The sequence below is a fragment of the Triplophysa rosa genome, linkage group LG4 (assembly GCF_024868665.1).
Source record: "Triplophysa rosa linkage group LG4, Trosa_1v2, whole genome shotgun sequence".
NCBI lineage: Eukaryota > Metazoa > Chordata > Actinopteri > Cypriniformes > Nemacheilidae > Triplophysa > Triplophysa rosa.
Genome location: NC_079893.1, coordinates 24,117,354 through 24,236,544, shown reverse-complemented (window position 1 = coordinate 24,236,544; position 119,191 = coordinate 24,117,354). Strand labels below are relative to the sequence as shown.

The 119,191-nt window shown below is 37.3% G+C and overlaps 12 protein-coding genes and 1 long non-coding RNA gene across 19 annotated transcripts; 2 read left to right on the top strand and 11 right to left on the bottom strand.

Annotated features, from left to right (window-relative positions):
- Positions 1–9,095: 9,095 nt before the first annotated feature.
- Positions 9,096–13,542, bottom strand: cnga1a (cyclic nucleotide gated channel subunit alpha 1a). The gene is made up of 7 exons (XM_057331130.1): positions 13,367–13,542; positions 13,064–13,228; positions 12,528–12,581; positions 12,282–12,434; positions 11,503–11,607; positions 10,851–10,957; positions 9,096–10,739 (listed from the first exon to the last, which is right to left on the bottom strand). The coding sequence occupies exons 2-7, from the start codon at positions 13,213–13,215 to the stop codon at positions 9,229–9,231; spliced, it is 2,082 nt and encodes a 693-aa protein (XP_057187113.1). The 5' UTR covers positions 13,216–13,228; positions 13,367–13,542; the 3' UTR covers positions 9,096–9,228.
- An 838-nt stretch (positions 13,543–14,380) lies between these two features.
- On the bottom strand, positions 14,381–17,876 carry enam (enamelin). Its single transcript, XM_057331145.1, has 8 exons — positions 17,841–17,876; positions 17,468–17,530; positions 17,348–17,371; positions 17,179–17,256; positions 17,073–17,087; positions 16,947–16,979; positions 16,133–16,189; positions 14,381–14,907 (listed from the first exon to the last, which is right to left on the bottom strand). The coding sequence occupies exons 2-8, from the start codon at positions 17,528–17,530 to the stop codon at positions 14,524–14,526; spliced, it is 654 nt and encodes a 217-aa protein (XP_057187128.1). The 5' UTR covers positions 17,841–17,876; the 3' UTR covers positions 14,381–14,523.
- Positions 17,877–29,262: 11,386 nt separating this feature from the next.
- Positions 29,263–30,413, bottom strand: si:dkey-22i16.7 (keratinocyte proline-rich protein). Its single transcript, XM_057331147.1, has 4 exons — positions 30,273–30,413; positions 29,792–29,865; positions 29,646–29,690; positions 29,263–29,527 (listed from the first exon to the last, which is right to left on the bottom strand). The coding sequence occupies exons 2-4, from the start codon at positions 29,855–29,857 to the stop codon at positions 29,321–29,323; spliced, it is 318 nt and encodes a 105-aa protein (XP_057187130.1). The 5' UTR covers positions 29,858–29,865; positions 30,273–30,413; the 3' UTR covers positions 29,263–29,320.
- Positions 30,414–39,213: 8,800 nt separating this feature from the next.
- Positions 39,214–41,699, bottom strand: odam (odontogenic, ameloblast associated). Its single transcript, XM_057331771.1, has 8 exons — positions 41,637–41,699; positions 41,507–41,551; positions 41,369–41,431; positions 40,975–41,172; positions 40,760–40,885; positions 39,565–39,645; positions 39,361–39,400; positions 39,214–39,258 (listed from the first exon to the last, which is right to left on the bottom strand). The coding sequence occupies exons 1-7, from the start codon at positions 41,694–41,696 to the stop codon at positions 39,389–39,391; spliced, it is 585 nt and encodes a 194-aa protein (XP_057187754.1). The 5' UTR covers positions 41,697–41,699; the 3' UTR covers positions 39,214–39,258; positions 39,361–39,388.
- A 2,767-nt stretch (positions 41,700–44,466) lies between these two features.
- scpp9 (secretory calcium-binding phosphoprotein 9) lies at positions 44,467–45,751 on the bottom strand. Its single transcript, XM_057331770.1, has 7 exons — positions 45,734–45,751; positions 45,418–45,555; positions 45,225–45,344; positions 45,069–45,134; positions 44,931–44,990; positions 44,763–44,813; positions 44,467–44,686 (listed from the first exon to the last, which is right to left on the bottom strand). Exons 1-7 carry the CDS (start codon positions 45,749–45,751, stop codon positions 44,639–44,641), a joined length of 501 nt encoding a protein of 166 aa, XP_057187753.1. The 3' UTR covers positions 44,467–44,638.
- Positions 45,752–45,931: 180 nt separating this feature from the next.
- si:dkey-22i16.9 (uncharacterized) lies at positions 45,932–50,630 on the bottom strand. Of its 2 annotated transcripts, none has more exons than XM_057331140.1 (6): positions 50,485–50,630; positions 49,748–50,234; positions 49,255–49,554; positions 48,798–49,115; positions 48,427–48,708; positions 45,932–48,315 (listed from the first exon to the last, which is right to left on the bottom strand). In XM_057331140.1, the coding sequence occupies exons 2-6, from the start codon at positions 49,803–49,805 to the stop codon at positions 47,984–47,986; spliced, it is 1,290 nt and encodes a 429-aa protein (XP_057187123.1). In that variant the 5' UTR covers positions 49,806–50,234; positions 50,485–50,630; the 3' UTR covers positions 45,932–47,983. The 2 variants fall into 2 exon arrangements, with proteins under 2 accessions (XP_057187123.1, XP_057187122.1); XM_057331139.1 differs by having other exon boundaries at positions 49,748–49,825; positions 50,164–50,621.
- A 2,026-nt stretch (positions 50,631–52,656) lies between these two features.
- Positions 52,657–57,248, bottom strand: zgc:66472 (uncharacterized protein LOC327494 homolog). 2 transcript variants are annotated; one of them, XM_057331131.1, is made up of 7 exons: positions 57,140–57,248; positions 55,947–56,317; positions 55,549–55,651; positions 54,167–55,228; positions 54,010–54,077; positions 53,836–53,879; positions 52,657–53,411 (listed from the first exon to the last, which is right to left on the bottom strand). In XM_057331131.1, the coding sequence occupies exons 2-7, from the start codon at positions 56,256–56,258 to the stop codon at positions 53,348–53,350; spliced, it is 1,653 nt and encodes a 550-aa protein (XP_057187114.1). In that variant the 5' UTR covers positions 56,259–56,317; positions 57,140–57,248; the 3' UTR covers positions 52,657–53,347. The 2 variants fall into 2 exon arrangements, with proteins under 2 accessions (XP_057187114.1, XP_057187116.1); XM_057331133.1 differs by having other exon boundaries at positions 55,947–56,274; positions 57,140–57,217.
- Positions 57,249–57,479: 231 nt separating this feature from the next.
- si:ch73-109d9.1 (neurotrophin receptor-interacting factor homolog) lies at positions 57,480–64,186 on the bottom strand. Of its 3 annotated transcripts, XM_057331136.1 has the most exons (7): positions 64,043–64,186; positions 63,080–63,393; positions 62,222–62,754; positions 58,974–59,048; positions 58,791–58,880; positions 58,562–58,666; positions 57,480–57,905 (listed from the first exon to the last, which is right to left on the bottom strand). In XM_057331136.1, the coding sequence occupies exons 2-7, from the start codon at positions 63,369–63,371 to the stop codon at positions 57,825–57,827; spliced, it is 1,176 nt and encodes a 391-aa protein (XP_057187119.1). In that variant the 5' UTR covers positions 63,372–63,393; positions 64,043–64,186; the 3' UTR covers positions 57,480–57,824. The 3 variants fall into 3 exon arrangements, with proteins under 3 accessions (XP_057187119.1, XP_057187120.1, XP_057187118.1); XM_057331137.1 differs by lacking the exons at positions 57,480–57,905; positions 58,562–58,666; positions 58,791–58,880; positions 58,974–59,048 and adding an exon at positions 59,087–61,982; XM_057331135.1 differs by lacking the exons at positions 57,480–57,905; positions 58,562–58,666; positions 58,791–58,880; positions 58,974–59,048 and having other exon boundaries at positions 59,087–62,754.
- LOC130552688 (uncharacterized) lies at positions 63,308–81,193 on the top strand. 2 transcript variants are annotated; one of them, XR_008962774.1, is made up of 5 exons: positions 63,308–63,418; positions 77,206–77,246; positions 79,396–79,433; positions 80,768–80,857; positions 81,083–81,193. It is a non-coding gene; the product is annotated as an uncharacterized LOC130552688 (long non-coding RNA). The 2 variants fall into 2 exon arrangements; XR_008962775.1 differs by lacking the exons at positions 77,206–77,246; positions 79,396–79,433 and having other exon boundaries at positions 63,322–63,418.
- si:ch73-109d9.3 (zinc finger protein 174) lies at positions 64,789–68,673 on the bottom strand. Its single transcript, XM_057331148.1, is given in 3 exon segments — positions 64,789–67,529; positions 67,673–67,800; positions 67,943–68,673. Coding segments are annotated over 3 exon segments (1,533 nt in total). The 5' UTR covers positions 68,226–68,673; the 3' UTR covers positions 64,789–66,407.
- si:ch73-109d9.2 (uncharacterized protein LOC565042 homolog) lies at positions 69,037–81,317 on the bottom strand. The gene is made up of 4 exons (XM_057331134.1): positions 81,047–81,317; positions 80,714–80,841; positions 77,468–77,576; positions 69,037–71,438 (listed from the first exon to the last, which is right to left on the bottom strand). Exons 1-4 carry the CDS (start codon positions 81,315–81,317, stop codon positions 70,366–70,368), a joined length of 1,581 nt encoding a protein of 526 aa, XP_057187117.1. The 3' UTR covers positions 69,037–70,365.
- A 1,080-nt stretch (positions 81,318–82,397) lies between these two features.
- LOC130552673 (pogo transposable element with ZNF domain) lies at positions 82,398–87,988 on the top strand. Of its 2 annotated transcripts, none has more exons than XM_057331128.1 (4): positions 82,398–82,674; positions 83,160–83,308; positions 83,800–83,911; positions 84,053–87,988. In XM_057331128.1, the coding sequence occupies exons 1-4, from the start codon at positions 82,398–82,400 to the stop codon at positions 86,101–86,103; spliced, it is 2,589 nt and encodes an 862-aa protein (XP_057187111.1). In that variant the 3' UTR covers positions 86,104–87,988. The 2 variants fall into 2 exon arrangements, with proteins under 2 accessions (XP_057187111.1, XP_057187112.1); XM_057331129.1 differs by having other exon boundaries at positions 83,800–83,930; positions 84,053–84,164.
- A 745-nt stretch (positions 87,989–88,733) lies between these two features.
- vwa11 (von Willebrand factor A domain containing 11) lies at positions 88,734–104,122 on the bottom strand. The gene is made up of 18 exons (XM_057331127.1): positions 103,843–104,122; positions 103,608–103,727; positions 98,917–99,105; positions 97,830–98,108; positions 97,639–97,732; positions 94,294–94,422; positions 93,889–94,075; positions 93,403–93,572; positions 92,784–92,896; positions 92,450–92,566; positions 92,143–92,322; positions 91,635–91,767; positions 91,365–91,514; positions 91,139–91,231; positions 90,788–91,053; positions 90,545–90,678; positions 90,102–90,261; positions 88,734–90,022 (listed from the first exon to the last, which is right to left on the bottom strand). The coding sequence occupies exons 3-18, from the start codon at positions 99,103–99,105 to the stop codon at positions 89,627–89,629; spliced, it is 2,790 nt and encodes a 929-aa protein (XP_057187110.1). The 5' UTR covers positions 103,608–103,727; positions 103,843–104,122; the 3' UTR covers positions 88,734–89,626.
- Positions 104,123–119,191: the final 15,069 nt, after the last annotated feature.

The following is a 119,191-nucleotide window of genomic DNA, read 5'->3' as shown; positions in this document are numbered from 1 at the left end:
TATGGAGCGATTTTAGTCTCATTAATTATTCACGCGTAAAACAAGATACACACATGAGTAAACAGTTTCACATGAATAAAACCTAATTTACGTGCACAAAGTATAAATATACATTTACAAAAAGCAATTCACGTGCGTAAATCAAAACGCGGAGAGCACAGGACTCAAGGAGAACTACGCTGCGTCCCAAATCGCATACTCAATGAGTAGGTACTCATTTTCAGTAGGTACGTACTCAACAGGGGGAAAATGGGTACGTACTGTTTTCCGTGAATGGGTGTAGTATGTATGCGATCAGCCGTTGTCCGCCATATTGATGATCTTCTCCTTTTTAATGGCGGGAGCAAATTACGTTTGTGGTGCTTATTCGCCACCTACTGTACTGGAGTGTATACACGTGCCAGAGATTAACCATGCGACGTAATAACAAGCGCAACAATTAAAGTTATGAGAGACAGGTGCATTAACGCTACAATTTACATTCCATGACTTTTCCCAACATTTGCAACATGTTTGTAATGCCTTCACAAAGGAGACGTCGGGCAGCTGCTCGACGATCTCGCTTAGGAGAGCACTGCTGATTTTATTGTCAAGGAATATAAGTATTATTGCTTATAAATTAAGTGTACCCTAGAAATGCATCGCTAGCCCACACCTATACTTGTGCACAATATTATTGATAAGTGCTGACCAATACTTATATTTTTTTTCCTGAAAATGATGTATTGTATTAAAATAGGCTACTAAATGTAATTGTATTGCCATATTCCATCTATGCATACAGACTACAAAAGTGTGAATGCATATGTTTTCAGTGAAAGAATGACATAATGCATGAAGTAATGTAATATGTTTTATTTACAGGAAACTATAGAATAAACATGAATAAAAAATATGTAAATTTGATGTAAGAAAATAAATGCATTTAATAATTATTAATACATATACAAGTAAACATCACATAAATCAAAGCTTTATTTCAATTTATTGTTGTGACAAATGATCCTGTATCTACAGGCATTGAATTCCACATCCTACTGCCATCTCGCAGCTGATCGCGTCGCCACCTTCGTGATTGTTAACGAGTGTGCTCATCTGTCCCTGTAACAGTCAAACAAGATTCAAGTGACCGCTGTGATTTGTGCTCAATACTGCATTTAAATGTGGAGGTAGTTGCACATGTGTTAACTCGCTGTTTATTCTACTGAAATTTTCCTGAATTCATCATCAGTACTAATGGGCTAATAAAATATATACATTATGTTTAGTTACATTACTTCCATGTATCTATGCAAGCAGTGAACAATGCTTTGTACCACGTTAACAGACGTAAGCTACTGTCGTGATTCTGCCTCATCTTGTCATGTCTTTCTTGATCTTGTGGCAGAATCTCACGGCAGGATCCCTTGTTATGTGTGGAGAGAGTCATTTTGATCTTGTCGGCCTTTGATACTCTCTCCGGTCCTTGTCTGTGTTCCCGCCCTTTTGTATCTCTCGTTACTGGTTGTTTATTAGTTCATGCCCCACACCTGTTCCCCTTTGATTTGCCCCTTTATTTAATGCCCCTGTGTTCTCTGTGTCGGTTCATTGTGCTGTGTCGTGTTGCTTGGGGTGAGTTCATGGCTTGTCAGTGTAGTGTAGTGTAGTGTAGTGTAGTGTAGTGTAGTTATATGGTAAGCATAGACTGGCCTATGGGGTTGTCACGTGACAAAAGAATGAACGACTCGGACCCGTGGACTCGGTAGGTGAACTAATCATTTATGTTTTCTGTAAATGCAGCATATATGGGCAAAATAAGTCTCTAGAGTTGAGCTATAATCCTTTTTGTTTCTTGTACAGATTTCAGAGCATATGACTGTCAGGTAAGAATTAAATAACTGTTTCTCATAACTTGTCCCTAACTACAATATAAGTTATTTCTTATTATACATCTGATCAAAACTAGCATAAATAAACGTTATGGGGTAATTTGGCTATTAACATGCAACATTAATTTAACTCTGCTCAGATGAACGAAATGACTCGAAAAAAGATTCGTTCGTTTTGCTGAACGAGATTCAAACATCCGAATCGCAAAAATGACTCGAACTTCCCATCACTACGTGGGAGGGGTTGCGCTGCCAGGAGAGTCTCTAAAAATATACACACACATCCAAGGCGATTCACACGTGAGTGACGATTTGCACATTCACGTAACGCGATAAACGTGTACATTTTAAACTTTCGAAATATTTGTGCACAGTCGTATGTTTGCGAAACGTACTTTATGAGAAAATAGTTTTGTTTTACGCACATGAATTGCTTTTTGTAAATGTATATTTATACTTTGTTCAGGTAAATTAGGTTTTATTCATGTGAAACTGTTTACGCATGTGTGTATCTTGTTTTACACGTGAATAATTAATGAGACTAAAATCGCTTCATATTAAAGTAGCGCGAGAGCGTTTCGAGAACAGCCGGCTTCCTCAGCCGGTGTTCACCGGTGCAGCATCTCAGGAGCGGCTGCACCAGGCTGTGATGACGACATAGCTTTTCATGATTGGCTAGACAACGATCACGTGCGTTTCGTGTTTATTATAACACCCTCAGTTCAATTAATACTTATTAATGCATGTTTTTAAAACAGCTAAAACTCTGTTCGTACAAATATAATAAACATGTTATTTTGTGTTGTTTAATAAAATAAAACTGAAATGAATACAGACTCCGTTGGTAATTTAATAATATATTCTTATGTTTAACATGATTTTTAGGCACACAGTGTTAAGCAGCACATAACATTTGCAATATGAAGAGTTTATGGTTGCTACTTTTTAATTTAAACGTTTGTTTATTGGACAAATCCAGTATTCTAATCCACTTCAATCGCACTTTGAAAAGGAAACACGGTGCGAACGTCACTACGGCAAGCAGCAGGTGTCCGACTTGACTGCTTCTTTTTTAACTCCTCCCTCTACTGCAAGCGACTAATCTCGCCGATCGGTCTGCGCAGCGCCGCATGAGCTCGAACACAATCAATTCTCTTTCCGGCTCTGATTGCATTGGTAAAGCGTACAGGGCTGTCACGTGATGAACGAATGACTCAAACCCGAAGACTCGGTAGTTGAACTAATCAATTCTCTTCCCGGCTCTGACTGCATTGGTTTAGCTTACGAAGCTGTCACGTCGTAAACGAAATAGTCAAACCCGAGGACTTACCAGATAAGAGGTGTGGTGAGCTATAGACTAAAGACCCAGGTAAACAATGAATTAATCTTTTCTGTTTCTTACAGCATTATAGTTTTGTATTGTTTTAATGTGATCAACGTTTGCATAAGTAGTAGATGTGTTAGGAAAGTAACATGTAACATTTTAATTATATTTTGCTAAAATGAACGATATGACTCGAAAAAAGATTCGTTCATTTTGCTGAACGAGACTCAAAGGTCCGAGACAGTAAAATGATCCGAACTTCCCATCACTAGTTGGCAGAACACTCTAGGCTTGTTCGACTTGATGCGGCGCCGCAAGATCCGACAGGCGAATGACATGAAAGTACCGCGAGAGCGATTCGAAAGCAAATTTTTTATCGTTTTTCGAATCGCTCTCGCAGTACTTTCATGTCATCCTCCTGTCGGATCTTGCGGCGCCGCATCAAGTCGAACAAGCCTTCTCTCTTTCAATGGCTCTGGGCCGCTCTATTGAAGAAAGTCCCGCCTTCCAGTAAATAGAGCCAATCACCAATCATTAAAGCCTTACAATTATCTGAGGTGGAGCTCTACACTGAGTTTCATAAGGCGCTTGCTAACACACAAGTGGCCTTGAGGAAATTTGTTTTTAGCGCGATTTGAGCTTAAAAAACAAACGATATAGTACAGTTGATGTCAGGTTTAATTGTTGGTTGAAAATATGTTGTTTAATTGAGATTTTAGTCTTTCATTCTTGCCTGACTGAAATAGCTGCCCGGAGGCATTGCAAACTTGGCCGCCGATTGCCACAACTTCTCTAAAGCCGAGCTGACACTACGGGACTGTGAGACAACTTGAATTGCTACGGCGCTTACACTACACAACAAAGTTCCTTCTCATCTGTCTTCGTCTTGTCATAGCTGCGCGCATACTACACAACACACCGCTGATGAGGTGCACACACCACAAAACATTCGGTGAAGAGGCGGTCCCAACCATCAGCGAAAATACGTTTCATTTCATCTTCCTTCCTCTGTTTATATCATCTGCACTGTGATTGGCTGGATTAGTTCCACGTGGTCGTTCAATCGCGCACACAACGATAATATCAAACAGTTTTGAAAATATCATAGCGTCTGTGATAGCTCGAGACAGGTCCAGATCACGTTGCACACCTGCTTATACTTAACGAGCTTCGGCGACCGAAACGAGCACCGATTTGGTCGCGATCTGAAGGTTTTGTCGCAGACCTTGGAAATCTATCCGTGACAGCAAAATCCAGCCAAAAGTTACGTAGTGTGAGCAGGGCCGGACTTACCATTAGGCAAAGGTAGGCAATCGCCTGGGGCCCCGAGCTACCAGGGGCCCCCAAAAGGAAGGGGTGGACTTAACCAATAAGCCATGTCAGCAGCCACGTAGAGCCCCAAGTAATCATCAAAATAGTCGGGATATCCCTGTTAACGTTTTACGTTATTACATCTGTACGAAGGCACTCCCCCCATTATAGATTAAAGTGGACCATTCCATTAGCACCGTATATGCGCGAGACGAGTTCGACACGACCAACTAGAGAAAGTTAACGCAGCGGCGGAATTAGTAGAACTGCCCACAGCGAGAGTATCATTGTGTGGTACATTAGCTGCAAAACGAAGTAAAAGTCGCAGGGAAATTAAACAACAAAGAACGCAGCTACACCAGCGGAGAGGAAAAAAGACGATTTACAAAAGATTGTTGCCAAAGTCTCTGCTTTTCCTCCACACAAACTCCACCGCTGCTCCTACAGCAGTAGTTCATCTCTCTCCCGCCAGACACAGCACTCTCCCGGCTACGAGCAATGATAATGTGCCGGTGAGTATCTCTCCATGAACACCGACAACACAGTTATAATGACTGACGACCAAAACATCTGTCAAACAAAGGAGAGGGCCAGTTCAAAGGTAGAAAGGTTGTTTGACTCCGCTGCGCAGACTGATGGGCACATAAAGACATAATATAATAACGTCAGTACAGTGCTAACGATTCTTACTGTACGCACTTGTACAGAAATTTGGTCACATTTAAATGCATGAAAGGTCGTTAACCACAAAAAACACGGAGAGAGGGCACACTTTTTATATAGTAATCCCAGATCAGGGTTTTTCCTGCATAAAGAAATTGGAGGCTGCCGCCTCAATCAAATTTCGTGCTGCCTTAGACTCTCGTCAAAAATATGTCGAGTGTCTTCACAAAAAACACTGCATGCATTATTAAACAGATTGTCATTTGTAACTGCAGTTACGAAACAATGGAGGCGCTGTTTCGTTACCAGCAGTGAGACGCTGAAGAGTTCAGTAAAAGAGCTATATTAGGAGCTGTATTTCATGGCTGATCAGGAGTTTTACGTTCAATTGACATTTTCTTGAATTTACATTTACATTTACGCATTTGGCAGACGCTTTTATCCAAAGTGACTTACATTGCTTTATCCTATAGATTTATACATAGGCATGTGCAATCCCTGGGATCAAACCCACAACCTTGCGTTGTTAACGCAACGCTCTTACCACTGAGCTACAGGAAAGCCAATTTCTTGAAAAGATTTCCTAAATTAACTTGCTGTACATCATTATAATGTTTTTAGCTGTGAAGTTGGCTCGTTGAATCAGCGTTATTCTGTACACAGCGAGTTCGCTAGTATGAACGCACATTGCGATCAGAACGACTCGCAAACAAATGACTCTTTTGAACCAATTCGTTTACACAGAATGTAAGAGATCAGTGAATCGTTCAAAGCTCAGTGAACTACAAGAGAACGTAGGGTGTGAATGAGCTTTGCTCATTTAGTTAGACTGGTTACTTATGGGCTAAAAAGTCTTATAAAAAAGGCTTATATTATACTTTTCTGTTTGATTGAATAAATTTAATGCTTTATATAACTTATTAGTTTTCATTACATTAAAGTTTTTTAAAAACTTTAATATGTGTTTTGTTAAGACACTTATCCCATGTTTTTCATTTGGGAAGTCATTATTATATATTTTTTAATTAGTCAGTATCTGTGTTTATTAAGCTTATTTTTCCCCTGTCACTTTGACTGGGGGTGAAAAGTTGTGTGCTTTGAGGAGATAGAAAAATAAGGGTTGGAGTAAAGTAAAATGGTGAATTGTTGGGGCCCCCATACATAGATTTGCCTAGGGCCCCCAAATCACTAAATCCTCCCCTGAGTGTGAGCTTGCCATAAGGGGACTTTAGATATAATGAGAAAGGGTTGGAGGAGAAAAAATTCTGCATAATTTTACTGATTCACACGGATTTAAATGTGAATTTGGAAACAGAACAGTCTCATCAGTGCCAGTTTCGTGCACCCTTCACTTTGAGAACCACTGTTCTAGTGGGAACTGCCTGAGAATTAACTGCTCAAATCGCAGCGTTTCACAACAAGACACAGTGTTCCCTGTTCTGACAGACACTTGTGTCCTCATTTTCTTTGTGTGACACATTTCACATGGCAACTTCAATTGTTTCAATCAGCTTGTTCAAAGAGGTTGACTGTGCCCTCACGGATGGAGTGCTTGACCACCTGTGATAAGTGACCAACTGGGTTGATAAAATTGCTCCACTGGTTAATGTCTGGAGGGTGGTGGAGGATTCTCAATAAGATAAGGCTACATGTACAAACCGAACAGCCTATTTTTATTTCTTATCTGTACTGATTCCAGCAGTGTTTCTGTTTTCACATTATTGATTTAATACCTAAACAGAATGTTTCATTCTCTTTTGTATTTCTTATTTTATTTCTCCCTCCCACTTCTTCATCTTCATACATTTTATGTTCCAATAACATACAGGTATTCTAATTAATTAAATGCACAACTCCTGTCGCTCAGGAGACACAATGGTTGAAGACCATTTTCATGGCTGACATCACAGGCAATAGCTTCTTTATCTCGCTTTCCCACAGGAGACATACCTCTCCTGTTTTTTCATTTCCCTTTTTTTGCCTGTTACTTTCTTTTTCTCATCAGCTCTCTGAGCAAATACAATAAGCAACGGTAAAGGCAATGAAGAGAACAGGTGGGACTTCACAAAATGAAAGCGGAGATTATATCAAGACATACAATTTGGCCACTCAATACGTGAGATAACCCACCAAACCCGACCACAGCACCCCTAATCATCCCTGACTGAATTGAAGACTTCTGGGAAACGAAACACAAGCGTAAGAGGTGTTTTCAATCATTTGAAATAGCTCCATCTGGAAAGCAGAAACTTACAGCTACATAAAATTACAATTACAGGATCAATAATGCAGGAAAATATGATGTCACAGGAACATCTTGTGGATGGAAACGGTTTCATACTAAGAACATGCATAAAGCACAGGCGGTGGATGAAGCTGTTTCTTAGCTATTACAGAAGCTGAGTAGGTGATCATCTATTTGATCGCTGATTTTTCTCAAATGTTAAAAAAAAAAAGTTGTATCTTTAGAGAACCACTTACCTGTTCATGCCCTTTAGCTGAAACATGCAGATTTCAAAAACATTAAAATTCGTCATTCATATTCGAAGAATTCAATTAACTTCCTTGCATTTTTTTTTAATTGATGGGATGTCTTTCAGAGTATTTAAGTCCCAGTTTAAATGCATAGACTATAATGATAAGTAACCCAGCCATAGGATCATCACTTAGAAAGTGTAAACACTGAACATTGCAACAAAACATTGACTCAATTACTGCCAAGAAGCATGTTTAAAGTATTTTTTTTATTTGTTTACCCCATCCACTTATCTCTTAATAAAAACATTTGATTCGGTTTAACTTACATTAACAGAAATATGTGCATGGGGGGAATAATGGACAAAAATGTTTTTTTCAAATTTATCCTTTATAAACTTTTAAAGGGGTCATATGACACGGCTAAAACGAATATTATCATTTGTTTTAGATGTAATCCAATGTGTATACACGATTTAAGGTTCAAAAACGCTGTATTTTCCACATACCGTGCATGTTTGTATCTCCTCTTTGCCCCGCCTCTCTGAAACGCGCAGATTTTTTACAAATCTCATCGCTCTGAAAAGCGAGGTGTGCTATGATTGGCCATTAACCAGTGCGTAGTGATTGGTCGAATACTGCAAGCGTGTGACGGAAATGTAACGCCTCTTACCATATTTGGAACATTAGGTTCCTAAGCAATTGTACTGACAGGTACTCCCACCTTACTTGCGTATACATTTGGGCGGTCTTAGTCAAATCATTCCACGAACTGATGTTGATTTGTGGGGGTGTGGTTACACGAGGCTTTTCAAGCAGGTCTGGGTGAGCATTCGCTTTTAGATAGAATGCATCTTTTGTTCAGACACTTTAATTTTTGCAATTTTACGTGTCTAATACATGCATGGGCAACTTATAACACACCAAAAACAACAAAAAAACACATATTCGCGCCATATGACCCCTTTAAGCCTAGAGATCTAAGGATCTGGATACAAAACATGACATGATGCATCTGTGTGGTTCAGAATTTGTCAGATTAATTCAGTTTTTGGCCCTCTGCTGCACTCTTGTGTCCATCAAGCACTTGTTAGTTTGCCCAAAAATGTAAATTTTGTCATCATTTACTGACCCTCGTGTCATTTTAAACATTCTTTCTTCTGCAGAACACAAAAGAAGATATTTTGAAGAATGTTGGTAACATTCTTTGACTTGCATTGGTTTTGTGTCTATACAATAGAAGTCAATGGGTACTGCCATTGTTCGGTTACCAACATTCTTCAAAATATCTTCTTTTGTGTTCTTCAGAAGAAATAATGTCATACAGGTTTGAAATGACTAGAGGATGAGTAAATGAAGACAGAATTTTCATTTTTGGGTGAACTTTAAGACCATGTGAGATGATAATAAGAGTATTTGATACAGTAGACTGAAAGAAAGTTTGGTAATAATTATATTATTGTAATCTTTCTTTTATTGTTGTAAAAATCAACATTAACTTATTTTATTGTACAGTATTTCGTTTGTTAAGATATGTTTATCCATGACTTTTCTCCGGACTGTCCTTCTCTGTGGTCTCATGACGTTCTATGGCTCGCCCGCTTCCTTCTCTTTGGTCGTTTCCTCTGTCTTTTCCATGTCTTCCTTTGGATCTCCCTCTATCTTTTCCTCTTGTGTCCCATCCTCCATCTTGTCCCCCTCCGCACCCTTCTCTGTTTCCTCTGTCCTCTCCTCCTCTTCGTCTTCATCCTCCACCTCTTCTCCAGCATAGCGTTCTATCTCTGCAATGCGTTTCTTGATGTTTTTATGTGTCTCCTCGTGTTCTGCCATCAGCTTTGTCACCTTGGTCCTCATGATGTTCAGCGTGTTGTACATTCGGTTTACACGGTACTCTAAATCCTTCTCATCCGGCTTCAATTTTGTGGGGTCCAGCTCCAGCAAACCATCTTTTAGAAGAATCTGCCTCCCCTTCTCCTCTAACATACTCTTAGCTTCAGGATATTCTGTTAGAGCCTCCATCAGATCATCCTTGGACAGACAGAAGAGATCCGAGTATCCTATGCTTCGAATGTTGGCCGTTCTCCGATTTCCAGCTTTGCTGCCCTTTATGCTAAGAATGCTAATTTCACCAAAGTAGCTCCCGTCTCCAAGAACACAAAACTGAGTGACACCATCATCGGCCACTACAGCAAGCTTACCGTCCTTTATGATGTACATCTCCCGTCCAATATCACCCTTGCGACAGATGTAGTCACCGGGGCTGAAGACTTGAGGACGGAGCTTGAGCACCAACTCGATGAGTAACCCCGTCTCACAATCCGCAAAGATCCGAACCTTCATGAGGGTATCTAAGTGCACCTTCATGCCGATCTCCGCCCGTAGCTTGTCTGGCAGATACCTCAACACTTCTCTTTCATCTTGTGCTTTCTTGTTAGTCCACAGGTAGTCAAACCACTTGATGACGCGATCCTCCAGGTCTTTACTGACATGCCGCGCATGCATGTATTGTTTAATGTTATCAATCCGTGCCTGGAACTGAGCCTGGGCCGCGTTCATGTTGGAGATCATGGTGGCGATATTACCCACAATGGTGGCAAAGATCAAGACGCCCACCAGGAAGTCAACGACATGGAAGAGGAATTCAGAATCTAGCTCGGGGGATGGCGTCTCTCCAATGGTGGTGAGGGTAAGGGTGGACCAATAGAGGCTGAAGGAATATTTTCGCATCAGCTCTCCAAATTCGGGCTCGGTGAGAGAGGGATACACCCATGGATCTGATCCAAACCCAATGGACTTGGAGAAAGAAAAGTAAAGACATGCATTCCAGTGGATGATAATGATGATGTACATGACCAACGTGCAGATTCTGAAAATGTTGGGGTAGTTGGTCATGGTTTCTGAGATGTTGAAGAACTCAAACATGCGGTTCAGGCGAAGTAGCTTGTTAATGCGGATCTCTGGGTAGTCTAAGCCCAGAAAGAAGTACAAGATGTCTGTAGGTATCATAGAGACCACATCGATACGGAACTGGGTGCTGTCTGTGTACTGCTTAAGTAGGAGCTTTTTGTCTTTGATAAGCAAGCCCTGTTCCAGGTAACCTAGTTAAAGAAAGACACCATGAAATCGGGCCCGTCACAAACAAATCAACAGTTGACCTCTATTCCTTCATTAAAGAGATATTCTAAACCACGATTAATGTTAAAGTTCACCTGTTCGTGCTCTGAAGGTCATGTCAGCCAAGTAAATCAGGTCAGAGGTGTAGTCCAAGATAAACCACATCAGTAGATTTTCATGCTGTAGTTCTTCAAAACATGCTCTACATGAAGAGCAGCAATAAAATATGTAAATCTGAATATATCTAATTAATTTTTACAACTTTACAGGCATTGCAACACATGAGTAAAGAAAACTAGAACAGCTTCTGAAATGAACCAATCTTGTTTATGTAGAATAGAAATTCAACAGAAGTATTACAGTTATATTTACATTTATGCATTTGGCAGATGCTTTTATCCAAAGCTACTTACATTGCATTATACTTTACATTTGTTTCTAAGTATGTGCAATCCCTGGGATCAAACCCACGACCTTGGCGTTGCTAGCGCCATATTCTAACCACTGAGCTACAGGAAATAGGAGTTGCTCTATGAAAAGACTTCATCGATTTTTATAACACGGCACTCTGGAATACTTGATTCTGATTGGCCAGTCGGCAGTCAATCAGGTCCTGATCAGACTGTCAGGGTTTATTATGCTATAACAAATGGCTGGCTGTACATTATCCCTTACATTTTATTTGTATTCTGCTCTCTGGTCATGCCCATGATAATCTGAGACATGAAATCTGAAGTCTTACTGTACCTTGCAATGATGACTGTCCAATTATACATGACAGGAATGGTGATTATAAACAGCCATTGGTAGTACAGAAGTCCTGCTGGGTTAATGACAAACACCTCTTTAGGCCTTGGGGAAAAGAATGAAATAAACAATAATCAATAGTGATTACTTTGAACCTTTAAAAACAATAGATAAGAAATGACAGATAAACATCACAGAGTAAAAGTTGTTGTTTCACCCAACCTTTTAAAGTTCTTGTACAATTCTGCGGCGCTAATTATTGTGGTAATATTTGTTTTCATGTAGCATCAATGTGTTAGTGTATATTTAACTCAAGTAAATTTTGAGCTTATATCATTAATTACGATATATCGGTATATTGCAAATAAACAAATACTGTTCCAATTGTTACTGTCAGAAAATTCTAGACATTTCTGTAGCACAAGGAAGGTGGGATGAAGCGATGATGGGTGACTACGTCTGGAACTTGGTTCATGAGGACAGTATCAGTCATAAAAGACAAAAATGATCAAATGTACACTTCTGGAGTTTTGGACGACTCAATTTTAGCAACTTTTATGTTAAACTGTTGTTTTGAGCTCAGTGCCATGCCAGTACCTTAATTTCTGCGTACGAGTAATAATACCAAAATGTACTGTATAAATGTGTGAAAATATTTTTAGCTTTTTTGTACCGACGATAATAATTTTCATATTCAGCATGTTAAACTTCATGAAGTAACAAAGGTAAAAATTAAAGCAAAACACAACTTAAAAAAAATCATTGTGCATGATACCAACCCCTCTTTTTTTTCTTTTTCCTTCTCTTTCTCTTTTTCCTTTTCTTTCTCTTTTTCCTTTTCTTTCTCTTGTTTTTCTTTCTCGTTTTCCTTCTCCTTCTCTTCTTTCTGCTTCATCTCCTTTTTCTGTTTCTTCTCTTTCTTTTCTTTTTTCCTGTGCAGTAGCACAAAATGTTATAACACCAAAACATACTTGACGGATGTCATTGAAATTACAATGCTGCACATAGGAAAAACTTTGATTTACTCTTTCTTCTCCTTCTTTTCCTTTTTCTCCTTTTTCTTGTTCTTTTTCTCTTCTCTGTATGAAAAAAATAATAATTGCCAGTTATACAAAAAGAGGATCCATGTGTATTACAAACAAAATAAATGTATATACAGTATATACACATACAACTAAAGAAACTCTTGAGTTGTTTTACCCATGGTTGGGTCAAATATGGATGTTTTCTAGGTTAATTTAAATCCAGAATAAAGTTGGATTTGTCATACAGTATTGTATATACAAATACAGTAGACGGTTTCATCAGACATACGCGCATGACCCGAAGGTAACTTCTGGTCTGTGTTTGGATACAATTTATCAATTTATTTTAGATTTAATTGTATATTAATTGCATTAAATTACATTAAAACTGCTCAACAGTTATTGATTCTTTGCAGTCTACCAGAAGTTACATTTGGCCCTCATAACATTTGTTTCTGTTTTTGCCGCTGAAACCATCAATACATGTACAGTACACTATACTGTATATAAAACCACAATAAGAGATCTTTGATTACTTGTCATTGTTGTTGCTATTGTTGATGTTAAACAAGCGTCCTGCATTTGGAGAAGGAATAAGGTCTTCTTGGTCCTCCTCTGTGTCCACCTCCATTATTGGAGACATTTGGGGTGGTACTGTAATAACTCCTGATGCAGGTACAATGGTCATTTTTCAAATTTCGCTGAAACAGAGGGATGAAACAACAGTTTATATTTTACACATTTTCTATTTTGTAAGAAAAAATGCTCAAAATGAATCAATTAACACCCTAAGAGTAAGAGAGTAAGAGAAAATGATGACAAATTCAGGTCACACTCACCGGCGGTTTTCCTTTAACCAAAATCTCTTCCCATTTTCACTTGATCAGATGAATCTCAGAGAACTGCACCCAGACCTTCACTGTCTGGTCGAATTAAATATAGCGTCAAATTACAGCTAGTGTTTTCAAAGGGGCCGTACGCTGTTGGTTCATTTGCTCTGTTGTGCTCTGTAATGATTTTCTAGACTTCAATGACACCCAGACGGATTTAGAGATTAATGAGAGACGAGACGAGAGTGACAATGATAAAGTCCCCTCCCTGTCTTCTTGTAATTTACACTCCAACCAACAAAACATGCACTGTGGCCGAGACCCGTAATTTATGCCACTACACTGAGAATTTTCTCGATCTGTTTTTCTTTCAGTTGTCCCAAATTTAGTTTGATGTTTAAATAGATTACCCAGAGTGCCTCAAACAGAAGGAATATCTGACAGGCTACATTTGTTTATGTATAATTTCATTGTAGTTTTACTTTTGTCTAAACATCACATCGGTGTCCTTTGTGTGCATGTGTTTGCTACATTGTAAAGCTAGAGAGTAGACATTAGCAGACATCAGCCCTGTCAGCACATTTGCACAGATTTGCTTTATCCTATTAAAACAAACCAGCCAGACTTAAAGCTTTCACAGCCAACCACAACTTGATTAAAAGCCAACATGCAAAATAAGGATGTATGATATTTTGTTCAGTGTTGGTTTTTGTTTGTTTGATTTTGGGTTTGCACTTGTTTTGTATTGCATGGTGCTTTGCCAAAATCACACAATACGCTTACAGTCATTGTTTTCGTTAGTATACAAAATTACATTTTTGTTTTCATACACATTTAATTTTTTCCCCAATGCATTGACTGAAGACACATTTAGCTGCAGCAACACACAAAACATTTTATTAAAATAATACTTCGAAATTACAAAGAACAACATGAAACATGTAAAACTGTGCTGGCTCAATTCTTACAATGAGGTCATTACAAAAAAAACACCTGCCAGGCAACAATTTCGCACACAACACAATGGGAATGTGCCGTATTTTGTTCCAGCAGGCTCGATCTAACCCAGTCCCTGTTCTATAACGTGACCACAAAGGTGTGATCTTAACATCACCAGTGTGACTGATTGGCTAGGATCTTAGGGGCGGGGCTTGTGATCACATCCCTTACTGCACAGGCAGAACTGTATCAGGAGCTTCAGCCGCCACCACTTGTTCTGCACCAATGGCAACATCAGGCCCCACCGCAGTGGTGTCGGTTTCTACGGCGACCAAAGGTTCCTGGGGTACCGCAGATGGCTCAACGGCAACAGGAGCAGCAGTGACTTCGGGAGCTGGGTCAGCGGCGGCAGCGGTAACATCCACGGCAACGGGCAGGATGTCATTCGCGGTACCGGCTTCGACAGCTGGGGCAGCTTCAGTGGGCTCAGCTACAGCTTCTGCTTCCTCCACTGCTTCAGCCTCTTCTGCTGCTTCCGCCTCATCAGAGTTCAGTGGAGCAGACGGCTGTGCGTGCTGGAAGCCATGTGTAGGGTTAAACCCATTAAATGGCTGGCAGAAATTAAAAGAGAAAGTCGATAGAGAACCCAGTTATTATAATAATGTTTGAACTAGCAGCATGATGACATCATCATGCAAAAGCAATCATTTTCAATTATTGATGCCATTGTAAAATTTTGATTTAGTCATGACCTATTTATTCTGTAAGTGAAAGTGTCCAATAATAGGATGGTTACTGATGGTCATGTGACCTTAACCAAATGCAGAATATAATGGGTATGATTATTGAGTTCCGCAGAGATGACGTATTTTTGTATGCAAACCCTGGAAGCGAATTACCATTTTAAGACGTCCGGTTCCATCGCCCCAAAGTCTATGGGTTTTTTTAATAGGTTTTTGGCAAATCGCCTGAAATAAGGTCTGTGGCTAACAAAACCTCTAAATATTTTCACGTTTTAATCTATGACATAAAACACACCAGTTATAACCCGCTTGTGATTTTTTTAAACCTTTATTGTGTCTTTAAAATGGCGGTTGCTAACAAGTTGCTAAAAGCGACTACTTCCTTTGGCGGGGACGTTAGACGTCATCGCGCATATTAATCTCACAAATAATGCAACATGGGCACAAATGTCTAAAATCATTGTTGGGGATTCAGTTCATGGAGTGATTACTTGCAAGGGAACACGTTTTTTTAATAAAGTTTAACAAAGTTGTCGGGGGCTTGGTGGTGGTGACGTTGATAACAAGCGACCATAGTGTAGTCTGTTTATAGCATCATGTTAGCTTTTTACTTCTGGCGATTGTATTTAGGCTTCAAAAGTAGCAAATATTGTGTTAATCTGTAAAGATTATCTTGATAGACAATATGTGTAAACATCATGAACATTTGTTAATCACAGATATTATTTTTTGCGATCTTCCAAAAGTCTATGGGAAAAATGCATAGGCTTTCGGTCGAGAGAACCAGCGCGGCACTTACTTCCGTGTTAGCCTACAAAAATTCATCATCTCTGAGCCACTCCATTGTGCTGATATGTCTAGGGTGTCTGCAGATTTTAGCTTCATTTTCAAGTAATCTTAAAGACTTTGGTTAGATTTTTGACGCGTGTTGATTAGTACTGGAGCTAAAATCTGCAGGAACCTGCCTCTCCAGAACAGACGGTGCCTATCCCTGGACTACAGTGTGAAAGTACATTATGTTAAACATAAAAAATACAATTAATCATTTTTAGTAAAACCTGCATCTTTAAACTGAAATGACTGAATAACTTACTGTGTTTTCCTCATCTGATCCATCTCCTCTGGGTGCCAGCAGTGCCGGATTGAACTCCTGAAAGAAATGTTCTCATCTAAATTAAAGCTGACATCCTCAGCACAAAATAAAGTCGCAAACTACAATAAGCATTGCATACACAAAAACGACAATAATATATAAGTTAAGACAAGAAATAATTGATTGTTTTAATACCCCTGCTGAAAGTTCTTGAGTTTTTACTGGTTTGTGCTAGGCTAGCTACTTGATAGTGTGTCAGCATACCCATGTTTACCACCAGAAAATTCTGTCATGATTTACTCACCCTGTTGTCTTTTTAAACCTGTGTGATGATAAAATGTTGGCAACCAAAAACCGTTAGTCCCCATCGACTTCTATTGTATGGACACAAAACCAATGCAAGTCAATGGGGACCAACAGTTTTCTGTTACCGACATTTTTTAAAATATCTTATTTTGTGTTTTGTTGAAGAAAGTCATACAGGTTTAAAATGACAAGAGGGCATGTAAATAATGACAGAATTTTCATTTTGAAGGTGAACCATCCCTTTAAGAACTCATATCACCATCCCATGCTGCAGAACTGGTGTCCAAAACATGGCATTGCACGGTTGCGCCATAGAGTTCAATGCAGTGGGTCTCACAATAATGTGTGAAAGGGTCATAGAACATAGAAAAGCCAGGTTAACTGTGAGTTACTCTGTTACTGTGTTTAAAAGTAATAGAAATGAAGAAAATGTAGAAAAAAATTTATGAATGACAACTTGTATGAACTGTGTTGAATAATCAATGTCCATTGAGAGCATGTTACTAACCTGCTGTGCTTGAGGTACAAGTTGAGACTGTACCTGTATAAAAAAAGAAAGAAGTCAGTGACCAACATTTATCCAAAAATATTTAATGTTATATAATATGTGATGTGATATAATGAACATATTTACATCAGCTGGTGCAGCCTGTGTGAGAAAAAGCATTATTACCTCCAAGTTGTTTTCATGCATCTATACACAGTTTGCCTTTATCTCTAGCAATACTGAAGTTACTCACCTGTTGCTGCAGTTTTCCTATCATTCTGTAGAGCTCCATCAAATGTAAAGCAGTGTTAGCATTATTATCAGCTGCCTGCTGCAGGAAGGAAGGCACAATAATCAGATTACAGCACAACACATCGAGCTAGACATTAGAATCCATTTTGATTATTTTACACAAGTCTTACCTCATTGCTGCCACTGTCAAGGGCCTAAAACATGCAAAGCAAGAGAAAAATGTATTTGAAAGAAGTCTTCAAGGTAAGTCTGTGTTATGCTGAATGAACTGAAATAAAAGAAGTTCTTACAGGGGCAGCGAGTGAGGAGCCAAACACACACATCAGGAACACAAAGATCTTCATACTGGTCATCTGACACAGATAAAGATGCACATCACACATTAAAAAAAAACTTATGTAAGGAGGATCATAAACACAGCATGTTTTTCTTATTAAAACATTTTTGTCTTGTTTTTCAGTAAAATATCAATGCATTCTTAAAACAAGATACTTAAAGGAGAATTGTGTTGACTTGTTTTTAAAGTATGCAGTACACCTTAAACCAGCCAAAACTTTATGTCTTAATAAAAACACTAGATTTGGTTAGATTTAGACAATAAAAGTACTTTTAAACAACAAGTAAACCTAAAATAACAAAAGTTAGAAATTATGAAGATCTTACCTTGATTGGAATTCACAAGGACAACTTGTTGACTTCTTGGATTTTGAAGTGGAATGCATAACTACGGGCAAAGTCTGCAATATATATTTACCAGCTCTTGAAACGGACCAATCAGGTCCCGGGAAAAAGTGAAATCTATTTTTGCCTTTGAAACATGCTTAAAAATAGGTTTGGAATTACAACTGTTAATGACCTATTATGTATAATTATACCCTGTAAAATGTTGCGTGGTGTACAAAAAAGAAACAGGGAAAATGAAATGATGTCTAGACAAAATTGACCTGTCTGTGGTTTTCTGATGCTTTAGGTACTGTTGATACATTTCTGTCAGGACCACTTTCGTCAAATATTTAAACAATAGCAATATTTAAGGTTGGCAGAATGAAACGGTTCTGGGCAAACTCTCCGCCTGTCAGGGACATGCACAGACATTTTGAGGGACATGGGCTCAAGTGTAAAAAAGGGCATTTTTCATATTTGTTTTAATTTTTTTCTAAACAAAATGTTAAATATATTAAAACAACTTTTTTTTAAATCCCTCACACTCACCCAATTGTCTCATGTTGTTTCGTTGTTCACATAGAGAGCATGGTCTTCTCTAGAATTCACTCATTTTATCACAAGATCAGGCAACAACAAATGAAACCAAGTCACAATGTGTATGTTTTCTATGCTAAAATTTCAAGTATATATTTTGAATAAATGACCGCACAAAGGAAAATGACATATTTTCACTACTAATTTGTTTATTTTGCACAAGCCAATGAACTGTTTTAATTATTTTGGTGTTATCGGGGCACCAACAATGACATTCACACTAAACTGAAAAAGACAGTTAGTGCAAATTTGTTATTTTACAGGACAAAAACCTGCAAAAATAATTAAAACACACTGCAAAAAATGATTGACAAAATACAAAAATACAGCAGCTTAACTATTATTATTATCATTATTGTTGTTGTTATAATTACACTAACTGTACCATGCACGCACACAAACAACACACGCACACATGCACACGCACACGCACGCACACACACACACACACACACACACACACACATGTCTGGTTTACTATCTCCGTGGGGACAGTCCATAGGCATAATGTTCTTTATACTGTACAAACTGTATATTCTATCCCTAACCCGATCCCTAAACCTAAAGATCATAGAATACTTTTTGCATTTTTAGATTTTTAAAAAATATTGTTCTGTACAATTTATTAGCGTTTTTGCCCATGGGAACCTCAATTTTGGTCCCCACGGTGACACGAGTCCCCATGTGTTGGTGTGCGTTCAGGTTTAGGTCCCCACCGGGATATACAAACATGAACACACACACACATTGATGGTGACAAGAAATTTGTTTCACATTTGAGGGAGGGCTGTTTAGATCTATCAGCATAAACAATATATAAAATGGATAGTTATTAGATGAGGAGTCTGACATCAAACTTATCAAGTTTATGTTTAAGGAAGGCCACTTAATGTACTGTTTAATTTTGAGATGTTGGTCTATTCTGCTTTCATGTCTTCTTTTGCTCTAGTGGAAAGGACATTTACAAAATACCCATTAAGGTGTTTGCTTTAAGCCTTCTATACCCTCATCTGTTTGCTTCTGTAGATTTCTTCTAAATTAACCAAAACAAGCTGTATATACAGTATATCTGCATATTTAAACATAACATTTCAAGGGAAAAGACTGATGTAAATCATATTAACTAATCACTGGTGATATGCTTTAGTTATTTTGTTTATCCTATTCATCTTCATTGCCTGACAAATGTTTGCAAGTTAGCACATTTTAATGACTTAATGCCTGGTTTACATATCAATGAGGCGACTCTGATGACGTTATTAATTTGACTGTGTTCAGCTGTCGTTTCTCCATCAAGTTAGCATGTATGCCAATGATATACTGCCTTAGCTAAACTTTAGCTACCTCATTGGATGTTAGCAAAACAATATTTGTCTTTTGGATAATTAGCTGTGAATTCGAAGCAAGGGTAGCTAGTCTGTTCATCACCACTCGCCTCCACACCAAGACAAATGCTACTAGAAAGGAGATTGAGGGCTTCGCTTCTGCAGCTGCCTGGTGTGCCAAACATTGTTCTACACAGCTGTGCTGCGCGCGTGAGCGCTATGCTCGGTTGCGCGCCTGCGTGGAGACGTGGGTGGGAGAAAGGCATGGGAACTCTCAAGATTTCCCGACCTGAACTGATATTTTGTATTTGTTTGACAGGGAAAGCTGTGCACAAACAGAAACACACGCTCGCACACACATACTGTTTATTCATTTGTAAAAAAAAAAAAAAGAGAAGTCCACAGTAAAAAGGGCACTTTCTCTCAAGGAAGAAAATCGGTCAGGGCTACGCTTGATTCGACTTATTTCCGTTAAAGCATTTCTAAGGGCCATACATGACAGTGGACAGGTCCTTTCCAATTTAATCAGTCTGAATAAAATAAACGTTCACAATGAATTCAAAGCTGGAACCTCACATTCTACTGAACTCTTATTTGTAGACTTGCTGATACTGTTATAAATCTTTTGTCTCATTGTTGTGATAACACTGCTTCTTTATAATAACTGCCATCTCCATTTTTTCCTCTCTGTGTGGTTTGAAGCGTTACAATGACTGATATGCCATGCTTAAGGAAAACTTCAGTCATTATGTGCAGTCAGGTCCAGGGTGTCTGTCATTACATGAATAGTAAGATAGATGTTTATATCTTGCTGAGTACAGAGTAAATGAGGCAAAAACATAAGACTCTGGGTCTGCTTCAGTCATTCCTCAAAAAATGAGACGCATATTTCCTGTCAGGAATGAGGTGGGGAAGAATCCAATTGCAAGGCAGCGGTGGTACGAAGACCATACTTTTTATTACACAGGGGACAGAACAAAAACACCCACGATGGGGTAAAACACAAGACTAAAATACAAAACTGAAAAATAAACACTTCCCAAGAGGGGGATAAAACAAGGGTACAAAATAATAAGACTACGATAATATAACAAGGACTAGACTAGATAAGCAAATGCGACACAACGCCGAGTGCATACAAGATAACAAAAACGGACAAGGCAGTCCAACACGAAGGGTAATCCAAAAGGAAGGGTGCATATAAGGCCACGAATAACTGACACGGCAAGACTGCGAACAAGGCAAGAATATCTAATACTGGGAACAAGGCAGATCCACAGTTAGCAAGACGAACAAGCAGTACGGACAACCACAGGACAAGAGACACAAGGGCATAATATAGGGAGACTAACAAAGGATAATTAACAAGGGACAGGTGTCGGGAATGAAACACTGATGGAAAGCTAAACGAGGGAACGAGAGGGGCGGGCCATAGACGACCGGAGAGAGGGCATATTATGTCAAGACAACAATAATATGTCTCTCCCCACACAAAACATGAGGCTCTGTCATGATTCTGCCACTAGGTCAAGAAAAGCAAGACAAGGTGTGACAGAACCATGACAATTTCCTAAAAGTTCAATTTCATTGGATGCTTACACTGATAAAACAACTAATAGGATTTACTTCACGTTTTTGCACACTTTGTTTTTTCTAAAGTAATTTTACTTGTGTGCAAAAGCTTGACACAAATTAAGTAGTCGTTTCTGTCAGTGTAGTGTGGTTCTTGAGGCTGTTGTTAGCTGATATCTGCTTTTTATACTTAATATACTTAATAATATTCACAAGTACCTAGAGAGTTGTGAAATCAAAAAGTGGATTTATAAGGAAGACAAAACACCCTAATAGGGTGATCAGGTCCTCAAAGTGATCCTGACCATATTGTGTTACTATAATGACTCTACTTTATTACTTACTTCCAAATTGCTTAAGGGGAAAATGGGTGAGGGAAGTGTGCAAATGTTTATATTTTACTTAATTGTTTGCTTATTTCTTTTCTGTGTTGATCAATTCTGCCATAATAAATGTGGCACTTCTCTTCTAAATCTGACAACAATAATTTCATTAACACTATAATCAGGCTGTGAGATGCTTGTTTTACAGCAGCAGGTTCAATCTTGACCGACGAGAGTCTGTGGTTGACTCGATAAGCATCTGTGAAGGTGTTTTTTTTATAAGCCGACTAAATACAGCTAAACTGTACATTGTGTGTGAAGAAACTTCTGGTTTTGTGACCAATACATTATGTGCAGCTAATTATGTTTAGTTTTATTTATCTTATATACATTTGTATAGTTTTACTTTTTTATTTTTTTGTATATCGTCACTTTGTTACACACTCCACTAGAACATAAAAAACACAGAAATTGCAGTTTTCGTTTATTGTTAAATCAACTTTATTACTTACTCTAGGCCTACATGAAATATTTAGAGTTAACATTTCAGTTATGATGTTTCAGATATGGTCTTTCACAAAATCTGACAATAAAACACATTTTACATAACTTACGGGGTTACAGAACGGTCATGGTTATAAAAGGTTCTTCGTAATTGTTCATTTCTTATAAATTGTTGATGTTAAAAAGCAGCTCATTTTAAATTATTTCTACAGAAATAGTACATACTAAATTGAATTAGCATTAGACAAAAACAGCTCCAGAATCCTGTGGTTTGATGTCTTTTCTCTCCAAGACTGTGGGCAAAAGTAATCATGTGTTAACAAATGAATGTGTGATGCTGAAAATGTTCAAACATTTTAAAAAACATATCAAAACTTTATGGCAGTTCAAAATTATGACAAATAAATAAAATTCAGATCCACCAAATCAGTATCTCACCGATCTTCATGGCTGCACCTGCAAACACAACAAGCACTTGTAATGAGTTCAAGCAAACTGTTGAGTTTAGAGCATTTGTGTGTGGCATAAAAAATCTGTACTGAATGTGCTGACAAGGCCCACAAGTTATCATTTTGGTTAAACACGTCCCGGCTATATGTGGCACTGAAGGAATAATTATGTTGTCAAATCAGAGCTTTACTGAAGGGTTGTGTTACAGAGGTGCATGAATTCAGAGGCTTTGAAATCACACACACACCTGTCCTGTCTGAGCCTGTTGCTCCTGCTGGGGTTGCTGCTGAGGATCATGTGGTTGCGGTGCGCCATCCTGGAATGGGGGGACCTTTGTAAAAAAAAGCAATAGAAGGGCTTGCCTACAATTTTCTATCAAATTTCTGGAACAGTGCCAGCGTTTAGTTCTTTATGGTCAAACCATTTACCACAACAAAGTAAAACTGTCTCACCATGGGTGGCTGTTGAGCAGCTGTTTGTGGTATGTACTCGAAGGGAAAGATCTATACATTTAAAAATAAAAAAACATAATAAAAATATACACATAATGATAGCTTTCCTGTAGCTCAGTGGTTAGAGCGTGGTGCTAGCAATGCCAAGGTCGTGGGTTTGATCCCAGGGGATTGCACATACTTAGAAACAAATGTATAGTACAATGCAATGTAAGTCGCTTCCAAGTGTCTGCCAAATGTAAATGTAATAAAAAATAAACAGAAGCATGTTTCTTTCAATAAGACGGTTTCAGATTGAAAGTAGCCATTTTAAATGAAACACCTACATTGGGAAATTGAGGAATCTGGGGAACATTTGGTAGATCCTGAAATTAAATAAATTAAAAATAAATTAAACTAGCAGTCCAATAAAAAAATACAACTCTAAGGATCAAAACCTTCTGAAATATTACCTGGTGCTGAGAGAAGTCATAAGGGTAGAACTTCAATGCGAAGAAAAAAGCAAAATCACCATTTATAAAATTGCATTAGCTTCAGGGCACAAGCAGTGGTGTTTATCGCTGTAATTTTTTGTAATTACACATTAACAGAGACTATTTAAAAAGCAAAGACTGGAAATGTACTGGCTTGATTCTACACAGCGTATACTTAAACATCTCTTGTAAAGTCCGCATTGGTGCTTAAATTGGCCTCTCTGTCTATTCACTCACAATTTCAACACTCTTCCGGCCCGGGGCTTTCGGGAGAGAGTACTTGATGAAAGCTTGAGTAGGGAACGTCTAAGAATAGAAAGAAAGTCACACCACAGTTTACACTGCAGCAACTTACAGTAGATCAACTAGACATGCTTGATGGTGAAAGCAAGCTCACCTGGGTACCACCTGCTCCCCCTGCTGCCTTATTTGGGAACCGTTGAGGAAATATCTATTTGACCAATAAAAATATACATTTTACATATTGCTTAGTTAGATCTAAGGTATTAAAAAATAGCAACAAAAGATATCTTACGATTTCCATGCTGATAGGAGCATTTATACCAGGCTGTGATGGCATGCCAGGGAAGACACCGTTAGTTCCCTTCAAATCACAGAAAATGTTTTTTACTGGATGTCCCAAAAAGAACAAAGTTATAGGTCATAATTAGTATGTTCGATACGTGTTCCATAGCAAGCCCAGAATTAGCTATTTAGGACTGTTAAACCTATAAATTATATAAACGCATGTCAGGGAGTAACATGCCATCATGCATGTCAAATTACAGAGCTATTGTCATCATACAGCCGGGTGTGTTGATTATGGTTAAAGCTAAAGATTTCAGGGAATGTCATGTAAGGTATGTATAGAACCTTCTAGAATGTTCATGTGCGGTTGGCCCCACCTGTCCCGGGTTGCCATAATGAGGGAGAAAATTGAAAAACGGCGAAAGCTAAACACAAACACACAAAAAAAGCATCAGTTTCATCATGTGGACAAGCCAGACACAACCTGAGAGACATTCGTTCACAAGGGTTTCATGTAAAGTAAAGAGTGTGTACTTACTGGTGCCGCGGATACAGCACCGGCCAGAAGAAGACACAGGAGAAACGTCCACATGCTTACGGGATCACTGAACTTACACAGACAATTCTGAAGGGGTCGAAAAGATTCTCTTGAATTTTAAGGAAAATATACTGTAGGAAGTTACCAGAATAGTACAGTAAATGAAACATGTTAGTTACCTTGGCTGCAGGTAAAGATGGCTGTGGGATAGGAGTTTCGTTTCAAGAGAAAGTTCTTGCTTTTATTTGGTCTCAGGATTAGCGAATAGCCAATCCCTCTCTAGCTAGACTTTATCATGACCTCACAGGCGGCGCAAGATTGTTATTGAGAAAATGACCTGTAGTCAGACGCTGTCTGCCTGTCTTTCAGGTACAGTACTATTATAATGATAACAGTTGAGAGATCTGCTGATATCAGTATGTTTACGTACAGTAGCAAAACCTTTGAGACTCCACACAGCACAAAAAATCTCAAAAGTTTGTTTCTCATAGTGGTGTTAACTGTATAAGCGTAAAGAAAACTGAACCAAAAAGAATGGGAGATGTTTTGGAGTGGTTTTATGCACACAGAATGGTTTGGTTTTGTTTTTTATTTTCTTAGAGCTTTTATGGCTATATTCATGAATCATGACAAGAACCGGTATTAAGTAACGTCCACAGTATTTCGTAATAACAATTTTATTCACATTCACTCACTAACTCTCATGCAAACTCTACACAGAAAGGCCTCCTGTCTCTGCTAGGACTCGAAAAAAATCATACATTCATTTGTATGTTTAAAACCTAAAAACAGGATGATTAAAAAGTACTGGTCTATATTTCTAAAATGAAAGCTTCTCTGAGAAACTCTCTTTTATTCCTGTATATAAAATAAAAGATCGTCAATTGACCCTTCGCAAAGCCCGCAGACCCACTGCACTAAAGAATATTTATCGTGAAATAATCTTTTCTTGAAAAAAATGACGTGCACTTTCAGCCCAAAACAATAATATGGTCTACAATATGTATTTGAAGTATAAATTCAGGATGTGAAAGTGACTTAGAATGAAGTAAACAAAAGAAAGATCGAAGCTATAGCCTACAGATGATAAAACTACTGTAATAGTAGCATATAGTGTGCTTGCCGTTAACGACAAAACGCCATTGGTTTCTGATACATTTAGGCAACGGGTGAAACTGTGATTATGACCATAAAGATCAAATTTTATCTCTGTTAAAATTCTGGCAGTGTTGATGAGATGCAGTCCTTAAGCGCGGATCATATGACAGTCTATGTGTTGTGGCGAATTTTGACTTCCCGCCAGATTACGACTCCCCTCATTGAAATTGCTGGGGGATTAGCTAATCCTAACCCCTTTCCCACACCTAGTCCTAACACCTAATGTTAGTGGGGAGGGACTGGAGGAGTCATAATGTGGCAGGAGTCATTTTCAGCACCACACCGGTTAAACTCTGTGGTTTGATTGTCGGACAAAATGGCAAATAGCAACGGGTGGGGAGAGATGCATAATATGGGCGTTATGATTGGTCAGCACGCGTGTCAATCAAACTCCAGGTGAAGGGTCAATTGTAGCAGCAGAGAAATCCCATTGGTGCCTCGAGATCTTCTATTTTCCCATTATAACATGCATTTTATAACTATACAAAATGCTTCAATGGCAGCGTATTGTTTGAAATGTTGAAAGATGAAACACAATATGACCCCATATGATAAAGTAACAAGGGAAACTATTCTAGGAAATCTATTCTTAGGAATCTGCTTAGTTAGAGTCAATCAAAGGCTTGAATATAATAATTAACAGTTTCTCTATGGATTTTTGTGCTGAGAAGACAAGACAAGTGTTGAGTGTGCACTGTGGGCTTATGCTCTAACTACAGCATGCAAGGCAATATTCAGTATAATGTTACTGTAACTTACTTGAATGATGAGCCTCGGACAAGATCTCAGTTAAACATTTTAACTTTGGTGTTTTCGCAGACAATAAACAATGCTGCGCTTTTCTCTGACTGTGGTGTAAATGGCAAGCTGTGTGTGACAGCATGAAAATGTTGGGCTTACTTTAACTTTAAAGGTACAATGCGGGATGTTTTGTATGATCTATTAACAGAAATGCAATATAACATACAAAACTGTGTCTTTAGATGTGTATAAAAACCTTACGTAATGAAAAGTTATGTTTTTATTACCTTAGAATAAACCAGTTGTATCTACATAGGGAGCGGGCCTATCTACATGGAATTTGTTATGTTGCGCAGCCATGTTTTGTACAGTAAGCTCTAACGGACAAACAGCTCTACAGAGTGCGTTTCGTATATGTTGGTCTTCTTTGTGTGTTTTTTTAGACGCAGCTTGCGTCATCACTGAGTTGAAGACGCACAAAGTAGTAAGTCGTAGTACGGAGAGGAGGAGGAGTAGTCGTCGTCTAGCTGAAGCAACTGATTGTTCTGTTTTAGATAAAATGGAGGACCATGCGTATTGTGCATAAGAGCCGACAGAGCGTGAATCTCCGTCGTCAAAGAAGCGCAAACGTGATGCTGCCAGACGAATTAGAGACAAACGGCGGCAGAAATCCAGGATAAACATCGGTGTATCTATTACCAGATGGAAGGCACTGTTGAAAGACAAATGTTTTCAAGGCGACGCCGAAGTTGCCTGTTTTCTGCTAGACTGGTAAGATAATTCAACATTTTCAATGTTTCCACTTTTTCAATGTTTACCAAACAACTGTTTTGTTGAAACGGTAACGTTAGCATTTTATACAAATGGCCATATAACCTCCGAATAATAATGTTTTTCCGTCCCTGCGATACGTACTCCGGTTGTTCCTGACTTTACAAAGGGGGAGACAAACGTCTACTAATTTACACCTAACTGCCTATGTCGCTGTCAGATCAAACGCTTTGAACAGCGTTGCTATTTACGATTAGCTAACTTTAGTTACTTCACTACTCTCAGCGTGTACTAGATAGCACGCAAGAAGTATATCTAATTATAGAATTGTAACAGTAACTTTCGCAATAGAATACATGTTAAATGATTAATTACGTTAATATATTGCTTTACCTTTGTAAAGAAACATCATTGCTCGTATCACTGCTAGCCGCTGTCTCAGTACACGACATCTTTTTTTACTGTTGCGGCCACCGTCGTACTTCGAAAGGGAGGGGTGAGCACATGACTCAGAGATTCTTTGCAAAACTATAATACAACGCTAGTGGCCGCTGATTTTCAAGAACTGCGCCTTTAAGTCAGCAGTTAAATTTAATGTTCAGAAATAGTTTAAACCAAAAAATTAACCTCCGCAATCACTTACCCTGATTTCATAATGAGCTTGTTTCTTCGGCGCAACACTAAGAAGATTGAGAATCCCTGAGCTGTTTTTCCATGTAATTAAATGCGGAACCAAAACTTTTAAACTCCGAAGAGGATATACAGGTATGGTTAAGGTATCCATGAGGCTCAAATGGTTTTTCACGATATTATTACCTTGTATTATAAACAAATATAAAAATTGAATAATTAATCAACTTCAACATAAAAAAATGGCACTGCAGAAATCGCATTGGCTCTTGCGTCATGGCGTTTGGTCACGAGACGCGCAAGAATAAATCAGGTTTGATGTTATTAACTTGTCTCTTTTTTTTATTTATTCAATTTTAATCGATTTTATTTGTTGCAGAGTGCTATAAATTATGTTTAAACTTTATAAATATATATTTATATTTATAAATGTATATTGCATCCATGAAATGTTTCTAAAGAAAAGTCATTTCGGTTGAATGAACACAGATGATTACTTAAATAACTAAAATATACAGTATATATCAAAATATGATTTGCCTTTTTAAACCCCATAATAGAAAAGAGTCCAAATAGCCAAACCGTGAAGTTAATGTGAGGAAATATGTATTCATTAAGCAAGCAACCAATCAAAGACATAAAAAAATCTATTGACACAATAACCAAATACATTATGAAAAACATTGCAGATACACATACACAGATAATAAAAGACATTGAGATGAGTTTGCTCTTTGGTTAAATTGATGTCTAATTGGGCTGAGTTCAATTAATAAAGGAACACTTGATCAAATATGATTATAAAAACTCTTAAGTTATTGTGATGGTCATTGGGATAACAGACACAATATAGCATTAGTATGACTTAAATAAAGTTCTGATTTATTTCAGGCCCTTGTCACCAGATTTATTTGAGATTAAAATTCTTGCTTTTAACTGATTAAATTTTTCCAAAGTTAAGTAAAGCACATTTGACCACATTTGATCATTAAAAATGAAATAAAAATAGACTGACTCCTAGTCATGACACTTCCTCTACGCACTAAGGTGAAGTAAGTCAGACATTTGAAGCCACATTTGAAGATAGACATCTGCTGCTTATAATAAGTAGTGACTCAGGAGTTCTTGTCCCACCCAAGACAATCTCAAAATTACATACCCACCTCATGTTATGTTGTCATCTGCACCGTAGTGTGTAATACCACAATAGGGTTGAATACTTGACTGTTACAATGAACAAAACGGACATAATATCACATGTTGTGAATTTTCAAAATGCAATAATAGTTTTATTTGATCATTTTATCAGCATACATGTTAAATATTGCTGTTTGTTCACACAGCAAGGGAAACTGTTTGCTAATTTGGTACCAATACATGGCTAACAATCAATGCCCACTGATCGTGTTCAAAAGCATTCAACATCCAGCATCTACACAGCGGGAGGTTGTTCTGACAGTGGGCCTGGGTGTGGATGCTGGCGCCGGTGCTGGAGCTGGTGCCGGTGCTGGGGCAGGACGTGGCAGCAGGGCGATGAATAGTGGCCATAGCGGGAACTGAGGACCAGGTGGAGCCGGCCTCAGCAGGTATGGATAAGCAGAAGGAAAGGGGTACGGATAGTTCCTCTGTAGTGCAAGAATTTTAAACAGTCACATTGCAATAAAATTCCAGTGTGAAATGTTCAGATTCAGATTTAGAAATGACATAAAATGACATCAGTAAGTTTTAAAATGACTGGAGTACCTCATCACTGCCAGAGGAGCTCCAAAGATGACGACGGCCGCAAAGCTGGAAATCATTTTAACAAAGTTATGATTTCATAACGTTATGAAATGAATGCAATAAATAAAATGGTTTAATTATTTTTTATGAAAACTAAAGTCACTTACAGTACCGGTGGTCATTAGACACAGTGTGGTCAGTAATACGAGACTGTTCATTTTGGGATGGCACATGTTTTTACCTTTATTTTGGAAACAGAAAGGAACAACAACTCATCTTGGCTGAAATCATAGTGAAGTTTATTTTTAACCAACAAGTTCAGTTCTCCATGCAAGTGCCATAATTAACCACACAGGGTCACTCATGAGCAGTAGAGAGAGCTTGAAGACAAATTCAAATTGAAAATTCACTAAAAAGTATAGTAAACTGCACAAAAAAGCCACATTGAAAGATTACTGTAAATCAAATCCAAGAAGACACAGTATTGAAAAAGTATTTTCTATGCTTTTGTTGGTGGCTCTTCCCTCAAAAATGTCCATTCGATATAAAATATCAAAAATAAATACAGTACCAAATATATATTTTCTACAAAACTAATTAAATGCATTAGGTGTCAAATCTATAAAGGATTGGAAAATAAAGGCTTACTGTCTTGCTAGCCATTGAGTCTTCTTGAAGTTCTGAAGAAACACACTGAGATGTCTGTCCTGCTTAAGCATTCAGATGGACTGATCAAAAAGTTGATCACACGCATCATGTAGACAAACCTCATTATAGGAGGCATAACAATGTTTAGTCATGTCTTAATCCCCAAGGTTTTAAGTCTGTCTGTCGGTTTATGCAATTGTAATCTGTTTTTAGAAATCTTGACTTCCTTCCTGGATACATTGCTTCAGAGGATTTACTGATCTCGTATAGTTCTGTTTTTATTGCGAGACTCTTATACCAAGGTAGCACACGTCTGCATGGCTTAATCTTTGCAAAACAGAAAGTGTGAATAATTTGAGGTCTGGTTCATAGTCTTGGTCTTTTGCAACAATATTTAAACTGTTATCAAAATAATAGCATGTGGTAACTGGTCTGCTTACGGTGATATCACTGTAAAACTTTGCTGTAGTTTTGCAGCAGGTTTGCCAGTAACTTACTGTAGATTTAATTACCTAATACTACTTTACTAGTACTGTTTCCAATTTAAGTTAAACTTACTTTAATCAAAATGAAAACACTTCAAAATGAGCACTGGACTTATTACTGGCATTAGCACACCAACACTGCAAAAAATGATGTTCTTCCTAATTGTCTTGTTTTCTAGTAAAACTATTTAAAACTTCTTAAATTCTGATACATTTACATGGCGAGAAAAGTGACCCAAGATATTTAGTCTTGTTTGATGAAAGAAAATATAAGAACTAGATAGGTAAGTTTATGTTTAAAACAAAATTGTAAATTAAATCTATTGTAATTTACTAGCAATCCTGCTCCAAAATTACAGCAAAGTTTTACACACAGTGTATTTTATCTGTTTGTTTAGCCACATGCGGCAAAGAACATTTCTTAGTTTTAGTAATTCTTGTTTGATTCTTGGAATCAAACATAAGAGTAGCATGTGAAAGTGGCCATGATGATTTTTTGAATTTATAGTACACAAAACATGTGCACTAAGAACACTAATAAAATGTGGGGATGTGTGATTGTAGGCTAACTGAATGGCTGAAGGATATGTTGAGCAAAAGACAAGCTATTGCAGTTGTTACCTAAAAAGCTAATTTCCCTTTAGCTCAGTGGTAGGAGCATTGCGTTAACAACGCAAGGTTGTGGGTTCGATCCCAGGGATTGCACATGCCTATGTATTGGATAAAGCAATGTAAGTCGCTTTGGATAAAAGCATCTGCCAAATGCATAAATGTAAATGTAATACTTGTATACATGTTTCAGTTGGTTACACTACACACTCAGAGAAAGCATCACAGGAACACAAATATTTGATTCAATGGTTCAATATTTATTTTGTAAGACACCAAGAAAAGGAGTATCAAGTCAAATATTACAATATTCCAAGAATATGAATGCAACTGGACACATCCTCAGTATCAGCTGGTGACTCATCTACCACTATGGGGCAGGAGCCGGGGCAGGGGCAGGTGCCGGGGCAGTGGAACCTGCCAGTTGTGCTAGTAGATATGCCAAAAGGCTGAGGAGGGCATTGTTGTTCTGGGGTGGCCGGGGAATGTAAGGCATGTAAGGGTATGGATTTGGATAGGGACGCTGATATTGGACTGGGTTGTAGTAGCCTCCAAATCCTCCATAGTTCTGTAGTAATACCAAAGATAGCACATATAGAGAATGCCATTTAACAGTCATTCAAACAATTTCACATGAGCACACATATTCACAATATACCTCTATAAAGCTTTTAACAATTTGCACGGCTTTGAATATTACCATTAGGATAAATGAATTAAATAAAATTTAAAATTAAGAGATTTTGTGCAGTTTTGTATTCAACCTTACCTCTGAGGAGCGGCTTCGCTTCTCCCTGTGTTCCTCATCTTCTGCCTGTTGAAAGAAATAACTTTATTTTGTAACTGTATTAGTTCTGGAAAATCTTTAAATTGCATAATTAAAGTTGACAATTTGTCAGGATTTGTTTAAATCACAAATGAAGTTACTCACCAGCACAACACAGCAGAGCCCAATGAAACAAGCGACAATAAGGAAAGATTTCATGGTTCTAGATAAGCTGTAACGTAATAGAAAAATGTTAAATCTACAGTAAGGATCTGCTAAAAAGGTAAATGTAAATTCTTTTAAAAACTTTGATTCCTACCTTTGTGGCAAACTAAGCAATTCTCCAGTGCAGGTATGATATCTAAACAGCAGGAGAGATGCTTTATAAACACATTATCAACATGCAACTAACCAATCAGAAGATCGGATCACAAATCTCAGTATCACTTCGTATTTGGCAAGTTAGACTTTACTCGACAATTGAGAAATAGGAAAATGATTCACATGGTTGTTTCTACTCTGAAGGAATATGACATGCAAACTTGGCTTAAATTGACTTTCTGCAACACATAAACAAAACAGAAGATTAAGGCACACCTTATGGGTGTATGTGACTATGATTTTCTGTTTTTGATAATGATTATCTTTGTCATTCAGGTGAACGTTATCAATTCATATTCTGTTTCTGGCTTCTGTTTCATTTGATTGTTTTCATTTTTCTTGGTCCCTGTCATTTAAGTGTCATTTTACTTTAACCCTCCTATTATCTTGAAATTTCAGCAACCCCAAATATGTTAATCTATAATACATTACTAAAATGTTATGTTATTTGTTTTTATTTACACACACTTAACCTATCCTAACAATTTAATTTAAAAATTGGACAAAACATAATGGCTTGATTTCTATATGAATAGTTTATTGAATGATATCCGTTTTAAAAAATTATTGTGTATTCCAATTCATTTCAATCAAAGGGCAGTCGGTTTGTTTTGATTTAAGCCATAATAACTCAAAAAATACAGCTAACTAAGACATTAAAACACAATAAAAACATGATAACATAATAAAAAACATGATTTTTGAATTTTTTTAAAAACAGAGTTATCTCATTTTGAAAACAAACTCTTCATATGTTTTAGCCTATACATCTTCGGAAAAAAACTTTTGTTGCATGTTTACTAGATATTTTCATGAAATTATAACATTTATTTTATTTGAGGAGAGTTTTACCAGTCAGAAAAATATTTCACGTATTTGGGTCAAAATGTGTACAGGCATTTTGAAAACTCTTTAAACATTAAGATGTGCATGTTTGTGAATTCTTCTAAACTCGGCAAAAGTCAAATAGTTCAAGGTTTAAAAGTATAATCAGAATATTTTCTGAGATGTCAAAGTAGTGGTTACAAGGGAATGAATTTTAAACAGGCAGATGTTGGGGTTCGAAGTACTATAGCTTTTTTTTACAAAATGTGCTTTTTTTGGGCATCACTGTGGAAAGTGAATGTGTCATTCACTGCTACATTTTTTTAAAAACACTATTCTATAACTTAAACTAAAGAGACACAGCTACTGTATGAAGCCTAAGAGGGGTTTAGCTGTAAAATTAAGAGTGAAAATATGTGTAAAAAACTTTAAATCTTGTTTTTTATGCCCTAAGACATCCTGACTGAGGTTGTCATAATTCATACATTTAAAGGTTAACTGCTTATATAGTATATGTCAGGGCAGAATTTTCTGTTTCTTTATTGGTATTTTATATATTGTATATTATATGCTAGATCTATGATAGGTTGGGGTAATAAGGTTCCTAATTTACAGTAATATGATCAATTCATTAATTACATATTTCTTTTACAGTGATATGATGCTGGATATTATTTGCATGGGCAGTATTGCACATGGCATACCTCAAACATTTTTTACATATTTACCTGCAACTTTTTATATCTTTTTATATAAGGTTTTATATCTGTTTGGTATTCAATAGATACAGCAATTGACCACAACAAGAAATATAAGATGTGTTGTTTATCTAAATTACTTGCCAAGACAATATACTTATTGCAATAATACATACATGTAATGTTTTCTGTTTATGATTCTTGTGATTTGCCCATGTTTTATGTGTTGCTTCGATGTATTATTCATAGCCAAAAATGGCAAATCTACTTAAATTCAATAAAAGATTAATTGTAGTCAACAAAAGAGATATAAGCATTTGCTTTAATGTTAACAAACTACTGAAATACACAAATATCACCAAAATCAAGAAAATATAGCTAGAATCAAAACAGTATACACATCAAACTACTTTTATGACATTCTTCTAATACACTAATACATTTGTTGTTGTATTTCTATTCTATAGTTCCATTCAACTATCTGCTCTCGACATCAATTACAAAGTTTTCTTAAATAGTTTCTTATCAACTCAGATTTGTGATTTCTCTCAGCAGGGTGCAAATCTTAACCCGCTGTGGAAGGTGCAAGGATTGGAGCAGGGGTCGGGGTCAGGACCGGAGCAGGGGTTGTCAGGGCGGGGGCTGGAGCCTCAGTCATAGAGAATAGGGTCAACAGCAGCTGAAGAATTTGGTTTGGGGTCAGGTGACGCAGAAGGGGTAATACAGCTGCAATCTGATTATAAAGAGAAATACAACAAACACAGTCAATTACATTTTATACATTTAATTACACATAAATATGTTTTTTTTTCGCCAAACCTCATCGGAATCAGAGTTGGATGCTAAGCTTCCCAAATGCTGGTGATCAACTTCAACCTACAGTATCATAACAACCATTAGTTTCATTATTCTTTGCACATTATACAGCTATACTAAACTTAAAAACCCTAAAAACCTACCCGAAAGGCCAAAGTTAGACCAAGAATGCATGAAAAAAACATTACTATCTTCATGTTTCTGTCTGCAGGATTCTTCAAAGTCCTTTAAAAAATTTTCAGCAGGATATTTTTCGTCCTGATGCTTCAAGAACTGTGATAATCTAAACAGCCTGAGGATTTAAATACAGCAATTCACCACGTTTCTGTTCAACTTTTAAATAAATGTTTCACAATGCTAAAACACATAATCTAAGGGATAACAGATGCACGTCTAATTGCTTTTTTGTTACATTTTTTCATGCAATGTCTGGGTCGTCTGAATATCTGGTCTAATGACAGATAATTATGTTTAATGCACAACGCTGTGTGATGCTTGATTCTGATTGGCCAGTCGCATCATCCAAAGGTGTATTCTTAAATAACCACAACGCACATCCACGGATTAAGTGATATCAACATGATCATATCTCTTACACGATCACTTTGTGAAATTCACAAGTACTATCAAACGATAATGTTAGGCTTTGATGAGTCATCTCAACATGCATCAGACGCCTCACCCTCATTTCTGTTACTAAATACAAAGACAGGAGAATCCTTGAACATTAGGAGGGTTTAGGACAACAAATCTGTAACAGCCTGACACTCCTCTGTGGTTTTATTTAATCTCTCAAGCTAATATTGCAATACAGACGAATTGTCGAAAAGTCAATACACTTACATACTTTGGAATCAAGAATATTGAAACGTTATGAATCATATGCTTGCATGGCCTACAATATGTTGTCTTATATTTTACCAATTTTATTAGTATTATTAGTTGAGACCAAAAATTTATCTGATAACTGAAAGTAATTTACTTGGCCATAACAAACACTGAAAACAACAAGATGGATTGCTCAATCATCAGCTGCTATAAAAAGAGAAGGAAGACAGGTGGAAGTGGAAACAAGTGGAAACGCTGAAAAGGTAACAGAGCAGATACAAAGAATATGTGTTTAACAACATGTAAAGTTATCATTTGTGCAGAAGATATAACATTTGTATATATTTTTTATTTTTACAGAAGCAATGTGGTTTGTGGTGGTATTATTATTTGCTGTGGTGGCAGCTCAAGTGAGTAAAACTGATTTCTTTTTAGTTGTTTGCTGTACTGCAATGTATGTTAGTGTTATTGTTGTTTAAACGCTCCTTCAGCCATATATTGATGATATGTGATTTTTATGCATTAATGTTTTAGCCAAGTGACAGAGACAACTGGGACCAAGTTGGAGAGAGACGTTTCCCTGACCCTCGACCAAGATGGCAGCACAAAAAAGTTGGATTTTCAGCTTTTGTACGTTTTTGTGACACAGTTTCAAAGTGTGTAAAACAGTGAAATGCTCAAAGGTATGTTTATCAACATGTCATTTGACTCTAATATACTGTGCAGAAGCCAGAACAGATGAACCCATGGAATCCTGATGGAACATCTGAGCAACAAGCCCAGGCTGCCCCTGATGAGTCTCCAGATCCAACATTCCCTGGTCAAAATAGAAAAGGAAACAGGGTGAGAGAGCAACTTTGCTCTATTTACTCTAAATGTACTCTATTCTTAAAAAAAACAATGGTAAACAAAAAAGCAAAAAAAACATTGTTAGGGTGAAGAGTTTGACCAAGATACATGGAGAAGCGGACAGTGGGATAAACAGGGTGTATCCGGAAAATCACAGCGGCGTGGCAAGTCTGGTAGACTACATTTTAAAGTAAGTTATAGACTAAATGAGTTAAAAGTCATAATTCAAAATCCTATTTTGTTTTTTGTCAACCTCAGTTAGGATCCTGTTTTAAACATAAAATGACTTAAGTTAGCTAACAAAGTTTCTTCAATATGATTTTGCTTTATTTAGAAGAAAACTAAGACAAACACTGTTTTATGTTACTAAGACTAAAATGTATTACTGTAGCTTATTTATTGGTAATTATAGAAGTTTTGTGAGTTTATTACTGTTAATTTAGATATTCTTTGTATTGTTATACCGATGTATACCAGCTTTCTTGCAAAGTGGAGTTTTTTATAATATGTAATCTATAAAAGGGAATGCTAACCCAATGCTCTCAACATGTTTGCTGAAATATGAAAACATCTTGACGTTAATGTGTTGATCAATTTTTGTAGCCAGTGAATCCCCCAGTGAATCATAGTCCAGTAGATGGAGACAGAGAGAATCAAATGGACCAATTCTTAGGAAAACCTCTTAGCCCCAATATGATGGTAAATCTTTCCTTTTGAACGAATTTGCTTTCTTCTCATATTCGTTGTTTTCTTTTGGAAGTTTTATAATATATATTTAATTGTATTCATTTATTTACGTTGTTATTGGTGTGATAGGACAACAGGCAGTTCCTCACGATCTTCAAGGTAAAATGTTCATATCTTGAAATGTTGAAATAAATAAATGTTAATTTATATTTTCAGTAACTAAATATGTACGTTTTATTTCACTAAACTGAATCTATAGGCTGAAAACGTGACTTGGCAGGTGAGTGAAACTATTGGTGTAGGTGTTGTTTGTGTTTTAAGGATGCCATGAAGTCAAACATAATGCTTTTTATTTAATAATTGAACATTTTATTTTCTTTGACAGAATGTTAGCACTTACCATCTTAAAGAGGTAAAAAAAAGTACTTAAACTATTGTAAATTAAAATTGTAAATCGAATAAATCCCAAAAATAAAATATAAAAATGTAATAAAATAGATTTTGTTTCCAGGGAGAGAATATCTTTCTCCTGCCAAAGGTGAGTGATTGTTGGAGAAGTTCATTTAAGAATACTTTACATTTTCCACACACAACAACTTACAAATCTTTTTTCATGATATTCACCAGAGCAAAGAGCAGAAGCAGCCACCAAAGGTATCAAAACCTTATAATAGGCTAATGTTTCATAATAATAACGTTTCATGAACAGTTAAGTTTTACATTATTTATGAATGATTTACAGGGTGGAGTGAAATGGCCTCAGGAAATGGGGGTAATTTATAATATAAGACTTACATTTTAATAAGATACATTACAATTAATTAACTTTGTTGTAAAATTAATTAATTTATGTTCTTTACTATTATTTACAGTATGATTACTTTCCCACTGGCCCTCAGGTAACCACACCATTACAAACATTTCTCATGGTTTATAATACACCTCAATAATCAATCAAACGAATGTATAAAATAAAAATAAAAGTATGCACCAATTCCCAAATCTGATTATCTTTTTATTTACCAGCCTTATGTGAAGCTCATCTATAACCCAACGGCAACAGTAGGTTTAATATACAGTACACTAAAACACACTGGTTTATAGTTTGTCAATATTATAGTACCAAAAATCATTTTAAATCAAATAAATCAATCAATTATTACAGCCCTTTTGCATATGTTTTCCAACAGCAAAGAATCTCTTTTGAGTATGGCATTACGCAGCTTGTAAGTAATCAAGAGGAACTTTATTAATATCAGTTATAGGTATTTTATAAAGAATCTAGCCAGTATCTGTCGTGACTTTTTTCTGTATAGCTTCAATATTGTGTATATACATAATTTGTATTTATTGTTTTATGTATTGTTATCTTTGCAGCTTCCATCATTTATGAAGGTCAGTGTTTTAGTCCTTAATTTGAGAATAAATTAATGTTTGAATTCATTTGGAATAATCTTTACAGTATACTCATATGCTCATGTTTTTCTAATTTACACATTGTTTTTGGCTCTGATCTACAGGCGGAGTCTAATTAGGGGTCACTTAGCTGGCATGGAGGAACCATATACTCACACTGGTTGGACAGATTGCCACTGTGCTTTATATATTATTATCTCAACTCATAACTGGCTTTAACTAAGCTGTTTTGGTTCTTTCCATAGGTGACAGAGCGTCTAATTTTTATTTAATGTATTGCACTAAAATGTGTAGACAGATACATGTATAGATGTTTAAATTCATATTAACACAGTCACACTGCTTGCTTTGCTTTTTTATGTATTTGAGAATCTGTTAATTGAACTTTTTAACATGATCGCTGTGATTTTGATATTGTGTTTAATTTAACTGCATTGGTTCATACCACAGATTTTATGCTTGATAGCTAATCTATGGAAAGCAATGCCCTTGTCAAGTTTAAATGGTAAAGGAAAAAGTTCTAATAATAATAAAAATGCAACTGAGCACCAGTTTATTCATTTATTTGATATTTTGAAATGTGCAAGTAAACAAACATATCTTAATGCATGGTTCTCCTGGGATATCTGAAAATCAACAACAAATTAAATGTATGAATTTAGGAAAAGCATGTATACTGTAATGTCTCATCATAATGTACATGAAATACAGCTGATAAAACATATTACCTTGTTAGCAACAAAATCATCTGAGAAACTATGGCCCAAACTGTGAAAAAACAGGATGCCCTTGTTATCAAATCAGAATTGATTAATAAATATAATTTGTCAGTTTTGAATCAATTTCATTGCATGCAAATATTCTACTATTATTATTGTACGGACAAATACAAGAAAACTTGGCGATTAGATGCAAGTTTACACGAGAATTACCTCTACAGTTCCAGGACCAGGTCGATCACCTCGGTAATCCGGAGCAGCAGTTACACTCGGGTCTGCTGCTTTTCCTCCGTTCTGAGAAATGAAATAGACCACAACACATGAAGTGCCCCTTAAAGGTTCAGTGAATAAAATTGAGCGTCATCTAGTGGTGAGGTTGCTAATTGCAACCAACGACTCACTCCACCCCTTTCTTTTGAAGCACTACGGTGGCTCCCACAGGACAAAGATGCCGTCGCATTTTCATTTTTTTGCCGAAGGAGATAAAGTATTTACCGTTTAGGGCTACTGTAGTAACAACATGGCGAATTGCATGCTTGGGGACCCGTGGTGTATGTACATAGAAATAGCTCATTCCTGTCACAAACGGGGAAGTGAGACACGGACAGAGGACCCAAGTGCAGACAGCGGGTAAGGGGTTAACAAGACTTATACTAATTATAACTACAAAAATACAAAACAAAAGCCCCACGTGGGGGTAACACAACAAAACACAAGGGTATAAAACATGACATCAGGGACAAGGACTAACTACACCTAACCAGACTAAGACAACACTTGACTTAAATACAAAACAACTAACTTACACTGACAAGACAGGAACTCCACATATGACACACACAATGAACCAGCACAGGACAGAGAACAAAGGGGCATTAAATAAGGGACCAAATCAAGAGGGGACAGGTGCGGGGCATGAACTAATAACGAGCACTAACGAGGAAACAAGAGGTCAGGAACAATGAGACCTGGCGAGAGTATGATGAGCCATAAGGGCCAAAATTACCTCCCTCCACATGAAACAAGAGGTTCTGCCAAGGCTCTGCCACATGATCAAGAAAAGCAAGACAAGATGGGGCAGAACCATGACAATTCCAAAGTAATAAAAACATAACGCTTCATTATCTAAGGTCTTTATACACCTCTGAAGACATAGTTATGTATATTATATTGCATGTCTGTCCACCAAGAAATTACACACAGCACCTTTAAGTCAAATAAATACAACAATCCACATATTTTGATGGTTTAATATTATATATTTGAAAAGCTCATTTACACGATTATCTTATTAGTCACTATATCTTAACTCAGATGCTTTCATTGTAACAACAGAGAAAAGGTGATATTTTGATCAGTATTCAGGCTTGTGAATCGAAACAGAATTTGATCCAAGTTTTCAGAGTACCTGGACTGGTTGAATTGGTTGATTGATAGACTGCTGTTGAATATTTGGACCAGGGATCTGGTTGGGTGGCAGCCATACCGGAGTATTTCTCAAAGGATAAAGATTATTCAGGAAGTATGGAAAGGCCTACAAACAAAATGTGACTTTAGCACAATTTCTTATTCGGCAGAACAGATATTGCATACACATACCTGTTCATCTCTAGTAATGTGTACCTGTGCGGGATTCTGTGCTGGTATGGCATTATTGGGACCGAGGCGGTTTACGGGCTGCTCCTGCTGTAACGGAGGCAGCTGGGCTGGATTCAGCTGGTTGATTTGTGGGGGTAAGAAGGGACCAGGCACTGAGGGGTTAAAGTTGAGCACCTGCGGCAGCTGCGGTTGGATCATGAAGGGAGAGAAAAATGATGGACCCTATAAGAAGAAAGCAAGCAAACAGAGCAAATTACAGCTATGATGCAAATAAATTATCCAATATTTATATTCAATTTATATACAAAAACACACGTAAATATATTCATAAATACATTTTCTTTTATAAGCAATCTAGCCTTGAATTTACTGAATTTTATTACTTTTTCAGGTGATATACTATAGGATGCTAATGTACCTGTGCTTGACCCAAACCAAGACCTGCCAGAGTGAGTCCGTTGAGTCCATTGAGACGCAAAATCTAGAAAGAACACTTTACTGTAGATATTGCTTTGTTAAAATAACAGTATGCCGTGTCATTTAAAAACAAAAATACCTCATTACTGTTACTTGCGAATATTCCGATTTGAGGCTGGTAGACCTGAGAAATGCAAGCAAAAGCAGTTTGTTAATATATGTTTAATACAGGTAAAAAAAATTTAGTTATTTAGAAGATGAACACTTACAGGAACACAAGAGCAAAAACTGAGGATACCGGCCAAGTAAAGGATGACTTGAAATTTCATCTTCCAAAGCTATGAATGAAAACGCATAAAGGATACTATTCACTTGTCAAAACTGAGAAACAAAATCTTTAGAAATACTCAGAAAATGAAGAAGTGTGAGCTGTCATGGTCTCATGCTCTTTGCTTTTAAACCGGGACAAGCCCATTTATAATGTATACGGTTGAGTGTTGTTACTATGTCATGTGTCTCAAATTGCCTGTGCACATCCAATATATCATTACAGCCAAAGACTTTAAAACCTGAGCTGTTTATTGGTCTTATTAATATCTTTGTTTATTTGTGTGTTTGATGACACATGCTTTGTGAAGTGGTGAGTTTTTCTGTGCTGATGCTATTCTGAGGTGATGTAAAATGATGTAAATAAGCATAGTCTTGACTTTATTTTGATCCATGATAATGATTATAATAGTTATTTGGTGACAGTTCATAATACCTTAAATCTCAAAATCAATTTATGAAGTAATTTAGGTATAGCTTAACATAATGTGCTGTATAAATCTACCAAATTTAAAGATAGACTACATCTTTAAATAACCAAAGTTTTAAACATATTATAATATTTGAATGCATAATAACACATGATTATTAAAACAGTTAAAATTGTATATTATAACATTTGTCTTAATGAAAATAAAGTTATTGTAAGCGTACAGTATATGTAAGTAGAATTGTTGGGCCAATACTGCCAATACATCTTCTGTGATGTAGAGACAAATTATAGTCTGACTGAAAAGCAAGGTAAACAGATTGAATCATTCTCTTTAAAAATAATGATAATGCTGTTTATGTGTATGACCATTCAGTAATTACATGGACTGAATATTCCAGACAGAGGAATTAGGCTGAAATGGTTTATGCACTTATGCAGCAACCTCAAAAGTCTTTGACAATGCCATCAATCTTAAAGCACATAAAAGACCAGTGATCATTATATATAAAAAAATCATAGTCAAATTCAGCATAATATCACCATCACAGTGTAAAATTTTAATGGAAAAAAATACTATACTCAACCCAAAATGCCCACAGCATAGTACCTCATCATGCATATACAGTATTTGGATTTCTGAGGTTTTGTGTCATAGTGCCATTTGTGGCAACATAGTCTCTCCTAAAACCACAGAGTTTTCTGGAACTTTTCAGCAAACTAAAGAGGTGTTTGTCTTGTGACGTAAACATCCAAATTATGGTCTGACTGACAAAGTAAAAAAAAAATCTCTTTAAGAAATATGTCATTATGTTTTTGGTTTCTAAATACTGTATTTCAGAATAAAGAAATAGGCTTAAAATCTGGTGCATGGTGTGCAATGCAGTGAACAAAGAAAACTGTCTAATTGGTAGAATTAATGTACAGCTAAATCATTTTAATAACAACACATACCTGTCCACATTCCATTTCCAATCAACTATGACTTCTAATGCTATTTAGAATAATAATCAAAAATGACACTTTCATAAGGTTAATGGATAACACTTAATAAGGTCCCATAGAAACTTTGTTGGCTTACATGAAGAAATACAATTGTTCATCATTAGTTCATGTTAGTACATTATGAATTAACTAATACAAGACAGATAAAACTTTTGATTTAAAAATGCATTAGTAAATGCTTGAGTCAACATAAAAGATAAAAAAAATGCTGAAGAAGTATTGCTCATTGTTTAATCATGTCAAATAATGTAGTCATCACATGTTAACAACCAGAACCTTATAAAGTGTTATTTAGTGTTTAAACAACCATTGCAGAAAGTGTCATATTTGCACCATTCTTCTATTCCATTTTTGTTCTATAGGATTCTTATTTTGAAATGGACTTTTAGTTTGTATTTAGCCTTCATTGTTTTTTTATTTCATTTCACCTGTGTTACTTCCTGTTTTCATTTGGTTTCCATTGGATTATCACAGATCATCATCACTTAATCACTTATATAGTTTGAGTTCCTCATTATATTCATGCATTTATAGGCCTTCTTTCCATCAGTTCATTGGTTCTTCTATGTTTGAACTCTTTGTTGAGGTGTTACTTTATTTGTTGTTGGATTCCTGTTTATGTTGCTCCTGTGCCTTCATCATTAAACCTGCAATTTAATTCTGACCTCAACATATCTCCAACCTCCTATCTAAAACCATTAAAGTTACAAGATGTATTGTATATTCTTTTTTTTCTAAAAATCGAGCAATTGGGAGCAGTACAGATACAGAGATAACTTTTTCTCATTTTTGTTTATTTTGCTTATTTTTGTTATGCTGCTATTTGGACTTCTTGTTATTAAGATTTTTCTTGTTGGGGGGTTGTGTATAGTAATGGTTCCTTATGCACATAGCCTTTCACTGTCCTTAAATACTTATACTGTACAAAACCAATAATACATTTTATTGAGGCAGAGCAGAGACTGTCATTTATTATTGTTATTTTAGAAGTTTACAATTAGTGTAGGTTAATAATTTAAAGTTTGGTTGAATGGCCTATTACATTACATAACTATCAGTTTTTCTCTCAATAACTTTACAATTTGAGATTTATTTAATGCGTTGCATACTGTTTTTTAACTTTGCATTAGAAATGTACGGTATAGTTGTTTAACATTAACCAACACAAGCAGCAAACTTTAAAAAGGAGGTAAAAAAGATGAGAGTCAAAATAAGTGATGTTTATTTCACAAGCACAATTCTATAGATATACATTAGAAATGTTAAGCGTTTAGAAAGGAGTATACTTGTATACAGCAGGCTATTTTAACATGTTCATTTTAGTTATTAATATGTTTTTTAAAATAAGGTTGCTGAGAAGAGATCTCCTGAAAGTGCCTGTCAACAGAACAAAAAAAGTTAAGAGTATAATATATAATAATATTTTTATCTATTAAAGTTTCTATAAAATGTGCCATTTGATGTATGAAACATACCTTGGTTATTCAAACCTGAACTTTTTTACCTAAGTTACCCAAAAGTATTTCTAGGCAGAGTAGGGTTCACCGGAGCTGACATCTGTAGTATGCAGACGATAGAGTCAGAATTACAATTAAAGTTGCGTTTGTTTAATTTCAGAAGGATTCAGATTCACCTGGGTGACTGAGACAGGGGGTCTTGCAGTGGTTCTTCTTAAGAAAGAACGCTGGGAAAAATAAAGAATGTTTAACAAAGAACAGTCAGAATGCCACTTAAAGGTTTAATATTTTAAGTTTCTATAATTCATGTTGTACCATCTTATTCCTACACACTTCAAAATTACCTTAAATCTGTTCAGTGGGCCTGGTGGTGCCACCTGAGTATTTCCCGGATTCTGCCCAGCCTAAAAACATTCATAAATGAGTCTATCACACAGTTTATTAAAAGGACTGAATATTAATATAACAACATAACTTTGTACCCCAACTTGTTGTTGCTGAGGAAATATAGGTTGATTTGGGGGTCCACCAAGGTAGTACGGCAGCCCCTGATTATGACAGAACAGAAACACATTAACAAACATATCGACTCACATTCATTCAGGTGGAAATATACTGTATATGCATTGAACTGCTACCACATTAGGAGGAAAGTAAGGGGAAGTCAACTGAGGTCCAATGTTGGGCAGGCCAAAGGGAACTCCTCCAACAGGCAACGGCTGAAGCATATATGAGGGGAGCGCAGCTGCAGGCCCAACCTGTCCAATTCAAAATAGCATTATGTTTAATGAAAAGTGCTACAGACAACAAGAATAAATCACAAAGTCCTACCTGTGTTAGTGGTGGCTGTCCTAAAACAGCAGGACCACCTGGGAGCAGAGGTGTGTTCAGACCCCCCATCAGAACAGGGTTGACTCCATTTACACCAGTAAGCAGACCACCATTCAGACCATTGATCAGACGGAGTTTCTGAAAACCAGTACAGTTTAAAGTAAATCTATAAACAGATTATGACAATGAATTATATAAATGATTTTACCTTGTCTGAGGTAATCTAAATGAATGAAAGAATTAAAGTTAGCTAAACACATCTCATATGCCAAAGATGTGGCAAAGGTATGGCAAAGCATAATAAGTGAATGCTTACCTGAGCAATTGTTGTCATAAACAAAACAGTTATAAGAAGTAGCTTCATTTTACAATCTGGGAAAAAGCAATACAAAATGTAGATTTATACATATATTAGGGTTTCTCAACTTTAGTTCTCAGGACCCCCCTCCGAAATGTATTAGATGCCTGTCTCCCTATATAAAACACCTGATACACACTTTTAAACTGATTTCAGAAATGTTGCTGGAACCCACCTTTCTAGCCTCAGTCTTCACAGCAGTAGTGATCTCTTCTCATCTGCATCTCAAAATCTCTTTATGGAGTTGTGTGATCTTGTTCAGCCAATGACAGGCCAGTACTAATCCAGATGTGTTTATCAGTAAGGCATTTATTAGGACACAGTTGTTGTACTAATTGTTATGTTTTTGTTATTTCAGTATTTTTAAGTGTACCACAGGATTAAGTTGGCAAAATTTGGGCTTGCTTGGTTGAACTGTAAGTCTATGACATCATCGTGTTCACTGTAACCTGCACAGTCACGGTCAATGTCATGACAGCACATTCATAACTATGGCCATTCTTTGTGCTTCTCTTGAACCAAATTTGCATTCTCATTGTAGGAAATGAAAATGAACAGTTACACTTGTTATACACCCTTTAAAGCAACTTAAAGCAACTACAGTGCATTTAAGATAAACATATTAATGATGGTTTTAGCAGCAACAACATAAACAAACGTTATGCTACCCAAACATAAATTCCAGTAGACCTCTGCAAAGAAATAACTGATGTGTACTTTGAATTTAATACAATACACAACTAAATATATAATAAATTGTTATATTACCAGCCATTTTAGCCAGACCGATAACCAAACACAGACTAGAAGTTTTCTTTGGGCCAGGCTCGTGTCCAATGAAACTCATAACGTTGGATTTTTTAACATTTAACTATAGTAAAACTAAACTGTAAAACTAACAAAGAGGCTGTGATTCATAGGTCTACAAATATTTGAAATTAGAGACATTGATAAAGAAAAGTTGGTAAAACAACACAAAATTTTACTGTAATAATCTCTTATTAATCTCGCATATGGTGTTTATCTCAAATATTACTTTATAATTGTATGTCCATTGAAAGAGATGATGAAAACAATGTGAATGTAATCGCAAGTGCATTGTACGTAAGTATTGTTCTATTGCAACGATTTTTATAAAAGCAGCTATCATTTGTAACACTGATGTTTAAAACAACTTGAAAGTGGTTAGTGACAACTTGCAAGGATCAAGTAAGAAAAGGACTAAGTTAGCAAAACTAACCAAAGTGCTGATGGGAGTAAGGAAAATCCACAAAAAACAGACAATAAAAAATCAGAAACAGAATCAGAAATAGCTTTTTTGCAAAGTGTGTTTACACACACAAGGAATTGATCATGGTAACAAGATCTTCCAATGCAGAAGTGCAGACACAGCAGAAGAAAGAGCAGACAACAGGAATTCAATTAAAAGGATAAAAAGAAATAAAGACAAAAATAAATACAACACAATAATAATAATGAGAAACAAGTGCAAATAATGAAAAATATTCTTTTTAAAAAGCTATTTTCAAGGTGCAAGGCGGATGTCCAGTTGCAACTGATTCCACAGACGAAAGCAACAAAAGTTTTTAGATTTTTTAAAGGGAATGGGGTACATAAAAAAGAACCTTGTCAGACGATCTTAAAAGTCTTAAAAGATGCATGTGGAGTAAGAAGAATTTGGGGATAATGCCTGATCATTAGCAGCTCAAAAACAAACATCAGAATCTTAAAGTGGATCCTATTATGAACCATGAAGCCAATGGAGCGAGACTAAAACCGGGGTGACATGGTCATATTTCATTGCCCTGTTCAAAATCGACAAAACACTGTTAAATTAAATATTTAAATTATTTCTTAAATAAAATAAAGGAAAAGCACATGAAAAGTGCAAAAGTGAAAACGAGGGTATAATGCTTAAAGTTTGGGGCAAGTTTACTTAATTTACCTGGGATTTAACTAGATTTACAATGCTGACTGTGATTTCAAGACGACACAGATCAGTCAACTTCTCATAAAAAATGTAGTTATGTTGAGCTAAAATAAACACGTATTTTCATGTTCACATTTCATAGGTTGTTCACATCCAGTTCTCTCTCCATTATTGCCACCAAGCAAGTAGTTTGGCATTTCCCTTAAAGTGTTTTTAAGTGTGAAACATGTCCCCTTAATATGTTCCTCCACCGAGAAAAGTAGATTGGTTAATCCCATCTATTCTAAGAAGAAAGTGTCCTGCTTTTCAGTAGGCATCACAATCTCAGGACAGGTCTCCTCCACAGGTGTGTGGGGGATGTCAGGTTGCTCTTGAATATCATGGCCTGTTTCTTCCTGTGACAATCCAATGTTTGCAGGCTCTCTTAATGGTTTTGTTTCTATTTCCACAGTAGACTGTTGACTGTTAAATTGCCCATTTCTTTGCTGCTGTTGTGGCTTTCTATAACATTTATACCAAAGGATGAGGCCAATGCCAGCAAGAGCAACAAAAAACATAGGTACAAGAATCATCGTGAGCACAGCGATCCCCGAATATATCTGGGCCACATCTGTAAACACAAAAATAAACAAACATAGTCCCAAATCCAAAAGCAATCAATGTTTGTACAATGAAAGACACTGATCTGTTTTAAAACAACAATCAAATTGGTAAAACGTACCCTTCACTGTTACAGTGCAGACACTCATGATATTTCCCACGTTGTCTTTCACAGTAAATGTTCCACTATCGGCGGATGTCAAACCACTCAGCACAAGAGAGGCATTTACGACAAACACTCTGTGTTTATATTTAGGGTCACATGTGGAGGTTCTTCCCTCAACACTGCAGACAAGCATGCCAACGCCCTGAGAATTGGTGAAAGTTACTGTGACCCGCTCCGAGTTGATCACATCAAGTGTCAGATTATCACCCACCTGTCTTTCAGTGGTGCTTCGATGAGCTGAAAAAGAGAATTGAACAAGTTGTAATTAAACAAAAATCTTTTCCTATGGAGGAAAAAACTGTTTCTAAAAATGTACATTTATGAACCTGTAACAGTGAGCGTGACAGCACCGGGATGCCCCGGTTCCTCCGTTTCGTAATAGCACTGGTATAATCCACTGTCTGATGGAGTGACCATGGATATAGAAAGAGACAGATCTCCATCCCTGTAATGATTCAATGAAACCGAGGCCCTCTGTGTAAAACCCGAACCATAGCTTGTATGTCCGTTTTTGACTTCTAAAAACGGTTCGCCGTCCTTTTTCCAGAGAATCTTCATGGCATCATCAGCCATTTGTTTCTCTGTACGTGCATAGCAGGGTAATGTGACGTTGTGTTGGACTGAGGCATTCACAGTAGTGGGTACTAAACGTTGGAAAGGCACAATTCAAAGAATCACGTATTGCAGTGGGTTATCAATCTAACGTTGACATGGTTGTGTATTCATTCATCTATGTACGTTTCGCATTATACAGGACAAAGCACTAAATAAGAGAGGACCTACCCAGAACATCCAAGTGGACAGTACAGAGAATCTCTGAATCACAGCGTGCCTCATACCAGCCTTCATCATTGTACAGGGTAGGATGTAAGGTGAGAGATGTGCCATGCTTAATCTTTGCTCTTCTCTTAAAGCCGTCTCCCTCTGTACAGTAACCTTGGACACATTTTAACACCTGCAGATTTTCACTGTTGGGTTTAAATGTCCATAAGAGTTCTCTGTTACATGTTGAGTTACAACTGAGAACGGTGGCGTCCCTCAGATTCACCATGACAGGTTTTGATATTCCAGCCAGAACAGGCTCTAGCAGATAAGAAAGAGCTGCATTTAAATGCCATTTTAGATCAATTCACTGATTTGTAAAGAAATTATATGAAATATAATATTTAAAAATGTTAAAATGGCCTGTGAGGATAGGTTATTATGACATTTAGGAGGATAAAGAATAATCAGAATATAGGCCTTTGGCTTTAAAATGAAGATATCAAAAACTTACCCAAGATAAATATGAGGAGGACTCCGACAGGAATCCAGATGATTCCAGAGGACATCATTGGTAGAATGGCTTGTGAAACTAGAACATTGACAACAAACTAATAAATAAATGATTAGGGAAGGGAACTGAGGTGATGGGATGGGAAGGACATTTTTACACTTTTCCCACATTTGGTTACAAGAAATAATTCACATAAGATTCAAATTATTTAGTATTATTTTACAATCTCAATGTTATTGATGATAATACGTACTAACTTTATTCTAAAGACAGGTGTCACTGTGCATCACAATGTTATTTATTGCAGATGTGCTGCTGAACACTTGTGGCCCAAATGACATTGGTCAAATTTAGGAGACCGAAATTCATTAAATATTAACATACATCCGTATTTAAATATAAGTGTGTGTACGTACCAGCACGTGTGGTTTATTCTGGTTGTTAATCTCTTTCTGAGTTTCACCCAGCTTCGCCAAACTTCAGCTAACTGTAAACGCACGTGGTTCCAGCGGAGTAAAGAAGCGTTATTGTTCAAGACTGCAGTCCACTGACTTCTTCGATCAGTTTTAAGCAGCACTTTCCCTCGACGTCAAAAGTGAATTATATTAATTCATTAAAAATCCATAAAGACTCGTGGCTGTTTGTAAACACCCGGAAAAACAAACCCGGAAGTGGGCTGAACAAAAACGAAATAGTCCGAACAAAATCCTTGAAACGAACAATAAAATGTTACATACCTCGGGATGATTTGGATAAAACTGTAAAGTAAACCTGTGATTGTAGTAAGGCATCAAATTAAGTAAATATTTCACAACTATACAAAACTATTCTGCTTTGCTAACCGTAAAGACGCAATAAGCCAGGGTTGCCAGATCTGACTATACTAATCCAACGGACCCCAGCCACTCCTGTACCTAAAACGTATATTTTACATGCACTGTTGTGCATTTCACATAATTTCTTTAAAACTCCTTCTATATTCAACCCGGTACAACGGTTTAAATGTAATCGCAGACTCGGCAACCCTTGATGCAGCATCTTACAATGAACTTTCTATTATCATCATTTTATCTTTAATGTATCAAATGCATGCTTGCATAATAGAAATGTAATCTCAGCTAAGTATAAAAGATTACTACTCAAACATGACAAAAAAACCCAAACATGACAAATTAAGATTTTAAATTGAGACGCTTCTAAAAGATTTTAATTGTTTTATTTATATGAACAAGAAGGATAATACTTTGGTAAGAAAAGAGAAATCTGATTTCAAATACTATTCTGTGTGTTTATTTTTTCATTGTTCTTTGTCCTGGTCTTTAGATGCACCATAGAAACAGCCAGCAGCATTCCCAGTATGCCAAAACATATTACTGCTGCAAATGCTTGGTAATGTAGAGAAAGTCCACCAAAACCTGAGGAAATACCTGGGTTTCAGATTGATAAGAGGTTCACGAGAGAGCATTTTGCATAAATAAAAATACTCCACCAAATACTCGTTTAAGCACACATTGCTCATCATCATGCTCATTGCTTTTGTAGGCCTACAAGCATTGAACATTTTTCTCTTACCTTGCGCATGCTGTTCTTTTTCTTTACTGCCCTGTTGGTTTGCTTAAAAGCAAACAAAAAGTTTAGTAGCATTCATGCTATAGTAGTCATTTTCATTTCTTTACAAAAATCAAACATCCATGCTTACTGTATATTTTCACTCCTTTCCCAAAATTCATCTCTTTTCCTTTAAAAGTTGCACAGTAGTATGTGCCAAGGTCATTAGTAGAGACATTAAGGATTTTCAGTCCAGTGTTCCGTTCTAAATTTTCAAAATGAGACGGCTTTGAATTCCAGACAGGAGACAAATTTCCATCATGCTTTAAAATTGTGACCATCAGAGAGGTTGGCTGTCCCTCGACACTCATCTTTAGCCAGTGGATTTCATTGAAGAACGAGAGATTACAGTTTATTGACACCACGTCTCCAAGTTTAACCTCTTTCATCTCTACTGCTCCCAAATGCTTCAAGGGTGAAAAGATGAGAACTGATACAAAGAGAAGACAAAGTTTCCGAGGCAACTTCCTTAATAAATGTTTAAGCATACCATTTTAAACCGTGTTTTGGTTAATCGCTTGCTGAATACTTTACACTTTAGCATTAAAAATATAACCGTTTCACAAAAAAAATGCATTTCAAATTAGGTGCCATTTAGTTGAATGACATAGATAGCACGCATTAGATTCATTGAACTAGTTTTTGCTGTGATGCCACTACTTTTAGTTTAATTTCTATATAAATCTTACCTGTTATAGCGGTTAGGTATAATACCATTTTGGGTGTGTAGACGTCCATTGTTTGCTTCTAAAGAATCACGAGATTTTCAGTTAGAGGAAATAAAACCACTTCGGTTTACTGCCCACTCCATTTTTGAGTCAAAATTTCCATCATTGTTATTGTATTTTGGTCTAATCCCCTATGAAATATTTTAAGCTTTATATTACTTAAGAATAAAGTATCTCTGTTATCAATGTTAGATTCTCTTTTACTTCACATTTAGATGAAGCCAAACTGTTTTTATCTTTTCCTCTGCAGTAGGTTTCACTACTGGCTGCTGTTCTGGGATCAGGTTGTCCTCGCATTAAAAACAAATCACGCTTCAAAAGCTGATCGAAGCCCCCTCTTGCAGAAGGAAGTGATTTTGTCAAAGGCAGTTTCACAAACACAGCTAAAACCATTATAGGTGTTAAAGCCACAACATGCAAAACACTATCCCCCCACTCACCATAACAGATTGTTTTTCAGCATTGTTCAGTGTTAAGTAATGTTAAGTCTGCAGAGAAAACTATAACTGTGATCAGTTTAAAAGCATGCTATTGTGTAATTGTGGTTGTCATGAATGAGAACGTTTCAGCACCTTGGAGATTTGAAATTTTTTTATTCAAACTTATGGATATTTAATTTATTAGCCTGCAACAAAAATTGTGTGAACTAATGGTTATATCATTATACTTAACATGACCTTTGAACACTAATAAAATGTTTCAAATTTGCTGTAACAATTTCTGTATTTATCAATAAACTAATAAAGATGAGAGCAGGCAGTCTTTAACTGGGCTTTGCTAATAAACACTTACATTCGAAGCCAATAAATCACAAACATTTTAGCCAACAGCACTGTCAAATAAAATTGATGGGTGAGAAAAAATGTAATGCAAGGTTCACCACAAACATCTAAAACAATGAAGTGAGATTAAGAAAGATGAAAATATAAATGGGTGCATACAGTACATTTAAATTCACAAACTAAATGATTAACCGATGGCAATATGACAAGCTACAAAAAGGTTTCTCATCTCAGGCACTTAAGACCCATTTAGTAAAAGTAATAACGCCTTACACACCTACATAGGGTAGCTGTCATTTGGTTTGAAATGGCAATGGAACCGGTTTCAAAAAATATAATATAACAGAAATGATATGGAGAGAACGTTCATTAAATTAGCTGCATTGCAACTCATGCATCATGCATCCTCATAGTGTAAACGCAGGATTTCATAAAAGGTCAATATAATATAACGTTTTTAATTCATTTTTGTTTTTCTTCCGCTAGTCTTCCAACAAGTCTGGAAAGCTCTCTGCTGGCTCCCATGTGTTCTGAAATTTTGCTCCACTAACAAAAGACAAATAAGATATTGATTCATTAGTCATACTAGCTTTCATATTTTCCATATTTTGACATTTTTACATTCTTCTGGTAGTTGAATATAGACCACTTTCGCAAGATGTAAACACTGGTCCAGAAGCACTTCCGGTTTCAGTTTTTACTTATTAAATATTATCCTTTTTAATCTTGCATAAATAATTAAATTTTAAAGATATTCGTTTAACATTTTGTTTTGGTTATAAATATACTTTTGGTTTGTGCATTGTTCATAAACTGAAACAGGAAGTTCTTCTGGACCAGCGATGTTTATATCTTCCGAGTGGTCTGGATTGCTCTCATTATATAAAATATTATTAAGACAAGATTGTAAAGTGTGTTTTCAAAGAGGCAAAGTTTGTTTTTAAAAAACTGATGTGGGAAGAGAACTCACCACAATGAGCATGGCATCCACTTGACCCGAACTTCACTTTTCCCCTTTTGAAATGAAATGATGGTTAAGCACAATAGGGTTTTTTTAGCTCGAGCACAATAGTTGCTTTTTCAGCTCTATCTAGGATTCAAAGCTTATGGGGCAGTGCATTAAAATGATCAGATTTTGTCCTACCTTATTGTTTCTCCATTTCAGAATTTTTTCAACAGGAAACACACCATTGTATGCATCATGAGAACAATCTAAATGAAAAATATGAACAATTATACTTATAAAATAGTCATAATCAATTTAGTTACCAAACTAATCTCAATGAACTTATATTATATACCTGATAGTTTCCGCTTTCTTGGAGAGGAACAGAGCCCTGACTCATCGCTTCCACTGTTAGATCTTCCTTCATCCTTTACTTTATTAGATCCATGTGCGACGGGTGACTGTAGGCCAAGCGCATCTTCACTTAACTCAGTTTGGCAAGTGGAGGTCGACATCACTGCATCTACACTCCTGTCGGCTGACTCTTCAACACTTGAATCTAAAAGTGTTCCTGCTACACCGGGCTCTGATTCCTGTGTTCTGCTGGTCTTTCTGGCACAACTGGTCGAGTTGTCATGCAAAGAATCGCTTTTCGTGCATAAAGCAGCCTCCAACTGGGAGTCTGAAATTCTCTCAAGACGAACCTGTAGCTGAGATTTCATGTTCTTGTGTGCATTTACGACATCGACAACGTTCTCTTTGCTGTCCTGAGCAGATGTGTCATTGGGGTGGATTCTTTTGTGCAGGTTCCAAGCACACTGGGTGGCGAATGTCTGGTCGCATTGACTGCAAATGAACGGAGGACCGACTTCCTGACCGTGTGCGGACAGCCCCTGCATGGTAACGAATGTGTGCCCACACCGGTCACAACTTTGAGGCATTGCGCACTTGTGACTCTTGAACAGGATGTGCGTTTTAAACCGTTTCTCACATTTGCGGCAAACATATACAGTGGGCACCTGGTGGTGGGCTCTGGCGGGGCTCGACTGGAGGTAGCACGCATCCGACGTACAACACAGGCAACGTCTGTGCATGCTGAGGTGCTGCCTGTCTCGAAGAGCGCGAGCAACGTTAACCATGTCATTAGCGTGCTTTTTCATTAATCTTCTTCTTTTCTCCACTGGTTTAATGGCCCTTGACTTTGGGTTAACTTTTAACACGCCTGTGCTTGAAGGTCTATTGAGAACAGTATTATACTCGGGCTTGCTTGACGAGGCAATCTCTCCTTTTACTTGCAACGTGTTAGTAGATGGACAAACTAATTCCGGATCAACAACCGTCTGTGTGCCGTGGGTCTCCTGGCTGTGGGGTGGGCTGTTAGCTACACAGCTATACTCAATTTCTGCGGACGATGCACCTACACAAAACACACATTAGTACAATTTGGTAGGATCACATCTAGATTTATATTACAAACAATAAAGAAATGTTTTCAGTTTTTTCTGTGACAGAGAAAATGCAGCTGGAATTTGAATAAAAGCTCTGTATCTTTCAGTTATGGACGAAGTCATTTTCCTGCCAAGCAGAGATATAGTGAGACCTTGTGTGAGAAATAGTAAACTGGATCTAAACCTTAAATCCGTATTAGATCCGTAAACCTTAATTTTTTTGGCATAGCTGAGGATCCTGTTGATGTAACATTCTAAACATATTCATATTCTTTATTGTCTCAAGCACCTGTATTGCTTGACTGGGCTGTCACTGGTCCACTGGTGTTAGCATACCCCTCACTGATTCTTCTGTTTTCCACTGAGACCATCTCCGTTCTTTCTTCAGAACCCTGAAGACATGCAAAATAGTGATTATGAAGAAATGACATTTCACAGTCTAAATAAAAAATGTTAAACAGTATCTCAAGGGAGCAAAATGACACATAGACAAAAAATAAATCCAAACTGAAAATGTTTTGGTTGAATCTCTGCATTTCTAAACTATTCAGTCAAGTCAAAACTTTTCGGTCACTTTTGATTGTTTCAACCAAATTTGGATTAAACGGCTGTGGCACCACTTGGCAATGCACTATATGTTAAAACAAGAATGACAAAACCCAATCCACACTACTCACTCCCACTCACCTGAGCCTGTGGCCTGAAAGCATCAGCGTCCTGTATGTCAGGCTGAGATACCATACGCGAAACTTCCACCTCATCATTTTCTCTTTTCAATTCAGACCACATCTGTGCTCTGATGATGGCCTCGGTTTTCTGGAGCTCGCACTCCTCCAGCTGCTGCTTTAAAGAGTCGATTTCTTTCCAGCTCCTGCTTATCTCCGCCCTGGTTTCCGTCAGGAATTTGCTGAACATTTTTACTATTTCTGCGGTTGTTGCCACCATGAGACCTTCGATCAGAGTCCTGAACTTTGCAGACAGAGCATCCTCCACCTCCATTGTGCAGTGTTGGTTCCTTGTATAGAAGGCGAAAACAGTTCCTCTCGGAGATTTACAACCTTTTAATTGTGCAAATATACACAGCAAAGTTGAAGGTATAAATCAGACATCCCATTTACTTTTAAATAGAGAAGACACATTCATGTCAATTTAAACATGTTTAGTTCAATACAACATTGTAACCACAATGGCATCAACACAATAACCACAGTTTAACCACGGTATTTGGTAGCACAACTATAAATGGTAATTGATCTGTCAAAAAACAAAATAAAACACATGGTTAAACTTTTACTACAACAAACGAACTGCTATTAAGTGCATAAGCATATGCAAAGAAAGTGTGCGTAAATATTGTTTGAATGATGAAAAACGTACGTCAGTAATAAAAAGAATGGGTCATTACAAATATTTGCAGGACAAGTTAAAAAATCCTTATTGTTTAGTTAATTCATTTTGAATTCATCGCGTGAAAATACCTTAGGAACTGTTACGAATTTTTGCATGGAAATGGTTGAGGAAAACCACGTGAACGAGGGCATTTCTCGTGGTTAAAGGTCCATTCTTTTCAAAGCAAGCAAGCTAAGCACCAACTGATTTATATAACGTTACGTTAACCCAAAAAGACACAAGAACACACACACAAAGATGTGCTTGCGTTTAATATCTTCCTCGAACGGCTTTTTTAAACTTAAATATAAAGCGTTCACGTCCTCTCTATTATTTACGCTCAGGTTTACCGCGTTGCTATGAAAGTTACTTGGGTCATCGACGATGGCGCCTGTGCTCATTCAATAAAGCATCGCAAATTACCAGATACCACAACCTACCACCAGCGAACACTCAAAGTCAAAAACACACACAAAACGATATTAGCTTACCTTTTAATAAATAATGAATTGTTTGTTTGAGACAGGCGCTGATGCTCTTCTCACCTTCTCGCCTAGCGGCGCAACCGCATTACTGACCGACTGGAAACACGCGTCAGCGAGACCTGATTCCGCTTGAACCCAAAGCTAGCATGGACCAGATCGTTTTTATTTAAGAAAAACAATATATTTGTCTTTTTTGCATTTGTAGTGTGGAATTTGTCCTCTGCTTTGTATTCTAGACAAATAAGAATAAGAAAAAATTCTAGAAAAATAATTCAGAAAAATGTACGTTTAACGGAGATAAAAGTAAAATGCATGTTAATGCAATTTATTACATAAGAAAAGAAAAACTGTACAGATAATTAGAAAATACATATAACACACAGTATTATTGCGAATTTTTCATATGAGGACAATTCTGTGTTTGTATGGAATGGTTAACATAATGAGCCAAACTTCCAGAATCTGATGAAAATGTGCAATGTACTCAAACTACTTAAAAGTGCTTTTAAACCCCGAGTCTCAATTCTTGTTACCCCATCTATTTTCCTGTAACAGATTCTTTACAACACTTGCACTCATACAGACTGCTTTAAACAGAAGGGCAGATATAAAATCAACATCTTTATAAAAGAAAACAAACCGAAGCACACCAAATACAACAACAACATGATGTCACACAGCTACATTTTATTTAGTTCACATTTTGAAGATCATCTCTTTGTACAAGATACCTCTGGCCCATAGGTAAACGATTTTTCTCCTCAGCAGTTTCCTAAAGCAGGAAAAAAGTGTTAAGTGTTAAGACTGTAGAATACATTTAATTAAATAGCCTTGTGGAATTACTTGTCTTAAGTTTCATTTACAGTACAAAGACAATCGAGAGGGTTTAAGGCTTAATTTATCAACCCCAGAGACTCCCGCTCAGTTTTTGGCCCTGGTGGTTCCCAAACAACATTGTAAATGGTGACAAAGTTTGGGATGTTGCCTTATAGTGACCAACTAATTTGTTTGTTATGTGACACATAATGAAATGGGAATTTGCTAGAATCTGATAACACAATAACAGGCTGGCGTGCAACAAAAAGGTAGCTCATATTCAAATCTAATTGTGGCACATCAGTTTCTGTGACATTTTACATAGACCACAGCAAATATTTTTGTCTGCCCTAAAGTAAAAAGTATCATATTCTTCAAAAACTCCCCCTAAAATAACCAAAAACAGCATAACATACTCTAGCTGTAAAAATTTGATTTAACAGCATTTTTATAATAATCTACACAAAATATGAAGTAACATAAATTGCTTTAATTCAGTAAAAATGATTTTGAAATCAGTAATATAGCATAACATAATTTCAGCCTTTACATTATAAAAATCACCAAAGATTTCCAAGCAAATACAATGTGGCAAATGTGTAGAACTCCAACCTTTGCTCTTCTTCGAAGGTAATCCCTGCGGTTGTGTAGCATTTTAGTACATCGTACAATCACCTCTGTCTCTCTTCCATACAACTGTGGCAGGGCAGAAATGATCTGTGCAAGGAAAAAGGTAACTTTACTCGCTACAGAATATATCTTTATATTCATATACTTTGGATCATGTAAGAGACCTAATACAGATTAGCTCATTAAATAGAATAAATGAAGAGGATTAAACCTTTGCTGTAATTGGAGCCCACTCAATGTTCCTGCTATAGCATGCCCTCTGCCACACCTGAAACTGTGTCAAGATCTCCCTGGCCACTACCTGTTAAAGAAACAAGAAACCAATGAAATGGGGAGTTCGATGACTGTCAAAAAGCTTCAAATAAATGCACATTTATTATTAAGAATTGCTTACACTGAATGTTCTCTGTTTGTTTATGGAGTGCAGTCCTTGTTCTGGGGAAGGGTATTCTGCAAACCTTTGGCCAATCTACAACATACACAATACCAAAATAAGTAAACCACACTTTTATAATATTCATATTTCATAAGCATTTATCAAGTTTTAGAGGCATTAAAATGTGTATTAGTGGTATTACATTTTACCCAAATGAATGCAATGTACACCATCACGAGTGTGATGTCCTTTTTTAAACAGATATATTGTCCATTAAACTATATTCACATGCAGTGTTTTTTATGTGAACATTACATTTAAAAACCTATAAATTCTAATACAAATTCATGCAGGAACTTATGCATTAGTTTGATCTTGAAATATAAATATGTATTTTTAATCTCAAGTAACGTTCTAATCAAATTATCCAAATAAACATGTCAGTCATTTAAAGTCCACCATTTGCTGAGAAAAAAAGCAAACAAATCCATCAGATAATAAACTTTATTTAGGAAATAAATTAAGTCTGTTCCTTTCCACGAGAAACAGCAGATTATGTAAGAATCTTAAGGGAATGGCACTATCCAACATCAAAAAACACTGAACAGGACATTGACTAAAGTAAATTACATTTAGAATGGAGAATTTGGGGTAGATTACTTTTTAGGAATGACATAAAGCAGTTTTATAATGAAAATGGATTGAAATGCCAGTGGGTCATGGTAGCAGTCATTAAACTAAATGGTTTTTACACCTTGAATTTTGTCAACAGAGCCAAATCACAACCTATGGTCAGGATACGTTTTTGATGAAACTTTATATTCAAAAGAATTCTAAAGGGTTATAGACACAATTCCACTGCAAACATCGTGAACTATTCCTTTCACAATCAATTTCTGTGCCATAGATAAAGGGAAAAAATGACTTGCTTTATAAATGCATTTTTACTTCAGAAAATAGGTCAACGCTGTTGTTGAAGGGAATACATAACAACATTAAATACAGAATTTTACACTACATTGATAATACCACAAAAAAATATTCCTGATGAAGTAAATCAATCACCTCAGCTAGTAAATGCAGGCCATGTGTATTGAAAACTCAGGTATTCCAATTGTATAAATTCCAATTGCCATTCCAAATGTATAAGATTTCTTTTATTTAAACACAAACAAATACTTTTATTATAAAATGCCGACATGTCATGTTCACATCGGACTTAAAAGCACATCCGTCCATCTGTAAAGAAATACAAATAACATCAGAGGGTTAATAAATTTCTTATGAAGCAAAACAATAGGTGTGTGTGAGAGAAACAATTGAGCTATTTATCCATTTTGAAACCAAAAGAAGCACATCAGAGTACTAAATATCAGAGGTGTAACGTACCTGAGTATTTTTACTCAAGTACAATTATCAAGTATTTTTATCAGTGTGTTTTTACTTTGGGAAAATTTTACTTCACTACATTATAAAGCATATATTGTACTTTTTACTCCACTTCATTTCATAAAATACATTTTTTTGGTTTTTTTACATTTAACACTTAAGTACATTAACAATTTTCTAAATCTACTTTTACTCAAATAAAACAACTTTTGAGTACAATTACTTGAGTAAAAGTAAGAAAGTACTCTGATTTTAATGCACTTTTTTAATGTAAAAATTGACAAGTGTTTATCAAATGCAGTCGAGTAAAAGGTATGATATACGCTATGCTTTATAATGTATGGAATTTAAATCTTTCCAAAGTGAAAACACTCTGATCCTTGAGATTATCTCAAGTAATTTACACCGCTGCTAAAAATATATTAATATAATAACTGTCATGATATTTCATCACGGGTCAAACAAGAACCAATGAGATTCTGAAGTTATGAATGTGTCGCCATATTTGAACTTGGATGTACTTGTTTCTGTGTCACTTAATAAGTTTAAAATATTGGTTTAAAATTACATACAAACGATTGGTGTTTAACTAAGTATAGGAAGTCATGTACATCTGGAATGGCATGAGGGTAAGTAAATTATGAGAATTTTCATTTTCGGGTGAGCTATTCCTTTAACTTTAAAGAGTGTTGACTTATTTTTCTGCACAACAGGTATTCTTAAAAGACGATTCCCATGCATAAGACTTCCAGGTGTTGTTTTTGTGTCAATGATTGTGAAAGAGTTGTCAGGGTCAGACAGCGGTCTTCTTAGCTTGCAAGAATGTTCCATCTTCTAGAGCTCTAACCGCTGATATTGTGTCTGATACCACGAGCAGTTTGGCTGACCTAGAGCTCTGATCATTCAGAATCAATGTGTAACAATGTCCCCGCATTTAAGAAACCAAAAATGAGTGTCCATTCTCGAAGATCAATTTTTTATATTCTCGAACAGAGCAGATCATTTTAATATGTAAACATTAGACTAATTGAGAATCAGTTAAAAGAGAATTTAAAATTGAATGAAGTCATAAAAGCCGAGTGTTTTGTGTAAAACAGCTAGAATTACTTCCCTCCTCTTCCGTGGATTTTCAGTAAATGAGTTTTCATTTGCCTGGGACCCAGAAAGCTCTTTCCGCACTGAGGGCAATTGTAAGTCTTCCCTGCATGGCTGTGTCTTCTGATGTGAACTCGCAGGTTGGTGGCACGGTTGAACCTCATCCCACACTGAGTGCAGCTGAAGAGTTTCTCCCGCGTGTGGATGTTCTGGTGCTGCCTGAAGTTGCTAAGCCGAGCGAAGGCCTTGCCTCAGTGCGGACAGATGTGAGGTCTCTCCCCAGAGTGATGCTGCTGGTGAACCCTTAACTCAAAGTTGTAAGCAAACGTCTGATCGCACTGAGGACAGTTCAACGGTTTCTTGCCTTTGTGGATCAACAAATGAGCCCTGAGGTCACATGCTCTGACAAAAGTTCTCCCACAGTGGGTGCAATGGTGAGATCTTTCTGCATGGATTTGTTCTGCGGGCATCCTGCGTTTGTCCTGGGAGAAATGCCTTGGGTATTGCGCACGGCTGATTATTTTCTCGCCCGGACAAACAACACTGTGAGAGTAAAAGGCAGAACTTTCAGATACATCTGGCCTTGTAAAATTTGGTCCATTTTCTTGTTGGACAAACAAATTTGAACTCACTGGTATGCTGGATAGCCCCAGCTCTGTTGTGCTTAAGTGACTATGTTGTGCCCTAATACCTTGATGTACCAATGTGTTGACTGAATAGGGTGTGAAAAATGAGGTGGCATCTGGCATGTCGAGAGAGTTTAGATCTGGAAAGCTGTCTACCTGTATCTCCTCCTGATCACAAGATCCACTGAGCTCTCCGTGACTCGGATCAGCCATTTCTCCATGGCAAACATCATCCCTGTTGACGCCTTCCCACACCGGAACCATCTCTTCCTCTTCCTTGACAGGGAGAAGTTTCGGTTCTGTCTCTGATTTTATTTTCTTTGGCGAAGATGGTTCCAAAGCCTCCTGAGCCAAAGGACCGTGTAACAGTCTTGAGTGATTTGAGCTCATGTCCTTATCAAGTGTACAGTCTTTTTCAGATTTGTCTCTCACTCTTGGTTTAGCCTCACTAGTGGACTCACTCTGAACTGGTGCGTTACCCAGAAGTCTTTGCAGAACGTCCTGAGGAATCTGTATATTGGAGTTAGGTGTGGTGATATCTGTCACACTCTGCCTGTGTACTTCATGCTTGTCTTTAGAATGTGAGTGTGCAGTGTGTATTTTAGACTCTGGTTGAAGTCTAGTCTGCTGTCTCAGCACGGGTTGGGTCAACGGAGGCTCATTGGTTGACGGGTCTCTCAGGCTTGGGCCTAAACAAAGCATGTACGAAAAGAAAGGAAAAAAACATTTAGCACAAAAATCATGTATAAATTGTTCTACTGAACACAAGATATTTGGAAGAATGTTTGTGACCAAACAGTTCTGGGGCACTATTGACTACGAAAGCTAGGAATGGAGACGAAAGCTACTATGGAAGTCAATGGTGGCCCAAAAATGATGAGTTTTCTTTTTTTTTAAAAATATCTTCTTTTGTGTTCAACAGAACAAAGACATTTACTGTACAGGTATGGAACAACTCGTGGGTGAGTAAATTATGACTATTTTTATTATCCAGTCCCCTGTGCTTTAACTTACCATGGATCGTCTCCACAGACTGGGTGTCTTTGTTGCTGCTGGCTCCCTTTCGGCAACATCCACAGTCTAGGCAATGTATTTTCCTCCCCTGTTCATATTCTTTCTGTCTCAGTTTGCTCTCAGACAACTGCAGCCTCCGCCTCAACACTTCCACCTCTTGTTTACGATGACCCACTTCCTCCAGGAAGCTGTCCTCCACCAGCCTGGTTATCTCAAACATGGCTGATTTGAGGACGGTCTCCATGACAACGGAGAGCTGAGACTGGAATGTGAGGAAGAGGGCTTCTGACATTGTCCCGTCGCCTTGAGGACACCTTTAAGGGACGGTGTGCAGATTTTGTAAGTCTCAAAAATGATACAGTAAAGATCTAATTCTATTGTATTTAATTTATATTAAAACGACAATTGAATTCACCAAAAAACAATTTTTGGTATGACATTTGACTGACGCTTTTTCGAAACGGCGTGTTATCAATCTCTAAAATGTTTCTAATCCGTATTTGTCCTTTCTGGGGAACGAACCCATGACCTTTGCTTTGCTACAGCAACACAGCTTGCCATCTACAGTAAACCGAGCAAATACATTCATATAGACGACGTGTTATTAATCACACATAATAATATGTTTCATTTAATTACACATAGTATTTGTGAGATTGGTAAGACTGCCGTAATAATCATATTGTATTTTGTGTTCTATGTTTAACGTTACACGCGTTTCTGTCACTAGGTGGGAGTTTCGGTTTTGTTGTTATTGTTGTCATTAACCCACGTGCAATGTACAACGTAGAATGTGATATGTGTTATAGTAACAACAGTGTATTATTAAAACACGTTGATATGTATATGGATGTATTCACTCGGTTTACTGCTCGCTAGTGACCCACCGGGCCCTTTGTTTACAGTGCAATAATAACTACGTTAGACGATGACACCACGATTATTTAGACGCAGCCTACGTACCGTATGAAAACGATCCCTGCAGAGCAGATTTCACAGAAAATGTTCTGAATGGTTTGAATATAGAGGTTACTGAAACTGCTTTCCGATCATTCGGGTTTACAGTATCGCCCCCGGATACAAACAAATATGTTGGTCGTCTCTTCTCTTAGCGCCCCGCATTGGTTTGGTGGACTTTATTCCATTCGAGTGAATCCTCTGATAAACAGCTGGTTTTCCGTTTGATATTTAGAAAATTGATACAGTTATAGTATATCCTCCACATTGTTTTTCTCTGCTATAACTTAGTGGATCTCTTTTTGACTGCAAGAACTCTAACCGTCTCTTTCCCACTCACAATTTCTACCTAATAAAATATCCTGGAGCTCGTCATATCTTAAAATCGGTTATATTTTATATATTCAAACAAAAATAAATATCTTGAACTGTTTTGTTTTATTTCCAATATTTTAAGTCATATTGAGAACCACTAGGAGGCGTCATACCCCTGGTTGAGAAACACCGCTAGTCTGTTTCTTAAAGGGTTAGCTCGTCCAAAAACGTAAATTCTTTTATCATTTACTCACCCTTGTGTCATTCAAAACCATTATTTCGTTGTATGGACACAAAAAAACGAGACATTTCTCAAAATATATTTTGTGTTTCACAAATGAAATGAGTCATATACAGGTTTTAAACGGTGAATACATGGTGACATTATCCTTTCAAGGAGTGCAAACATTTTTTAAAAGATTAAAGAGAATGAAGGGAAGAATAAGAACATATAATATCAGTACACAGGTTAGTACTACCAAACAGTCTGAGAAGAAACGTTTAATTTTTGATCTGAACATTACACATTGATGTGACACAATATGACAGAAACTAAGACATAACAGCACATTATTTTAGACAACTTCCTACACTTTAAACATTTGGTCCATTTAAAATGTCATTTTATCACTGGTTAAAGCCCAATGCATTGTTTAGACAGTGACGTTTCACAAAAAAATATTTTCATTACAGTCTCAAAGCGTGTGGTTGTTGTGATGTACCTGAATCACCAATCATTTACATGCATGATGGATTTTGTATGTAACACAGTGTGTGGCATATAGTTCAACATAAATAAAACACTTAACTTCTAAAAAGGTGGGAAGGCAGTTTTAATGCCATCTATACCAGCTGCATACAAATAAATCCTCCTTGTTTAAAAGAACACCGGAGCTATGCCATTTAATGTATTAAGGGGCCACACATACTTCTGTACTTGCATAATCTACTAAATTTGAACATGTAATTCTGTTAGACCTTTGAACATGCTTCCATATCTCAACACATTAGCTGGATCCAACCATAAGGCATTGATGTATGAGAACAAAACAAAGTACAGACAGATGTATGTGTCCTGTGTGGAGCACAGATTATCCTTTTCTATAAACAGATTTCTTTCAAAACCCGTAATGCTGTCACAGTAGCGAGCATATGCAGAGTGAATGCTACAAATCCATTTATGTAAAGAAAAAGCTCATTTAACAGTATATCCTTGAGTAGTTGCGTATATCCCGTTTGAATCGAGATGAACTCAACTTATATACAGGGGAAATTCCAACTCCTCTAAAGAATTCTGAAAAGTTGGCACATCTCATGAAACTGTCACAATGAGTCACATTTATTTCAGTTCTTTTTGCAAAATTTGTGAGGAAGTGAGCTTCATTTTCAAGGGAGAAAAAACAAGGCTCACTATATACTACAATACCGTTCAAAATGTTAGTGTCACTAACTGACTTATTAATATTTGTACACATTTTAGAATGGTTAACTCACTCACTTCCAAATATAATTATTGGAATACAAAATAAATTCTAAAAAGAAGCATCTTTAGTGTAGTCATTCTTTCACTAGAATTTACAGAAGTTATTTTCGCATTTTATCAACCAGCTTGTTGAGGTATGATGTTATACTTGATTAAAGATGTTACCATCTATTCTGGGCTCTTATTGACTGCTTTTTTATTTTTCTGCCAAATGTACTTTTTTATAAATGTTTGTTTTGTAATGAAAGACTAACATGTTTGCACAATTATACTTTTGTCTATAAAAGTAATTTTAGCATATGGGTTTAAATGAAAAAGTCAAATCAAGAGAAACCTTTAGTGAAGTGACCCTAAACTTTTGAACGGTAATGTATATGAAAGTGAAAAGGTGCCTGCTTTATGTGATTCTTATATGACTGTAGGAAAATACCCTGAGAGATCCAGTCACTTGTGTCGCACAGCAAATAAAAATCAGGCTTAAAATTTAGCACAAATGTTATGATGATGATATTAAGAACACACAGATAAATGATGGGCACACTCCATTAATTATTATTTTTATAGTTTCACTTGTCATGTATTGGAGGTTGTGAAATCAGAGTGAATCCTCTGATGTCTTTTCAGGTTGCATTTTTGGGTAAACCGTTTCCCGCAGTCTGTGCAGATGTAGGGTCTCTCTCCCGTGTGGACCCTGCGGTGTGCTTTTAAGTTACTCAGTTTTGTGAAGCTCCGACCGCAGATTGTACAACAGAACTGCCTCTCTCCTGTGTGGATCTGTTGGTGAGCCCTAAGATGACACAGATGAGAAAAACCTTTTCCGCATTGGTTACAACTATGTACCGACCTCTGCGAATTGTGCCGCGTGTCCCCTTGAACCCTTAAATTGACCACCTGTGGGAGACTTCTTCCTGGGTTTATGGTGCTGAAACTCCTTTCACCCGTACCGGCTCCATCTGGGTATTGACGGACATGAGAGGGTTTGGGTGTAGGAAGGCCTTTGCAGATAGGATGTACCCTGTCTAAAGACAAGGCACCTTGATCTGACACATCTGCACTGGGTTGTGAAACAATTTTTGTGTTCTTCCTAACTGGTGATCTGCATGGCTGGTTGGCTGGCTGCAGTTGCTGCATGACTTGTGGTGCAAGGCACTGAACCTTGACGGGAGGCCCAGAACGTTGAACTTGCTTCTCCACTTGAGGTCTAGTGGTGAGCGGATCTCCATGCTGAACTTCCAACTGTGCCTTTTTAGAAACCATTTGAGGAGTAATTCTCTCCATCTCCTCCCAGTCCGGTGGAAGCATCACAACAACTTCCTGTTTAATGGGTCCTGAGTCTAGACTGGCCAACTGCAGTCTTGAACGCTGAGCGTCTGAAGATGGTGAAACTCGGACTAGGTCTGGCTGAGGAACAGATGTACGTCTTGTAGGATCTGGTTTGGAATCAAGCCATTTTGAGTGGTTTCTTTGCGTCATCTCATCCTCATCCCCAGGCCTTTCAGTACAAGTGGCAACACATGTTTTATCCTTCAGGTTTCGCCGTTCAGTATCTGAACTGCTGAGTCCATTAGTCTCACTGCTTGAAGAATCTGTCCAATTGTTTATTTGAGAGCATATTACTACACAAGCTTCTGTGTCTCTAATCTCTGTGTTCTCCTCTATCACTTCTCCAGCTTTAGGTACATCAACTTGACCAACCTGTTATTGATAAAAAGTGCACAAAACATGTTCAGCTTTAGTTAAAGTGCATCAGAAAAGAAAATCAAAGTGGAATTGGTTTGATTACATTTTGCTTCAGAATAATTTTAGGACCTGTTTAGTAGCTGTAAACAATATTAAACACACACATTTAGCTTGGAATCGAGTACCGATTAAGACGTCTCTTGGTTTAACAATGTGCTTCCTTTGGTACATCTCCAGCCAGTGTCCGAATCTTTCTCCTGCTTTATAACAAGCGGTTGTTCCAAACCTTCAAAAAAAGACAAAAGTGTGTGGACTCCAGTCTGTTGCCAAGCTTAAATGTGGCACACTGAGAATGCAAAGCTTGGTAATTATCTTCGGTATTTAGTGATAATATTTAGGGAATACACAAGTGATTTGAATGAACTTACTGCTCTGTGTTTCAGGGCCTCTATTCAGCATTCTTCTCTTGGAGACTGCTGTCCGACCACAGTCCAAACATCTCACCCTCTTAAACCTCTCGCGCTCCCTCAGTTTGGCCTCCGACAATATCAACCTCCGTCTCAATACATCCGCCTCTCGTTTGCATCGATCCACTTGCTCCAGGAAGCTCTCCTCTACTAACCTCGTGATCTCATACATGGTTGTCTTGAGAACAGTTTCCATGACCGCAGACAGCTGGGTCTGGAACGAGAGGACGAGCGCGTCCGTCATTCCTGTATCTGATCTGCGTAGAGTTCTCACAGACTGCGGTCCTACAGCGATGAATTAACGACAGACAGCGGTCATCGCGTGACAGATCTGTTATTTACGTGATATCTTTTAGACATTGTGTTGTTATTGGAGTCCACACATGAACACTCACTCTGTTCCAATAAATCAAGTGCAAATCCACACTTTATTAGCAGGTAATTAAATCTTGATCATAAAATAGCAGTATAATAAATGGTGTTAGCATTTAGCATGCTGTTTGACAGTATGAAACGCGAGCATAACTGTTTTCTGAGCGCGCGCGGCTCATCGGAAAATGTTCATATGGCTACAGAAATAAAGATTTTATTTCACGTACGTATGAACTACACGACGTTTCACTGATACATCATTCAACATGTCACGACGGAGTAGCAGACGGGCAATAATTGTTGTTGTGAGTGACATCACGAGTTGTACGGTGGCCTTGATGGACAGCGCGGTAATGCGCGTCATTTTTCACATTCGCATTTCCGCTTATTACACTGATGATATGGAGGCACTGCTCTTCATTTCTCAACAACGCTGCAAAACGTAAAATATTGTGAATTGCTTTAGTGAGTAATGTTATCTAAACATATTTTTGTAAGTCGCTTTGGATAAAAGCGTCTGCTAAATGACTAAATGTGAATATTTCGAAGAGTTCAGTAGAATAAACAAAGCCCTTTGGCAATAATTATCTGGAAGATGTAATTGAGCAACCACCACATAAATATGTTAATGTCAATTCATTTGATTCGCCTATGAATTGGTGAAAACAATGATACGTATTAAGCACCATAAAAACAATTCCCCATGTTTATTTCATCAACCAAACTGTGGACAAAGCCAATACTGAGGAAAACTTTGCATTATGACAGCATTAAAGTGATTCATATCTTAATATGGTTCCAAAAAGAAGTATTCCAAAAGAAACAGATACATATTATCCATAATGTAAACATCAGATGCCCTTTTCAAATAAATCTTAAATAAATAGCAACATTTGATGAGCAGTTTTAAAAACATTTTTTCCGAAAAAATGAAATAATACAGACATTTAATGCAAGCAACTACATACTGTACTGTAGGGAGGCTTAATAGAAATGCATATATGTTTCCCATCTCTGTCAACATATCCCTCTATAAATACGTTCATCTTGAATGAAAATGACTATATAACCCAGGGGTCGGCAACCTTTGCGACCAAAAGAGCCATTATGGGCCCTCTCCCACCAAATAAAATTTGTCTGTAGCCGTAAAATATATGTAACCTTTAAATTACTATAACAGGTTATGCATGTAAGGTAGTAGTTACCCAGTTACACCACTAGGTGGCAATATAGTGCAATTATTGTATTTAGATGCAAGCAATTTATACATTTTTGTCCCTGGCAAGAAGTGGTAGTGTTGCAATAGGAGAGTAGCATCTTGGTGTTTTACGCGCTGCTTTAGTTAAGACTTCATCTTTTTTCTGTGAACTTTTGTTTTGGATTTTGTTTTTGCAGCGTTTGATGAACAGCCACAAGAGACCGACGGACATCACGCGTAAACATTACGAGAAGCGCGCTAGCCATACAGGATTTAAACTATGCAGGTGTTGTACCGAAATTCGACTCCCCGTGAGATTACGACTCCCGTACTTCTGATTGGTTCATTCATTTAGGGTGCTGCTTTGTGATTGGTCCCTATCTCCCTATCTCTAAATCCCGCCCCCACACCTAATCCTAACCCGGGGAGTCGTAATTTCACGGGGAGTAGGATTGTGATACAACACCGGCTAAAGACCTAAAAGTTTGGTTTAAAGACGAAAAACGTACCAAGCAGAATGTTTTCTCACCATTCCATTTCTAACACACGCATAGTGTTCGTGGCTGTCTCACATATGTCAAAGAAATAAAACCGCTGCTCTCTGTCATCTCCGGTCACGATCATAATGTACATTGCATGCACTTTCATTCTATTCGAATGAAATATCTGAAAAAGCAAATACATTTACCCAGCCAGAAGAGCCACATGCGGCTCGAGAGCCACGGGTTGCCGCCCCCTTGTATAGCCATATATACCATTGCAGTCTTGTTTTATATCCGTATTAAAAATAACACTGTAGTGTGGTATAACTTGTTCATTGATTGTATATGTCCGCACTATGTTTGCGTTGATGTGACCTAAGGTGGTCCAGCCGTTTGAAGCTGAGTCCACAGATACCACAACAGTACGGTCGTTCTCCCGTGTGGGTGCGTTGATGGACTTTCAAGATATCTGCCCGGGTAAAGCTCTTATTGCACACAGTACACTGGTGTGGTTTCTCCTGCGTGTGAATGCGTCTGTGCAGCTTGAGATTCCACAGTCGGCTGAATCTGTTGCCGCAAAGCGTGCAGCTGTAAGGCTTGTCTCCGGTCTGACTGCATCGGTGCCTGCGCAGATCACTGAATGACGAGTAACCTTTGCCACAGTGACTGCACAAGTGTAGACCATCGTGCTGGTGGACACGTTGGTGAACCTTCAAATTGCAGGCTTGAGTGAATTTCTTTCCACACTGGTTGCATGTGTATGCTTCATCCGAACTGACTCGATGAGAAAGTGGGTACGCTTTTGGAGAAGCGTCATCATTGAGTTCTAACACTTGTCCATCATTAAGAGTTAATGTATGTTCCTTATAAAGTCCAGCAATGGGATCATTAGCTGCATCTCCAACATAAAGTGAATACCCTCTATGTCCAGCATCTCCTCCAATCGCACTTTGAACTTCAGTAAGGGTACTCATGTCTTGCAAGTGTCCATTTTCGTTAATAAGTAAACAGTGTGTGTCTCTATCAAAGTTTTGTGTTTCTGGAATACACGGTGCAGACAACGTGCATCTATTTCTTCTCTTACTCTTATTGGAAGAGCTATTGTGATGTCTTTCACCTTCCATTGCCATGTTTAGGTTATTTGAAATAGGCTCAACCAATACCATATTACTCAATGTCTCTTCAGCTCTTTCTTCAAAACCATTAGGGTCTCCCATGTCGAGTTTATTGTAGATCGTCAGGTCCTCTGTGTTGTAAAGTGTTCGGTATGGCAGTCCCTGGACATCTGCAATACTTGTGTAATTTTTATTGTCAGTAGTCGGACTAAGTCCAGAGCTCCAGTCTTCCTGAATCTGCTGCAGTTCCTGCTCACTGTAATTGTGAGATGAGAAATCAGAAGTCTCAGCTATTGGAAAAAAAAAACAAGAAAAACAAAGGCAGTCAGTGACACTGAAGAAATTTAGCTTTAATAAATGTGAAACAACCTACTGAAACCTATGATCCCAAAATGTGCATAAAATAAATAGAAAGTGGAAACAGAACTAATGACATATACCTGGCAACTTTAAAACAATTGGAAAATTATATATCTCACCAAGCTTCTGTCTGTAGCCTAGTCAAGGTTTGTGCAGGTCTACAATCTTGTCCCTGACATCCTTTAAAACCTATTTGGTCTGGACCATGGTGTTGGAGAGGTTGAAATGGAAGATACAGATTCTGTTGACAGGCATCTTTTATATACATAACAAGCTGACTTAGGAGTACATTCTTAAAGTGACAGGACTAATCTGTGGTCCATATAGGCACATAACCAATCTGTGGAGCCAGAATTCTTGCTGGTTGGTAGGGGATCAAATACTTATTTCACTGCCTGAAATGCAAATCAATGTATAACCTTTATATGCATTTTTTCCCTGATTTTTTGGTTGATATTCGGTTTCTATCGGTTAAAATAAACCTACCATAAAAATGATAGACCCTTCATTTCTTTGTAAGCAGGCAAACTTACAAAATCAGCAGGGATCAAATAATTATTTCCCGGCCTGTCACTTTATACGCACACACTTACAGCCCAAACTGTGTGCAGTAATAGTGAACGTTCTGTACAATAGTGAAAACAGGTCGCACCACAACAAAACGGGCACTCGCACAAATGGTCCCAAATATGTTTTGAGAACTCACAGGCTAAATTTCGGGAGCATATGCGACCATTGTGGCCGAATTGATCAACGAGCCCTGTCAGCGCAGGTGATCGATCAAGCGCAAAAAGTGGCAATGTTCAACTTGGAAGAGAGCGCTCAGCTCATCATAGAACTTTATACTGTCCAATCACAGCGCAGCAGAGACGGGACAAATACCACACCAACCAATCGACGCATCGTACTTGTACAGCTGCATGTATTTATATCAAGCATTGTATCATAGTTCTTCAGTTTAAACGCTGTCAAATGCGCCTTCCATTTTCAGGTGTGTAAAAAGTGCTGGCACTGCTGTGAGACCAAAATTGACTCCTGTTTTTGGAGGGAGATAAATGCTGACTATGACCCCAAGAAAACTATCCCTACAGAGAAGCACAGTGTTGGAAACATTCTGCTTTAGGGCTTTTTCTCTGCTACAGGTATACAGGATGACTTCACCGCATTGAGGGGCTGAAGGACGGGCCCATGTACCGTACAATCTTGGACGAGAACCTTCTCCCCTTAACTAGATCACTGAAGATGGGTCGTGGATGTGCCTTTAACATGACAAATACCCAAAACATATTGCCAAGACAACCAAAGAGTGGCTTAAGGAGAAGCACATTAAATGTCCTAGCCAGTCTCTAGACCCTAGTCCTATAGAACATCTGTGAAGGAGGCTAAAACTCCAATTTGCTGAGCGACAGCCAAGAAACCTTAAAGATTGACAGAGGAGTAGACTAAAATGTATCCTGTCACATGTGCAAACCTGGTGACCAACTATCAGAAATGTCTGACCTCTGTGCTTGCCAACAAGGGTTTCTCCACCAAGTACAAAGTTGTTTTTTCTCGGGGATCAAATACTTATTTCACGGACTGAAATGCAAATCAATTTATAACCTTTATATAACATTTTTTCCCCCTGATTTTTTTAAATATTCTGTGTCTATCAGTTAAAATAAACCCACCATAAAAATTATAGACCCTTCATTTGTTTGTAAGTAGGCAAACTTACAAAATCAGCAGGGGATCAAATACTTATTTCCCTCACTGTATATACACTCACCTAAAGGATTATTAGGAACACCATACTAATACGGTGTTTGACCCCCTTTCGCCTTCAGAACTGCCTTAATTCTACGTGGCATTGATTCAACAAGGTGCTGAAAGCATTCTTTAGAAATGTTGGCCCATATTGATAGGATAGCATCTTGCAGTTGATGGAGATTTGTGGGATGCACATCCAGGGCACGAAGCTCCCGTTCCACCACATCCCAAAGATGTTCTATCGGGTTGAGATCTGGTGACTGTGGGGGCCATTCTAGTACAGTGAACTCATTGTCATGTTCAAGAAACCAATTTGAAATGATTCGAGCTTTGTGACATGGTGCATTATCCTGCTGGAAGTAGCCATTAGAGGATGGGTACATGGTGGTCATAAAGGGATGGACATGGTCAGAAACAATGCTCAGGTAGGCCGTGGCATTTAAACGATGCCCAATTGGCACTAAGGGGCCTAAAGTGTGCCAAGAAAACATCCCCCACACCATTACACCACCACCACCAGCCTGCACAGTGGTAACAAGGCATGATGGATCCATGTTCTCATTCTGTTTACGCCAAATTCTGACTCTACCATTTGAATGTCTCAACAGAAATCGAGACTCATCAGACCAGGCAACATTTTTCCAGTCTTCAACTGTCCAATTTTGGTGAGCTCGTGCAAATTGTAGCCTCTTTTTCCTATTTGTAGTGGAGATGAGTGGTACCCGGTGGGGTCTTCTGCTGTTGTAGCCCATCTGCCTCAAGGTTGTGCGTGTTGTGGCTTCACAAATGCTTTGCTGCATACCTCGGTTGTAACGAGTGGTTATTTCAGTCAAAGTTGCTCTTCTATCAGCTTGAATCAGTCGGCCCATTCTCCTCTGACCTCTAGCATCAACAAGGCATTTTCGCCCACAGGACTGCCGCATACTGGATGTTTTTCCCTTTTCACACCATTCTTTGTAAACCCTAGAAATGGTTGTGCGTGAAAATCCCAGTAACTGAGCAGATTGTGAAATACTCAGACCGGCCCGTCTGGCACCAACAACCATGCCACGCTCAAAATTGCTTAAATCACCTTTCTTTCCCATTCTGACATTCAGTTTGGAGTTCAGGAGATTGTCTTGACCAGGACCACACCCCTAAATGCATTGAAGCAACTGCCATGTGATTGGTTGATTAGATAATTGCATTAATGAGAAATTGAACAGGTGTTCCTAATAATCCTTTAGGTGAGTGTATATTAGGGGTGTCCCCAACTAAGAATTGTCACATCTTGCCTATAGTCGACTGATAGTCGAATCAGACCTGTGCGTGTGTTTGTGTGTGAGCGCGCGCGCCCGTGCATGTGTGGATGACACCAGGTGGTTAAGGGTACAGCGCAACATTGATGCACCAAAAAACAATCAAACATTAATTTACAGAATTTGTTTAGAACAGAATATACCTTTATAATAAATAAACAAAATAAGCCAGAATCAAGTCACAATGTACAAAATAAATGTGTTTAGGCAAAATGTCTGAAATGCAGGAGAACATAATTTTGAAAACACAAGCCACAAATACTAAAATTAATTTTCCTTAAACATCACGTAACAATGCTGTGCCATACAATAGACCAGATCTCGCCCCAAAACTATTTTTAAAACTAGACCTACTCGATAATAATTCATTATTTTTTACAAACGAGAATACAGCACGTTCATTACCAATGAACTACCAATAAAGTGACTTCATTTACCGCATGTAAAGGAGGAATGCAATAAAGCACCATTTAAACAGTCAAAAAGTCCCTTTCACCTTTTTTCCTGCGCACTCTTTCTCTGTCCCCCTGACACCCACGCTTGCTTGCTTTCATTTCCAAAAATCTGCGGCGTGCTTGCTATATATGGTGATTTTGGTTATTTTACTTTATTTTTTATCATGCAGCGCAAAGTTCAGTCTAAGTAACGGACTACGTGCCTTTAAAGAGAAGGTGTTAATTCATATTTAAATGCCCAAACATTCAGTAAGTGACAAATGTTTGGAAACTCAACTCAACTCAACTTTATTTATATAGCGCTTTTACAATTTTCATTGTTACAAAGCAGCTGTACATGAGACATATTGACTATAAGCAAAATAATTAAAGTTGTACTTGCAGAAACAAGAAAAGGTTGAAAACACAGAAGACAGACATACCCACATACAAAACACTCCACACACACAATATGCACACGTACTAACACACATAGACATAGAGACACACACACACACACACACACACACACACACACGGATGCGCACGCACACACACACAACACACACACACGTACGTACACAGACAAGTACGCACACAAACACACACACACACGCTCAGTGAGAGCACACATTTAGGATAAAGGAGAGGAAACGGTGTACACATTCATTTGCGAGTCATCTGCGGGTGCGTGCGGAACGTGCTGCTTCTCTTTACCGGTCTCACATCACAGAAGATGCGGATAGACGCGATCCTGCGCTGGGTCATAGCCAGACCTCGCGCTCATATGCGCCAGGGGTTTCAGTACCCAACCCTAAAAATGACCCATTTCTTTACATCATAAATAGTGCAGTGCATGCCCGTCTGCTGCGCCACTGCCCATATAACCAAAATGGCATGATCCATTGCATAACAACTCTGCGAAGATTCGACTGCGAGATTGGTAGTCGAATCAGACTCCTCCGATCGCGGCATCGAATCGTCGACGATTCGGGGTCACCCCTAATATATATATATTTTTTTTACAGAGATCAGTAGCTGGTTACCAGACATAAACATTTCCAACACAAAGCACCTGATTCTGTTCCAACTCTATCAACGTTTTTTAAAGGGGTCATATGACACGGCTAAAACAAATATTTTCATTTCTTTTAAATGTAATGCAATGTGTATACACGATTTAAGGTTAAAAAACGCTGTATCTTCCACATATGCATGTTTGTATCTCCTCTTTGCCCCGCCTCTCTGAAACGCGCAGAATTTTTACAAAGCTCATCGCTCTGAAAAGCGAGGCGTGTTATGATTGACCAGTTAACCAGTGCGTAGTGATTGGTTGAATACTGCAATTTTACGTGTCTAATACATGCATGGGCAACTTATAACACACCAAAGACACAGAAAAACATGTATTCGCGCCTAGTGTTGTCAAAAGTACCGGTACTTCGGGTCCAAGTCGGTACCTAAAAATAAAAAAGTTGTCGGTACCTAATTTTCATAAGACCCGGTACCACCGACGTACCGGGTACTGATGCTCTGTCTGACAGGTTGTCAGTCGGAAACTTTTCATAGACGCAATAAGACGTGATGAGCGGATATGCGCGGCTCCGATCCACAAGAGATGCGCACAGAAATACTTCAGATTAAAGTCATATCATGAAGAAAACGAACAGAGTTTTGTGGTGAAACGAGGAAGCATCCGGATTTAAGTTAACAAGTTCAAGCGGTAAGTTTCAAATTCTGTTCGTGTTTGCATTATGAATGTTGTAGCATATGTTAAATTAAAGATTACGTTAAAACAAACGTCCCTGTTTGCGTGTTAATTTGTTAGCGCCAATGCTAATCCAGTCAAGTGTCCTTATTAACCATTTAATGCTTTTATAACTGTAATGGGGTAAAATAAGTGGGAGGACAGGATGGGGTTTACAGTACCTATTTTATATAGGCCTATCTGAAATCTATGTGCTAGAAAACTAGCATACTAACTGTATGACTAGCAATGTGTATGTCTTGGATAGATAACTCTTTTAGGTTTAAAAAACCACATTTAAACTAAATAAAAATCTATCTGTTGCATTTATTATTTTAATATACAGTTACCTTAATGTTAGTAATCTTGTGTAAATGCAGTATAAAAACTGAGGTTTGTTCTAATATTGCATATGCATGTTTGTGCAGTCAGTTGACTTACTGAAGTTTATTCTATTTGTCTTTTACAGCAGCAGACTGAGGAGGATGTTCATCAGCACGAAAGATCCCAGTGAGCACACAATCCTTTCAGCAACAATTAACTTATACGTCATGTATACAAAATTAGCATGTACTGGTGTTTTGCTTTGGTACCGAAATTGGTACCGAGAACCGTGGAATTTTACTGGTATTGGTACCGACTACTGAAATTTTGGTACCGTGACAACACTATTCGCGCCATATGACCCCTATAAAGTAGTACACCGATTTCATCAGATGTTTAAACCACACCTTCAGTATCCAGCGTCCACCCATCCTGAAGCTCCTTATAATCAGTGGTGATATAGACAGCCTCCTCTTTTAGTGTGCAGTCCAGTTTCCTATCCTCTGTATCTGCAGACTGTAGGAAGCACAAACACAGAAAGCATATAATAAACGTATTCTGATAGAGATGTAATTTAATCACAAACTGAAAACACTGCAAATATTGCATTTTTCACATCCCTACAGAATACAGCCATCAAGGAACACCTCCTTATCGTAACCAGTGCTGTAGTACTTGGGTCCGGACTCGGATTTGAGTCAGGACTCCAGACGTTTTTCTCTAGTCTCGGACTCGTTGGTATCTGCACTCGGACTTGGTCATTGGACTCGCCAAATGTTCTAGTTGGTCTCGACCGAGTCCTTTGATTTTTTTTCTCCTTCCAAACAAAACCATTGATGAAGCATATACAGGTGCTGGTCATATAATTAGAATATCATCAAAAAGTTGATTTATTTCACTAATTCCATTCAAAAAGTGAAACTTGTATATTATATTCATTCATTACACACAGACTGATATATTTCAAATGTTTATTTCTTTTAATTTGATGATTATAACTGGTAGCTTTGGCACTGTGTGCAGGTGCCAAGTCCTGTTGGAAAATGAAATCTGCATCTCCATAAAGTTGGTCAGCAGCAGGAAGCAGCAGAAGCGTCTTGCCTGGGCTAAAGACAAAAAGGACTGGACTGCTGCTGAGTGGTCCAAAGTTATGTTCTCTGATGTAAGTAAATTTTGCATTTCCTTTGGAAATCAGGGTCCCAGAGTCTGGAGGAAGAGAGGAGAGGCACAGAATCCACGTTGCTTGAGGTCCAGTGTAAAGTTTCCACAGTCAGTGATGGTTTGGGGTGCCATGTCATCTGCTGGTGTTGGTCCACTGTGTTTTCTGAGGTCCAAGGTCAACGCAGCCGTATACCAGGAAGTTTTAGAGCACTTCATGCTTCCTGCTGCTGACCAACTTTATGGAGATGCAGATTTCATTTTCCAACAGGACTTGGCACCTGCACACAGTGCCAAAGCTACCAGTACCTGGTTTAAGGACCATGGTATCCCTGTTCTTAATTGGCCAGCAAACTCGCCTGACCTTAACCCCATAGAAAATCTATGGGGTATTGTGAAGAGGAAGATGCGATATGCCAGACCCAACAATGCAAAAGGAGCCCCAACTAAGTATTGAGTGCTGTACATGCTCATACTTTTCATGTTCATACTTTTCAGTTGGCCAAGATTTCTAAAAATCCTTTCTTTGTATTGGTCTTAAGTAATATTCTAATTTTATGAGATACTGAATTTGGGATTTTCATTAGTTGTCAGTTATAATCACCAAATTAAAAGAAATAAACATTTGAAATATATCAGTCTGTGTGTAATGAATGAATATAATATACAAGTTTCACTTTTTGAATGGAATTAGTGAAATAAATCAACTTTTTGATGATATTCTAATTATATGACCAGCACCTGTATGTTTGCTTTAGTTGAAACTCTTGAGTTTCATTAAGTTAAAACTCTTTCCTCTTGGAGTAGGTTACTTTTTGTGATGGGTGTCAAGCTGTAAAAAAGATGATAAATAATACTAAATGAAGTTGATGACTGATTTGAGTGTTCTGGTTCACAACGCTAAGATACTGTGCCAAATTAAACCAAAAGTTTTCTCATCATACAAACCTCAACAATGGTGACAATCATCAAACTAATTCAGATAAATAGATGAACTGCAATGCATGCTGGAAGTCATGAATGAGTTTTGTACTATGATGTTACCCAGTATCAGGGATGCGTGACAAAAATTGAAAATGGGGGGGTCTGTGAGTCTTTGAACGGTGTCGCGGTGAATTAAATTATGACAATCATGTCCAGATGTTGTGGTAACAATTTCTTTTGTTTGCCTTGAAAGGAACAGAGGCGGAGCAGACCCAAGAAACATAATGTGGGGTAAGTGCGTTAACACTAGGGCTGTGCAAAAATATCGATACATGTAACTATCGCAATATATATATTTTTTCGATAGTGATACCTCTACTATCGATACATTTTTCTAAATCATGTCATATATATACAGCCAAAAGTAAGTGGAAGCGAGCATGGCGAAAATATAAGAACGCTTGGAGCTCTCAGAGCTGGTGTGTGGGTGTGCTTTGGTTTTCAAAATAAGTCATGGAGTAATGAGTTATATAAAATAATGCTGTTTGTAGGCTTCGCAAGTCATGACACAAGTCACTTGGCCACTGCAGTGCATTAGACAAAAAGTTTATTAAGAAAAGTAACAATGACATGTATTGTGCTTTCACGGATGTGACACCAGCACATTTACAGCGCGGATTAACCAGAGGTTTTATACGGCCCATGTTCATTGTTTTAACTGTAATGCACCACAACAGCCAAGTGACTTGCGTGAGCCTCCTTATTCCCCTGTGCTACCCATTTGAGGGGCGCAGTCCACAGTTTGAGAACCCAAACCTCTGATCTAAAGGTCCATGCATCGCACATCATGGCCACTCTGCAGAGGTAAGGGATGTTTTTACACTTATCCTTACAGAAAACCCCCGGTGGTGGACAGCATGTTGTATTTCTAGCTCTACTTTTTACATTTCCTATTTAAAGTATTGCAATATATCGCAAATGTGTATTGTATCGAAATACATTGCAATATATTGTATCGTGACCCATCTATCGTGATATGTATCGTATCGGGAAGCACTTGCCAATACACAGCCCTAGTTAACACACTGTGACAACTGCTATCACCGCATTTACGGAGTTAAGTGCACTGAAGTTGCACTTCGGCTTTATGTGACTTTGGTGAAATTACTATACCTAAAGTAAATAAAATGACCTTTTTTTTTTTTAATGGGTTGTATTAAATTTTTGTATGGTCTATTTCTGTATATGTAGTAAAATTTTGTTCTTCTGTAAAGCACTTTGGTCAGCCTGGTGGCTGCTGTAAATGTGCTATATAAATAAAATGAACTTGAACTTATTTGATACGCTTTTTGATCATTACAAATAAAGTATGTGGTCTTGAAGAGGATTCTTTTTTTCTGTCTCGGTCTTGACTTGGACTCGAACCTCTTTGGACTTGGACTCGAACCTCTTTAGACTCGGTCTCGACTAGTCTTGGTCTTGGACTCGACAAAGGTGGACTTGACTACAGCCCTGATAGGAACAGATCACAAGCTTTTATAGGTCATGAAAAAGATTAGTAGAATACACACCTCTGCTGTGTTATTGAGACTGGTTTGGTCTTCTGATCTTTCTTTTTCCAAAAGCGTGTCAGCCTCCAGCTCACAGCTTCCCCGGCTTCTCTCTGGAACGTTCTCCTGTTTGAGACCACCATCATTTTCTACATGTGGTCAAAGGTGAATGCAACTGTGAGGGCATTGATTAAACAGTCATTTAACAGTGTTTTGGAGCCCGTTCAGTGTCAAAAAAGCATGCTTTGAGAAAAATGTATGATTTATTGCACTTTGACAATTACTACCAAAAATCTGAAGTGCAACCAATATACAGTAATAAGACCACAAACGTTTCTGACAATGTAAACAAACCTAAGGGTGGTGATGTTTTTTCTCCCTTCTCCTTAGATCTATGGCCATTGCCACACTTTGCACACATCGTGACTGGTGTCTCCTGGCTTCTCCATCTGGACTCACTCCACTGCAGCCTCTTCTTCAGTGTCTCCACCTGTTCTCGACTGCGGGACATTTCCTTCATGAAACTCTCCTCCACCAGACGGGTGATCTCAAATATGGCAGCTTTAAAAACGGTCTCCATGACCCCGGACAGCTGTGACTGAAATGTATGTATGAGGTCGGACATAATGACGGGTAATGGATGAAAACGATTTGAACCAACCGAGACTAAAGTGTCAAAAATGTATCCTCCAACTCCTGTTAACACGTTTAAATTAGAATGTCACATTATCTACTCTGGTGTGCAGGCGTTTCTGCGGATAAGAATCAGATTCATTTGCTGTTTTCACCGCGTGGCTAAATCATGTTTTGTTTTGCTGGGTAGCAAATGCTAACGACTAGCATTATTGCCCACTTGTTTAAAAGCGTTACAAAACGAACAATCTTTTACTCTCATGAACATTATGAAATACAAATTTAAGGCGAGATAAAGTGAATGACATGCTAAAAGTGTCTTAATCCTGCATCATGTCTGTCATGCGGTTGAATTGCTGTAAGTACTTCCTGCAGAAAAATGTACGGATACAAGTTAGGGACACACACTGTGCTGCCTTGCCTTCACGTGCTCTCGGTTCCCACTTCAACCCGGAAGTAACGTCTGGATTTAGTAACAGTGTTGGAGTGGGAATTATCTAATTTCCGAGAGAACGTGAAGGCAGCATAACTGCAAACATGTGATGTATTCGCACCCTTTAAAAAGCATTAATCGACCCTTAATTTAAAGATTTATATTGTTTTTATACAACACTCATTCCGAGTAGAAAAAACCCCAAAACATGTTAATGTATAATGGGAATTGTTTAATTTTATGAAAGAAAACGTTATCCGCTAGGGTCTTTTGGTATGTGTTAGGTTTATTGGTGGGATGTTATCAGGCGAATGGGAATTAATAGAGCATGATTAAATCCTACTGGAATAAACAGGCTCAAAACACACGACATAAATTAATTTAGTAGCTGTTTAATGATTATCAGCTGATGGTTCATAATGGTATTTGTAATTTGTATATATTTTTTCAACATAACGGAGTGGCCACTTGAATGATAGTAAAACAATGACACAGAATTCACTCCCTCGATAATGTGCTATGCTCTGAATTAAACTATTTAAAAATTCAGTGCGGAAGTTTAAAACACCGCCCTCCCCTGGATGCCTCATGTTCCTCTCTGCTGTCACAGAAACAACAACTTCTGCTTAAATATTTAAAATGAATCCAAATGGGACTGTGAGTGTACATTATGACGGGTTTCAAACCCAATTCAGGGCTGTAATGGAAACAATATTACAGGCTGCTGTGAGGGAAGCAACGAAGCTTTTTGAAGTCTCTTTACAGACCTTGAAAGCGGAGTTGGTGCAGATACAGGAGAACGCCAACCTAACGACGACAGGTGATTCATCCATTCCAGACAACAGGAGAAACACGACAGAAGGAAATCAGAGCATTCTGATCATCTCTAAATATCGAGATGTTGGCGTGCAATGTGGTATGTGTTTGCATTTTTTAGCGTTACATGTTTCTGAGTTATGGCGTGCATTAAACACTTCCTGGAAAATTATAACGTCTTTTAACGATTCTCATCCTAAAGACAACTTTTTGTACAGTTAGTAAAACTAATGTAGTTTTGCAATTTGCTATATTATCATGCATTTTGTAATAATGCCATGTATTTTAAGACTTTTCTGTTTTTGCTTCATTTTCATATATATAATTTTTCTTTGTCTCTATACTGTTCTACTGTTTGTGCTCAAATGTATTTTCTATAAAGCTGCTTTGCAACAAGGCAAAAAAAAAATTACTGTACCTAAGTTAAAAGTTGCTTTTAAATATGTATTATTTATTGTGAACACCTGTCGTTTTTAAATATGATGTTGGGAAAACAGGTGACTGCAGCAACCATCAATCTAAAAATATTTGAAATTGATTTCTGCTAGTTTTGTAATATAAGTTTTTATTTTCTATTTTTTACAGAAAAGCCCATTTTGGTTGACCAGGGCTGCAGTCCTCATCCTTGTATAGGACAGCTTCATGTCGGAGACTTCACGAGTGATAAACTCGCTGATCTCTGCGCCAGTGAGGATGGCAGGAGACAGCTTGCTTTGCTTCTCATCAAACAAGAGGTATAAAATAACACGTCATTTATCCAAGAACTTTAAGAGAGTTTTTAATGTGAACATTGTTTATCGCTTTAATCACAGCTGGTAGAAAAAAAACAAGGGTTCTTATACTGTACATTTTATGTTCACCCAAAACTGAAAATTCTGTCATCATTTAGCCTACTCACCCTCTTGTCATTTCAAGCCTGTATAACTTCTGCGGAACACATAAGAATATTTGAAAAATGTTGGTAACCAAACAACGGCGGTACCCATTGACTAACATTGGTTTTGTGCCTGTACAATAGAAGTGAATGGGTACCACCATTGTTCGGTTAGGCTACCAACATTCTTCAAAATATCTTCTTTTGTGTTCTGCAGGAGAAAGAAAGTCTGACAGGTTTGAAATTACAAGAGCGTGAGTAAATGATGATAGAATCACTTTAATATTTGATGATAGGGTGCATAATGTTTTATTGCTGAATCTTGTCTGATTTTATGCACTGTGTCTTCAGCCCCAGGAGACTGAATGTAATAACTACGCACCAGGATACTTTCTACTGAAGCAAGAGGGTGCTGAACCAATACTGGTGCGCAAAGAGCCAAATAAGGAAACCATGGAAAGGGGTATAAGAGACATTCATCAGCTAAGCATCATCTCATCATTAGTTTTTTTCTGATTGGTTTATGATTGATCTTATGATCGGTTGAAGTGCCAGTTGACATAATAAAATAATAATAAGAATTTAATCAATTCTTTATCCACAGTTGTGATCCCACCAGCTTTTCAACCAATAACCAGCCATCATGGTATCTCTAGGGAGAAATCACCTCAATCCGTGACTTCCTCCTGTAGTCACAGAGTGGATTTTTGTGCTAACAAATCCAACCAGCGTGTACACCCAGCCAGAGATACAGCTAAAAGATCATTAGAAAACACTGAAGACTCATATTCCCAAAAGCAGACAGAAAGAGCAAGTGCCATTGCACCAACCCAGGCATCAACTTTTTCAAAACAACATGCCAATTCAACCCAAACTCCTGTTTCTATGGTTAACGTGTCCGTGCCAATGATTGAACTATCTGGTGCTCCAGAGTGCACATCCATACATCAAACCAAGCCAACAGCAGTACATCTTCAACCAAACCAACATTCTAAAAGATCAAACCAAACGCTATTCTATCAGAAAGATCTTGCCTCAAATGTCTGTCATCCAAACACCTTCCGTTCCACCCAGTTAGCACAACCCACCATTCCTCAAAGTCAAGTCTTAGTACAGGAGACTCATTTCTCCAATCAACCGGTTCAGTCACATGTTACACATACAGAGAAAACTCTTTCAATAAGTCAGTCCACAGAGTTATTAACCTGTTTTTCTCAGCTCACTCAACAGCCCATCTTTTCACCACAGGCCATTACGTCATCACCAGTCCAGGATCAGATTCTCCCATCCAGTCTTATTCCACCTCAAGCCCAGGTTTATGCTTCATCTCCGCAGATGAGTCCGTCATTCCAGTTTCCATTGGTGCCACAACACAATCCGTCTCTGGCAACTCAACCTTCTTATTTTTCAAAGCATATTCCATTTACACCTCACCACCATCCAGTTACACCAATTCAGAGATCCATCTCCACACTTTCAGGTCCTTCAACAGATACTCTAAACCAACCCCATCATCCTACACTTATGCAATCTCAATATTCAACACAACTGGATCAGTTCTCTTCTTCTTCTTCTTCTGACCATTTTTTTTCTCCACCTGATAATACGTCAGGTTTGCTTGAATCTCTGGATACTCTGCATTTGCACTCACCCATTGTTATAACGGCACAAGATGATCCAGAACATACGTCTATGCATCATTCGCATCCATTCGGTAAACTTGCACCTCTGCTGACACAGAAAGAGCAACAAGCTGCAGTTTCCACCAGTTCTAATGTTGTTATAGGGAGGGAACCCATTTCACATTTAGAGACGCCTTTGGAAACAGCAGACGTACAGTTGTCTCCTTACTGTAGTGCTTCAGGGGGTACAGAAAAAAGTGACCTCTCAGAGGATGACGTAAAACAAACTTGTTCCACATCCAAACCAATAAATGACGACAACTTATTTCCAGTCAAGGACACGAGGATGGACAAGATTCAGAATGACTCTGTTAATGAACCAACACTTGTTTCCTCAAATATTCCTCAAAAATTACCAAAAACGTCTGGGAAAACATTGTATAGGAGTACGGAATGCTCTGAATGTGGAAGGGTCCTTAGCAACGCCTCCGCCCTGGAGAACCACATGAGACTTCATACAGGTGAGAGACCTTATACCTGCTCCCAGTGTGGAAAAGCTTTCCCTAGCGTTCGAGGTCTTAACCGGCACTTAAAGGTCCACGCCGAAGAGAAGCGGTATCAGTGTGAGGAGTGTGGAAAGAGTTTTGTTTACCACTTTACGCTTACCAAACACCAGCTCATCCACTCTGGAGAACGACCGTTTCCTTGTAAAGTTTGCGGGAAGAGGTTTTTGGCTAAAGCAGACCGCTCTACACACATGCGTATGCACACTGGCGAGAAGCCGTTCTCTTGCGCTCAATGCGGGAAGAAGTTTAAACACAGAGTTGCTCTGAATATGCATATGCAGGGCCACAGAGGAGAGAAACGCTACGTTTGCCCCATCTGTGAGAAAGGATTTGTGGATCTTGGTAATTTTAAAAGGCACAAGCTTATTCACACAGGAGAGAGACCGTTTGAGTGCAAGGAATGCGGAAAACGTTTTACTCAGTCAGCCCATCTCAAGAAACATGTTAATACGCAACATGTTACCTGAGGCAAGTAAAAATACAGATGGTCCATTGTAAAAGACAAATATTTTTGAGAAAATGTAACAGACCTGTTTCTAAAGTAATTTACAAGCTGCTCCTCAAGGTTTGTGGCAGTTAATGACTGTTTTAAAATAAGCTTTCTATACAGCAGTATAGCAGTAGGGTTTCCCAAACAGGTGATCGCAAACCCCTAGTGGTTCATAACAAAGGTTATGTAAACATTTTTAAGCACGATGCAATGTCGCAATCGTAGAGAATTTATAAAAATACCTGTAAAATGGTCAAAGTTGCATTCAATTAGTTTAGTCAGACACAGTAGAATCTCTCTAAAATTATTTTAGTGGTAGGACAACTCTTAACTGGACGAATTTTGCTGCCGCTCCTACCTAAACAGCCCTCTATCGGCTGAAATCACACTTGTAACATTGGTTTGCGGGTAGGATCCCAAGCCCCGCCCATCACCTGCTTTACGGCATACATCACGTTTTACTCATAGCCTGGGTGAAGTTAGCCAACATCTAACAATAAGACGAGACCATCTAGTTCAGGGGTCTCCAACCTTTTTGTAAGCGAGGGCTACCTGAAGATATAAAATCACCTAGAGGGCTACTTGTTGATAAAATACTTTCAAACTTGAAACACGTGATGCATTATTTTTAGGCTCACAGGACCAAATTCTGTTTTCTTTCACATATTTTTCCACTTGAATATATTAAAGCTTACAACGCGTGCTAATAACATTTCATGATGATGTAGCACTTGGCTGATACCTATAGTCACAGATTCGTCAACTGTCCTGAGCATTATTGTTGAGCCCTGTGTTTGGCGGGCACCTTACAGAGTTTATGCGGGCTACCAGGTGCCCGCGGGCACCACGTTGGAGACCACTGATCTAGTTCAACGCAAGTCTCCAAACCATCACCATGGCAGAGCCTGCAAAAAAATAAAGAGGGTTTTGTCAGAGGAAGCGAAGAAAAGAAAGAGAGAGAGTGATCGGACTTTAGCCCGATCACGAATCAATATTGGACAGGCTAACACTTTGCAACGGGTTGCAAAACTGATGGAGACCTAGCGGTCCTGCTACTGGATTTGTAAGTGTTATATGTCAATTTTTCTTACACTCCTGTACTTTTGAGCTTATTTGTTATTAGGATCTGTTCAGGTTGTTCATTGGCGCACCACCGGTTCACAATTTATAATCTTAAAGTAGCTGAGAGATAATATTTTGTTGCCCTGGTGTCGATAGCTAGCATGTTGTTTCTCGTCACGAATTTGTGTAATGCATGTAAATGAAGACTACCAAACCACAATAAACGTTTTGTGGTAAAAATGTGCAGGTTCCGTAGTTCAGACCAGTTATGCGCGTACGGCGGTTACATCAGCTTTGTAAACAAATTCACGTGTATTGACAACGGAGAAACTTTGCGACAGTATTTACGACACGCGTATCAGACAATTGCGCTTATCAACCACATGGGGTAACCATACACCAAAACGGCTCATTGTTGCTTTAATGGCTTCATGTAGCTCTACACACAGCTACATGATCCACTTCTATCACAATGTTAACAGACTACAGAGGAATTACAACAGGCTCAAATGAACCTTCCTGGTAATTGCAATGAGACGATTATATAATAATTGCGACAGCCCTAGCTTTACAGTATATCCATTGTAAATTATTATTTGACAGGTTCCTTAATGAAAAAAGCCTGTAACAGCAAATCTACTTTGCATAGACATTAAAAAACAGCAGGGTTGATGTGGGTCCTACACCAGGTACTGTCAAATATCTCCTGTTGGATATTAATGAAAGGCATTCTAATTTTGTAAATAAATCCATGTTGATAAAGCACAAAATAAAGAATAAAGCTCTCTGTGCATTTTGAAGGATTCTATTTTATTGCTGCTGCAATTATAAATGTGTTGTAATCAGTGTTGGGTGTAACTAGTTACTAAGTAATTAGTTACTGTAATTTAATTAATTTTCCCTTGAAAAGTAATGGATTACTCTTTTTCTGTAATTTAATTACAGTTACTTCTGATGTAATTGAACTAAATACTGTGTAATATATTCAATAGTGGAAATGACATCAAAATTACAAGTCTAACTTTAAAATGTATGCTTTAATGTATCCTTCTCACATTTGTATACTTTGGTCAGTTAATAAGAGTAATTTATGTAGTTATTTATTAATTATTTGAATTATTTATATTGCCGTTTCATGTCTATCCTTGATGTAGGATATAGAAAGTAATTAGTAATAAGTAATTAAATACTTTTTGGAGAGAGTAATTCGTACAGTAATCTAATTACACTATTGAATATGTAATTAGTAACTAGTAATTCATTACTTTTTCAGAGTAACTTACCCAATACTGATTGTAATGTAGTGGTCTTTATATTATACTGCACAACTCTTTATATTTAAATTGTACTTAGCAAAAACAAGATTATGAGAACATTTCAATACGCATGTCTTGCCTATTGTGTAAATGTTTACAATATTTTTATATAGATTTGTATTTATTTTATTCTTGATAAGTTTTAATGTGTCTGTATTTTGTGCTCTGGAAGTCTCTGTAACCAAAAACAATTTGTTGTGTGTAAGCATATTTAGCAATAAAAATTTTATTCGTTACCCATTTAATTCATGCCTGACACCAAGGATCGTTTACATTGATACTGTTATGACAATCACACACTTTCAATTTCAGTATTATTCATTCTGAAGTAGCCTTTGAGCCTTTATTCATGAACTGTGATCACGAAAATAATATCACCCGTTTTTAAACAACCAGTTGGCTCCACAATTTCTCTTTAAATAAGGAGAAAAAAGGGAAAATGGTGCAAAGTAGTTCAACCACTGGGTGGCAGTGTAACGTTATCATACATACAGCATTACAGAAATGCTATTGACAAACTTAAAGGCAACCACACCTAGAAAAATAAGATGCAAACAGCACAAGTCAACAGGTTTAAAGGTTTAATTATGTTTACACTGTGTAGGGAATTGCCCAAGTGGGACAAATAGTCCAAACTGCAGATTAGAAAACATATTTGCAACATTTTGGGGCATTTTGATAATTCAGATATTTCTCTCAACTACAATAAAACAAGACACCATTTACTAAAAAAGTTCTTGAAATTACATTTGTTTGTGTAACCTAATGTAGTCTTATTTTACACTTGAATAAAACCATCAAGTTTAGATCTCATTACACGAAGCACGTTACATGAAGTCATCTCACAAAACATTTACAGATAACCTTTTATAATTATATTACATAAAATAAAATCAAACCCATGTTAATAAAAAACCCATGTCACACCTGTCAACATAAAAATTAATTATTGGAGTATGTAGGGTTTGAAAAGGCACTTCATATTAGCGTTCCATATTTGGAAACAATAAGTCAATAATCCTATCGGTTGAAATGCTTTACTTCACACTATTTCACAGCTCTTTATGTTTTTAGATAAAGTGAAGGACATTTTGTCTATTTAATTAGATGATCCCTATTTTATCACAAAGAGAAAGTGTCATGTAGCAAACTCAAGGCGGATGCAAGTAGACACGCCCACAACGGGAGGGTCATGCTGATGAGGGCGGAGCCAGCACTGGTGTCTATTTTAAAAGAGCATCTCCCAACATTTCCCACCTTGTCAACTGATGTCAAAGTCACGGAAGGTGAACAACACGAGGCCTCATAATGACCCATCACCATGGTTACACCACCATCTTCCACCTGATTCTGGGTGAATTTTCCACTGCCTTGCTGAACGGTGATGCTCTTGATACCACTGCCCTGCCCATCCGTAATGTTGACGGACAATTCCCAGATGGATGAGCTGCAAGAGGAGGATGAGCAATGCCCCTGTACGTCGAACATCTTGCATTCTGGAGGGGTTAAGTCGGTCGCCTGGATGGAAGGGGAAGTAAAGCAACAGTGTAAAAGAAATATCAACCAAAACGCATCTTAACGCTAGGTGTGAGGTTACCTTTGAGACTACAGAAAGACGAAGCACTGCAAAATTTGAATCGGTTCCTCCGGGAGCCTCTGCTTCAAGGGTAAGAGTGACGTCTGTGCCCGAGACAGTGTCAACAGGAGGACTTAGAGACACTTTGCCTTGAACACTGCCTCCACTCTCAAGAGTGAGTCTGTGATGATGACAAAACAGAAGAGCTCATTTAAGCTAATGTAAGAGTGAAGTCATAATGGAGTTATAATGGGATAGTTCAACCAAAAATAAAAATCATTTATTCACATGTCATTCAAAACATAAGTCTTTCTTCTGTGTAGCACAAAATATGATATTTTGAGAAAAGTCTTGGTGGTTTTGTGTATATGTAATGGAAGTCAATGGGAGACAATGTTGTTTGGTTATCAACATTTACATTTTTTGAGTGTACTGTTCCTTTAAAAATTAAGTAGGGAATTTACTGTGAGGTGTGTTCCATTTTGAAGTCTTTGTCGGTGTTTGCACGAATTGTGTAGACACCACCCGTTCCTTTGGTTGTAACAGTAAAATTGAGCTGAAATTCTTGTCCAGGTAGCATGGACCCATCTGCCGTTACCTGTGGTAGGAAACACAAAGCAAATAAATGTCAATTTACAATGTCTGCAAAGAAAATGTTATTATAAAAATTTGATATTTTATGTGCCAGCAAAGGATGCCGTTTGTACCTTGATGGTCAGATTGGACTGAGACATCTGCGTGGTGGTCTGTCGTTGGAACAGGCTATTGAACATCATATCTTTCCCTTTTAGCAATACTACAAACTCTTCTGGGACCTCTGTCACTGTAACCAGGACGTTTCCATCACTCATTTTCTCTGTGGTTCCTTTAGACACCACGAGCCCAGAAACGTCCACGAGAGATACCTCCTGTACCTCCAGAACTTCTGGACCTTTCCCTCCGGTCAGCGTTAGCAACATCTTAGCTGGAAAGCCTACATAAAAGTAAATGATCAAATGGCAAAAAATGATCTTAAGTTAGGAATTATTTAATAGTTTTAACATGAAAATAGTTCAAACCTGCTGGTGGATGTCCATCTATAACAGCGTAACCAGGATGGGGTCCCTTGAACTCCTCCACAAAGTCATAAATGAACGTAATAGTGCTCTGACCTGAAAAACAGATGTTCTTGTAGATTAAACACAAAAGTAATACAGCAGTATAACATGAAAGCACAAAAAAGTGAAGATCGTGCATCTCAATATGTCCATTTAGACAATTTAGTTTTATGTTGGTTTATCTCACCGGTGATTTTTATGGTGTAGGGCTGAGTCGATGTCATGTCAATGTGCCACAGGCCCTTCTCAGTTCCGTTCAACTGGATTCGTTGCAGGTTTCCAACTTTATGAATTGTTCCCAGTATTCCATTTAAAACCGTACTAGATTGAGACGAACCTGGAGCAAGAAGGTTCCATTAGACTCCAGAAAAACAGTTACTGAGGTGGTTTGGATGTTGGCATGGTTTAAACCTGTGCATGAAGCATGCAGTTAAAAGTACATTGGGTCTGTATTTACCCGAAGGGCTGCGTAGGGTGTACGCGAGGCCATTTCCTGTGACGTAAACAATAGCATTAGATACAGACTCATCCAGCAGGAAGGGGAAACTCTCAACACACCCTGGACTCCTGGAACACTGCAGAATTGTCACCTGACACAGAAAAAGTGTGCATATATTCACAACAAGTATGGAGATACATGCAGGACCGTTTCTATTTGCTAAAAATAAGCTTTAGTAATACTCAATATTGCAGTAGTTGCATTTCTCTAAAAGTGTTTGAAAATTGCGGTTTCAAAACATATCCAAATATATAATAGTTTAACAATGTAAGGGACTGACTTGGTTACGTCATTCATTAAAAAATTGCATTGAGTATGGGTTTGTACTGAAGTAACAACCTTAGAGCTCAAGGTACCACATGCTTAACGTCAATATTTTATTATTTAAAAAAAAAGAATTATTAAAGGAATTGAGTGCTTTTTCTACTTCTACTCTTAGTTTAAAAGTGAGTATTAGACAATGTACCAGCACTGAAGTAGAGGTGTCAACAATGATGTTAGTGGCCTGAGAGAGGCTGGACTTGGAGACCTCAATGGCTTGACCTCCAGAAGCCAAAGCCACATCATAATACACTTGAAAATCTGTGCGCGGCTCTGCTGTTATGCCCCTCTTCCTTCTTCTTGTTGACGTCATGAAGAAAGACACCTGGACAGGGGCAGTGAATAAATTATCCATTGTTATAACATTCTGTAAAGTGCTGAAAGTTCATTTAAAGGACCAGTCAGTAACATCTATTTTATTTTATTTTGTGCATGTTTTTGTTTTGCTTTACCGTTGACTTGGTGCTACGGATGAGGGAGATTATGGTTTTCTGTAGCCCTACGTCTTTAGGTGGAGCATCTGTAAATACATATATATGCGAGGAGGAGGGCGTGCCTACCAAAGCCAACTATGGGGGTGATCAAAAGTGAGAGAAGAGAAAGAGAGATTGGGTAAATAGTGAGTGTATAGTTTGTGTTGATCTAAAGTCTACATTTATAAATATTCATAAAGCATAATACAAAAATCGAAGACCAGAAAAAAGGTTTTTAAAACACAGTTTTATGGTATATTTGATACCATTCACATTTAATAATTCAAGCTGAATGGCTGACAAAACGCAATACCTGAAGAGCTGACAAGCACATTTCTGGTAGGTCTCCTCCATCATTAGCTTTGAGATTAGAAATCTCTGACTTCATCGCATCTGGATCTCTAGTCCTTATTAGTGGTCCGAATTCTACAAATTTCCACAGAATGTATTATAACATTATTAAAAAAATGTGCCATGTACTATAGCAATACCATTGTACAATTATGGCATGAGATGGTGGTACCATGTTGCTCTGATTTTATCTCAGAATTCATGTGCAATGGTCAAAAAGAAAATTTTAAACAATTTGTTTTACCGATTTTTCACATATTTTTGAAATACGGGCAAAAACCCTCAAATTACAGAAAAAGACCGATCTTTTCGGTGGCGTGACTTTCAGTTCACGCAAACATTAAAGTTCATCCTCAGGCTTCATTATTATGAAGGTGGAAACCTATGAAACGTCTCCTCAACTTGAGGTTTGATATAAGAGAAAATGTCAGTTTTTTGGTACTTTTAGCACTAGTACTGGAATCTGCAGATTTTGATTCTTCAGACCACATCAGGTCACTTTGTCCATAGTGAGGATAATAAAAATCTAAACATATTCTTTTTGAGCAGAGAAAACTTATCAGCAGAGATTTTGCACTCACCTGGATCATTAAACGGCACTAGAATGTATTCAGATGGTTCATCTTGAGTTCCTTTTTTACTGTCAATGATGTTGTAGGCGACTCTCTTGGCCTCTACAATGTCATCAATCATACTGCCTGTGGTATCAATAACAAAAGCCAGCACTACGGAACTTGCTATACCCATCAGTCTGATGCAGGAAGAAACAGAGGGAGAAGTTAGATACAGTATTATCATATACCATGTTAGTAAACAATTTGCATTATACTGTCAGAATATCTCATGTGTTTTGATGGTTAGATTTTCATTTATATTTATGCATTTGGCAGACACTTTTATCCAAAGCGACTTACATTGCGTTATACATTTGTTTCTGACTATGTGCAATCCCCGGGATTGAACCCATGACCTTGGCATTGCTAGAGCCATGCTCTAACCACTGAGCCACAGGAAAGCTATATATAGATATATCTAAGTGTATGCATCTAGGGAATCTAGGCCCATACCGAAGGTACTCCTTGTCACCTATAACAACGCGGACATCCTCTAACAGCTCCAGGGTGGCTTCAGCTGCCAGGTTTACAGCAGTATTGTGCAGATCAGCATTATAAGAGTGGCTCTCGTCCTTACTGATTCCGCCACGAGGATTTTGGGTACTGCTTAGATCAGCATCCCCACCATGGCTGCATTTACCTATTCACAAAGACATGAAAAAAAGACATTATGAAAATGTAATATCAAGTACATAATGTTGTAATGTAAAAATATAATTAGTACGTAACATGTACATCAGTACAGTTAATGTTTAGGCTAAGCAACTTAAAGGGACAGTTCACGCAAAAATTTAAGTTCATCCTCAGGCTTCTATGATTAACATTATGAAGGTGGAAACCTGTGAACCGTGTCCTCACCTTGAGGTTTGACAGAAGAGAACAACCCCATGTATCCTGAAGTGAGGTACTTCCCGTTCAGAATGGCAGGCAGTAGCGAGTTTGGGCATTGGCCACTGGCACAGTCACTGCATGTTGGCATCTTAAAATCTGGATGTAAAAATTATGATGTATTTATATACGATCCAACCACAGCAGCGTACATCAATAAAACGGCACATCATATAGTTTTATTTTTAGCTTTATAGTAATTTTATTAATATTTTGAATAAGCTTTTATTTTAATATTTTTAGTTTGCATGTTAATTTTAGTTTCATTTTTTGAAATTTTGTTTGTTGTTTATTTTTTATGTTACTATTTAAGTTGAATTTATTGGTAACACTTTACAATAAGGTTGTATTTGTTTATATTAATAATAATAGCAATAAATGCAACTAATAATGAGTAATAAGATTAATAAATGCTGTAGAAGTATTGTTCATTTTAGCTAATGCATACATCCTTCTTGTTACTATTTTATTTTTATTATAGTTTTTATTAAATATTGGTTTAATATTTAACTTAAACTTACTTCAGTTTATTTCTGGGGCAACATTTTTTATTTCTGTCCAGTTTTTCAAAAAATATTCAGGTCAATATTTTATTAATGTTTAATAGTTTTGGTAAGGGATAATATACAGGCAGCCGGTTGTTATCGCAGAAATAAGCCCCGACATTGTGATCAGGTATCACATTGTTAATTATCCTGCTTATTACAGGGCTACTTGCCACATGAGCAAAAACTGGACATGATATGTGAATTTGAAATGTTGTATTAGCTCATTTTTACCGAATGCAATGCAGACCTTCCGCGAGGAAAAGCCGTTTACTTTCGGTTTTAAGGTAAGAAACGATGTTCAAATGTCACGAACAGGCAGTTTGGTTGATTAATTTGTCTATATAATCCCAGCTAACACAGTAGATTCTGACGACGTCGCCAGTTCGTCTTCATTTGGTCAACGTAACATTGCTTTGTGACCACGTTCTGAGGACGTCTTGGCAACCTTCCATTTCTTAGAATTTTTGTTTACGTTCCAGAAACGTCCAGCCACGTCCTCAAATAATGTCCTGAATTAATCCCATGGAGAACGTTGTAGCGTGTACTGGTCTTCAGATAACCTGGACACTGGTCATGATTAATGAATCTGGTCATTTCTATCTATTATGTTATTGTATGGAAAATCTGGTATAATGTCAAGACGAATTCTATAAATCCGACTTCTGACAGCTATTTAACAGGAGTTTAATTCGATACCACAATTAAAACTGCGTTTCTTTTTATTTAGTGTGCGCGTCTGATATGTGCGCACACGCGCCTTATCTGTTCTGCAAAGAGCCGCGCGCTCGCATCATTTAAATGTTAACGGTCATTTCTTTTTACCTCACTGCCTGATATTACTTTAGCGGTTTTATTAATATTCTTTCTTTACTTTATACCTTACAGATGTGAGAGTAAACACATATTTTATTGATTTTCGATCGATTTGGCGCGTTTAAATGAACGGACCCTGATGAAGGCGATTGTGTTGCCGGGGGTCGTTGTCGGTCGTGTTCTGGGGCTGTTTGCGAGGGCTGAGGTGCACCTGTTCGGGATCGGACCGGACCACAATTTAGACAGGGCGCCCACAATACCGGTGTCCCTGGTCACTGGTGCCGCTCAAATAACTACTCTTCTCAGGATGTCTGTCTGACCTGTCCCGTTTAATCACAGACGTTGTGCTTGTATGTATTGCATAAGAAAGCAGGGCATCTTCAACTTGATGCTTCACAGCCGGCCACCCAGTTTATCAAACCACCGTGCCCTCACTCGTGCTGAGGTGTTTTATTTATTTCCATTTTTATTTACAATAACCACATCACTGAAGCACGACATGACGCTTATGTGTTTCTGATCATTTTCCCGCACATTTTATTATAAATGTGTTTTTTTATTATTTAAATCTCCTCGGGAGCTGGTTTAAAGTTAATCCCTAACTGAGAGATAAATCAGAGTTTAAAAATAATTTAGCAAAAGAATTAAAGTTAATCTAGATTTACTGCAAAATTAAAACCTGGATCAAATGATATCTTAAATATAAACCTGATTCGCCAGTGTTAAAAAAGGTCAAATTAACACGCACAGTGTATATATATAATCCACACTCTCAAAGTGTATATTTTAGTGTATATCATAAAATATCTGCTTTAAATCCTCTATATTGTTTTGAAGTCTTTGATTATTTATGTCATACAGTGTAAATAAAATATCTGATTGTAATGTAACGTTACAGTGCTGTGTTGAGTTTTATAATCGTTATACTGTGATTTATACATACTTGAATAGAGAATTACTTCAATTATGCATAAAATTGAATAACGCACAGATTACATCACTAATTAATTTAATCCTCCATGTGAGGGATGATAATTGTTTAGATAAAAAAACGATTTTAACAACGTGGCTGTTTGGTCGTTAGGACGTGCTCATCACGTCCCCAAAACGTTATTCGGTACGTCACTGCGACGATGGTACGTTCCAGGTATGTCTTCAGGAGGTAATCGCATGTCCCAACAACGTCCAAGGTTACGTCGTCAGGACGAATATGGGAATCACAAAGTTACGTCGCTGGAACGTTATTATGGTACGTCGTGGCAACGAATATGGTCGTGTCCAGGCAGGTGTTAATTGTGTTAATTGGGATGTCATACATGTTATTAAAATATATATTTATAGATAATTTGTAAAAAAAAACCTGTCAAAATGATTTGCTGCATCCAGGTTACCGTGTTATTAGTTTTGAGAGGTTGTTATGGGAATAACGAACCTGCAAATGTCGCGACTGCCAATCAGAGACAAAAGCATTCCAAGGAGCCGTGTAATAAGTGAGGGGATAGCTGTGGATTATCCCGTTTATACCATGGTTATTTGCCAAGTTAAAGCTTTTATTGATGTTTACAGTGTCATTTTAGATCAAACAGGTGAAAATGACGGTTATTTTGTCAGTTATTTTTAAATGTAATCAAACTGACTGGAGCTACCCGTGCGTTAAAGGCTTTTAATGCACACCTTCCAGCCAATCAGAATCCAGTATTCAAACAGACCATGGTATAAGTTTTAATAACCCTGACATGGACTCAGATAAGAACTACAGATGGGTAAAAGTGATTACATTTCCTTCTGTTTATGACCATTCTTAGTCAACACAGATTTATTTTACAACAATATGATATTTACACATTGGTGTTACATTATTTTATCACTCCAACCTTTAACCTCCAGTTATAATAAAAAATCGATGGCCATGTCAACACTTAAAGCACATCATCTACCCACTGGTTGTTTGTACCTGCTGTGTTCTCAATAGTAAGATCCGGTCTGATGAGATTGGCATATGGACTTTTGTAACCCAATTCAGCCCAGTTACTGTGGCTGTAGAAATCCTGAAAAAAATATTTAGCGATTTTGAATCATTGGTTACTTATTAAAATTTATAAAACATTATCTTTTAAAATGTTTGAACATGTTGCCATCCAACACCTGCAGTGTGTGACACACTCTGCCTAGTATTTCTCGGGCTGACTGAAGGTTGTCTGCGCGGATGTTAGCTTTAACGGCTGCTATTCCTTGGATGATGAGGTTACGTCCCTCACTGAAGGCCTCGTTGTTGAAATGGTGTGGTGCGCTGCTCATGAAGTCACGGTCCACCAGACCGTTTTGCATGTAGATTTGATTTAATGCCGTGAGGAGCTTGGCCCCTGAAACCTCACCTGTGGCCGTTCCCATGCAGGCACGTAAGAGTTCTTCTACTGATGATCCCTGTGTTTAGGTGAAACAAAACATAAAAAATAGTTTACCAAAACATAATTTTGTACATTGAAAAAGTCTTCTGAAGATTTTAATTCAATAATAACTTAAAATTCAGTCCAAATTTTATTGTTTCAATTTAGACAAAAGAGCATGAGGTTCATCTGACTCAGTCAGGCTGAATTCAGACTGATTCAGTTCCATTCAGACCACGGAAACAGGAAAACATTAAAATGATAAGAAAACCTTACCCAAACATAAAAATAATGTAATGTAATTTGGTATAATTTACATTAATTTACATATAATATAACAAATATTCCACATGAAATGCTGTCATTAAAAAAAATCAAAGTATTATAAAACAGACAAAAACCAGTGTGAAGCTTCTTTATAAAACAAGAAAAAAAAATCGCTTTGTATTTTGAGCAGAGGTGGACAGTACTTTTTTAACTCAAGTATTTTTACCCAAGTACATTTTTTAAGTATATTTTTAACTGTTTTTACCTTTCTTTTACTGAAGTAAAATGTCTGAGCAAAAATAAGAAAGTAAGAAAGTACTGGATTTTTTTATTGTATTAAAATAAAAATTAACATGTATTTATGAAACGTAGGAGTAAAAAGTATCATGCTTTTTAATAAAGTACATTTTTCTTAAGTAAAAACATAGATGCTTCCAAATGTACTTGAGATTAATAATACGCAAGCACTGTCCACCTCTGATACTGACACCTTACCTTACACCTAACAACAAATTCAAGAATAAATTACATAAAAATGTAGGCTGAATAACAGTACAAACTATCTGAACACTACTCACCGTTGGTTCGAATTCTCTTCCCTCAGATTTAGCCACTGCTTTACACACCTCATAGATCTTCATCATGATGGCGTAACCATAAATGGTTACATGTGTGTTTCCATTACCGCCAAAAGACAGGAATGCCTGGGCACTGGAGGCCACTAATGCCATCAGGGCCACAGCAGACACTGATGACTTCATCATCATCTGAATTATCAGAACACAGACAAACATTTTCTATGTAGATTGCTTGATATGGAAAACAGAGTGTTATTTTACTTTGTCAAACTTTCATTTTTATTAAACTGGGAGAACCAACAGGTAACACTTTACAATAAGATGTATTTGTTAACATTAGTAAATGCATTAGCTAACCTAAACTAACAAAGAGCAATATAGTTTTTCAGCATTTGTTAATCCTTGTTAATATTTGCTGATGTTAGCTGTTTGACTTAAAAAAAAAAAAAGTAAATGCATACATGCTTTAGAAGTATTGTTCATTGTTTATGTTACTAATGTTAACAAATAAATTTATTGTAAAGTGTTACCAATTTGTGAATTAAATTTAACTCTTCAAAAAGAAAATAATACAAAAATAAAACATTTATTATGAATTAATAAAAATATTAATGATTTCCTTACTCCTTAGTGTCCTTTTATTTCAAATCGCCTGTTGCACCGATATGACTTCTTGTTGCACATTGATGATGTACACACACATATATATACATGTCACATCCCACAGTGTCCTGAAGTTAACAAGTGTCAAAGCTCAGCAAATGATTAACCATGAAGGGTCTATATTACATTATCAAGACAGAAATGTATTTTACCACCATATGTGTTATATCCTTTCAGTAAATTGAAAAATTTGAATTGTGTATTTAACAGTTCCTTGTTGATCATCAAAATAGCGTATTGCTGCTAAATCAATGTTATACCCATTATGTTTGTCACTCGGTTTTGCAAAATCTAACTAATAAAATGTATTAAAAAGTGCTTGTCAACTTTGACAACACCGTATTGGATCATTTAAAAATCACAGTGTTTTTCCATTTTCTGAAAAACAGCAAATTTGAACACCCAAGGTTTTAGAAGGACAGCCACGATATGTCCTCTGATAATAATTTCTTCATGCTTTAAAATAGCTTAAATGTAACTCCCTTGCTTCGTTTAGCACACAGATAAAAAATGAATATAGTTATTTGCACAGCACTGAGATTATGTGAAATGAGAAGAAAGTAATAGGCCTATGTATTTGAGCCAGCAGAATAATAAAGCTAAAGTATGATTTTTGGAAATAAGGGTATATTTCACCATGGTTTTGTGCTGTCTAAGAGAGTCAGATAAGTGTTGCCACCATAAAACCTCAATAAATTATTGGGGAGAGCCCCCTACAAAGTGCTACAAACCCCTACAAATTCTAAATTATGATCCTTGGAAACATTCCAAAATTTGACCTCACCTTTTCTTCGGGCCTTGACCTTATTGCGATCACAGAATACAGTAAATGAGTCACATACAATATCTTTATAGCAAAGGCTGTTCATTGGTAAATGAAATGAAATATTATGTATATGAAATATACGCTGGGGGGTTGCATATGTTCCATATTAATTATCTAATACACTTTTAAGTTATAGTTGATGGTTGTCTATTTGCAGATACTGTCTTAAGCAAAACAACATGACTTATAGCAAAACTGACAAGATTTTTTGTCTGCCTGAAATCAGAATATAAATAAATTCTATGACGTTTTTAAAGTATTTGAGTAACTTTATATAGTTCCAAGTGAAATATATAATGTCAGCATTTTGTTGTCTTGGAATTATAAAGTTTTATCTGCATTCAGTTTGAGATAACATGTTTCAAAGTTGTTGTATTCCATTTGACCATTTGAAGATGAAATGGGCCTAATGGTTAGAGAGTCGGACTCGTGACCAGAAGTTTGCCGGTTTGATTCCCAGGGCCGGCGGGTAATGACTGAGGTGCCCTTGAGCAAGGCAACTTGCTCCCCGGGCGCTGCAGTGATAGCTGCCCACTGCTCTGGGTGTACGTGTGTGTTCACGACTTGCTGTGCGTGTGTTCACTACTCTCTGGATAGGTTAAATGCAGAGGTCACATTTCGGGTATGGGTCACCATATCTGACTAATAGGTCACTTTCACTTTAAAAATATGTGAATAACTCAATTTTGACAAAAATGTCAGACCTTTTAATACCTCACCAAAAAGCATCTTTCAGGATAATGGATGTGCTGAAAGGGGGATCGGACACACAACTCATGAGATGTCTCTCTGATAATAGCAAGGAAAGGTAAGTATGCTATGTATTTCTATAATCATTTATCCCCCAAACACAGAGGATGCCTACCCGACGAACTCAGTGAAACCTCAGACCTCCTTTCCTCTATTCATATTCTTGACTGCTTCCCCCGTCATCCTACTGGATCTATGTGCCGCCTTTGACACCGTTAACCACCACATCCTCCTGTCGACCCTCAAGGCTATGGGTGTCTCTGGAATGGTGCTACAATGGTTCAGATCTTACCTCTCAGGTAGGTCATTTAGAGTATCCTGGAGAGGTGAGGTTTCTGAGTCCCAACATCTCGATACAGGGGTGCCTCAGGGCTCAGTGCTTGGGCCGTTGCTCTTTTCTGTATACATGACATCCCAAGGCTCTGTCATTCGGAAACATGGCTTTTCCTATCACTGCTATGCGGATGATAAACAATTCCATCTGTCATTTCAGCCTGATGATCCGACTGTTTCTGCAGGCATTTCAGCATGCCTGAGGAACATTTCGCTCTGGATGAAGGACCATCACTTGCAGCTGAACCTTGCAAAAACAGAACTGCTTGTAATCCCGTCTGACCCTAAGATCCATCACAACTTCTCCATTCAACTGGGCTCATCAACCATCACATCTTCCAGAACGGCCAGAAACCTGGGAGTGGTGATCGATGATCAGCTAAACTTCACAGATCAGGTTGCCAGCACCACTCGGTCTTGTAGATTCATCCCCTACAATATCAGGGAAATTAGACCTTTCCTATCCGAGCATGCTACGCAGGTCCTAGTCCAGGCTCTTGTTCTGTCCAGACTGGACTATTGCAATGCGCTACTAGCTGGACTTCCTGCTTGCACAACAAAACCTCTACAGATGATCCAGAATGCAGCGGCAAGAGTGGTCTTCAATGAACCGAAGAGAGCACACATCACCCCTCTCTTCATTAAGTTACATTGGCTCCCTATAGTCGCTCGCATCAAATTCAAGACTCTGCTCCTGGCCTACAAGTCCACCACTGGTTTGGCACCCCCCATCTGCAGACTTATGTACCCGCCAGATCCCTACGCTCTGCAAATGAATGACGTCTTGTGGTGCCATCCCAAAAAGGTAAAAAAAATCGCTCTCACAAGCCTTCTCTGGATCGGTTCCACATTTGTGGAATGATCTGCCTGCTGCTACAAGATCAGCAGATTCTGTGGCCATCTTTAAGAATCGGCTGAAAACACATCTCTTCCGTCAGCACCTGACTGATCATTTCTGACTTCTATATCTTTTCTACTCTATCTATCTCTATATATATATTTAAAAAAAACGTAGCTCTGTACACTCTAGTAGGCTTTGTGAGACATGTTTTATTCCAGTTATGCTTTTTGTTGTCCTAATGTTGACCCAATTGCTTCGATTGCTTACACAACTTGTAAGTTGCTTTGGATAAAAGCGTCAGCTAAATGACTAAATGTAAATGCATAAGGCGTGGGAAATGTCCTATTGGGCAATTCAACTGTGCTGAAATAGTGGGATTATAACACCTAGTCCTATTTAGCGAATCAGAGACAACAATTTGTTACATTTTAATAATATGTTTATTATAAACTCAAGTAAATAAAGATTTTTATATTGGTCTGGAAACAAATGGTTGTTATTTTATAAACAGCAAGATGACTGATGTCTGATTAAAACATATTTTAATGCCAAACGGCAGCAAATGACAAATGTCGGTATCTGAAAAAATGTAATTGAAAAAATTATTATGAGTTCATCCCTAATTACATCATTTGACTTCAACCCACATATCTCTTTTCATTTTTCTCAAAATGTTCGCTCTCTACAACTCTCCACAATTTTATCACTGTTTTCTAAGTACATGTTTTGGTTAGGTCAGGAACTGACATGCTCAAGCACCCTACAACAAGGAAGCTTTTTAAAACATGATATAAAACATATTTACTGGATATTAACACCAACATTTCTGTTCTTCTGAGTAATATGAGGTTTGATAAAAGACTGGTGACACACTTTCCAAAGTGTACTTCCCAAAATCTAATTTCTGATACACTCTTAAAAATAAAGGTGCTTTAGGATGCCCTAGAATAACCTTTTTTGTACAAATGGTTCGATAAAGAACCTTTGACTTCCCAAAAACCTTTCTGTTTCACAAAATGTGAGAAAGAGATGTTTATGTAAAGAACCTTTGGCTGAATGGTTCTTTGTGGATCCTGAAATGGTTCTTCAATGGCAGCGCTGTGAAGAATATTTTAAGCTTTTTTTAAGAGTGTATATGTCTCCCTGCTTCCGTTGAATTAGAAACAGCAAGAAGAACAAACAGACAATGCAGACAATAATAAATGTTTTCTCTGACTCAACAAAAAACTCTTGTCGAAACATACAGTATACATAAACAAAAACAAAATTTCAACATACCTCAGGATGATGGTTATTACGGTGGTCTTGGGTTCAGGGATGTGTTTTGCACAAGACCAGGCATGTGCAGGGGAGGGTGCTTGAGCACGTGCCTCTTTGGCCCTTAATGCCGAAAGTGCCCTTTTGTCAAGGCAAAAAAATATTCTTTTTGTAATTAAAGGCCATTTTCTGAAGGCCTGCTCAATCTAACTTAAAAATGAACGAATAATCATTTAACCCTAAATAAATGACTCACGTGATGACCTTTCACCTGACGACACCATCTGACTGGGACGACTCCTCACGTTCAGACGCCTTCACTAGCTTCGCATTGCCAGGATAGCTCAACTCAACTCAACTCAACTTTATTTATATAGCGCTTTTACAATTTTCATTGTTACAAAGCAGCTGCACATGAGACACATTGACTACAAACAAAACAATCAAAGTTGTACCTGCAAAAACAAGAAAAGGTTGAAAACACAGAAGACAGACACACCCACACACAAAACACTCCACACACACAACACGCACACGCACCAACACACACACACACAGAGACACACACACACACGCACGCACACACACACAACACACACACGTACGTACACACACACACACACACACACACACACACACACACACACACACACACACACACACACACACACACACACACGCTCAGTGAGAGCACACCAAGGTATTACCAACTGACAGGACGCCTGAGAGCGTAATGCACGTGAAGGACTGTAATACAAAAGGAGTTCATTCAAGTACTGAGGTGCTAAACCATGTAAGGCTTTATAGGTAATAAGCAAGATTTTAAAGTTAACGCGATGCTTTATAGGTAACCAGTGCAAGGTTGACAGAACCGGGCTAATATGTTCATACTTTTTTGTACATGTAAGAACTCGAGCTGCCGCGTTTTGGACCAATTGGAGTTTTTGTAATAAGCCTGCAGGGCAACCACCTAACAGTGCATTACAGTAGTCTAGTCTTGATGTCATGAATGCATGAATTAACTTCTCTGCATCTGAGATTGACAGCATATGACGTAGTTTAGATATATTCTTAAAATGGAAAAACGCAATTTTACAGGTGTTGGCGACGTGGCTCTCAAATGACAGATTACTATCGAATAGAACGCCAAGATTCTTTGCTGACGACGAGGGTTTTATGGAACATCCGTCAATAGTTAAACAGTATTCTTGGTTGTTACTTATAGCAGTTTTCGGTCCAATAAGTAACACTTCCGTTTTGTCCGAGTTCAGTAATAAAAAGTTGTTACTCATCCAGTTTTTTATAGCCTACATACTGTTCGCGGCTCCCGGTAAGTGGTGTTTTCAGCGGAGCGGTGTGCTTGTTTACTTATTATTATAAGTAACGTTAGTATTATTTCACAAGAACGCCGTGAAGAGAGCATGCACGGCTGTTGTGTGTGTAGCCTGCTCTGAACTGTGACGTTAGCTGCAGCTAATGTTACTTCTACACACACCAATATATAAACAAAGGTGCATGTTCACTTCTTGAATCGATGATTGCTGGTTCTCGCTAGAAATGCAATCAGAAGTTGCTGAAAGTGAAAACTTAGATTTATACAAAACTATCCTCCAACGGGCGTTTCGGCTGCCATTTTATTTTTTCGAGCTTGAGCCTTCTCGACCAATCACGTTCCTCGCATGTTGTTATGGAAACGACAGGTCTCTGTCATTAGTTAGCTGTGACAAAGGAGCTTGACGTGGGGCATTTTTTCCAAGTACCCCAGACCAGAGCCAGAGTGCAGTTTGGACGAGGGGGCGGTACGACACATTAGGCGGAAGGACATGTGTCGCCCCGCCAACTTCAACTTTCATTGGTTAATGATTAAGAACAGCTTATTGGCTTAGACAAGTGTGACGCTTTGGGCGGGTTGAAACGAAGAATTAGACATCAGCGACAATAAACAATAATATATGGAAAGGTCCATTTAGTAGAAATGTGAATAATAAAGCAAAGTTTGGGTTCCTAGCAAACATAAAAGAAATTCTTACGCACGAACACAAACAGTGCTCTGGTTATATCAACGAGCTACCGCAACGAAAGTGATACTAGAGCAGTGTGTATATATGAAGAGTCTCCGTTTAAAAAAAATCATGTTTTTTATTATGTTATCATGTTTTTATTGTGTTAGGTAGCTGTATTTTTTTGAGTTAGTATGGCTTAAATCAAAACAAACCAACTGCAGTTTGATTGATATTAATTGGAATGCACAATAAAAAAACATGATTTTTGAAATTTAAAAACGGACTTCAAAACTCTTCATATGTTCTCCATCTAGGAATCTGCATTTGAACTTCTGCTTCTGTGTCATTATTGTATTGTATTTAAAGATATGAAAATATATACATTATACATTTTATAAGAATGAAACTCAGCAATTTACAATATACTATCTTACAAGAATTAGACATTAACATGACACTTTTGTAGAAAAGAACACAAAAAAACAACTCTTTTCATCAAGCATTTTTAACAAATTTTAACAATTTAACAATATATATATAAAACCTATGTAGGCCTATAGTTTGCATGTATGTATTCACATTAGGGGGACAAATATGGAACAATGTACAGATTTTCAGGACATTGGAAATTTAATTCACCAAAGTGGCATTCACCAGATTACAATGTATAGCAAGGTTATTTATAAACATAACATGAAACGTTATTATTACTATTTTAACTGCTATACAGCTATTCAAACGCTCTTTTTAAGCACAGTATGTGTATATTCTTCTTACAGACTCCTAAACAATCACATAAGTACTGCGATAAAAGTGTACTCCACTAAAAAGTACACATATGAATTGATTGCTATACTGATGACACCGTTCTTCACTTTCACTTTAAAACGCAGGTTTGGACCTTAAATAGTGCCCTTACCTCCACATACTATTATAGCATGCATTATCGGCACTATACCATCTTATTTCTGACGCATGCCATGTATATACAGTATATACACCTTTATTAATCAGTGCTAATCCCCACATTTTTAGTCGCCGCTACAACAATGCGCTCTGCACCGTTCCCGCTTCCATCTGTTTGAATCTTAAGACGACTCGCCTCATAACACTCACTTGTGATTGACTGAATGTTAGTTCACTCAAATCTATGTAACAAACCAGATAACACGGTCAAAAATGTTGGCGGAGGTGTGTCAAAAAAGTGCGGGGGACAGAACCATTTTTATCTGAAAGTTGGGCATTCCTGCATAGTGCCACGCCTATTTAGCGCAGATGCGTGACTTAAGTCTTAAAAAACAAGTGCTTATGTACATTTATAAATTGTTTATTTTGTATTGCTGGTTTATTTGGTGCCCCTAAAGTCTTGGTGCCCCTTCGGGCACTCGCCCAATTGCCCATGTGGTTAATCCGCCTCTGCATACTGTACATACATAGTTAAAAGGATTTCCTGTGGCACAGTGGTTGAGCAAAAGATCGTGGGTTCGATTCCATGAACACACAAACTGATAAAAACGTATAGCTTGGATAAGCTATGAATTCTGCTGCATAAATTTAAATGTAAAAAGGGGGGAGGGTTGGAGTGAGCCATTGGTTGCAATTTGCAAACCTCACCGCTAGATGCAGTTATATTTCATACACTGGACCTTTAAGTGTAACATTACGTACAATCAAGTGAAACCCCTGTTATGTATTTTTAGCTTTAGAACTGATGAACATTTCTGATGGGAATTGGGTTCCATCCACCAAAGGTCACGATTATTGAATGGACATTCTGTAGCCTACACTGGGTTCCAAATTATTATGCAAATGATATCTTTCTCTGGTTTTCCTAATTTGTCGATGCAAATGACAGTCAGTATAATTTTCAAGTAATCAACAGTTAGGGTACATTTGGAATTTTATTGAACAAACCTCCCACTGACAACAGTATTTATTTAAAAAATGAAAAACTCAAAATGCACTGTTCCAAATTATTATGCACAACAGAGTTTGAAAACATTTCATAGGTTGTAAAAAACTGAAAATGGTCATTTGTTGAATTTGCAGCATTAGGAGGTCATATTTACTGAAATCAAAAGCTATTTCAATCAAAAACATCCTAACAGGGCAAGTTACATGTTAACATAGGACCCCTTCTTTGATATCACCTTCACAATTCTTGCATCCATTGAACTTGTGAGTTTTTGGATAGTTTCTGATTGAATTTCTTTGCAGGATGTCAGAATAGCCTCCCAGAGCTGCTGTTTTGATGCTAACTGCCTCCCACCATCATAGATCTTTCGCTTGAGGATGCTCCAAAGGTTCTCAATAGGGTTGAGGTCAGGGGAGGATGGTGGCCACACCATGAGTTTCTCTCCTTTTATGCCCATAGCAGCCAATGACACAGAGGTATTCTTTGCAGCATGAGATGGTGCATTGTCATGCATGAAGATGATTTTGCTACGGAAGGCATGGTTCTTCTTTTTGTACCATGGAAGAAAGTGCTCAGTCAGAAACTCTACATACCTTGCAGAGTTCATTTTCACACCTTCAGGGACCCTAAAGGGGCCCACCAGCTGTCTCCCCATGATTCCAGCCCAAAACATGACTCCGCCACCTCCTTGCTGACGTCGCAGCCTTGTTGGGACATGGTGGCCATCCACCAACCATCCACTACTCCATCCATCTGGACCATCCAGGGTTGCACGGCACTCATCAGTAAACAAGACTGTTTGAAAATTAGTCTTCATGTATGTGTGGGCCCACTGCAACCGTTTCTGCTTGTGAGCATTGGTTAGGGGTGGCCGAATAGTAGGTTTATGCACAACTGCAAGCATCTGGAGGATCCTACACCTTGAGGTTTTCGGGACTCCCGAGGCACCAGCAGCTTCAAATACCTGTTTGCTGCTTTGCAATGGCATTTTTGCAGCTGCTCTCTTAATCCGATGAATTTGTCTGGAAGAAACCTTCCTCATTCTGCCTTTATCTGCACGAACCCTTCTGTGCTCTGAATCAGCCACAAATCTCGTCACAGTACGATGATCTCGCTTAAGTTTTCGTGAAATATCTAATGTTTTCATACCTTGTCCAAGACATTGCACTATTTGACGCTTTTCGGCAGCAGACAGATCCTTTTTCTTTCCCATATTGCTTGAAACCTGTGGCCTGCTTAATAATGTGGAACGTCCTTCTTAAGTAGTTTTCCTTTAATTGGGCTCACCTGGCAAACTACTTATCACAGGTGTCTGAGATTGATTTCAGTGATCCAAAGAGCACTGAGACACAATACCATCCATAAGTTTAATTGAACAATATAAAATTAAATGTTTACGACACTTAAATCCAATTTGCATAATAATTTGGAACGCAGTGTATATATAGGCTACACTAATCTTATAAAGTTCCAAAAAGTCAATTCATCCTTCATAAAAGTAATTCATGTGACTCCAAGTGGTTAATAAATGTCTTAAAGCAAAACGATGGATTTTTGGAAGAAAATGTTCATATTTCAGCATTGGCTTCTGGAAACGGAAGCCATAAGAGATAAAACATTATAGACAAGAATATGCACATGTAAGAGGATTTTGAGAGAGAGGATAAAAGATTAAATCAGATGCAAACAATGAAAAGAATGAACCATTTTCCTGATCTCTAGTGAAATCACTTTTAGCACATATACAGTATATATAATGTGAAACAAATACAGTCAATGTGAAATAAAAGAAATTGCCTCCAAACAAGACAAAAATACTGCTCATGTGAATAATAATAGACAATAGACGAGGTGTGTGTTTTTTATATTTGTGCTTATTAATAAGAGCTTAATTTGACCACAGGATCTCTAAAGCAGATGAGCGACAAAGAAAGCGTATGAATGAGAGAGAGAAAGAGATGAAGAGACAATATTAAAAACAAACAGATTGAGAGTGAGTGAAAGCGATAAAGACCATGATTGAGAGAGAGAGAGAGAGAGAGAGAGAGAGAGAGAGAGAGAGAGAGAGAGAGAGAGAGAGAGGCTGGATGGATGGAGAGAGGAGGGGCAAGTGATGTCCAGGAGATGGAGAATGCATTTCTGCAACAGAATCTGAGCAGAGGAAACGGTCAACATAGTGAAAGAAAAGCATTAATGCTCATCTCAGAAGAAAATGTCAATGGGAGCAGGCAGCATGGAAACAATTGAGATCCCGGAGGACAAAATTGTCAGAAAGGTAGGCTATGCTGTGTGGTAGGCTGAGAACGTATAGCGTGACATATAATACAATAAGTGTAATGTACGTTATTAGAAAAAAAGGTATTCAGTAATAATCATCGGTCCTTTGATTAAAAAAATGCACCATCACTTTTCGCGCGTCGCATTTAAAACCGGTTTTTACTTCCTCCCGCCATGAGCGGCGTGTCTTTAAGCAGCCGTGTTTAACTCTCGAGGCACGTGCACTTCGTCGCTTTTGCTAAGAATATAACAAATGTCAGTCTTCTCTGTGAAATCTTCCTCAGAAGATTCCGCTAGCTCAGACTGAACAGAAACACGTCGTTGTTTAGCTACAAAGTACAAACGTAAGGTGTTGGCTGCGAAGACTCATCGGCATGTGACATCAAAGTACCGCGAGAGCGTTTCGGAAGCCGTGCAGTTTAACCTCTCTCGCGGTATCTAAATGTTATTGATTGGGATCATTTTCTGTCATTTTGCTAATGTCAATAAATGACAGTAACAGAATTGAATGCACTTTTTATCTTCTGCCACAGCAAATACATTTAAGATGTGGTATGCTGTAATTTGTAAATATATTTACATTGCTGACTAAAAGGAGACATCTCCTTACTCTAAAATGTAGGGGTCTTTTAGGAAGAAGATGGAGAAGTTGAGGAGATGGAGCACCTCTTCAGGTGGCAGCTTCAAACGGCCACCGAAAACCAAGACCCTCAGCCTGAACTCACCCACTGAACCTGAAGAAGAAACCTTCAAATGTGATATAGAGCGCAGGAAACTTAGACCTATTGTGGCATCTGTCTTTGGTCAGGTATGTTTTTTTGTTGATGCTTGTGACGTATGAGCTGCTCTGTCTTCAGTCATGGTCAGTCTAATGTTTAATAACCTTTGGGCCTGCTGAACTGTCTACCATGGTTAAACTATATGGTTCAGAGGAAGATGCTTAAGAGAACAGCACAATACAAATGTCTTGGTGTCTTTTTTCATTAAAAGCCATAAAAATGGCAAATTTGCATATTGACCTCGTATTTCTCAGGCGTCATTAGCTACACAAGCTAGATAAAATCAAACTTCGAGTTTGTGAACTGTGCACTTTAATATTTCGTGCCTTTGATAAGTTAGTTTGGTTTTATTAAAATACTGTGCCGCATACTTTTTCCATACTAGCTTCAGCCCTTAATTGTGCTTATAAATAATGTATATATTGTCAGCTGTGTAGAACATTTGTTTTTTTCTTCTTGGCATCATCTCAAAGAAATGGTTTTGTCCCTTTTAGTCTCTGTTTTGACACGTCACTTTGTTTTCTAAATCTGTTTTTGAATATGAAATTGTGAACTATAATTGAAGTATAATAGAAGTAGAAACTTGCAATCTATAGGGGTAAAGCAATAGATGAAAGGAATAAAGTACAAACTTGAGAAGGCGGAAAGAGGGAAAAGTGAAGGAACGCAAGGGATAATAGAAGAACAAGAATAATAGAAAGATTGAGAAGAAGAGGATTACATGGGTGAGATTAACTCAAAAACACAGATCCTGTTTAAAATGGATTCACCCACAAGAACTCTGCTTAACACTACAGATTTGGCCATCATAATAGCATTTCAGTTTATCAGACACTTGATAGAGAATTGATTTATAATAATACAACACCAATAAACACAGAACCTAAAGCGTGTTAAAGGGATAGTTCATCAAAAAAATGAAAATTTGGTAATTGTTTACACACCCTTATGATGTGTACTGTTATGGAATGTACTTTCGTACATGGAACACAAAAACGGATTACCCCCAGTCTCTATTCACTTTCATTGTGTGGAAGAAAAATACAGTCAAAGTGAATGGTGACTGAGACCGACAGTCCCTGACAGAATTTTTATTCTCTGTGAGCTCCAAAATTAATTCAAATTTTAATGTCATATTTCATTTAAAAGTGCGTTTTAAAACGTTTTTTTTTTTTTTTAATCAAATCACTTTCATTTTTTAAAATGTTTCATCTTTCATGATTAACTGTGTATGATCATATGTGTAGATGGTAGTGCACGGAATCTTGCAGCTACACTACACAAACATTTTACTCTGTAAGCGACATCCTTTTTTCTTTGCTTTTCTGTCTGTTGCATTCTCCCTTCTCTTGGGTTTTGGCCTTAATCCATTGACAGTCCAACAATCTCCACAGTGTTTCAGTCAGTTCTATATAACTTGATAATGATGATTAGATAGTACAAAATTACTCAGCTCACGATGCAATATGATTCCCTTTTATTATTTTATTATTTCTCAAATGCTGCACATTTTCTTTGTAAAATAAAAACATCTCTTGTGTCAAATAACAACACTAAATTACAATTTCCATACAAATTCCAAATGAAAAAAAAAGAATAATACACACGGCTCTTTAATATAAACAAACTAAGACTTTTATCTGTGCTTTTCCTAACTTCGACATTTTTTAAAGAAATATCAGCATATCCCCGTTTTCCGAGTTTGCAGTAAACACAGCGGCCCCTGCTGTTCAAAACATGTAGTGCGATTCGCGATTTATTTAACGTCTCAACCGAATTGTATCGTCACATATTATAATCACGGTGAATCGTTACATCTATAAAGTGTAAGTCAATTTACATGCCTAAGTACTGCAGGTTAAAAGTCGTGGACATGTCAGGAAAAAAAACAGGTTGCACTTTGCTCATGGTTGATGTGCCCACTGTGCGTAGTTTGTTTACTGTATGTGTGAACTTGAAGGTACATTCATAGATGTTTTCAAGTGAATTGAATTGTATAATGTTAGGATTAACCACTGCTTATCCACAATTAATGTAAATGTAGAGATCATAGTTCACTGATGATTAAAGTCTAACATAAGTTTTACTGTCAGTCAGTGCAGTAAAAGGAGAGGGACTTGCTTTTTGACGTCAGCGTCATTTATATGCGCTCACGCACGTATGCACTTCAACGCACATATGTCTAGAGGTTTTTTTCACATAACCTACTTATGTTGTCAGAGGATGGTAACAACAGATGTTTGTTTCTTGAGAGACAGGGGACGGGGCTGAAAATTGTTAAACATATGAATGAATGAGTCATTGAGAAGATAGAGGGGTTACATCCTGTGGTGAAGATGGGGCGCTGTATGGTCATCTGTGATATAACCCTCTCATTCAGGTCAGGGTACATAGAGCACACCTGTATGATTTGGCATTGTGATTTTAAAACCTGTTTACGACCCTACTGGGTCATTCCATGTCAACTCAACCAGAGGTCCCCGGCTCAATTTTTTCTTCTTCTATTTTTACAGAAGCAAGACCAACATCTGGAGTGATGTTAAAAAAATATGAAATGCCACAGATGAACAGTTATTAAGTAATCGATTAATTTGTAGAGGAAGGTAAAAATGTCAATTTTCACCTGAAATTTGGAGCCATATTGGAGGGGGTAAAAATGAGATGAGAAATATGCCAGCATCATCATTTTATTTTTACACAGAGATCAGTATATATATTAGTAAATCTGTTAATTTTAGCAATCCTTGATGCATTTTATGCCAATGGTGAAAGCTCAAAAATGAAGAAAGGGCACTTTTTGTGTTCTTTTTACAAAATGTGCATGCCTGTAACTCCAGATACCTTGATGTCCTTTTATGTTCTTGTAATTGACCCACTTGTCTTTTGGGAACTACTTTTTTAAAGCCCTATAAGCTTCAGTCCTAGAGAAATGAGGATCTCAATGTGGCTTCATGAGAAAACTGTTAAAATGGACACATTTTCAGGCATCAAAAACTAATTGTGGGTCATTTTAAAAAAATCTGTCACTTCATTTCTTTTAAAGAAGAATGTCTAAAGAACAAAAAATGTTGAAACTATAGAAATTTATCTTTTTTCTTTCTATTAAAACCACTGCAATAAACATAACCATTCCAGTGTCCTTTTGGCACTGAGTTACTGTCAAAAATGATTAACTTGTTCTGAATAGTTTATTTATAAGATTCTATATTTCTTTGAGTTATAGGGAAATTTTGATAAAGGGATGTTGTTAATTATGGCCCGAGCGCAGATGATGTGAGGAATTGCTCCGTTTGTTATAATCTTCAAAATGAATTACATTTTGAAGATGCTCGAAAACTGAGAGTTTGCATACATGTCAAATGTGGTGAAAATGTACATATTCAAAATTTGGTTGATTTGACACAGAATGACCCCTAGAGGATGTTTTTACATGTATCATCTGGCTGCAGGCTCTTTTGTATATGCGTGTTTTTCTCTTGTGGTATGGCTTATATGGTGGAGTATATTCTAAATGCTCTAGTGCTCATTTAATAAAATGTATGCATTGGTTGATGTTTTCATCCTGAGCTTTACATTTTTACCAGTGTCTGCATTTCTTGGCAATCAAACCCATGACATCACTATGCTTTAGCTGAGCTACAGGAATGTGCAAATACCAACAGTCAATGATCCTGGTTGTGTCCATTATCTTTGGTAAAAATAAAACTCATGTGGCCTTAGAAAAATTTCAAACTGTGTATGCACTACTCCAATTATGTAATCTTTAAAAGACAAATGGCTTATATCAGACATGCCTGAATTCTATGGGATTACTTTTGTGTCAATAAAAATGAACGCAAACTTAAAAAAATGAACAAAAATATACAATGAGAAAGAAAAAAACACTTTGATAATGAAAACAATAAACTCATTTGCAAGAATGTGACATGATTTTCAAATAAACTTCTATTTTTCTTAACAATTTTCTAAGTTTCGTTTTTGCAAATAATAGTTTTGAATCCGCTGCTAGATTTTTCATTTGCGCTTTTCGAGTTTTCGTTTACACTTCTCAAGTTTTCGTTAACCTCTCTGGCAGAAATCTCACGTGTAGGCGGGACGTATGGCCGCTTTATGCTGATTGGCTAGTGAGTTTTTGATTGATAGCTCCCTGACAAGGAAGCCGATACTGAAGACAGTACAGTGCAACGAATTTTAGAGAACGATCTGCATGCTGTTATCTTTATTGTTTGTACTTAAAACTACTTTCTTATTTAGTTAGTATATTAGTAATTGGTATTTGAAGTTGGTAAGTCATGCGCGGTGTGGATCCAAGCGTCTTCCTCCTCACCGTCAGGTAAATTAATGTAATTCAGATAATAAAGAAAATCACTAAAAGTTTTATTCCTGTACAGTATCAATTCTGTCTTTACTTAGCTCATTTATTGTGTGCTTTATATATTTTTGTCAGGTATTATTTTATGGACTATTAAGATAATTTTCTTAAAAAAGACGAACAACTTGCATTATAACATCCAATAAAGACACGTTACAGATTATTGGGTTGTGAGAAATTAACGTGCTAAATGAAAACATTGCTGCATAGTTACTGTACAGAGATTAAAACTTTTAGCGACTTTATTATCTCGGTTACATAAATGTACCTGAGGGTGACTTGTGTCCAGCTGAGGAGGAGGATGACGATGTTGCTCTTGCAAACAGTTTCCTTTTAAAGAATTAAGTCCACTTATAAGTCAAGTACTGTATCTTTCTTTTTAAACTCATGGTGAATGTACAGTATTATACCCCTTTCTTTACATTCACAGAAAGTACACCTCATAAAACAGTACCAATACATTCAAATGACATTAATGTTTTTTAAACGCTACAACAAAACAAATTCATAAGGTGACACAATTAGAGGCCTTTAGAATGTTTTATTCATTTAGTCTTCCTCTTGCAAACAACAATTTCATTATGTATTTATTTACACACCTACATAAAATGTTAACGTTAAAGAAAAGCAGAAGAGAGACTTCTTAAAATATAAACAAACATTTAAAGATAGAAACTATACATAAAATGCCACCACGATTATAATATAAATTATAAATATGAACTGGAAGCATAACACTTTATTGTATATCTCCTCAAAACTCACTAGGCATCTCGTTTTCCTGATATCATTGTAATTGATTGACATCAACCACTTGGCAAAAACAGGAGAGCCCTCTAAACCCACGTAAAGTTGCATGTGAATATGGCTATCTATCCTGTATTTACTGAACGTTGGCTTGTTGTTACGGCGTGATAGAGCCTGGAAGCGTGTCCCACTTTTAAGTGCGTGAAAGTTGGCAACCCTGCTAATATACTAACAAAATAATAAAGTAATTTAAGTACAAACACTAAAACAATACAATAAAGAAAAACGCAAGCAGATTGCTCTCTAATCCGCTGCACTGTCTTCAGTATCGACTTCCTGGTCAAGGAGCTGTCAATCCAAATCTCACTAACCAATGAGAGTAAAGTGGCCATAAATCCCGCCCACACGTGAGATTTGTGCCAGAAAGGCGAACGAAAACTTGAGAAGTGTAAGCGAAAACTCAGAAAGCGCAAATGAAAAATCTAGCAGCGATTTCAAAACTATTATTTGCAAAAACGAAACTTAGAAAATTGTTAAGAAAAATAGCAGTTTATTTGAAAATCATGTCACATTCTTGCAATTGAGTTTATTGTTTTCAATATCAAAGTGGTTTTTTTTTTCTTTCTCATTGTATATTTTTGTTCGTTTTTTTAAAGTTTGCGTTCATTTTTATTGGCACAAAAGTAATGCCATAGAATTCCAAAGCGCAAACATTTTCTTAGAGATGTGGAGGAAAGCTCATGGAAAAATTTGGAATCTGTCTTCTGTTCTCTCGCAACACGCATTACACTTTAAAATAATGAGCTAAATGGTAAAATATCTTTTGATATTTTATGAAATGTCTTTTTACTCTTTTTGTTCTCATTGATTTAGAATGTTAAACAAATGAAACCTTATATTAATTCTTAATTTTATATAATCATATATTATACACATTTATATTTGTCTAAAATTTGTAAGCATATGAGCCTTTGGGCCTAAATGTTTTTAAGATTAAGTGGAATGTGGATTATGAAAAATATTTGACTGAATGCTTTTCCATTTATAATTAAATCCTGTTTACAGGTAACAATAAAAGTAGAGGATTAAACACATTTAAGCATATTTAAAACTATTGAGCACATATACGTCAGTGCATAATATCAATTATTTTGTCTGGTGCCCCCTCGTGGTTAGATTTACTCAATGCAGTTACCGAGTGTGAAATGAAGTCAAGTAGATTATTAGGATACTTCAAAAAGACCCTTAAAATAGTCTTAAAACGATACATGAAACACTTTATACATGAAACATCCTGATTTGTGTCACACTGTTAGTATTCAAATCAATCAACAAATAAACCTATCAATAAACACCAATGATGAACAATCTAATATGTGAAAACACATAAATATCTAAAACAGTTATGTTGTAGATAGTATTATTTTGTTTTGAATGCTCTGCAATTTTGTCTTGTAATACGAAAAAAAGAAAAAAGTCTATCATGGAATTTAAAGAGATTAAATGGTAATGCTGCACAAATGTGGGATTGAAAACAGTAATACCGGACCAAAATCTCCTCTCACTGCTGAGTGGAAGGGGTGAGAGGGCAACGGATCTCAGAAGAAAACACGTTTTGTAGTCACCTTAACATGTTTAAACCCCTTTAATCTCATAGACCTCAATCCTCCTTTCATTTCCAGTGTTTGCTAGTTGTGATACATGAAAAACTCTGTTTGTAATGATACCTCTGAGGCCAAGAACAAGTTCACAGGACATACAATTATTTTGGGGTTGTAAGTAGATTACAGAAAACATGTAAAACAGAGATGGTTCCTAAAATAGTTTTTAGGTGATTTTCTTTGTTCAGTTTTGAGTTGTTGGCTGAAATGCCTATAATTCTAAAAATGCTGGCACCGTCCCGTACACGAGACAGCTGATTTACTTCAAGATTTGGCATGTGAATTCTTAACTTATTGTGACAAACCTTATATCGTTGGAAAGATCTAAGACTCTAGAATACATATTTCATCACTGTTTTATATAATAATTTATTTACAAAGAGTAATTCATTCATAAATGACAAGAGTGTACATCAAAAAATTATATTCAGGAGGCCTACTTCAATATTTTGCATGTGAATTCTTATCTTATCATGACAAACATTTTATCTTTGGAAAGGTCTGAGACTCCAGAATACATATTTCATCACTGTTTCATGTAATCATTTATGTAGAAAGAGTAATTCATTCATAAATGACAAAAGTGTGCATCAAAAAATGGATATCCAGGAAGCCAACTTCAATATTTTGCATGTGAATTCTTATCTTATCATGACAAACATTATATCTTTGGAAAGGTCTAAGATTCTAGAATACATATTTCATCAATGTTTTTTAGAATTATTTATGTACGAAGAGTAATTTACTAATTTGTCCATAAATTACGAGAGTGCATAAATTATATTGTGCTTACTGTCACTGTCCCGCCAGCGGGACACCTACATTTACTTCAATATTTTGCATGTAAATTCTTATCTTATCATGACAAACATTATATCTTTGGAAAAGTCTAAGACTCTATAATACATATTTCTTCAGTGTTTTACTAAATCCATTATGTAGGAAGAGTAATTCATTCATAAATGAGAATTGATTCATAAATTAGTGTGCATCAAAAATATAGTTTCATATATACAGTATATTTGTATATAATATGTTTTTTGTTTTCATTTTGTTCACAAGTCCCTGTCCATTTGTATTTGTTCATTGTGTCTGTTTATTGAAAAATATAAAAAGTGAAAAATATTTATAGATTTTTTGTGGCGTCAAACCAAGCATTGGCAAACCTAGGTGGCCCCCTAGTGGATTTTAGTGGTAGAGCAGCAAAAAGACCCACAAAATGGTCAATTTTTATTATAACAAGATCAAACTTGACACAACACTTGGAGGACTTGGGACTATAACATATTTCATTTTTAGGCTGAAACAAGAAAATTTGATGTTTTATTTTAGTAAGTAAAGAAAAAAGTAAAATGTAATATTTTTATATATTCTCATAGCAAAAAACTTAAACTAAAATAACTTTTTTTCTTTCTTTTTTGTGATTTTTCTTTAGAAATAAAATCTGCAATTTGTTTTCTTTCAAATGAGACCAACCTTAGGTCTATACTCCAAAAAATTCATGAGTTACAAGCATTTTTGTTGCAACACTGCATTTTCGTGTGTAGGCTCAAAAAGGGCAGTTAAATAGTTTTTCTATGGCCGAGACTGGCCTGACTATCGTGAATCTATTCATCTGTCCTCTCGTTCGCTCATCACCCTTCTAAAGACCATCTGATGACTTTCTACCTTTTCTCTCTTTCTACAATCCAACAGTTTCTCATCAACACTGCCAGCTGCATTCCACTTTCAATGTAATCTGGAATGTTAAGGATTATGAAGGCCTTTCTCACCCTTGACTGTCTCATCTCTCTCTCTCTCTCTCTCTCTCTCTCTCTCTCTCTCTCTCTCTCTCTCTCTCTCTCTCTCTCT

Bases quoted from the DNA above. Each gene is read 5' to 3' on its own strand.
- cnga1a (XM_057331130.1), bottom strand. From the start codon at position 13,215: ATGACCATTGTACCTGCATCAGGAGTTATTACAGTACCACCCCAAATG. The intron at 12,435-12,527 runs GTAAATCAAAGT...GCTACTGCACAG, and splicing joins GAAAAGAAGGAGAAGAAAGA to GAAAAAAGAAAAGAAAGAGA. The intron at 11,608-12,281 runs GTTGGTATCATG...CTTTTCCCCAAG, and splicing joins GAAAAAGAAAAAAAAGAGGG to GCCTAAAGAGGTGTTTGTCA.
- enam (XM_057331145.1), bottom strand. From the start codon at position 17,530: ATGACCAGTATGAAGATCTTTGTGTTCCTGATGTGTGTGTTTGGCTCC. The intron at 17,372-17,467 runs GTAAGAACTTCT...TGCATGTTTTAG, and splicing joins GCTCCTCACTCGCTGCCCCT to GCCCTTGACAGTGGCAGCAA. The intron at 16,190-16,946 runs GTTAGTAACATG...CATTTCTTTCAG, and splicing joins TTGTACCTCAAGCACAGCAG to GAGTTCAATCCGGCACTGCT.
- si:dkey-22i16.7 (XM_057331147.1), bottom strand. From the start codon at position 29,857: ATGTGCCATCCCAAAATGAACAGTCTCGTATTACTGACCACACTGTGT. The intron at 29,691-29,791 runs GTAAGTGACTTT...AATGATTTCCAG, and splicing joins GTCTAATGACCACCGGTACT to CTTTGCGGCCGTCGTCATCT. The intron at 29,528-29,645 runs GTACTCCAGTCA...CTTGCACTACAG, and splicing joins GCTCCTCTGGCAGTGATGAG to AGGAACTATCCGTACCCCTT.
- odam (XM_057331771.1), bottom strand. From the start codon at position 41,696: ATGAAATTTCAAGTCATCCTTTACTTGGCCGGTATCCTCAGTTTTTGC. The intron at 41,432-41,506 runs GTATTTTTGTTT...TGTTCTTTCTAG, and splicing joins TCGCAAGTAACAGTAATGAG to ATTTTGCGTCTCAATGGACT. The intron at 39,646-40,759 runs GTACTCTGAAAA...TTCATTTCTCAG, and splicing joins AACCAATTCAACCAGTCCAG to AACGGAGGAAAAGCAGCAGA.
- scpp9 (XM_057331770.1), bottom strand. The intron at 45,135-45,224 runs GTAGCAGTTCAA...TGTCATAATCAG, and splicing joins CTTACTTTCCTCCTAATGTG to GGGCTGCCGTACTACCTTGG. The intron at 44,991-45,068 runs GTACAAAGTTAT...GAATGTTTTTAG, and splicing joins CTCAGCAACAACAAGTTGGG to GCTGGGCAGAATCCGGGAAA.
- si:dkey-22i16.9 (XM_057331140.1), bottom strand. From the start codon at position 49,805: ATGATGTCCTCTGGAATCATCTGGATTCCTGTCGGAGTCCTCCTCATA. The intron at 48,709-48,797 runs GTTCATAAATGT...TCTCTTTTTCAG, and splicing joins TGTCACGCTCACTGTTACAG to CTCATCGAAGCACCACTGAA. The intron at 48,316-48,426 runs GTACGTTTTACC...TTGTGTTTACAG, and splicing joins CTGCACTGTAACAGTGAAGG to ATGTGGCCCAGATATATTCG.
- zgc:66472 (XM_057331131.1), bottom strand. From the start codon at position 56,258: ATGGAGGTGGAGGATGCTCTGTCTGCAAAGTTCAGGACTCTGATCGAA. The intron at 55,229-55,548 runs GTGCTTGAGACA...TGTTTTGTGTAG, and splicing joins AGCCCAGTCAAGCAATACAG to GTGCATCGTCCGCAGAAATT. The intron at 53,412-53,835 runs GTGAGTTCTCTT...GTCTTTTGTTAG, and splicing joins TGGATGCCATGCTCATTGTG to TGGAGCAAAATTTCAGAACA.
- si:ch73-109d9.1 (XM_057331135.1), bottom strand. From the start codon at position 63,371: ATGTCAGAAGCCCTCTTCCTCACATTCCAGTCTCAGCTCTCCGTTGTC. The intron at 62,755-63,079 runs GTAAGTTAAAGC...TGCTTTGTTTAG, and splicing joins GTCTGTGGAGACGATCCATG to GCCCAAGCCTGAGAGACCCG.
- si:ch73-109d9.2 (XM_057331134.1), bottom strand. From the start codon at position 81,317: ATGTCCGACCTCATACATACATTTCAGTCACAGCTGTCCGGGGTCATG. The intron at 80,842-81,046 runs GTTTGTTTACAT...GACCACATGTAG, and splicing joins AAAAACATCACCACCCTTAG to AAAATGATGGTGGTCTCAAA. The intron at 71,439-77,467 runs GTGTGGTTTAAA...TTTTTCCAATAG, and splicing joins GTGGACGCTGGATACTGAAG to CTGAGACTTCTGATTTCTCA.
- LOC130552673 (XM_057331128.1), top strand. From the start codon at position 82,398: ATGAATCCAAATGGGACTGTGAGTGTACATTATGACGGGTTTCAAACC. The intron at 82,675-83,159 runs GTATGTGTTTGC...TATTTTTTACAG, and splicing joins AGATGTTGGCGTGCAATGTG to AAAAGCCCATTTTGGTTGAC. The intron at 83,309-83,799 runs GTATAAAATAAC...CTGTGTCTTCAG, and splicing joins TGCTTCTCATCAAACAAGAG to CCCCAGGAGACTGAATGTAA.
- vwa11 (XM_057331127.1), bottom strand. From the start codon at position 99,105: ATGATGATGAAGTCATCAGTGTCTGCTGTGGCCCTGATGGCATTAGTG. The intron at 93,573-93,888 runs GTATGGGCCTAG...TTCCTGCATCAG, and splicing joins GGTGACAAGGAGTACCTTCG to ACTGATGGGTATAGCAAGTT. The intron at 92,567-92,783 runs GTATTGCGTTTT...TCACCCCCATAG, and splicing joins TGTGCTTGTCAGCTCTTCAG to TTGGCTTTGGTAGGCACGCC.